Source organism: Sorghum bicolor, chromosome 1 (genome assembly GCF_000003195.3).
Source record: "Sorghum bicolor cultivar BTx623 chromosome 1, Sorghum_bicolor_NCBIv3, whole genome shotgun sequence".
NCBI lineage: Eukaryota > Viridiplantae > Streptophyta > Magnoliopsida > Poales > Poaceae > Sorghum > Sorghum bicolor.
Genome location: NC_012870.2, coordinates 2,431,011 through 2,567,507, shown reverse-complemented (window position 1 = coordinate 2,567,507; position 136,497 = coordinate 2,431,011). Strand labels below are relative to the sequence as shown.

At 46.8% G+C, this 136,497-nt stretch overlaps 19 protein-coding genes and 1 long non-coding RNA gene across 34 annotated transcripts; 9 read left to right on the top strand and 11 right to left on the bottom strand.

Moving 5' to 3' along the window:
- Positions 6,685-13,314, top strand: LOC8057363. Its single transcript, XM_002466145.2, has 2 exons — positions 6,685-7,854; positions 11,712-13,314. Exons 1-2 carry the CDS (start codon positions 6,685-6,687, stop codon positions 13,041-13,043), a joined length of 2,502 nt encoding a protein of 833 aa, XP_002466190.2. The 3' UTR covers positions 13,044-13,314.
- On the bottom strand, positions 22,980-27,749 carry LOC8057360 (pentatricopeptide repeat-containing protein At4g21065). 2 transcript variants are annotated; one of them, XM_021451516.1, is made up of 3 exons: positions 25,688-27,749; positions 23,452-23,983; positions 22,980-23,344 (listed from the first exon to the last, which is right to left on the bottom strand). In XM_021451516.1, the coding sequence occupies exon 1, from the start codon at positions 27,679-27,681 to the stop codon at positions 25,801-25,803; it is 1,881 nt and encodes a 626-aa protein (XP_021307191.1). In that variant the 5' UTR covers positions 27,682-27,749; the 3' UTR covers positions 22,980-23,344; positions 23,452-23,983; positions 25,688-25,800. The 2 variants fall into 2 exon arrangements, with proteins under 2 accessions (XP_021307191.1, XP_002463624.2); XM_002463579.2 differs by having other exon boundaries at positions 22,980-23,983.
- LOC110431840 (dolichyl-phosphate beta-glucosyltransferase) lies at positions 27,969-30,620 on the bottom strand. Its single transcript, XM_021451517.1, has 11 exons — positions 30,438-30,620; positions 30,249-30,319; positions 30,095-30,152; positions 29,888-29,994; positions 29,699-29,744; positions 29,410-29,544; positions 29,221-29,310; positions 28,990-29,118; positions 28,803-28,886; positions 28,537-28,601; positions 27,969-28,410 (listed from the first exon to the last, which is right to left on the bottom strand). The coding sequence occupies exons 1-11, from the start codon at positions 30,516-30,518 to the stop codon at positions 28,224-28,226; spliced, it is 1,053 nt and encodes a 350-aa protein (XP_021307192.1). The 5' UTR covers positions 30,519-30,620; the 3' UTR covers positions 27,969-28,223.
- LOC8057041 (probable serine/threonine-protein kinase PBL10) lies at positions 34,069-38,672 on the top strand. The gene is made up of 6 exons (XM_002466141.2): positions 34,069-34,470; positions 36,086-36,411; positions 36,549-36,684; positions 36,798-36,940; positions 37,028-37,151; positions 37,931-38,672. The coding sequence occupies exons 1-6, from the start codon at positions 34,407-34,409 to the stop codon at positions 38,392-38,394; spliced, it is 1,257 nt and encodes a 418-aa protein (XP_002466186.1). The 5' UTR covers positions 34,069-34,406; the 3' UTR covers positions 38,395-38,672.
- On the bottom strand, positions 39,646-44,000 carry LOC8057359 (expansin-A7). Its single transcript, XM_002463578.2, has 3 exons — positions 43,678-44,000; positions 43,217-43,541; positions 39,646-40,509 (listed from the first exon to the last, which is right to left on the bottom strand). Exons 1-3 carry the CDS (start codon positions 43,829-43,831, stop codon positions 40,200-40,202), a joined length of 789 nt encoding a protein of 262 aa, XP_002463623.1. The 5' UTR covers positions 43,832-44,000; the 3' UTR covers positions 39,646-40,199.
- LOC110437356 lies at positions 55,582-56,085 on the top strand. The gene is made up of 3 exons (XR_002455449.1): positions 55,582-55,698; positions 55,773-55,901; positions 55,987-56,085. It is a non-coding gene; the product is annotated as an uncharacterized LOC110437356 (long non-coding RNA).
- Positions 58,086-59,315, bottom strand: LOC110431660. Its single transcript, XM_021450918.1, has 3 exons — positions 59,138-59,315; positions 58,712-59,048; positions 58,086-58,627 (listed from the first exon to the last, which is right to left on the bottom strand). The coding sequence occupies exons 1-3, from the start codon at positions 59,228-59,230 to the stop codon at positions 58,086-58,088; spliced, it is 972 nt and encodes a 323-aa protein (XP_021306593.1). The 5' UTR covers positions 59,231-59,315.
- LOC8057357 (scarecrow-like protein 30) lies at positions 64,235-67,328 on the top strand. Of its 2 annotated transcripts, none has more exons than XM_002466139.2 (3): positions 64,235-64,455; positions 64,539-64,883; positions 64,992-67,328. In XM_002466139.2, exon 3 carries the CDS (start codon positions 65,121-65,123, stop codon positions 67,074-67,076), a length of 1,956 nt encoding a protein of 651 aa, XP_002466184.2. In that variant the 5' UTR covers positions 64,235-64,455; positions 64,539-64,883; positions 64,992-65,120; the 3' UTR covers positions 67,077-67,328. The 2 variants fall into 2 exon arrangements, with proteins under 2 accessions (XP_002466184.2, XP_021306618.1); XM_021450943.1 differs by having other exon boundaries at positions 64,973-67,328.
- On the bottom strand, positions 67,777-70,120 carry LOC110431665 (uncharacterized protein At5g02240-like). The gene is made up of 7 exons (XM_021450944.1): positions 69,866-70,120; positions 69,234-69,505; positions 69,101-69,137; positions 68,906-69,003; positions 68,756-68,817; positions 68,295-68,418; positions 67,777-68,157 (listed from the first exon to the last, which is right to left on the bottom strand). The coding sequence occupies exons 1-7, from the start codon at positions 69,924-69,926 to the stop codon at positions 68,038-68,040; spliced, it is 774 nt and encodes a 257-aa protein (XP_021306619.1). The 5' UTR covers positions 69,927-70,120; the 3' UTR covers positions 67,777-68,037.
- On the top strand, positions 70,195-78,173 carry LOC8057356 (ribosomal RNA large subunit methyltransferase E). 2 transcript variants are annotated; one of them, XM_021450946.1, is made up of 6 exons: positions 70,195-70,392; positions 70,475-70,561; positions 70,668-70,730; positions 70,831-70,932; positions 77,431-77,647; positions 77,835-78,173. In XM_021450946.1, exons 1-6 carry the CDS (start codon positions 70,315-70,317, stop codon positions 77,942-77,944), a joined length of 657 nt encoding a protein of 218 aa, XP_021306621.1. In that variant the 5' UTR covers positions 70,195-70,314; the 3' UTR covers positions 77,945-78,173. The 2 variants fall into 2 exon arrangements, with proteins under 2 accessions (XP_021306621.1, XP_021306620.1); XM_021450945.1 differs by having other exon boundaries at positions 77,431-77,689.
- Positions 80,136-81,264, top strand: LOC8057355 (cyclin-dependent protein kinase inhibitor SMR4). The gene has a single exon (XM_021451171.1). It carries the CDS (start codon positions 80,501-80,503, stop codon positions 80,780-80,782), a length of 282 nt encoding a protein of 93 aa, XP_021306846.1. The 5' UTR covers positions 80,136-80,500; the 3' UTR covers positions 80,783-81,264.
- On the top strand, positions 82,391-85,720 carry LOC8057354 (hsp70 nucleotide exchange factor fes1). Its single transcript, XM_021451221.1, has 6 exons — positions 82,391-82,724; positions 83,071-83,213; positions 83,863-83,913; positions 84,007-84,228; positions 84,398-84,500; positions 84,972-85,720. Exons 1-6 carry the CDS (start codon positions 82,636-82,638, stop codon positions 85,480-85,482), a joined length of 1,119 nt encoding a protein of 372 aa, XP_021306896.1. The 5' UTR covers positions 82,391-82,635; the 3' UTR covers positions 85,483-85,720.
- LOC8057040 lies at positions 86,410-89,673 on the top strand. Of its 7 annotated transcripts, none has more exons than XM_021451263.1 (6): positions 86,411-87,128; positions 87,269-87,431; positions 87,649-87,743; positions 87,903-88,177; positions 89,065-89,109; positions 89,210-89,673. In XM_021451263.1, the coding sequence occupies exons 1-4, from the start codon at positions 86,484-86,486 to the stop codon at positions 88,116-88,118; spliced, it is 1,119 nt and encodes a 372-aa protein (XP_021306938.1). In that variant the 5' UTR covers positions 86,411-86,483; the 3' UTR covers positions 88,119-88,177; positions 89,065-89,109; positions 89,210-89,673. The 7 variants fall into 7 exon arrangements, with proteins under 7 accessions (XP_021306941.1, XP_021306940.1, XP_021306938.1 ...); XM_002466135.2 differs by having other exon boundaries at positions 89,205-89,673; XM_021451262.1 differs by having other exon boundaries at positions 89,048-89,109.
- Positions 89,863-92,255, bottom strand: LOC8057353 (transcription termination factor MTEF1, chloroplastic). Its single transcript, XM_002463577.2, has one exon. The coding sequence runs from the start codon at positions 91,974-91,976 to the stop codon at positions 90,789-90,791; it is 1,188 nt and encodes a 395-aa protein (XP_002463622.1). The 5' UTR covers positions 91,977-92,255; the 3' UTR covers positions 89,863-90,788.
- LOC8057039 lies at positions 95,051-98,580 on the top strand. 5 transcript variants are annotated; one of them, XM_021447514.1, is made up of 5 exons: positions 95,051-95,188; positions 95,292-97,413; positions 97,654-97,858; positions 97,969-98,162; positions 98,245-98,580. In XM_021447514.1, exons 2-5 carry the CDS (start codon positions 95,373-95,375, stop codon positions 98,316-98,318), a joined length of 2,514 nt encoding a protein of 837 aa, XP_021303189.1. In that variant the 5' UTR covers positions 95,051-95,188; positions 95,292-95,372; the 3' UTR covers positions 98,319-98,580. The 5 variants fall into 5 exon arrangements, with proteins under 5 accessions (XP_021303189.1, XP_021303204.1, XP_021303216.1 ...); XM_021447529.1 differs by having other exon boundaries at positions 95,295-97,413; positions 98,245-98,533; XM_021447541.1 differs by having other exon boundaries at positions 95,053-95,188; positions 95,382-97,413; positions 98,245-98,533.
- On the bottom strand, positions 98,684-101,945 carry LOC8057038 (L-type lectin-domain containing receptor kinase IV.1). The gene has a single exon (XM_002463576.2). It carries the CDS (start codon positions 101,111-101,113, stop codon positions 98,948-98,950), a length of 2,166 nt encoding a protein of 721 aa, XP_002463621.2. The 5' UTR covers positions 101,114-101,945; the 3' UTR covers positions 98,684-98,947.
- On the bottom strand, positions 107,029-109,630 carry LOC8057037 (L-type lectin-domain containing receptor kinase IV.1). The gene has a single exon (XM_021459588.1). The coding sequence runs from the start codon at positions 109,479-109,481 to the stop codon at positions 107,289-107,291; it is 2,193 nt and encodes a 730-aa protein (XP_021315263.1). The 5' UTR covers positions 109,482-109,630; the 3' UTR covers positions 107,029-107,288.
- On the bottom strand, positions 114,598-120,143 carry LOC8057036 (D-xylose-proton symporter-like 3, chloroplastic). Its single transcript, XM_021451203.1, has 14 exons — positions 119,733-120,143; positions 119,509-119,600; positions 118,830-118,908; positions 118,681-118,740; positions 118,521-118,587; positions 118,315-118,439; positions 117,443-117,544; positions 116,987-117,364; positions 116,852-116,899; positions 116,647-116,709; positions 116,438-116,518; positions 115,765-115,863; positions 115,535-115,672; positions 114,598-115,145 (listed from the first exon to the last, which is right to left on the bottom strand). The coding sequence occupies exons 1-14, from the start codon at positions 120,042-120,044 to the stop codon at positions 115,011-115,013; spliced, it is 1,779 nt and encodes a 592-aa protein (XP_021306878.1). The 5' UTR covers positions 120,045-120,143; the 3' UTR covers positions 114,598-115,010.
- LOC8057035 (Bowman-Birk type trypsin inhibitor) lies at positions 122,830-123,931 on the bottom strand. 2 transcript variants are annotated; one of them, XM_021456383.1, is made up of 2 exons: positions 123,622-123,931; positions 122,830-123,442 (listed from the first exon to the last, which is right to left on the bottom strand). In XM_021456383.1, exons 1-2 carry the CDS (start codon positions 123,728-123,730, stop codon positions 123,093-123,095), a joined length of 459 nt encoding a protein of 152 aa, XP_021312058.1. In that variant the 5' UTR covers positions 123,731-123,931; the 3' UTR covers positions 122,830-123,092. The 2 variants fall into 2 exon arrangements, with proteins under 2 accessions (XP_021312058.1, XP_021312065.1); XM_021456390.1 differs by having other exon boundaries at positions 122,830-123,405; positions 123,622-123,927.
- LOC8055690 (protein NRT1/ PTR FAMILY 5.6) lies at positions 130,506-133,038 on the bottom strand. The gene is made up of 3 exons (XM_002463572.2): positions 132,765-133,038; positions 131,928-132,672; positions 130,506-131,647 (listed from the first exon to the last, which is right to left on the bottom strand). The coding sequence occupies exons 1-3, from the start codon at positions 133,003-133,005 to the stop codon at positions 130,783-130,785; spliced, it is 1,851 nt and encodes a 616-aa protein (XP_002463617.1). The 5' UTR covers positions 133,006-133,038; the 3' UTR covers positions 130,506-130,782.

Below are 136,497 nucleotides of genomic sequence, written 5' to 3'. Positions count from 1 at the left end.
AACGCTTACGTTGTCCCTTAGAAACCTGACGAGCGCGTCTTCCTATTTTGGATCCAGGTTGGCCCCGATGAGGGCCGTCTTCTCGGGGCTGCCGTCGACCAGTTGTACTTCTTTGTGCTCCTTGGATTTTGAGTTCTTTCTGGCTGTCTCCTGCTCAGGTAATCAGAGCTGGTCGGGAAGCAGCTGCGCGGCTTGATTTGCTGTTTCTGCCATGCGGATTGAGAGGTCGATTGCTTCGGTGATCTTGAAGCTCTCCTCTTCGCAGGTATACGCAGTGTAAACATTGCCTCTGACGGTTAGGACACCCTTCTCCGTAGGCATCTTAAGGACCAGGTATGAGTAGTGCGGGACTGCCATGAACTTTGTCAGCGATGGTCGGCCCAGTATAGCGTGATAGGTCCCGTCGAAATCGGCGACCACGAAGTTGATGAACTCCGTCCGGAAGTGGTCGGGTGTGCCGAATTGGACAGGCAATGTTATCTGTCCGAGAGGCACTGAACTTTGACCCGGCAAAACCCCCAGAATTGGGCGTCGTAAGGTTTTAGTTGTGCGAGAGATATCTTGAGGGCGGGCAGGCTGTTGCAAAAGAGGATGTCAATGGAGCTTCCCCCGTCCACGAGCACGCGCTCGAATCTGATGCTGTTGATGCAAGGGTCCAGAATCAGGGGGAAACGACCCGGCTCTGGGATAGCGGCCCACTGGTCCTTCCTGCTGAACGAGATCTCCCTGTGGGACCACGGGGGGAATTTTGGGTCTGCGATCAGCCCGTCCGTGCTGTCTATGTTGAGGCAGGCTCTCTTTAACAGCTTTTTTTCTCGCTTGGATTCAATGGAGACCTTGCCCCCGAAAATGGAGTGGACCACGTCGGTGGGGCTGACGTACTGGTGTCGGAGGTCCCTATCTTGGTCCTCGTCATCATCTTCGTGGTCGTGCCCGTCTCGCTTGTTGTTTTTCTTGGCGGAGTCGTCTTGGGCGGCCCGCCGTGTATAGATGCTTTTGAGGACGCGGCACTCTTCCATGGTATGATTAGACTTTGGGTGCAGTTGGCATGGTCCCTTCAACGTTTTGTTGTAGTCTTCTTGGTAGTCCCGTCGTCCGTTGGGACGCTTGACCGTGTTTACTTCGTGGTCGTAGTCGCGAGGGCGCTTTCCTCTGAAATCGTCGCGGTTGTCGCGTCGCCGATCCCAACCCTCTCGGTGATCGCGGTTGTCGGAGCGGTGGTGGTTTCTGCTGTCGTAGCGACCACGACCGTCATCTCGCCGGGGAGGCTGGTCGGGACCTCTCGCATCGTCTCGGATTAGTTTTTCTGCGTCGTCGGCATTGGCGTAATTTTTGGCCGTGGCGAGGAGCTCTGCTACCGTTGTTGGACGTTTACGCAACAGCTTGTTCCTCAGCGCTTCGTGGAAACGCAGGCCCTTGATGAAGGCTGAGATGGCCTCGTCGTGGGAAATCTTCGGGATTTTGAGGCGCATATCCGAGAATCGTCGGATGTAATCGCGCAGAGGTTCGTTCTTCCTGTCCCTTATCCTTTCAAGGTCATACTTGTTTCCAGGCTGCTCGCATGTGGCGATGAAGTTGTCGATGAAAGCCTGGCGTAGCTCTTCCCAAGAGTCGAAGGAGTCCTCGGGCAAGCCAAGAAGCCACTGATGACCAGCCTGGTCGAGGACTACGGGGAAGTAGTTAGCCATGACGTGCTCATCCCCTGCCGCTGATCGGACGGCGATTTCATAGAGGGTGATCCAGTTCTCTGGATTTTCCTTGCCGTCGTATTTTTTAAGTTTTTCGAGCTTGAAATTGCGGGGCCACACGACCTGGCGGAGGTGTGAGGAGAACTGTCTTAGGCCCGGAGGACCGTGCGTTGCATCGTACTCGATGCGGCGCAGGTTTTCGTGGACTGCTCTCTCTGTGGCGCGCCTGTTGATGCGGCCCCGGGCATCTTTGGGAGGGATGTTGTGGCGGAGATCCCTGTGCTGGTTTACTTCTTGGCCGCGTACGCGGTTCTGCTTGCGGCGACCGTCGGCGTCCCGACCACCATCGTCGCGCCGTGAGTCCTTTCGACGGTTGTCGGGAGAGCGGCTGCGGTGACGCCTGCTGGGAGACGGTGAGGCCCGGCTACGATTAGTCTGGTCGGAGGCGGCTTCCGTACAAGAGACGTCCTGGACTCTCTTGAGCAGAGTGGCTGTCTGTCCCATTGCAGCGATCAGGTGTGCTCGGATGCTGGTCCGGACTCCCTGGCACTCGGGGGTATCAGGAAGCCGATCTTGGTTAGCCATGGCGACAGCCACGTTGGCGCTTGGCGTTTTGTAGACTGGCTGGTCCCCGACCATGTCAAAGGCATCGTTGAGATTATTTGGTGGCATTTGTTGTTGCTCGTCTGCGCGTCGTCAGGCGCGATCGGTGTTGCGCTGTTCGCGGAGTTGCCTCTGGTCATCTGTTTCTCCATCAACGACCGGTTCGTCGGCGCTGACATTGAACACAATATCTCCTCGCCGGGGGGGAAATATCGGGAATCGGGGGAAACCCGGAGGGTGTGAAGGAAAATCCAGGTCGTAGTCCTCGTCTTCGGTGTTTATAACCTCGGTGGGGACGGAACCGGTGCTTGAGTTGGTGCTGGAAACCTGGCCGTCCCGTAGTTCTCGGATCGTCACCATGTTGACGTAGTGACGATCGTTCCTTGCCGGCGACCAACCCGCCTTGCTGAAAACGGATTGGGTGTGCTGTGAGTAAACAGAGGCCGAGTTGTTCAGGCCGCAAGGATAATCTTCCTTCTTGAGCTCGACGGATCGTCCTGAGGGTGTTGAGGTTATCGTCAGAGACGTTCCCAGCCGTTCGTGTGTGGCGACACGAGTTGGCCGGCGGGGTTTGAAAAAATCCGCTGGAGCAGCTTGGTCGGGCCGACGCAGAACTCCGTCTACTAGTTGGGAAACTTCGAGTAGCTTGGAGTCAGCGCGATCAAGCGCTTGGAGAAGGTCCGAGCTGTCGATCTTCTTTCCCTTGTAGAGCGGGAACGGTGGTCGGGCGCTCGGTGCCGCCACGTGTGTGGTCGGAGACGGCGTGATCTCAGATTGGATCTGGGTCTCTTTCGAAATCGTGGTCGTGAGGCTGCCGCTGCACGTCGTCCACGTGATCTGGCCAACGGTGAACGTGAGGCCTTCAGGCACGGTCGCGGAAGCTGGGATCGTGACCATCTTGTTCGCCGGAAAAGTTGCACACACACCCCCTACCTGGCGCGCCACTGTCGACGAAAGCTGGTCGGCAGTCTACCTTGGGGTATACCCACGGTAGTAGTTTATCGGTAGACGGTGCGCAAACTACGAACTCGATGGTGACGCAAGACTCGGACAAACTTTTTATCCAGGTTCGGCCGCCGAGTTGGCGTAATACCTACGTCCTGCGTCTGGTTGTATTGATTTGTGTTGAGAGAATCGTATGTCCTAGGGGGGTCCCTTGCCTCTCCTTATATAGTCTGAAGGGCAGGGTTACAGATCTGGAAACTAATCCTAGTCGGTTACAATTGTCATAGATAGTTCGATATCAATTCCTATTCTAACCGACTAGAATCCTGCTTGATCTCCACATCTTGCTTCCTTGCGCGAAACTCCAGGCTGTCGGATCAAGCCTTGAACTCGTCTCGTAATGGGCCAAGCCTCCTGGCCCAAGTCTAGCCGTAAGGGTATAGGGGTCTATCCCCCCACACATGTACTCACGCTTTTTCCTATTGACCTCTTCTCTTTGTTCGCTGGACATCTCAGCTCGACTTATTCGTTGGTGCTCTCTTCTTTCTTTCCTCCTTCGTGAAGCATCATCTAAAGTGGCATTTGAGTAATAATATATATAACATAAGATAGAGCGATACCCAAAGGTGCTGTACACATACATATTGAAAGTATACCTGCGACGTTTGTGATATCGCTTAACGCATCGCGTGTATCTTCGGGCGTAGACATTGCGAAATATCAGCGAGGATTTCTAGCTAGCTGATTAGAAATACACCCAAAGGTGTTGTACACATACATATGGAAAGTATACCTGCGACGTTTGTGATATCGCTTAACGCATCGCGTGTATTCTCGGGCGTAGACATTGCGAAATATCAACGAAGATTTCTAGCTGGCTGTAGCTGTGGACAGCAGGCCGGCTTCCTCCTGCCGCGGTCGCAGGCGATCGGCGCGGCGACTGCTCGGAGCCACGCGTGATTATCTTTCTATCTTATGTTATATATATTATTACTCAAATGCCACTTTAGATGATGCTTCACGAAGGAGGAAAGAAAGAAGAGAGCAGCAACGAATAAGTCGAGCTGAGATGTCCAGCGAACAAAGAGAAGAGGTCAATAGGAAAAAGCGTGAGTACATGCGTAACTAACGAGCACGGAAGAAGGCTACATCCCAAAATAGTAGCAATTCCTGTGCTTCGGCTAAAAGCTTGCCTGCAACATCGGCCACGGGTAATTAATCTCTTCGATTGTTTTTATTTTTATTTCTCTCTCTACTACAGTGAATCATATAGTACGTACACATTATGTACTTATTTCAAAAAGTGACAGCCCTCGATGGCCTGCATCATTGTTCACCCTGAGCCAACCCCCCTCCGACTTCTCGCATTGAGCTACTTTTTGTTCCTTTCCCCTCGATGGGGGTAGCTTGAGGGACGCCAAGTCTTCCATAAGCTTTGGAACGAACCTTGCCGCAGCATTTGGCTCCCAAACCTTCCTGCCATGCCTGTGACTATTTCTCATCGTCCACACGACCCATGATCCACAAATTACCGTTGCCAGGGTTCTAGCCGGCCATGCCTTGGGGTTTAGGATCTCCGTCTCCCACGACCAAGGGGCAAGTCGGAGAGTGACACTCCCAGCAGCTTCTTTACCTCGCGCCAAAAACATTTGGCGAGTGGGCAACTGAAGAGGATGTGGTACAAATTCTCATCCAGGTCACCACAAACCTCGCAGTGGCTCTCGGGCACCACGTTTTGAGGTAAATCAAGCCCAACATAACTTTGTTTTGTCAATGGGGTGTTCGAGATATTACCCATATGTGTTCAACCGTCCCGCGGTTGCTCACCTATAACACGGAACGCTTGAAAGAGTGTCTGCCACGGACGGAACAACTCGAGGTCTCTCCCACTTCGGGGCTCTTCAGCAACGCAGTTCTCGTCGTTTCCTGTAAGTCCGAAGAGAAGGTTTGTAATTCCTTACTGTTTTTTGCTTTTATATTCCAGTAGGGGCTCCTTGTCCCTCTGTTCGTTCAAAAAAAAAAAAAAAGTTGCGGCCAAGCTTGAGTTCTTCAAGAGGACTCTTGGTTGTCTTGGAGCGTGAGGTTTCCACTGATGCAGTGTCCAAGAGGCCAGCTATAATAGCATTATGTGACAAGATTCTTCTTGGCAAGATTTTTGAGTTCCTTGTTAACGAGGCTGCCATGAAGCCACGGTACATTGTGGAAAAGCCTGACCTGCTCACATACAGCCTGGAGAAGAGGTTAGTGCCACGGCATAATGTCATGAAGGTCCTGTAGGAAAAGGGATTGCTGAATAGCAATACAAACATTCTCAAGGTCTACAAGGCTCTTGTTGTAGGAGAGGAGACATTCAAACCAAAGTTCATCGACTGTCACAACTCACAAGGACTCTGTTCCTGGCCTTGCACATGCTTATGCTGTAGCTCGTGCTGGTATTGTGTCCTCTAGAGTGTAATTTAAGCATCTCATTATGTGGTTCAGGACTTCAGGCGTATGGACCGTATGGTCTATGGTGGAACTGTAACTCATGCTTATTAGCAGCTGTGCAGGCCTTTTCCATTTGCAAGAGAATCACCAGTGATCTCTGACTGCTCATACATTGTCCACGTGCATGTTTATTAGTTTCTCTGGCTAGCACATGGCTGAAGTAGTGAAGTTTATCCTTGACTTCAACTTCCTTCTCTGAATTAGTCCTTGTTGTGGAACGTGTTAGCTAATATGATTTTCACAGTATTAGATTTTCCTTTTGTCCAACCATTTTTTATCAGGATGATATTTTCCAACTGATGTTTTACGTGGGTCTCACCAGCTGAATGGATTATTTTTAGTTTCTACTGATGCATGCTAACATTGTATGAACAAGTAGTTTTAGGTAGCAGCTGAATTCACTACCGTGAAGAAACTCTCTATGAAACAGTTTGGTAATCCAATGTTGTAGGGACCGAATGTGCTCTTGATTTCTATATAATTGTTCTGGGTGTCGCGGCCCTCTGCCGATGTACCAGAGATGGTTGTCTGTTGAGTAATTCTCAAAATATTTCTTTATAGAATGTGTATGATATTTATAATGTTTTTCTTCCTATATGTAATACTGTGCATTCTGGGTTTACAGTGCTGGCACCCTCTGTTTTGAGCGCCTTCTGAATTTTCAGTTCTCTAGAGTCTGGATAACTCCTTTGTTGATGATTGCATGATTGATTAAAAGTTATTTTTGACGTAGAGATTGCAAAATTATTAATAAGCTAATCCACGTTAATCTCTGTATGCGATATGACAATACTGAACAATGATTGAAGAAATAGCCCAGCGAAGGGTATGCACAGGCTGGGCTCGCCCAAACTGAGAAATCAGCGAATAAAGCCCAAGCCCAATAGTGGAGGGAATAGCCCAATTTCAATAATCCAGTAGTACGTACTCTCCTTCCCTTGCCCTTCCGCCGCCGGCCGCCATGCTGCGCCTCCGGAGTAGCTTCCTCTCTCTGGTCCGAGCCGCCTCCCCGCTACCCTCCCCCCCCACCCACCCCTGCGCGTGGCGCTTCCTCTCCACCCACCCCGCGCCCTTCTCCCTCGAGGGCTACCTCGTCACCGCCTGCGGCCTCACTCCCGCTGAAGCCCGCAAGGCGTCCAAGAAGGCGTCCCACGATTTATCCAGGGAAACACCGAATAAGCTCCCCTACTCCCCACGCCTCAACTCCGCCTCCAACCCTGATGCCATCCTCGCCCTGCTCTCCGGCGTCGGCCTCTCCCGCGCCGACATTGCCGCCGTCGTCTCCGCAGACCCGCTGCTCCTCCGCGCTTCGGTGAAGAACATCGGCCCCCGCCTTCTTGCTCTCCGCGACCGCGTCGGTCTTTCCACCACCCAAATCGCTCGCTTCCTCCTGGTCGACTCACGTGCTCTCCGCTGCTGCGACGTCGTACCTAGGCTCGAGTTTTTCATCTCCTTCTACGGTTCGTTAGAGAAGGTCCTGGAAGCCTCAAAAAGGAACCGGATCCTCCTCATCGCGAGCCTTGAGAGGTCAATCAAGCCCAACATAGCTTTGTTTCGTCAGTGGGGTGTTCGAGATGTTGCCCAGCTGTGTTCAAACTTCCCGCGGGTGCTTACCTACAACCCGCAACGCGTCAAAGAGTTTCTGGCACGGGCGGAACAACTTGTGCCTCCCACTTCAGGGCTGTTCGGGCAAGCAGTGTCTGTCATTGCCTGTGTGTCCGAAGAGAAGCTTGCTGCCAAGCTTGAGTTCTTTAAGAGGACTCTTGGTTGTTCGGAGTCTGAGGTTTCCACTGCAGTGTCCAAGACTCCAGCTATAATAGCATTATCTGACGAGATTCTTCTTCGCAAGATTGAGTTCCTTGTCAACGAAGCTGCAATGGAGCCACGGTACATTGTGGAAAGACCTGTCCTGCTCACATACAGCCTGGAGAAGAGGCTAGTACCGCGGCATAATGTCCTGACGGTCCTGAAGGAAAAGAGGTTGCTGAGTAGCAATACAAATTTTTTCAGAATAATTAAATTAGGAGAGGAGACTTTCAAATCAAAGTTCATCGACTGTCACGAGGACTCTGTTCCCGGCCTTGCAGATGCTTATGCTGCGGCTCATGCTGGTATTGTGCCCTCTAAAGTCTAATTTTGCATCTCCTTTTGTGTTTTAGGTAGGTGGTGGAACTGTAACTCATGCTCATTAGCAGCTGTCCACTGTGCACGCATTTTCGATTCTGATTTCTGCAAGAGAACCACTAGTGAATTCTGATTACTGATGTATATTTCAATTTCAAGTAATTTTTTAAGGAGCTGAGTGCGGCTTATTCTACAGCCTTGTTAGTTTCTTAATGAACCACTAGTAATTTTTTAATGTGCAAGCTTGTTAGTTTCTTCTTCTACTTAGAAGTTAGGACATGGCTGAAAGTTATCCTTAACTTAGTTTTCCTTCTCTGAATAAGTCTTTGTTGTATAACTTAATAAGCTTATTGGGATCTGAGAGTGTTGCTTTTCTTTTTATCCTAATCATTTTTCTCAGTATGTTTTATTACAACTGATATTTTACATTGCTGTCACTAGCTGAATGGGTTACTAATATTTGCATTCTATAAGACTGAACTAGTAGTTTGGCTGAAATCAAAAGAAATTCTCTATGATACAATTTGGTAATGCCAATGTTGCAAGAACAACTAAATATTTTTGATTTCTAAGAAATGTTTTGGATGCCATGGACCAATGATGGTTGTCTGTTTGGCCCGTAAAGGAATGAAATACTAATATGAAAATAAATGCCATGTTGTAACGGAGAGAACTTCATATGACAGTATTCTTTCATTTTTTTTCAGATTCTGATTTCTGCAAGAGAACCACTAGTGATTTTTTATTCCTCATGTATATTTCAAATTCAAGTTATAAGTAATTTATGAAGGAGCTGGGTGTGACTTATTCTACAGCCTTAATGATCAAGCTTGTTAGTTTATTCTTCTGTTTAGGAGTTAGGACATTGCTGAAGGTTATCCTTAACGCAGTTTTCCTTCTCTGAATAATTCTTTGTTGTAGAACTTATTAAGCTAATTGGAATACGAGAGTATTACTTTTCCTTGTATCTAACCATTTTTATCAGTATTTTTTTATTACAACTGATGTTTTATGTAGCTCTCACTAGCTGAATGGGTTTACCGGTTTTTGCATTGTACGAGACTGAACTTTTACTTCCAAGTAGTGGCCGAAATAACTACTCCCTCCATCCCAAATTGTAAGTCATTCCAAAAATCTTGGAGAGTCAAATTTTTCTAAGTTTGACCGAATTTATATAATAAAATAATAATTATTATGATACCAACTAAGTATCATTAGATTCTTTCTTAACTATATTTTCATAGTATACTCACTTTACATTATAATTCTTAGTATTTTTCTCTATAATTTTGGTCAAATGTAAAAATACTTTGACTCTTCAAGATGCTTGGAATGACTTACAATTTTGGATGGAGGGAGTACTAAGAAACTCTCGATGGAGCAATTTGGCAATGCCAGTGTTGCAAGTACAACAAAAATTTCTTGAGTTGTAAGAAATGTTTTGTATGCCATGCACCTCTGCCATGTACCAAAGATGGCTGTCTGTTTGGCCTGTAAAGGAATGAGATACTAATATGAAAATAAATGGCAAGTTGTAGGGGACATGACTTCATACGAGAGTACTAATTTGTTGTTCCTTCCATACTGGCATCTTGACTTGGTTACCCAAGCTTCTCTCTTCATGTCTGGACAATGGTGCTGCAACAGATCGGCTTACTACACATTGCACCAGGAGCCCAGGACTACGTCTTCTACTAGGATCGTTCAAGGTTTAAGCATGTTTTGGTCGCCTAGACAATTTGGAAGCACCATAACTGTTGTGAAAATGAATCCCTTTTGCAACTTGCAAGAACAGCATAATAAAATGTACCCATCTGCTGGCTTCAGCAATTCATAGTTGTATAAAAACGTTCAGGATCCAGACCAGCAATTCATAGTATTAGTAGGGGTGAGGTCTACCATTTTCAGGAACCAACTATTTGCATAAGCCATCGGATGTGGTTCTAGAGAAAAATGTTGCAAAACTATCCCCAGCCTGCAACCGAGAAACAAAGCAATAGATAGATCAATGAAGTTCACGAAGCTGGTAAAAAACAGATCAGCTGCTGCATGGTGGAAAGAAGGATCTAATTTGAATATTTGGACAGCTATTGAATACTACTGATTTCTTGGTGCATAAAACATTTTTGACTCCCTTAAAGGATACCAAATGTAAGCATAACAAATCGCAGATTGTTACGGCTTCGCGCACCTAAAAAAGAGCATCCTTACATCTTTCAGATAAAGCCTTTCCATACTCATATCATCTCCAATAAAGCTGGATTTAAGCATGTTCTTCGTGGATGAAAGTTAGCGCAAACAGAAATCCGATAGCTAAACAAAAGTGACGGAGGATTTCTAACACCGAAAGACTATTAAGGCCTTGTTTAGTTCGCAAAATTTTTCAAGATTTCCGTCACATCGAATCTTTAGTCTCATGCATGGAGCATTAAACATAGACAAAAAAAACTAATTGCACAGTTTACCTGTAATTTGTGAGATGAATCTTTTGAGCCTAGTTACTCCGTGATTGGACAATGTTTGTCAAATAAAAACGAAAATGTTACAGTAGCCAAAAACTAAAATTTTTGCGAACTAAACAAGGCAAGAACCCTATATTTCTTGACAATGTGAGATGCCTTTGAAGTCCAATCAAAATAAGAACCCTGTACTACTTGTCTGTTTACCCACTACTTCAGGGTGATTAAATTATTACAGGCAACCAATAGACTATATTCTGATTTGAATTTACCATGTTATATGTTTTCCTAATGCAAGTGCCTTTAACGTCAGACTTACTTCATTGTAAGGCCTGCAGAATACCGATACCATCATCTATCCAGTCAGCTGGCCCTAGGCATGTTATTGTTATCAGATCGGAAAGTTAGTCCACAGAAATTGGAGAACTCAAATGACTATGGTATTTGTTTTATCTATATTTAATGTTTCATGTATATATCATAAGATTTGATGTAATGAGAAAACTTTAAAAAATTTTGGATTTTGGAGTAAACTAAATAAGACCTGGGTGATGAAAAGGCACAACACCAACACAAATACTTCTGCTTGCAGGAGGCTTTTACCAGGAAATTAACTTGCACTCCTGCTTAGTGCTTTCCTGCCACAATAATAGCTTTGTTTTCATGCCACAACCGAAATGTATGTAGTCCTATACTCCTGCTTACCTACCATACAGCAGTGTTTTTCTTTCACAACAAATCAGCCAAAGAAACAAAGCGTGAATTACCCGTCAAACTGGCATAAACAAAACTCTTATTATCAATCAATGTATAAAGCAAACACTAATTCGCTAATTTTAAATAATCCAGGTGATTCGAATCTCACCGAGAGAAAAGAAATGGAAACGGACCGGGTCCTTCACATACCATGGCAGAGCAGAGGACCGCCTGGCCATGGCGCCTGTGGAGTGGAGGCGGCGTGCGAGGACAGCCGACAGCAACGGCGTAACGCCACTCCTCCTCCTCCGATGCATCATGCATGGGAGGACCTGCTCGCTAGGGCCTTGTTTACTTCTTCAAATATTTTGTAAAATGTTTTAGATTTTTTGTCACATCGAATCTTGCGGCATATGAATGAAGTATTAAATATAGATAAAAAAGATAACTAATTACATAGTTTACATATAATTTGCGAGACGAATCTTTTAAACCTAATTAGCCTATGATTAAACAATATTTATCAAATATAAACGAAAATATTACTATTTATATTTTGTAAAAATTTTCTGCAAGTAAACAAGGCCTAGGTCTGCCCTGCCGCACTCCGTGTGAGCGCCGCGTCCCGCGGGTGGCCACCGCGCCGCCGCAGCCACTTAGTGAGGACTCAGCCGAGAGCTCCAGCTGGGCTCCTTCGTGGGCCTAGTAAATGGGCCGCAATTCAAGAAGGATGGGAGATTCCACGCACGCACGGACACACCCATTCGGCCATTCTCCTCCTCCTCCTCCTCCTCACGCGGCGAGCCAACGGCGTAACCGCCCCTCCGCCGCCGCCGCCGCCGCCGCCATGCTGCTGCGCCTCCGAAATCGCCTCCTCCCTCTGCTCCGCGCCGCGTCACCGCTTCCCTCCCCCATCCACACCGGCGCGTGCCGCCTCATCTCCACCTCCAAGGCCACCTCCCGCGTGCCCTTCTCCCTCGAGGGCTACCTCGTCACCGCCTGCGGCCTCGCTCCCGCCCAAGCTCGCGAGGTGTCCAAGAAGGCCTCCCACGATTTATCCAAGGAATCTCGTAGAACACCGGATAAGCTTTCCTACTCCCGCCTCAACTCCGCCTCCAACCCTGATTCCATCCTCGCCCTGCTCTCCGGGGCCGGCCTCTCCCGCGCCGACATCGCCGCCGTAGTCTCCGCGGACCCGTTGCTCCTTCGTGCTTCGGTGAAGAACATCGCCCCCCGCCTTCTTGCCCTCCGTGACCGCGTCGGTCTGTCCACTCCCCAGATTGCTAGCTTCCTCCTGATCGACTCACATGCTCTCCGCAGCTGCGATGTCGTTCCCAGGCTCGAGTTCTTCATCTCCTTCTATGGTTCGTTTGAGAAGGTCCTCGTGGCCGCCAAGAGGAACGGGAACCTCCTCGTCTCGAGCATTGACAATTTAATCAAGCCTAACATCGCGTTGTTTCGTCAGTGGGGTGTTCGAGATATTGCCCAGCTGTGTTTGACCGTCCCGCGGTTGCTCACCTACAACCTGGAACGCTTGAAAGAGTGTCTGCCACGGGCGGAACAACTTGGGGTGCCTCCCACTTCGGGGCGGTTCGGGCACGCAGTTGCAATAGTCTCCTGTATGTCCGAAGAGAAGCTTGCTGCCAAGCTTGAGTTCTTTAAGAGGACTCTTGGTTGTTCAGAGTGTGATGTTTCCACTGCAGTATCCAAGACGCCAGGTATAATAGCATTATCTGACGAGATTCTTCTTCGCAAGATTGAGTTCCTTTGCAACGAGGCTGCCATGGAGCCACGGTACATTGTGGAAAAGTCTGTACTGCTCACCTACAGCCTGGAGAAGAGGTTAGTGCCGCGGCATCATGTGATGAAGGCCTTGCAGGAAAAGGGATTGCTAAATAGTAATACAAACCTTTTACAATTAGTTCTTTGTAGAGAAGAGGCTTTCAAATCGAACTTCATCGACCGTCACAAGAACTCTGTTCCTGGCCTTGCAGATGCTTATGCTGCAGCTCGTGCTGGTATTGTGCCCTCTAGAGTTTAAGTTTAGCATCTCATTTTGTGTTGTAGGCACTTGGTAGACGGTGGGAATGCAACTTATGCTTATTAGCAGCTATCCAACTGATGTTTCACTTAGCTCACACTTTTCCCCTGCTGATGTTTACGTTGTACTGGGAAAGCATCTCATTTTGTTTTTGTACTGTGAATAGGTCTTTGTTGTCTGGAGGGCTGAACTTATTAAGCTAATACTGTCAAATTCCAATTAGCTTTTCATTTTATCTAACCAGTTTATTTATTGATATGTTTCATTCCAACTGATGTTTCACTTAGCTCACACTTTTCCCCTGCTGATGTTTACGTTGTACTTCACTGAGGCTGAACTAGTAGTTTCAGATAGTGGCTGAAAGTGCTACGGTGAAGAAAACTCTATGAAACAATTTTGTAATGTTGTAAAGCCAGTGTTGTAAGAGTCAACAAATATTCTTGATTTCTAAGAAATACTTTGGTGTTGTGGAACTTTGCCAATGTACCAAAGATGGTTGTCTCTTTGGCTTGTAAAGGGAATGATAGACTACCGACTGAAAATAGATGGCAACTTGTAAGGGAGATGACTTATATGGGTGAGTACTAATTTGTTGTTCTACCCACCCACCCCCAAAAAAGTCAAATAAGGTTGCCATGTTGTTTAGCACTGTGATTACATTATTTCTACCGACATACAGCCACGGACCAATACTTTGCTTGATTAATGGTATTCAGGGAATGATTCAGCGACAAAAAGAAAACACTTAGCTACTAGCATCGACGATTAAGAAAATTGGCATATTAATCAAATCGTTTAGTGCATTTTTTTTACCAAATTATGATAGGTGCTCTGCCGTTTCATTAAGTTGGAAGCAAAAAAAAAAACAAAAAAAGTGCAAAATGCAAGGCTTGACAACAGTAACAGAAATAGCATTTTTTTTAATATCCACTCATATGCTCCATCACACTATAATATTGCTTCAATTAACAAGACTATCTTTGTGCTGTCAAAATTTCTCCACTTGCAAATGATAAAACACATATGGTCAGCATTTTATCAGAGACTACCCTGCTTGAACGCAGTAATTCAGCCACCGATTAGTTCATCCGGAGGTAAACAAACTACAAGGACCCTCCTCCGATTAATCACACTAGTGTGATCTCTGAACTGCTGATACATCCGTAGGGAAAGCTTCGTTGACTTGGAGGTGATGTGTTCTTGGGACATCACCATCCACTGCACTGATAGGTTCATCGTGGTGAAAAAACTTCAGTTTTTCATTGTGCACCGGGCTAGTAGAAGTAACCGTGCAAGATTCAGAAATTCAGGTACGTAATCAATTTATGGCAACTTGGTGATCAACTCTTGAAAATAAAAAACCACCCAGTCGGCTTCTGCTGGCTCTCTCTCACCGGAACAGTAGCATAGCAGATGAACAACTCTGCTGTCCCAGGTTTGCCGATCCTGCAAAGCCAGGGGCAAAACAAATGTAGCTGTATACATTTTATGCTGCGGTACAAATTGCATACAATATATATTATCAGAAAAAGTCTCATATCTTTAAGCTGCATACATGTTTTACGTAGCTCTCACTAGCTGAATGGGTTTACTGATGTTTGCATTGTATGAGACTGAACTAGTATTTTCAAGTAGTGTAGTGGCTGACATCGCTACTAAGAAGAAACTCTCCATGGAGCAATGTGGCAATGCCAGTGTTGCAAGAACAAAAAATATTCTTGAGTTCTAAGAATGTTTTGTATGCCATGGACCTCTGTCATGTACCAAAGATGGTTGTCTGCTTGGCCTGTAAAGGAAAGAAATACTGATATGAAGAGATGAGTCCATATGAGAGTACTAATCTGTTGTTCTTTCATTTCATTTGAACATAATGTTACATAGTGAGAATGTTCAACTCTGTTGATTCTGAAGGTGGTACATACATACAGTAAGCTCACAAATCTTTCCATCGTTCTCAAACTGATATTTTCAGGTCATACTGCAAGAAAAAATAAAATACATTCTAGGAGCACTAATCATTTGTGGTACTTGTGCTGCTGTGCAGATAAATTCCACTTGCTTTCCCTAATGTTCTATTTTTTAGGTCTAGAAGAAACTCATTAACTGAATTGGTTGGTCCACTTTTTACTCATCTTTTGGTGTGCCATCTCCAGATGCCCTTCGCTTGACTTGCACACCTCTCTTATTGCTGCTCATTGCATGAATATATCAAGATTCCTGTTCATGCCATGGTTCGAGTTCTTTTGAGCCATACAGTTAGCATGGATGCTGTTACCTTTTATGATGTGTTTGTAGTTCCTGTGTTCTGACGGATAGCCATGCAAGGACTATCACTCTAAAGTGTTTCACTCTGCATCTGTAAACTTTTAATACTAACAGTATAGCCATTGCAAACGCAGGAATGGGAAGTGCCATGTTCTGAACTAAAGCTTCCAGTTAGTAAATAATATGTTCTCCAGTTAGGCCCATTCCTCACCCAAAAATTTTTCATCCATCCCATCGAATCTTTGGACACATGTATGAAACATTAGTTGTAGATAAAAAAATAAACTAATTACACAGTTTAGTTGAGAATCGCGAGACGAATATTTTAAGCCTAGTTACTCCATGATTAGCCTTAAGTGCTACAGTAACCCACATATGCTAATGATAGATTAATTATGCTTAATAAATTTGTCTTACAGTTTCCTGACGAGCTATGTAATTTGTTTTTTATTAGTTTCTAAAAACCTCTCCCGACATCCTTTCGACACATCCGATGTGACACCCAAAAAATTTTCATCTCCAATCTAAACAGGCCCTTAGTAAACAATTTAACTCAGTAGTCCAGACTGGTCCCACAACTGGTCTGAGACTCTGAGTTATCCTTTATGTTCAATTCAATTCATCTCCTAAAATCCGTGAGTAAGCATTATAATCATTTGTGTACTGAAACCAAACCTTGAAAGAATTGCAGAAGCGACCAGGAAACAAATTCTAGGAACTTAGTAGTTTCCAGTTTTTGCGTGACATCGTGCAATCCTGAACGATGGTGGATTTAGGTAGTAGACGACGATGAAAACCATGTGTATGTATTTGCGGTTGAGGGTTTTTTTAGTTATTATTATTTTGAAACATGGATGTTCCATTACTCAGAAACAGGGGCCAAGTCGTTGGCCACCAGAACATGAATACAACTTTGAATACGACTTATGAGAAAAAAACAATGGAAAAAGTACGGCTTAGGGCCTGTTTGGAACGGAGAACTAAAAAACATAGGAATATAGGAGAAAATACATGAATAGAAAAAGAATATGGTGGGAATGGAAAAATGTAGAAATTTTACAATAATGAGTGTTTGGAATGCAGAAACGAGGTAGCATAAGAATCTCATTTTATTTGGACTAATGATGTGCCTGTTTTGCTAAACTTGGTAGCTTGAGATTAGCTTTGGTAGGTCATTAACAACTTGTTCGCTTGAGCTTCTATCAACTATTCAGCAGTGTTTTTCTCTCATAACAAATAAGCGAACAATATTTTCTGTCATGGCAGCCAATTAACAGTGCGAATAATGGAGCTCTGAAGCGTAGATTGTAGATCAAAGTTTTGGAGTTGGTGCCTGCCAAGAACACAAGTGACATGAATAGATAAAAAATATTTCCTCGGATATTGTGTCCTGTTCCTTTTCTCACTGATGCACAGCAATAATGTTCGTTAGCTTAGGCAAATGTGTATCATTGTCACAGGAAAATTTCCAATGGCCTAGACTGGATGATTTCATTCCTTCTAAATGTATGAGTGAAGGAAATTTTCCATAGGAAAGGATATACTCAATCTTATGTTCCAAACGCATGAACACTACATAAAATAGAGGAATCTTGATTCCTATACTTTTCCTTTGGAAATCCTGCAATCCAAACAGGCCCTATCAACAATGTAACCTAGGCTTGTTTACTTCCGAAAAGTTTTCACTTTTCGATACTGTAGCATTTTCGTTTGTTTGTGATAAATATTATCTAATCATGAACTAACTAGGATCAAAAGATTCGTCTCGTGATTTACAGCTAAACTGTGTAATTAGTTTTTGTTTTCGTCTATATTTAATATTTCATGCATGTGCCACAAAATTCGATGTGACGGGGAATCTTGAAAACTTTTTGGTTTTCAGGGTGAACTAAACAAGGCCCTATACCCAAAATGTGTTCTGCATAGTGCTTTTACCTACTCAAAACAGCTTCCAACGGATGACCCAATCACATGACCCATTTTGCCTATCTGCCGAGACGACACCCAAAAATGCCTCCTGTCTGGAGGAGGACGCATATGTTTAGGGCTGTGGTGGACTGATGGTCCCGTGACGACGACGAAGCGAGGAGGCGACCGGAGATCCCGGGGGCTGCACCAATGACGCCGTACAGAGACCAGTCCCAGCCTAGGTCGTCGATCTCCTCGAAGAAGGCAGGGAGCGGCGGGAGCGGGCGGGTCACGCGGTGAAGGGTGGGACGAGGAAGCAGTCTGCTGTCGGGTCGGTGGCGAGGGTTCACCCATGCGGGGATGCGTAGAGGCGGCGGCGGCGGCGGCGGTGCGTCTTCGCGGCAGGTCAGGGCAGGCGGAGGTTCGGTCCTCTCGGGGGCAGAAGAAGAGCCACGAGAAGCCACGGTGGCCTCGGGTGTTGTTTCTTCTTTTTTTTTAATGTCTGGAGCTTGCTTTGGTTTGGGTCTCAGGTTGTTGGAGAAGGGCAAGTTTTGGGGTTTGACCCATTTACTGTACATGACCTAAATTGTGTAATGGGTCTTCAATTTGGGTTTCAATTGTTGGAGTCAGTCTTGGAGACAGTCTAAGACAAGCAAACTAGCTTTTGGAATGCTGAGGGAATCTTGGTTTGTTTATGCCAAGTTCGTCGAGAACAAGCCAATTCCAGCTGTTTTTTCATAACTTGGAATACTGAGGGGATCTTCATTCGTTGATGCCAAGCTCGTCGAGAACAAGGCAATTCCAGCTGTTTTTCATACGATCATTCCAATGGTGACTGCTCGTCGGTCTGTTGCACTTGCAGGGCTCTGGAAATTTTGTTTTTGTGCCATCCTCAAGTGAAAGATAGTATTTGATGCTCATATGTACTTACCACTTACCAATAGTTGGATATAGTCATATAGATATTCAGTAGTTACCACTCTCTAAGCAATTGAGCTTATATACTTGTATCCTAGTATATTTGTAATTTGTAAATGTGTTCTTGCTCCAAGCTTGTGGATTGCTCTGTTCAATCACCACTTCATCAAACTGCAATGCACCGATTGCTATCTTGAAGCCTTTGCAACAAGCTGCACCTGCTTGCTGGAAACAAAAGACACGGTGATGCGGAATTCAGAGGACAAGCACAGTTGGTTTTACAGACAGTAAACATGTTGGCGTCAGAAGCAATGTCACTCCTCTTCCAGATTATTTTTTTTAAAATAAACTAGGTGAATTTTTCGCGTGTTGTTGTGGGATTTTTTTAAAAATAAATCATTATATATATAGCACTACTATACAATATTTAGTCTACCATGTATGTACACATATGAATTTGACTTGCATGTATTTTATTGTATTAGATCTAGTAAAAATTACTAAGCTAATAAAACAAAAACTAATATTTGGTTATATTATAGAGAAATTAATTGGTGATGAAACAAATAATGTATGTACATGACTTATATATGAATATATTAAATATTTAAAGTATTTCACATGATATAGATGATATGGTTATTTTTTCTAATTAATATGGAATGATATGGACTTAGTGGGGAATGATGTGGACATCTTGCATGAAGAGATAAAATATTTAGGGCCTGTTTGGTACAGCTTCATGAGTTGTTGTGAGCTGTTTTTTTTTTTTGCAAACACTTATTTCCAAAACAGCTTCATGGTAGAGCTGTTTTTCCTTTCCTCTCACAAAGACATGATGAAAAAAGTAGTTTATTGCATCTCTCTCATTTCTCTCTCTCAATTATGCATGAAGTAGTTGGTGAAGCTATTTTACCAAACACTTTTTCCAAAACAGCTCAGCTTCATCTAGAAAGTTGTTCATGAAGCTATTTTCTAAAAAACAGCTTTACTATAAAAGTTGAGCCGTGCCAAACAAGCTCTAAGTGGGTCACTTAGTGAGGAATGATGTGGATACCTTGCATGGAACCGAAAATTCATTTGTTTATCTTTACAAGAGTTATAGATGCGGCGCCGTTCTGTGTGGGCGTCAATACAATACGTTCCGTTTTTTGAACGATGGCAGAGCAAGCGGTGAGTACCATGGCGTCCGCGGTGATCGGCGGGATCACCGACAGGGCACTCACTACGGTGACGCGGAAGCTGCGGTCCGGGTCCTGCCCGGCGGCGGCGCACGAGAAGCTGCAGCGGCTGGAGACGCTCGTGCTCAAGCTCCGCTGTGCGGTCGAGGTGTCGGAGAAGCACGCCATCGGGAGCGCCTCGCTGCTGGAGTGGCGCGACAAGCTGAGGTCGGCCGCCGAGGAGGGCGGAGCGGCCGTCCTCGACTTCCAACGCCGAGCCAGGGAGGAAGGCGAGGCGGCGTCAACAAGCGCACCCGTCCACGTCCAGCACCAGCAGCAGCCCGCCGCGGCGCCGCCGCCGCCACGGCCGGCGCTTTGTATTTCACGAGGAGTGCTCTGCAGTAAAAAAATATGTAATTGCTATACATAATTACTCTTCACGGCTTATGGTCATTAATTGTTGTCATTTTCCTGTGCCATCTAATATGTTTTAAAGTATAATTTTGATATTGATTGCTAAACTCCTATACTGCTTAAATAATGACGAGCAAGATTGTGGTTGGGATTTAGCCTTGTTTTATGCCTTTGCAGACTGATTTGTATAGCCTCTACAATAGCTTCCCTAACTACAACAAAAGGACCTGCTTTTGACGACAAATAGGTCAGCTCATGCTCAAACAATAATATTAAATTCTTTCAGTCCGGCACCACCTAGATCTGACAAAATGACTCAAGTTGATCATGACGATCCTTTTTTTTACCTAATTCAAGTGAAATAATATGCTCGAACAATGAAGCTTTAAATTTTGGGTATGTGTTCCAATAGTATGCCTCATTTAGACACATATAAAGCATTTTAGTTATTACCTGGGCAAATATAGTGCCCGCACTTCAGTCGAAACTGTTTAAGTTTTACCCTTGGCTCTTAGCATCTCCAGGCAATATTGGTTAGAAGTGTTTGGAGCTAAGTAGAAAATGAAGAAATTTGTCCACTTAAAAGTATCAATATGCAATACATTTATGTTGGTGGTCACCATGCTTTGATTGGACCAGCTCTGTGACTGACACTATGACTGAGGACTGAAAACAACTATTTTGCTATTACTTTTCCTATGCTAGCATATTTCCTTCTTTTTAGATACTGATCACAATTACAGGTTATGTAGTTGAACTGGAGATGCCCTCCCCCCCCCCCCCCCCCCCCCCCCCTCTTGGCACCCATGAACTATAAAAACACCTCTTCTACGACTTCAGACCAGTTTTGCAGGTTATATGTAAAAGACCCTTCGAATAGCATATGCAATACATACCTACAAAGTCTTCTCTGGGTTTTTCAGTTTACATATATTTGTGTGCCACTCTTATCTATTTCCCGATTCATTAATCAAACATATATCTTTTCTTATAATTAAGTTTCAAATGTATACATTTATCATCTGAACTTTTCCGATGTATATATACTAGTACCTTATTACTTATAATGCAGTCTATATATTATTCTTACACGGGGACTTGTTTAGTTCACCCTAAAAACTAAAATTTTTTCAAGATTTCCAGTTACATTGAATCTTTCGGCACATGCATGAAGTATTAAATATAGACAAAAATAAAAAGTAATTGCATGATTGGACAATATTTGTCACAAACAAACAAAAATGCTACAGTAGCGAAATCCAAAATCTTTTCGCATCTAAACAAGGCCGTAGTTGCATCTCAAATCTCAACCGGTACAAACTAAGGCCTTGTTTAGTTCCAAAAAATTTTGCAAAATTTTTCAGATTCTCCGTCACATCGAATCTTTAGACACATGCATGGAGTATTAAATATAGACGAAAATAAAAACTAATTACATAGTTTGGTCGGAATTGATGAGACGAATCTTTTGAGCCTAGTTAGTCCATGATTGGACAATATTTGTCACAAACAAACGAAAGTGCTACAGTACCTGTTTTGTAAAAAATTTTGGAACTAAACAAGGCATAAGCAGGCGCTTGCCTTTTTCTCTCTCTCTCTGTTATTAGTGCTCACTGCTCAGACAAAACATGGCGTTAGAAGCAATGTGACTCCAAGTTCAGATTATTTTCTTTAAAAATGCGTCGCTTTGTGTGGGCGTCAATTCCCATCTTCGTTACAAGCAAGCTCTGCACCTGCATGCTCGATGCTCATCCAACACGAACACACAGGCACGCGATGGCAAAGCAAGCGGCCGGTGCCGTGGCGACCGCGGTGATCGCCGGGATCGCCGACAGGGCACTCACAACGGTGATCCGGAAGCTGCGGTCCGGGTCCCGCCCGGCGGCCACGGACGAGAAGCTGCAGCGGCTGGAGACGCTCGTGCTCAAGCTCCGCAGCGTGATCCAGGTGTCGGAGAAGCACGCCATCAAGAGCTCCTCGCTGCTGGAGTGGCGCGACAGGCTGAGGGAGTCCGCCGCGGAGGCCGGCGCGGTCGTCCACGATTTCCAGCGCCGAGCCAGGGAGGACGGCGGCGAGGCGGCGGCGGCGTCAACGAGCGCGAGCGCGAGCGCGCCCGGCCAGCAGCAACCCGCCGGCGCCTTGTACTTCACGAGGAGCGCTCTGTCTGGCATGGCGCAGCGGGTGCGCGACGTCACGAGGAGGCTCTTCTCCACCGACGAGGACATGAAGAAGCTGGACGGCGCGCTGGAGAAGATGGAGCGGCTCTCTCCTGACATGACACAGTTCCTGTTGACGCTGCAGCTCGAGGTCTCGCCGAAGCGACGACGCCGATCCGCCCCGACGCGCCCACCGAGACTGGTGATGAATGCTGCAGAGTGCATGCAACTCAAAGTAAAAAGGAAGTGGATGGAGGAAGACCAGCCCGATGGTTCAAGGAAGGCGGCGACCTCGTCGGAGACGGAGACCACGCAGCTGGCGTCGGCGGCGGCTGATGAGGCATGGGAGGATCGGGAAAGGGAAGCGAGGATGCTCGCTGGAAGTCTTCAAATGACGCTGTTGGCCACGGAGTGTTACATTCGCTGCATGGACAACAGAGACATGGGAGGCTTGGAGTGGTTGGCGGAATGGGCGTCCGTCATCCGGGAGGCCGTGGAGAGAGGCAAGGCCGTGCTCCAAACTCTGCGTCCCGGCTCGGACGTCATCCACGAGGCCGGTGGTGGTGCCCTGGAAGAAGACGGTGAACTTTACAGTTTCGTGCGCGCGGTGCGATGGTGGACGCAGGTGAAGGGCGAGCCGTGTTTTGCCGCTTTGGTGCACCTATTGCCCTAGGAAAGAGGAGTCCTTGGATCCTTGTGAATTCCAAGAGAGTGTTTGGTTAACGCCCTAAGTATGCAATGATTGATCAGAGAGTATAAGGCCTTGTTTAGTTGCGGAAAGAAAAAATTTCACGACACTGTAGCACTTTTATTTGTTTGTGGTAATTATTGTCTAATTATGAACTAACTAGATTCAAAAGATTCGTCTCGTCAATTCCGACTAAACTGTGCAATTAGTTTTTATTTTCGTCTATATTTAATACTCCATGCATGCGTCTAAAGATTCGATATCACGGGGAATCTTAAAAAATTTAGGGGTTTTGGGTGGAAGTAAACAAGGCCTAAGAGTATTTGTTTGATCATTGTTCAGGGGAGATGTTTTGCTCCTAAGTCACCCAGCGAGTTGAGTTGGGTGGGGGAGTTTTGCTCGTCCCCAGACCGCAGGTGGAGAGTTGTTGCTGTCTTTTTGTTTATTTCCCCTCTTGCAACAAAGTTTTGCGGATGCAAAGTTACTCTATAACAATGAATGGCAGCTTTTTTTATCATAGTACCTACCCAAGGGTGACACCAACTATGCAAACCAGAGCTTATCACCGCTGATACACTGAAAAAAAAATCGTTAGCACCAGACATGATAACAAATTGCAACGTGATTGTCTTGTCCGATCCTTCTCTAGCCTTCTCTTTGTAAAACACAATGGTCCGGACATTCCTTCCGCCTGGTGCCCAGCTTGTCCAAAAACTCTATCTTCTGCTTGTAGAAAGCATCTTCTCGGATCAATCTCATGCCCTCCCATGTCGCCATCCACTGAATCAGCACCTGAGTTACCGTGGAAGTATTCTTGGAACAAGTTTCCGATACAGGATAACCCATGGCACCATCACCATAAATGGACCAGTGCAAATTGAAGATAAATATGTACTGACCTGCAAATATGTGCGGACACACACATCTTGCAAATACGTCCTCAGGGCCGGTAGTGAGGCAACAAGGCAACGGTAGCACTGTCAAAGCCAAATCTTGGATCAGATGAGCTTTGCAGCTTTGTTCATACCATCCAGAGCTTAGCTAGGGACTTGATACGTTTCAACAGGTTTAATTTCATTTCGTCTGCCTAAGTGACTTTGATCTTTTCCCATATTAAGCCAAATCAATGTGCAGTAAGTAGGCAGGAACTTGTTGCCACACCAAAGTCTGTCTGTCTATCTTCCAGTGAAGTGAGCTGATATGTACCATTAAGTTCAATCCACAACGCTGTGGCTCCCCTATTTTCCAAAATATTTCTGACAGAAGTGTAATTCTCCTACCATTTCATTTCTAACCAATGGCCGGCGCCTTCACCAAGCCCTTTTTTCCCAAGCACATGTTGGCACCATGCTGAAGTGTGGATGCATCAACAGAAATATATTCTGTAGGAAATATCCTTCCAGTGATGTAGCTGACAGTCTGACATCATTCCTGCATAACGGTCAAGAAGGTTGTATAAGTACCCCCTTACAAACATTCTGTTCCCTAATACCGAAGTGCAATGCTTGAAATGGGACTCTGTTGCTTGGCATTGGGGAAAGGTGATGCAACAGTAGCTTAGGAATATTTGAATCTACCTATTTATGACAGAAGGTTAAATCTCCTGACTACAACAGACCAGACGATCCAAACTTTAGGCATACCAACAGCAAGTCTATAAGACAATACAAATCTACTTTTGACATCCTTTTGGCCAACAGGCAACAGATAATACAAACAATGAAACAAATGATATGCTGTGCCAGCTGAGATATTCCACTTAATTGTCCTGCAAATTCTCATTATGTTTGTATTTCAACTCAATCGCTTTATAAATTTTAAATGCAATATAACCTCTTCTAGTCATAAATAGAGGTCCAACATAAACAACTCAGTCTGTTAATAACTTTGAATGATTACTTTGAGCTATTAGCAGGGAATGCTGCTTCTACTTCTATTTTAGGATTGAATACCTAATAAGAAGCTTGTTCTCTATGGAGATGAAAAAGTTAATCAAGCAACCAACAGTTGACAAGCCGGGAGATGACGCTGCTTATCAAGATCCTACAGTATGATATTGGTTGGCTGGTTGCACAGAAGAATCCCATAAATCTGCTATGAGCAGCAGGCAGCAGTTAAGCAGCACATCTGATCCCTTCTGCTTTAGTAGTACTGTGCTGTCAGATGTGGTGAGGTGCCGCAACATTACAAGGTAATGTTCTCAGTAGCAGACCCAGGAAGACGAAGGAGCCCAGGAGATGCATCTGTGATCCCGTGGCATGCCGCTCCCAGCCCCAGATAAGCATCCTCAGCAAATGGGTCATGTACTGGGCCCTAAGAGATTAACAGGAGAGGAGCCCATGCAAGGGACCAGGGTCACCAGGCCCTAGGTCTGCCCCTGACTGTTCTCAATCTACAAAGATGTGGAGAAGTTGCACAGTGCAATGAGAGGTCAGATGATCTATCATCTGATACAGAAAAAAAATTCATAAGATTGGTTGAGCGGGAGGTTTTGGTAGAGAGCCATAAGAGATCAAAGCAAAAGGCCCAGGGCACACTGGATGTCAAATGTGTTCTGTAAAGTTGAGTCTGAAAAAGAAAGCTCCTATACAGTGGAAGAAGTTCTCTCTTTGATGCATACTGGATGTCAACAAAGGAGAGTGCAGCGCACAGGTACAAATGTGACCTAAAATCATGAGGTTGGTGAGACGGACTTACTAGTTGCCTCGGCCTTTGCCTCCCCATCCCCCCTCTGCCTACCCCAGTGAGGAGCTAATGACGAGCAAGAGGCATGGAAAGGTCCAGGGAATTGGCAGGAGCCAGTAAAACCATGAGAAAAGACAGATAAGAAATTTGGAGAAACATCCATTTATCAGCAAGGAAGAATGAAGAAATGGAGAATGAGATGTCGAGGAAAGGCTTAGAGCAGTGAAGACAAAGATCATAGAGCGAATTGAGAAACGTATAGTTGCACATACAATGTGCTCCTACAAGCAATCTTCACTAATATGTATCAATCAATAAGACTCCGTATGCAAAATGAAATATCTAAAAAAAATAAAAGGTATGCGCTTCAACACAGCTTCCAATATCCATGAACAAGCTTCAAAACTATTGGCTACTGAAAGCTTTGATATTTCAAATGAATGGACGAACCTTGAATGATTTGCAGAAGCTCCCTTGAAATAAATTATCATTACCATCATCTTCTGAGATGCCCTCGTAAATGGACAGTCAGAAATAGGATAACCTGGTGAAAAACAATTGCATCACCAGAAATCGTTGCACGAGCAGGAGCCATTCTTGAAGCGATGGAACCGGCTGCGATCACGCACTATGATCTCCCGGTTATAAACCAGTGAAATGCACTTTATTGCTGCATGACAATCCGAGCATACCCGGAGATTCTTAACCACACGGACCTGTGTACCAGGAGGAGTCCTCAGTAGCACAAATGCAATCGCCAGCTTCTCGCTGTGCCACTGAAGTGCACCCTCCTTATCCTCCTCATCAAGGTCAAGGAGAACCTCTGATGTAGCTGAGATGTGGCCAACATGCTTTAGCTCTCTTGCCATCTCCTCTACCATCATGTATATCTCTTTCCATTGCGGGTGCGACTCATCTCCAGCTATGAATTCATGAACCTCCCCATCAAGCTCAACAAGGCTGCAACCTGGCACCTTCTTGATTCCTCTCTTGCTCATCTCCCTCCTAATCTCTGATTTCTCCTTCCACCTCTGTGTCAGCGCGTAGACATTGGAGAGCATAACATAATTGGCCTCATGAGCCGGGTACTCGTTTAAAAGGTTCCTTGTGATGCTTTCCCCAAGCTCAAGCCTGCCATGGGCACGGCATGCAGCAACAAGTGTCCGCCATATTATTGGGTTTGGTTTCATGGGCATCGTATGAATAAACTCCATTGCCCGCTCGACCATGCCCGCACGACCAAACATGTCAACCATGCAGCCATAATGCTCGATCTTAGGATCAATGCCATATTCCATCTTCATTGAATCAAAGTAGCCATAACCTTCATCAACCATTCCAGCATGGCTACACGCAGTGAGCACCCCAATGAACACAACATCATCAGGCCGCACACCAGCAGTCTTCATTGCCTCGAACACTGCCACAGCCTCCTTCCCACGACCCTCCATTGCAAGTGCATCAATCACTGAGGTCCAAGACACAACAGTCCGCTCCTCCATCCCCTGGAACACTGCCACAGCCCCATCCACATCACCGCACTTGGCGAGCGCGTCAATGAGCGCATTGCACAGCGTCACAGATTTCCCAATCCCCTCTCTCTCTACAAACCTCCCAACCCACCGAGCAAGCTCGAGTGCTCCCAAATCTGCAGCTGCTGCCAGAACACCAATCACTGTGACCTCATCTGGCCGCACCCCACTGGCCTGCATTTCCCTGAACAGCCCAACTGCATCGCTCGACAGCCCCCCACGCACATACCCGCCGATCATCGCGCTCCAAGTAACTACGCTCGATTTGTCCATTCTGTCGAACACATTCCGCGCGTCCCCCAGGAACTCACCGCCGAAGCAGGAGTACATGTGTATGAGAGTATTGGAAACATACTGATCGGTGGCGAACCCGAACTTGAGAGCGGCGGCGTGCGCCTGGAGCCCAACGCCCGGGAATCCCGGGAGCGCGGCGCACGCCTTGAGGAGGAAGGGGAAGGTGAATTTGTTCGGCAACACGGCGCTCCGGAGCATGAGCGGGAAGAAGGCGGCGGCGCGGAGGCGGGCGGAAGGGAGCGGGGAGGCGGCGTGCGCGCGGATGAGAGTGTTGACGAGGAACGCGTCGATGGGGACGGAGGGCCTGAGTAGCGCGGCGACGAGGGGCTCGAGCAGCGCCGGCGCCGCGGCGGCAGAGGACGCGAAGAGCCTGGTGAGGACGAGCGGGTTGGCGTGGAGGCCGGACTTGAGGAGGAAGGCGAGGGATTGCAGGACGGCGGCCGGCGCGGAGGAGCGCTCTAGAAGGTGGAGGCAGTGCTGCTCCGCAGCCCGCGCCGCAGACGGCGGGTGGCACCAGGCCGGTGCGGTGGGGAAGCGGCGGCAGCATTTGGCCGAGTGCATGGCCGCCAGGCGCGGGGCAGTGCGGTTTTGAACTTTTGACGCCCTGCACCATTTCATAAGTTGCAATGCGCGATGGCAACTGGTATCGAAAGTGACTCCGATGACTCAGAAGTTTGATAAGAGATTTTTTGGGGCAGATTTACTTTTGAAAAAAAAAATCATGTAATGAATGCTTGTTGCTTGTCAAGATCACGTCATAAAAAACAAATCAGCATAGCAGATTCAGTCCTGCACTGCTAGTAACAAGTTTAGCCCTCTTCTGTGATAATCAACGCCAGACACAATTTGAGTTTCTTGTATAATAAATCAGTAAAAGGAGAGAGTTCATCAGCTGGGACAACAAATTTGGCCTATATCTTGCGACATCTCTATGATCAAACACTAGGGTACATGTGAATTGATTCTCTTGATTTGAAAATCCTCGGAAAATTGTACAGTAAAACACTAGGGTACATGTGAATTGATTCTCCTGATTTGAAAATCTTGCAAAATTGTACGTATTCCTCCAAATGGATTTGCCGGCGATGGACTAAGTTCTGTATAGGCTACAGTGATTGTAAACTAAGTTGCGGAAACTAGTCAGCATAGGATGTCAAGATCTACGAGTAGATTTTCCATATCCCCAGTCCATAACCTACTTTGATCAGCAGGAGCTCGAATACCATGTGAATGATGCTTGTCATGCGCACTTTGGAACCAGGTATCTCGGTCCAATTAACAGATACTTCTACCATTGGGATCCTGAGGCACTTGCACAGGTATACAAGCTCAACATCAAAACACCACCTGCCCCATGCAAAGAAAGGAAAGTTGTAATAACCATCCACACAACGTGCCTAGAAAGAAGATTTGGTAAACAGCATCACTGGACTTCAAAGAAGAAGAAAAAGAAGAGAACAGGAAAAAAAGTACCTCTTCAATCTGATGTTTGTGAAAAGCTTCCTTGCAGCTGCTCGTGTGAACATCTTAAACCCACACTAGAATTGGTAACGACAAATGAGACCGTGAACATTGTCATTGTCATTAAAAAAACACATGAAGTTTCAATGGCGCTTGTTTATTAGAACTCAATTGGTAACGACAAATGAGACCGTGAACATTCTCATTGTCATTAAAAAGAACACATGAAGTTTCAATGGTGCTTGTTTATTAGAACTCATATGGTTGAAACAGAATACCTGTGTATCTTTGATTCCAGGACCAGCAGTCAACAAAACTACCAAATGGAAACCTTTCATAAGAAAATTTCTATACCATTTCCTCTGCAATAAGGCAGGATAAGAATGAGAAAAAGACAAGGTGAAAACTTAGTAACTAGGAAAGAAAACCAAAAGACTGAGGGTAATGGGCAGTAAAGAGAATTACTGTGGCAAGAGCCTGCTTCTCTAGATGAGCTCGGGAACCAAAAACAGCAATTTCGACATCAGATAGATTCTGAGATGAACTAGTAGATGTTTCAAGCCTGGACTTAGCTTTCTTAGCCAATGCATGAACCTAAGAGCAAAAAATGGAGTTCCAAAAAAAAAACTCTTTCAATACCAACCCAATTAACTCTTCAAAACTTGATGTTCGATTTAGCTTATGACTGAGACAGACCTGAGCTTCAAGCTTTTCCAAATCAGTCACTTTAGTTGCACCATCAGCATCAAGCATGAGTAATAGTTCACCACGTGAATGTAGCATTCCCTGATAGACCATGCTTCCACAAAAACAAAAAGGAAAGCACCAATTAGTTTTTATTTGACACCTAAGCCCTAAGGGATATCCAGGGATTTCAACGCTCACTTTTCGTACAGCTTCACCTTTCCCATGATTTCTTCCAAGTAGAAGAACTCTAACATTATCAATCTTGTGTTGCTTTACAAAACCGAAAGCAACTTTGGAGGTTCGGTCAGTGCTACCATCATCAACAATCAAGACCTTGACAGAATCGGTTAAATTCCAAAATTAGCTAGGTTAATACAGGTTTTCAATAAACAAAAAGCTCTGCACTAAAATGCTCAAGTTTGCCTGCGCCCTGCAAGCTGCAAAGAGGATTGCAAATTGCCAATTAACATGCTACATTTCCACATACCTCGTAGGAAAAGGACTTGTCAGCAGTTGATCGCCGCTTCAAGTAGCTATTAAAAGGGAGAAAACAATGAGGCGATCAATATAACAATTAACACTAGCTGCTAAGGAAATTACCAGTATAGATTGCAATGCACAGTTCAAAGTTCAAGATAAATATAGCATTGAGCAACAGGAGTAGCAAATGCCTTACTTGAGTGTTTCTCTAAGAGCCTCGGGGAGTCGATGCTCCTCGTTGTAGGCAGGAACTATCAACGAAATATATTTCTCAGGAGGATCAAAAACCGACGGACAGGGAACCTATATAACAGTCAGTTCAGACAAGCAAATCATCAAACACCTAGCGTGCACACCATGCTGCAGCACGGGACCGACATAGAAAGAGCAATCAGTACACTACCTTCTTGAGCGAGTTGGGGTCCTCGAAGAAGGCGTCCGAGACGGCGGACCTCTCCAGCCTGCGGCCGAGATCCAGAACATAGCAGCAGTCAACACGGCGCGCAGATCGCAGGAGAAACAAAGAGGATGAGACGGGGACACGGAAGCTGACTTACGAGTGCATGCATCCGATCTTGCGGATATGCTCGAAGAAGACGGCCGCCGCGCCCAGCACCAGGATGGACACCTGCGCACGAGAGGGAGACATGGCGTGAGCGCCCCGTTGAGGAGGACGGAGCAGGGGCGAAAGAACAGGGTTTTGGGGGGGGGGGGGGGGGGGGGGGGCGCAAAGGGGAGGGCGGTACGAGGGTGGCGAGGAGCAGGGTCAGCGAGAGGGAGGCCGGGAGAAGACCGGCGACGGCGGAGAGAGGCCAGGCGGCGGCCATCGTCGCGGTCCCGAGTCCCGACGGCCGGTGCCGAGTCCACCCACTGCTCTTCGCGTGGGTCCGGGAGTTGGGGAGATCTGCACGCGCCGAAGGCAGGGTTACGCTGCCGGCCCGGCTAGGTTCCACATTTGGCATTTGCACTTGTTTTAGGCCATGTTTGAAACACATAAAATTTTTTAATACTGTTAAACAAGACATTTTTGCCTTTTTTTAATTCTGCAATTCTTTCAAATTTTTTATACTAAAGCATCTCCAAGAGTTACTTTTAAACTCACTTTTTAAAACATCATGAGAAGAATCATTTAAATAAAAATTATTTTCTATATCTTTCTATCTCCCAATAACTTCTTTATATATTATGCGCAGTCTAAAATTGCTAGCAAAAGAATTAAAATAGATATCGTTATATTTAGAGATGTAACTAAATAAATTGTTGGAAGGTATTTGTTTACAATCTTTATCCCTATCAACTAGAAAGGATATAAAGAGTCGCTTGAATATTTTCTTATTTTTTGCATGATTCTTACATTCTAAATAGCCTTAGTGTTCTCTACACTGTGTATGTTGCAATAAATATGTTCCTTTTTATGCTATTGTATGTCATATTCTTCTGTGTATGTTGCAAACATGCATGCTTGTAGGCTTTCTTTTGGCATGTATGATGAAATGCAGCGTTAAACTTTTGGCAAATAAATTATTGAAAAAACACATAGAGACGACACGGTGCTTTCTTTTGGCTCGCTTGAGGTGCAATCAAAACCAAAAAAAGGTTGTGACATGTCAGTCACTTAACACCATCTACGGTGATAACTAAATACACACTTATTTACCTTTGACCAACATGTCAGTCACTTAACACCATCAATTTCTAATTAAAAAATTTACCAATTTAGTAGTTCTTAGTATTTTTTTTGCGTATCTATGTAAGGTTGTTAGGAAGAGATTGAAATATATGTTTGAGTTATGATAATTAAATAACAATATCTGTGGACTAATGATTTCATATATAATATAAAAAGTATAAAGCTTACTCCATAAACCAAGGTTAAATTACATGAGCCCGTGAAAGAGGATATGGCATGAAGCTTGTGATGCAGCAGCTCAACAAGTGAATAAATGGAAGTGTGATGGACGCTAAGAAGTGGAAAGGATGAAAGACAAGTCCAAGGCAAAGGTATAATATACAAATATAGATCTTTATTTTTCATCGGCCATAAAAGGTGATTAGAGAAGTGAAATAGTCGGGTTGTTAGAATTGATAATCATACTATACAGAGGACAAACAAGTTGCTAATGTCACTTGGTGAGATAACATTGCATATGCATTAGGATCGAGTGGCCTTGTGGAGCATTTGACAAAATGTTTAAAAAATACTAACACGGTGCTAAAGACTTTGGTCATCCCTTGGGAAAACAATTGTAGTTAGCCATTTGTAAAGGTTTGACAAAAAATCACCAAAACATAGGTGATTCAATAAAAAGGAGTGGTGATCCTTGGACTGACCTCAACATGGCCATAGGTGACTGATAACTCGCAAAACTTTATGGATATATCTTGCGTATTTTCTTCTCTTACTTTACATTATGCTCTTTCAATTCATAGTGTAGACATATTAGGCTTTTCATCATATGAAGTTTGCCTTTACCATGATAGTGACATAGTGCAGTTCATATCTTGATAGTAGATTGTACATGTGTTGATCACCCTATACTTGCAAAGACATTAGCTACTGGTAGCTTTATTAGGCCTCCTTTGTGTATAACCTCTTTGTCTAGTTTTATGTTTAAGAGTTTTTAGAGTGTTTGGCTTAGAGAATCAATCTATTATAGATGAGATAATGCATCTAAAGTGTATTCCTCAGATTTTAATAGAATGTCTTCGTTCCTCATACTAGTACTAACTATAAGCATATGAAGAATGAGGTAATGATGCATCGGCTCATACCATTTGACAAAAAGAAATCTAAGGAGTGGGGTGACGATGGACTACCTCATTTCATAAACTAAACACCCTAATAATTAGACTATTCATCCTCTCTATCCATATAATCAATTTCTTTCATCCGTGCACACAATGGAGCTTCCAATGATAGCTCCAACATTAAAAACAATTGTTTCACAAAGAAATGTAGTAAATTTGAGGGCTAAGGTTTCATTGTCGATCTCCTTCTGATGTAGCCTAATGAAATGCAAGATCTTGAACTCTGGATTCAAAAGTTTTGATCCTCGATTTCTAATTAGAAAACTTACTAGTTCAATAGTTCTTAGTAATCTTTTCCTCCATCGAGCAATGCAAGGCATATTTTAGAATGTGAAAGTCACTAAAAGTAAATTTTGAAAAATGATTTCTCTTCCATCATATTATCATTTTTTTTTTCAAAAACAACATCCTATCCAATATCTATTGCACAAGGAACATACATATAACTAGAAACATATAACTAGAAAGATACCCTCTTATATATATATATATATATATATATATATATATATTATAAAAATAGTAATTACACTTAGTGATGTGACATGGATTGGTTGCATTAAGAAAATAAAAATTAGCAGGACGACATAACATTTAGCAAAAAAAACTATATGGATGGTTAGTGGGAGATGACGTTGATGACTTGCATGTTTATATAGAAAGTGTTGAAAGTTAGTAGGGATGGTGTGGCATTTAATGGGAAATGTTGTGGATGGTTAGTGGAAGATGACGTGGATAACTTGTACATTGAGATAAAAATATAATGGGTTTTGTGTTTATAAAAGATATAGATATGGATAGATAGATATAGATATATATGGGTATAGACACATAAGATATAGATAAAGATAAAGATTTAATTAATTAACAATCAAAAGTTATAAAATATGATTTTTTTTCTATCCAAAATACACACTACGCTAATGGACAACTGGATTACATCATAGGAACTTGCACGCAAAGAAAGAGAGATGAATTGATTTTCTATATTGTTTTAGCGGTCGTACTATTATGATTATTGAAAGATAGAAGAATTGGTGCTTTTATGAAATATGTATCCCACAATTCTAACCCTAGGGTGATTTAAAAATATATTAATATTCACAACATATATCAAATGAATGGATTATCAAAATCTATTTCCTTTATAAAGAAAGAATCCTCAGGAAATTCAATCTTTAGGTAGTCCTAAGCTATCTTTTCTTACAAGATCTCTCTCCAACATCACAAATTTGTAATAATCCCTACACTACAGCAGTTAGAGACTTTGTGGGCTATAACTAAGGAGCCATTTATCGTTTTCATCCGGAACCAGGTTTAACTAAGCCCAACAACCCCAGCACCCAATTTCCCGGGCCGTGGGCCGAACCTACCAGCACGCTCTGTTTGAGACCGTAAAACACTCATCCGTTAACCCCGGAGGTGAAACGGTAACATCAGCGGTCCCTAAAGTGGGGCCCACGCGACAGCGTCCCACCCTGTACCGTGCCTCACTGCCTCGCACCAACTTCCCAGGCTTTTTCCCTGGAGCGCAGGCGGAACCCGCGGCGCCTTGCCCCGTTAACACACGCCTCCCTTGCCCGCCATTAACTGTCTCACGCTCCTCTCCCTCCCTCGCTTGTTCGGCACACTCCCTCCCCAAAGCGGCAGCCTCTCACGCGCTCCACCACGCCACCTCCCTCCACCCCCTCTCTATATACTCACACACTCTCCTGCTGTTTTCCGTCCACCCGCTTCGCAGCTCCCGTCCCAAAACCCTAGCCCCCCGGCGGATCGCCGGGCGCCTCCGGTGCGTGCCCGGTGCCAGCGACGCGGCTCGTTTGATCCGATTGGTTGGTGGGGCACCCGCTCTCGCTGCCGCGCTTCGCTCCGGCGGTGCGGCGGGGGGGAGCACCGAGCACGCGGAAATGGGGAACTGCTGCTGCTGGGGCGCGCGGATCAAGGATGGGAGCCCTCACCCTGGCACCTCAGGTTCGTCCGTCCTTCTCCTAGCCGTTGCTTGGTACCGTTAGTTCATGGGGCGATTCCAGGAGGGGTTTGGGCGATCCGTGCTTGCTAGTTGCGCTCTCCGATCAGGCGGAGGGCTTTGGGGATGTGAGAATTCCGGTTCGTTGATCTTTTGCGGAATGATTTTTGCTCATCTGCGTGATGCGTTTTGGGGCGATTTGATTAGATAAGTTTCCTAGCAACAGAACAGAGGGGGGAACTGTCATCGAATCAAGTAGGCAATGGCATACTGTGGTTATGTACTCTTGCTTGTTGGTTAGGCACTTAGGCTGATTGGGCTGTTCCGGTGGGTCTTGTTCTGTTAGATGATTCCAACGTTTCAGCTGTCTTGCCAACCTCAATGTGTCCAAGGAGCTAGAAGTGAGCCATCGCATTCGCTTTAGAGTGGTTTTTTTTTTTTTTTCTAAAGCGAGCTTCGATCCTGAGGCGTTGTACTTTGTAGGTGATTCTGCACTTGTGCAAAAAGAGCTTAGCCTTTATTAGATGATAGGTATTACCTTATTTCGTATGGTAGTGGATGGGACATGTGCAGTGGTTCTTTTGTTATCCTCTCAGTAGCACTTGGCCTCCTGAGATGACATTAGTAAGTGACATGAGGTTGACTTTACTGCAAGAAGTCTTATCACTACCTTATTAGATAATGCTTTGTGTTGATGGTCCACCTGCATGTGTAGTTCCAACCACCCTGGATTCTGTTTTTGACCTAGGTGATATAGGATCGAAGCAGGACCAGTACTGTGGTAGAGTTATAACTAGTATGACTTTTCTTGTAGCATTGTGTGTGTACTGTGTACCCCAGATGGCCACTATTTGGCATGCTTATACTGTTGAGCGTGGAGCTTCGCTATTCACATTTTCCTCTTGTGAAATATATCACACGAACAAAGGGGGAAAATATTTTAGGAGTTCACTAATTGTTTCCTGTTGTTATTATATTTTTTATTTACTTGCTCAATGTACGGTGTTGATACAAAATTAGGAAAAACACCAAAGTTCTACCTTGATGTATTTTGATAGTGTCATAACAAAGCTAGTAATGTCAACCAGTTCACATCCGATAGTCGGTTCCTATGACCTATTGATCAAATGTTTTGAGCGGTTAGTCACAGTTGCGTTAATGCCGACTTATATTGTTTTTCCTGATAAAAGGCATGTATGTTTACTGCATTATCATATGCCTACATCGGTTGCTCTTGCACTACAAATGTTTTAGGATCCTCTAGGAAAATTGGTTTCTGGAGCTGATTCTTCGACATCAATCAACCCACTGGTGCTAGAAATTTTTGCCAAAGACAGCAATTATTACTGCCTATAGCTGTCTGTAGGTTCTCGTATCAATCTTTAGATATGGCCGGGCAATGATTTTCAATATACAGTTCATTATATTGTATGGTGCTACTTTCCTATTAAAATATATGCTTAAGTGGATGTCCCTTCTGGATAGTGATGGTTGTTATTTATATGGGCCTCAGATATATCATCACAATCTTGTTCACCATTGGAACAATATGAGGCTTTTGTTCGGTGTTTTCTTGTACCCTTCCTTAAGTAGAATCTTTACTTAATGCATGATCTGCAGGAATGTTCTCGAAGAGTGGTGGTAAGGATGGGAGTAGGCTTAGCGGCTGTAGTAGTCGAGCCTCTTCAGCTTCCATGCCAACAAGTGCCAAGACTGAATGTGAAATCCTGCAATCAGCCAATGTTAAGGTCTTCACCTTCAATAATCTCAAGGCAGCCACAAGGAATTTCCGTCCTGATAGTGTTCTAGGTGAAGGAGGGTTTGGATCTGTCTATAAAGGATGGATCGATGAAAACACATTATCGCCTTGCAGGCCTGGCACTGGAATTGCTGTTGCTGTGAAAAAACTCAACCCTGAGGGTTTGCAAGGGCACCGAGAATGGTTGGTGAGTATAATGCTATTCTATTTTATGCTATTGCCCTGTGAATCCACGATTGTTCATGTGTGTTTGAAAATTTCTCTTGTATCCCACCTCTCTGTGCTGGCTTTGGTTACTAACATAGATAAGTATTCCGTTCATAGGCGGAAGTTAATTACCTAGGTCAGTTCTGTCATCCCAACCTTGTCAAGCTGATTGGATACTGCGTAGAGGATGAGCACCGACTGCTAGTATACGAGTTCATGCCCCGTGGGAGCTTGGAAAATCATCTGTTTAGGAGTAAGTTACCCAGGACCTTGTGTTACTGATCTCTTATTGTTTGTTCATATTATAATATCACTATGGTAGTATGTCTTCTGATTTATTAATTGCTCTATGAATCCTTGATGTAGGAGGCTCATACTTCCAACCTCTGTCATGGAACCTTAGAATGAAGGTTGCACTTGGAGCAGCAAAAGGACTGGCTTACCTTCATAGTGCAGAGGCAAAAGTTATTTACCGAGATTTTAAGACTTCCAACATCCTCCTTGACACAGTAAGTGAAAGTGAATCTGTAATGCAGGATACTTTATTTCAACATTTGTTTGCTCCACAGAAAGAGGTACATTGAATTAATATGCAGGATTATTCTGCGAAGCTTTCTGATTTTGGATTGGCTAAGGATGGTCCTGTTGGTGAGAAGAGCCATGTGTCCACAAGAGTTATGGGAACATACGGTTATGCAGCTCCTGAGTATCTTTCAACAGGTAACATTTGAAGTGCAGCTCTGTGTTTCCCCTCCAAATTTCTGTAGATTTGTTTGCCCTGGTCTAAAAACTGCATTTTGTGATAAAAACCTAGCTAATGGTGTACATTAAATGACACATTCGATATAGATCCTAGACTCCTTAAAAATGGTATAATTGGTTCCCTGGATGGAAATTCCATTTTTTGGTGTATCATATGCTATATCGAGTTGAGTAGTTAAGTTGCATTCTTGAAAGAAGTTTTAGTGCAATGCATTAGTGGAGTGGGGTTGAAAAAGAGGGCCATGGATGTTGGTGCTTATTTTCATGGTCTTCTAAATATATCATAAACAGTTGTGTGACATGGCTTAGATTTCATTTTATGAATTCGAATTACAGCACTTCGGGCTTTGGTGCGAAAATGTTGTGCTTGTCTTGTAGACAGAGAGCACCATTTTATTTCGGTAGCCTTGTATGAACAGCTCAATCATTGCATGGCTTAGATGCCATTTTATGAATTCAAATTACTGCACTCCTAGCTTTGGTGCGAAAATGTTGTGATTATGTCTTGTAGGCAAAGAACGACATTTTATTTCGGTAGCCTTATATGAACAGCTCAATCATTGCATGGCTTAGATGCCATTTTATGAATTCAAATTACTGCACTCCTAGCTTTGGTGCGAAAATGTTGTGATTATGTCTTGTAGGCAAAGAACGACATTTTATTTCGGTAGCCTTATATGAACAGCTCATCTTTATGTGATATGGATCCCTTTCTTTGAACAATGCTACACTTTCAGGTCACCTAACTACAAAGAGCGACATCTATAGCTTTGGAGTAGTGCTTCTGGAGATGCTGTCAGGCCGCCGTGCCATTGACAAGAACCGCCCCCAGGGTGAGCACAATCTTGTGGAGTGGGCTCGACCTTACCTCGCACATAAGCGCAAGATATTCCGCATTCTGGATACCAGGCTGGAAGGTCAATACAATCTCAACAGTGCGCAATCAATTGCTGCCCTTGCTCTTGAATGCCTATCCTACGAAGCTAAGATGAGGCCGACTATGGATGATGTGGTCACTATTCTACAAGAGGTCCAAGACTCCAGTGAAGCTGAGAAGCTTCAAGAACCCAAGGCTGGAACCAAACAGGCACCTGCTGCTGTGACTGCTAGCAAGAGCACTCGCAATCCTCGCCGGAGAAGCCTGGCAGGCACAAAGGAGACTGTTGGTCCAAATCCAAAACCATTGGCCCATTCTCGTTAGCAAGGAAAAGCATTAAACTTGGTCAGGTCGTTAGCTAGACTGTAGCTTGTGAATATGCTCTGGTCTGTGTATAATGAGGGTAATCAGTCTTTTGGTAACAAGTCTTTTCGTTTTTATCGTGAGCTGCTCGGTTTCAGCTTGACTGGATCTGTATGTCGAAACCCATGGCATCAAGAGAGAGCTCATGTTCCGAGTTGTTAACCTCAACCGATCGTCTTTGTTGCCGGCTGCATTTGCATGTTCCGAATCTTTAACCTGAATCGGCTGCATTTGTTCCAGGTTATGGCTATTTGTTCAGTACGTAGGCATCAATGTGTCGCGCCCATATCTTAGTGCTGTTGACTGTTTGTGCAGCCGGGATATGATATGATGTATCCGTGACATGATGTTGACAGGCGTGCGCTTTGCCGATCGAGATCTCCGGCGTGAGGGCCGTTGCGATGGGCATCGGAGTGGATGTGGATGGCACTGGCAGTCCCAGCTGCTGAGCTTGCCGGCCATTGCCATCTCCGTTCCCTCCCTCTCACGCCGCTGATCTCGGCCCCACCGCACCGCATCGCCTGATGACAGCAACCGCACCTCACCTGGCTGTCACGGACTCTCACGGAGGAGTGGGAGTCGCATTTGGCTCCCTCCGGCCTCGGCGACGTCGACGCGTAACCAGCGCCAATCTCGCGATGAACTCACCAAAGCCACACCGGTAGCAGAGCATCATCATGCCGCTGAGGCGCTGAGCCATGCCATGTCCCCAACACGGCTGGTCGGTGGCGCCATCACGGTCACGAACGCGACCGTGGCGTCCGAACTCGAGCAACCAGACAAGACTGAACCGACCGTGGCCATCCCCAAAGCGGAAGGCCATTGCCCGGTGCCCGCGGCGCGCTTTCGCTTTCTGCTTTATCCCTTTCACGAATTTTCATCTCGGGCCTTGATTTCGGCAGTGTAGCATTTTTGTTTTTTATTTAACAAATATTATCTAATTATAGACTAACTAAGTTCAAAAGATTCATTTCGTAGTTTACAGACAAACTGTAAAATTAATCTTTAAAAGTTTTTAGTTTTCAGAGTAAACTAAACAAGGCCTCAGCACGACCGGAGGAAGGAGCCCTCGCCAGCATTCACGCAAAGGAGCCGCACGAATCAATCATCGCGGTCGTCATCATTCGGATATCGCGTAGGTTTTCGAGTTTTTTTTGTTAACAAAGCATCACGGTGAGACAACAACGAAGCATCACAGCGAGACAAGCGAGAGCAGCAAGAAAAGAAACTTTCTTACACGTTCAATCACCTTACTTACTGGCAATGAAAATCAGGTCCATGATAATAATGAGATAACAAAGGCTAGCCACTTCATGGAGAAAGACACGGGACGGAAGGACAAGACGAGCAGCTGCGGGCTACGCTCACCGCCCCCCAATTTTGAGCTGCAGCTTGGCAGCCACTTCAGCCACTCTTTAGTTTCGACAGAAGTCCATCACCTCCCCAAAGGCCCAAGCCAAAACATGATCCATAACCACACACTAATGGAGTAGTCGAGTACTAAGGGACCAGCTAGACAGCAATATACCCTAACCGACCCTTTTGCCCCCCATGTTCAGAAGCAAAAACTCCTTTTTTTCAGAGGACTTAGCTTGGACATCGAATTAAGGCGAGAAGACGTGGTGGCCTTAAAGGGGCATTCACGGACATTCCCACCCTAACACGCTCTTAATCACTAGGTATACTTAGTAGTAATAATTATGTATAAGAAGAAGACCTTCTTGGCTTCTTCTTTCTCACTCGCGGTGGAATTTGACATGACCTCATCAGACCCTGAAGTTCTTGCCCTCGAAGGTCTGGCCGAACTGCCAGTTGCGCGGGGCGGCGTTCCAGGATGTGGAGGTGCGGCGATCGCTGCCGGTGACGCGGAAGGAGAGCGCCTGGCCGACGAGGATGGCGTTGGACTGCCAGTTCTGGCCCCAGTTCCGGGACATGGTCAGCCACCCGGTGCTGGACGCCTTCACGCTCGCGCGCACGATGTCACCCGCGCCGGCCACGTTCGTGATCAGCACCAGGTTGAAGTACCGGAAGCCGTTGATGGTGAACCGCACGCCGCCTGACTTCCGGCATGGCACCCTGCAGCGAGAAACAAATCATGGTTAGCACATTTTCTTTTTAGGCCCTGTTTAGTTCCCACCCAAAATTTTTTCATCCATCCCATCGAATCTTTAGACACATGCATGTAACATTAAATGTATATAAAAAAAATAAACTAATTACACAGTTTGGTTGAAAATCGCGAGACGAGTCTTTTAAGTCTAGTTACTCTATGATTAGCCTTAAATGCTACAGTAACCTACATGTGCTAATGATACATTAATTATGCTTAATAGATTTGTATTGCAGTTTCCTGACGAACTATGTAATTTGTTTTTTTATTTTCCTTCCGACATCTTTCCAACATATCCGATGTGACACCCAAAAATTTTAATCTCCAATCTAAACAAGGGGTTATTTTGTATGAATGCTAAGTACTACTCCTCCAAGTAAATACTTTTTTTACAGCATCGTTAGATTTTGGTGCTCATCAATCAGCAGACAGCAGGTAAGCCTGTACTACGAGCAGCAGTACTTTACTGGTTACACAGGGGCAGAACGGGAAATGGCAAGCGAGTTGTTCTTGCTGCTGTAGTGGAAAAAAGAAAGGGCAGGACAGACACCGCGGCCAGGAGGTGCAGCGAGTGCAGTGCTAGGACCACCGCGGCTTCACGCGGTAATGGCGGAGCTGCAGGACGGAAGGACGGAATGGCCCCTGGGCTTTACAGGTCACGCGGGGACCGGGGCACGGAGGAACGAAGGGCAAACGGGCCATTTTCAGGGGTGTAGTGGTAGGCAGGCCGGTGAGGGTATGGGCCCTGGGGTCATTAGAGATGTGAAGCGTCAGGCGTGGACGGGGAGAGCCGCAAAAGTCCCGGAGGCTGTGCGGTGTGTACCCCCCGGCGGCAAAAGTGAAAAAGGTCAAAGCCTGTGATGCTACCAGTACCAGTGTGTCGTCTACTGTTCCTACTACTGCTACCTTGGGTGTTTTTTGGAGGCTTCTCTGGGCCTTTCCCTGTGGCCGATGACCCGGGTGGTCGTCTTTCTGAAAAGAGTGCTCCACACTACGCACGCAGGCATTTTTTTTATACTTTGTTTAAAGTTCCGAATTTTTTTTGGTTTTTTGAACTGTAGCACTTTTGTTTGTTTATGACAAACATTATCCAATCATGGAGTAACTAAACTTAAAAGATTCATCTCGCGATGTACAGGTAAATTGTGTAATTAGTTTTTATTTTCGTCTATATTTAGTGTCTCATGCATGTGACGTAAGATTCGATGTGACGGGAAATCTTGAAAAGTTTTTGGTTTTTAAGGTGAAACAAGGCCTGAGTTTTCAAGATTCCCCGTCACATCGAATCTTACGGCAGATGCATGAAGCATTAAATATAGACGAAAACAAAAACTAATTACACAGTTTGTCTGTAAATGACGAGACGAATCTTTTAATTCTAGTTAGTTTATGATTGGATAATATTTGTCAAATAAAAACTAAAGTGCTAGAGTAGGGAAATCGGAAACTAAACAAGGCCGGATGCTAGACACAACAAAAACAACCACAACTGTAGAGATGGCAGATTAGACCCAAATAGAATGTCAAGAAAGCAGCCTTCCGTTTCTTTTCGTCAGCAGTAGTACTAGTGCTACACTACTAGTCTACTACTACTAGTAGCACCGGACGCCGGTCCGTCCGTCCGGCTTCCGTCCCATGTGACCTGCCGGAACGGCCTCGCTCGCAACCATGCCTGTGTTGCGTGTGTGCACGCTGCTCAATGGCCTTGTTTACTTCCCGAACGAAAATATTTCGTGACAATGTAGCACTTTAATTTGTTTGCGGTAATTATTGTTCAACTATGGCCTAACTAGACTCAAAAAATTCGTCTCGACAATTTCGACCAAACTGTGCAATTAGTTTTTATTTTCGTCTATATTTAATACTACATGCATGCGTCTAAAGATTCGATGTGACGGGAAATCTTGAAAAATTTTGCATTTTTGGGTGGACGTACAAGGCCTTAGCTCGTTGTCAAAAAAGCTCAAACTCTAGTACCACCAAACTGTACCAAGAACTGCCAATGGAGACGAGCATGGACTCGCATGGACGCAGAAAAACACAATTTTCCTCTAGTTCTGTACCAAATCGCCTTGGATTTATCACGTACTGCCGCAGAATTTCGCGTTGCGGCTTTTACGCCCGGATCCGGTGCCCCATCCCCAGCCCGCCATTGGGGAAAGTAGTACTTGCCAGCCCGCGCCGTGATCGAAACGACGCGAAATGAATCGCCAAGCCGTGCAGGTCCGTGCCGCCAGCCAGATCGATCTATCCATCGGCAAAGGAACCAGCCAACGGAGGTGACGAATCGAAACGGGTTGGCGTTGGTGGATGGTGGTTGTGTGCCGGGCTGCCCTGCGTGAGCCTGTGAGACGGAACGCGTCACGGTTTTTTTTTCTTTTCCCAGCCAGGCAGCCACAGCCCACAGGACACAGCTACAGCGGCACAGCGTCGAGGAGCAGAGTAGTAGCCCCACTACGCCTCAAAAGACGCGTGGGCAGAGCGAGGAATCTCTGCTCTCGCTCTGCAGACGAAACGGCCAGTGGAGGGAGGGACAAAGGCGTCAAAATCCCCGGTGCTCCAACCAAGGAGCATGTCGTTTACTACTACCGGCACCGTCCCCAACGACGACGAGCACGGCCAAAGAAACGCAACGCTGAAGAGAGGATGCAGGGCAGGGAGGCGTCGTCGTACCGGCGGTAGGAGACGGGGACGATGCCGGCGCGGTACTCGGCGATGTGGAGGAACATGGGCATGGCGAGGTCGAAGTGCGGGCGTGGCGGGTTGCACCAGCCGCCGTCGTCGGAGGGGAGCGCGTAGTTTGGCGGGCAGAAGTTGGTGGCCGTCACCAGGATGGAGGGGCTCCCGGGGCGGCACCACCGCCACCCGGGCTGGTTCTCGCACTTGAGCTCGAAGCACGCGCCGCAGCTCAGACCCTCGTTGAACAGCGCCGTGCTCAGCGCCGCGTTGTTCACGCCGTACCCCTGGCTGTACAGGTTGCCATAGCCGCACGCGCCGCCTGCAAGACCGACCGCCGCCGTGAAACGGCACACGTTTCTTTCAGTTAGCCATTTTTTCCCCGTTTCTTTCTCGTTCATGAGGATGAGAATGAGAACGATATCGACGACGAGCACAGCAAGGACCAAGGAACGTACCCATGGTGCCCGAGGCGTCACTGCCGCCGTAGAACGTGGCGTGCGCGCTCTGCCAGCCGCCGCCGCCGTACACGCCGGGAATGCGGGCGGACGCTGGGGAGAGCATCATCGCCGCGGCCACCAGCAGCAGCAGGAGCGCCGGCATCGCCGCCATCTCTCTCCCTGAGTGCTGTCAGAGTCAGTGCAGCGCACCAGGCAGGCGAGTGGCAACAGCAGCGGCGGCACAGGGAGTGGAGCGGTGGGAGGCGCGACTGGGAATGGCGAAGGGCGGGGTCGTATTTATGAAGGCACGAGGCAGACCAGGGCGCGGCCTCTGCTTGTGAGGGGGTAGTCTACGCGTCTACTAGGCAATGCCGGCCCACAGCGCGCGGTGAAAGGAGAAGCCGAGCAGGCCGCGGGCCGGGGAGGATTTGAGGGGAATGCGCGATTGATTGCCCGGATTCAGCGGCTGATGCCGGGACGGTGAGCTGCTGATGGCGTGGTACGTGCAGCCGCTACAGTGCCAGGCTGCCAGTGCACTGCTCCTCTTGCCTGCCTCCTCACGCAAACGGAGGGCAGTTGGGACCTTTCCTTTTACAACTTTTTAGTATTTATTATTGTTTTCTTAACTCTAGAATTCTTTTCTTTAGGCAATTTTTTTGGAAAATCGACACTGTAGCACTTTCGTTTGTATTTGACAAAATTGTCCAATCATAGACTAACTAGGCTTAAAAGATTCGTCTCGTCAATTCCGACCAAACTGTGCAATTAGTTTTTATTTTTATCTATATTTAATACTCCATGCATGCGTTTAAAGATTCGATGTGACAAGAAATCTGAAAAATTTTGCAAAATTTTTTTGGAACTAAACAAGGCCTTATCTTGTATGTATACGGCACTGTTTGGATCGGATCATGCGTCAGACCGTCAGAGTAGCAGCGGTACACCGTACACACTACTCGATGCCGTTTGCCGCGGCGCTGTCGAGTGGAAACCGTCACGCGTACAGTGGCCTGTGATCATGCCAGTGAAGTTTTAATTAATGGTCATTTCGGCAATTCTGCAGGAATCCGAGCTACGGTGAGGGAAGAAAATCGACTGTGGATGAATGTGCGGGATTAGTGAGAAGCAACAGAGTTATTGGCATTATTGGTATCAATCATATATGAAGTCACAGGTAATAATCTGGTTAACTTACAACGATCTTTTTTTCCCCCTACTATATCAGGATTCATTTGGAGTTCCACAAAAATCAGTTAAACTATCCGGGAGTCATTCCATTTCTAAACCATTCCTACAGCAAAACTGTTGAGTGATGACCTCCTCACAGGTCACAGCGTTTGCGCCGCTGCCCGAGCCCATGATTTGGCCGATCATTTGGTCGGTCCTGCCCTTTTTTTCCTCTTGCCGTGCCGGGGGGCTCCATCATCCGAACGGAGGCACCATGATTCGGGGCTCCTCCGGACCAGGAGGCACGCTGCAGGCTGCACGCAGGCGGACGGCCTGGCCGGTGGCGACTGGCGAGGCCTAAGCATATCACGGTCACGGAAGCACGCTCTCGCTCTCGGCTCGACGATGGCGCCAGTGCGCCACGCCCGCCGTGGCGGGGAGACCAAAAGGGGCTGGGCCATCCGCGCGCCCGTACGTATGTTATCCGTGGACCGTCGGTTGGCTGGCCGCACGCCGCGCTTTGCGTCCATCGCAAGTTGTGCTTGTGCGCCAGCCGCTGCGCTGTGTCTCAGCCTCTGCTCTGCTCTCCTGGGCTCCTGGCCGGTGGGCGGTGGCCATTCTTCTCGCTACCTCCTCTGACGGCGCGAGTGAATTCGACAGGTCCGCTTTTGGTAGTACGCCGTGTTCCTTTTTTCCACAATGTTCTTGGAGGGTCCCTTGTCTGCTGCCTGCCGACGGCCGGAGGGTCTCTTTTCGTCGGCGGCCAGTGCTTTTGCTCCGCTCAGGCCGGTCGTTTCTGTGTGCTTCGCGCCTTCGCCTTCGCGAGTACTATGATGGGCGGTGGTGTTAAAGTCTCCATTGGCAATGCGGCAATGCCATGCGAGTTCGAATAAAAGCCGACGCCCTCAAATGTGGAGGGAAGCAAAGCTCTGGCGCGCGCCCTTTCGCCGCCGGCTCGCCGAGAACCGTCCGTCTCTCCTGCAAGTGCACGCCGTGTGCCAAAAGCACCAACTGTCTGCACTCTGCAGACTGCACCTGAATCAACATGCTTTGTATAGCCATGGGCGGAGTACATACAGCGCACAGCTCGTATTGTGACCGGCACTTGCATCGCTACAACTATGTACGCGTGCCATGTCGCCAATGCCTATGCCTCTGGCCTCCCCATCGTCAATGATTGGAAACCAGTGTGGCTGCGAATTGCAGCCTCAAACACGTGCCACGTAGCTAGAGTGGACCTGGTCACCCGCAGAGACACAGACCCAGGGTTGGTGTGTGAACTAATAAATCTGACCATGCATGCAATGCAGCCGGGCGATGCAGATCGAGCTAGTAACCATGGCAGCAGCCAGCAGCAGATGCGATTCATTTGTTGGGTCATGGACGGCTCGTGGTAGATGCGGAGTGCAGTGGTAGGCCGGGCTCCAACTTTCATCTCTGCATGCGCAGCGCAGCGCGGGGTCGTCGTACACTCGTACGTGCTAGTAATGCCGTGACACGTCACGTGCTTACTGGCTGCACGTACGCGCTGATCAATCGTCTAGCTACCAAATGACACTGACTTAGCTCTCACGGTGGTTGCGCCGGTACTAGGAGTGAAGTGTCGCGTGTTTCTTAGCGTCACGGGGGCGTTTAGCCCGACGCCACACCCACAAAAACAGTTTCGGCCGTGGACCGTGGCTTGCAGTATCGTTTTCTGATGCCAGTTTCCAAAGCGCTCGTTCGTTCACGAGCGCAACAAGAAGACGCGTGGATTTTCGATCGCAGACGAAGAAATGCTCGGTGGCGCGCGGCCCCGTCCGGGCGGAGCCAGGCCTCGGATCCGTGCGTGGCGGGCGACATCCGCGACGGCGCGCCACCATTACTCTGCTCTCCGTACGACTCCGCTCACGGCCGAGGCCATGACGTCGTCCCCACCACCTCGGCCTCGAGCAGATCGCCTCAAAACCGCGCGCACCGAACTGATCTCACACAAGGCTATGCTATGCTATGCATGCCCCGTTGCAGGCTTGCAGCGTCGCTGACACGCTCCGGTCGGACGTGGCTGGTCCCGCACCCGCCCTTCAAAGCGCCTCGCCAGAATTGAAGCTTCCCTTGTCACGTCCAGGCTCCCCTCTCCCTGTCCCTGCACGCCCCCATCCCTCTTCACTGCTCTCGCGCGTGACGTGCACGAGTGCATGCCGGACGTACTACGCCAAGTTCAATCGGGATACGCCCTCCTGCCGGACGGGGCTGCCTGGCGTTGCATCGATCGGCACGGCGGATGTACAAGATCTTACCGGCAGGACGCCGGTTATTAGCTCTACTAGTCAGAACTTCAGACGTGAATGCGACTGCGACACCCCGGCGCGCGCCGAGCGGCCACGTACAGTACTGACTTGCTACGCGGGCGCGATCACGGGTCAAACAAAAGCGCCCACAACGCCTCGGCGGGACGCCCACTCGACGACCAGGGACAGCGCGCGGCTTCCGGCTTTTCCGGAGGAAATCGCACGGCAGAGTGGCAGACCGGTGTGGTTTGCTTCGGTTGGGGGCTTTCGCTGTTTCGGTGGGGTGCCCCGACGAGCCGTGAATGCGATGGCGACGGCAGGTTCGGGGCGGCCTTTAGCTCGTCGCGCGGTACGCTTGCCGGGCGCGGCCACCGCGCGCCATGCCCACGCATGCATGTGGGGGTCTCTGGGTGGTGGTGGGTGAGCGAGGCGAGGTCGCGTCCCGTGCCACCCGTCGCCTGGCTAACGGTTTCCTTGTACGCACCCGCGCGCGCGCGTTAACTCTCCAGCGCGACGTGCGTGTCTGTCGTGTCTTGGCTTCCACGTCTCCCCGCTGGTCTGGTTAATGGTTCTCGCGGATTCATTCGCCGCGAGGCCACACGACGCTGGGTCGAGCGGCTGCGCCTGCACTACTTCGGTCCACACCTGCCTCTGCTCTTCCACCGGCGGCTCGGGGTACAGAGGTCAGGTCAACTTTGAGCTCTATGATTACTACACTTCAGAACTCTCACTTTGCTAGTGTCACTGCTTCAATCATTTGCGAGGTTGGTCAGCTCTATCCTCGACGGCTGGACCCTGGAGTAGGTTACCAGGGTTGTTGAAGCCTCGTAAAGGTAAACGGGACGGGGTAGTAGACCATATCTCCATATAAGGTATTGTTTAGTTTTACCCACAAATCAAAAACATTTTAAGATTTTCTGACACATCGAAACATACATAAAACATTGAATATAGATAAAAAAAAATAACTGATTATACAGTTTGTATATAATTTGCGAGACGAATCATTTGAACCTAATTAATTTATGATTAGACAATATATAATTACTAAATATAAACAAAAATACTACAGCACCCTACCTAAATGCAAAAAGTTTCTAATCTAAACAAGGCCTAAGAGTATGAGTATCCTCCAACAGTCCAACTAGCCAGTCCCATAGCCATGTGAGTTTTCGTCGTTGCGTATAACAAGCAGCAGCCAGCGGCCAAACAAGAGTCACACAGCTCGCGGCACTTGCGCTTGCGCGAGGACCTGCCGACGCCCCAGCTCTTGGAGTTTCCCTGCGCAGCTGTAACGATTTGACCTGACGGCCGGCCGGCCGCCGTGTACGGAATACTGTTACCACCGTGCGCAGTACTGCCACCAACTACCGTGCACTACGTACTCCACAGGTGTAGAGCTACGGATCTAGTGCTGCGGCACGATCACATGCCCGCAGCTGAGCGGCGGATCGTGTGCACGGCGCTCGTCCGATCTTGTTTGACAGTGTGGCCGGCGGTGGGTGGATGGATGGATCATCCGTGTGCCGTTGGGTTGGGGGGCCTGGACAGACAGACCAAGCCACCAAGGTGGACGGGGTTTGGTTTGGCGTCTCGGAACCCGAGCCACGAACACGTACTGTGCGTAACGCAGCATGATCGATCCGGTGTCCCGTGTCCGGGTCCAGCTGTGAGTGCGAGTTCTTCCAGCGTGGCTGGGCTCGTTGCCAGAGAGGAATATTTGTACTGACAGCGAGAAGAATACACACAGCAGCAGTCAGCACTCAGAGAGTTGCGAGGGCGATCAGCGATGCCGAGCCAAGCAGAACGGCGAGCAGAAAGATGTTCGGACAAAGGGAAGGGCACGGCAACGTACGCTCTGCTCGCGCCTTTTTCCCGCCCTCGTCTCTCTCTGCACTCCTCGGCCGGCGGACGCAATGCTGCCTTTGCGATCCGCTGGAAAATACTCGCGGTCACCGCCTGTCTGAAAAAAAGACCCGGCTTTACGAGACTTTCGTGGCGCTTGCTGCTACCCCGTAGTGGAGCTCAAGCACGCTTTTGCACTAGTCCTATGTGAGTGAAGTCCACAGCTGCGGCTGCACCGACGCCGATCCGTCGTGCTGCTGCTACAGCAATCACAGCACACTCTGATCGAACGAAACAGTGGCACATGGCCGAGTTCTCATGCGGTTCACACGCCGTCGCCCGTCGGTCTAACATCTGTCATCTGAATGCAGCAGGCCTCTACTCGCTGACGCGGCCCGTTCCGTTATGCGCCCCACGTTTATGGCTGCTTCCTGAGATTTGTTTTGTTTTACATATGTTGGATGTACTGAATAAGGCTTTGTTTAGATCCAACTTTTTTTTAGATTTTGATAGTATAGCATTTTTATTTTTATTTGATAAATATTATTTAAACATAAAGTAAGTAGCCTTAAAAGATTTATTTTATGATTTATAGATAAATTATGTAATTAGTTTTTATTTTTATTTAGAATTGACGAGACAAATTTTTTGAGTCTAGTTATTCTATGATTAAACAATATTTATCAAATATAAATAAAATTGGTAATATTCATATTTTACAAAATATTTTGCAAGTAAACAAGGCCTAGGCGTAGCCACTGCATATGGAACTTCACACGGAGTGAGCTACTGAGCCCTGCAAGCAATGTCACGTCTCATGTGCAGTGATGTGATGGAGCATTTGTCTCTCTTTGAAAACCTCGTCGCAGGAGGCCATGTGCTCCTAGGCCTTGTTTAGTTCCGAAAAATGAAAAGTTTTTCGGTACTGTAGCACTTTTGTTTGTTTATGATAAATATTATTCAATCATAGACTAACTAGGGTCAAAAGATCCGTCTCGTGATTTACAGCTAAACTGTGTAATTAGTTTTTATTTTCGTTTTTATTTAATGTTTCATGCATGTGCCACAAGATTCGATGTGACGATGAATCTTGAAAACTTTTTGGTTTTCAGGGTGAAGTAAGGCCTTGTTTACTTTCCAGAAAATTTTGCAAAATTTTTCACATTCTCCGTCACATCGAGAGTATTAAATATAGACGAAAATAAAAACTAATTGCACAGTTTGGTTGAAATTGACGAGATGAATCTTTTGAGCCTAGTTAGTCTATGATTGAACAATATTTGTCAAATACAAACGAAAGTGCTACAGTGTCTATTTCCTAAAATTTTTTGGAACTAAACAAGGCCTAAACAAGGCCCTAGGCTCTTCTTTCTTTTCATCAGGCACGCAGATGGTTGGTCGAGCCTCGCGCGTCAGCTGCTCTCGTATTTGTGGAATTGTGGTCATTAGGTGGGTTATAGTGCTGACCACAGTCTGGACAGATTGATAAGGATTTGACCACTCTTTTCTAGCAGCTGATGGCTAAACATTTTCCTGAGAACTAGCCAGGTTTATGGCTGCCAAGTGCCAGCCTGTGGTTTTATGGAGTGTGAACAACCCAGCACATGCGTTGCGTCCAAACATGAATGAAACCGGAAGGTTTGCAGTTCAAAAGTTCAGAACTCAGCGCTTGACTCACGAATCAGACATTCAGACGTTTATTATCAGACTGGAGACGGCTTCATCAGATTGGCGTCTTCGTCGTCGATTTTTTTTTAGCCCATTTTTAAAACTAATTTCAAAAATATGCCGCTTCCTAAAAAATTTTCAAATCTAGGCCGTTTGGCCCCGCCACCATGCATGGCGGGGCAAAACCACTGCACCCCGCCATGCATGGTGGCGGGGTTGAAGCGCCACGTGGCGGCCACCTGCGAGGCCATGCTTACGTGGACCCCGCCACGGTCCATGGCGGGTTTGGGTACCCCGCCGGGGATCATGGCGGGCTTGGCTTCCCCGCCGCGCATCATGGCGGGGTTGGGCCTGACAAAACGGCCCGCCCCGCCCCTTCAGTCCACACGCCGTGCCCACCCTTCCCCGCAGCCGCAGCGTCGCACCGCCGCCGAGCCGCGACCGCCGCGCCCGCGTCCGCCTGCTCGCCGCGGCCAGCGCCAGCCTAGGCCCGCCCCGCGCCCCGCCTGCGTCCCGCGCCTCGCGCCCGCCGCACCCCGCGGCCCGTGCCCCGCGTCCCCGGTGCTCGCCGGTGGCCGTGCGTGGTCGGGGCCGCCTGCCTCGGCTCCCTCCGGCCTCGGCCCGTGCTCGGCCCGTGCCCGTGCGCTGCCCCCTACCTCGGCCGCTCCAAGCCGACGTGAAGGTATTTTTTTTCTAAATTTTTTATTTAAATTGTTAATTAGTTTTGTTAGTTTATATTAGTAGAGATACAAATTTAGTTAGTAATTAAGTTTGTTAGTTAGTTTTTTTCTAAATTTTTTATTTAAATTGTTAATTAGTTTTGTTAGTTTATATTAGTAGAGATACAAATTTAGTTAGTAATTAAGTTTGTTAGTTAGTTTTGTTAAGTTTGTCTATTAGTTAGTTATATTAGTAGAGGTATTAATTTACTTATGTAAGTTATTTAGTTAGTTATGTTAGTAATTCGTTCATTATTTAGTTAGTTAGTTAATATTAGTATAGGTAATAATTCACTTATGTAAGTTATTTAGTTAGTTATGTTAGTAATTTGTTCATTATTTATTTAGTTAGTTAATATTAGTAGAGGTAATAATTCACTTATGTAAGTTATTTAGTTAGTTATGATAGTAATTTGTTCATTAGTTAGTTAGTTAGTAATGTAGTAATTAGTACTATCGTATTGGTTGGTACTACCATAATTCTTAGTTGTTGATCGGATGTCAAATCGTTTTGTAGATGGATTACGGTGTAAGAGTTTTTTACGGAGGAAGTGTTAGGAGAGAGGATTGTCAGTTTGAGGATATGTCTGAGGATTTGGAATGGTTTGATGGTCCCCCTAGTTTTAGTGATCTATGTGAGCATTTGAGTTTGAAGTTTGGCGATGCTTTCACACTAAAGGGTAGGTTTGATGTTGGAAAGAATAGGGCACACTATGTGATGATGGACTTGTGCAACCAAGCTGAGTGGTCCCGATACAATAGGGTCATCCAAGGTTCGAATGTAGGCATGGCTGAGTTGGTGTTGGAGACTGTTGAGAATGAGGAGCCGTCCTTCGACGACGGTGGTGATTGTGGTGTGCAGATCCAACAAACTATGGAGAGTATGGACTTGGATGGTAATTGGACGCAGGAGCGGGTTCAATCTCCTCCAGTTGGTCAAATAAGAAATGATTTTGATGTAGACGAGTTTGAACAAGAGGAGAATGAGGCGGCAGAGGATGAAATGATTGGTGATGATGTTTGCTCTGATTCTGAGGAATCAGAAAATGAGGATGTAGGTTCACCTGGCATGTGTGCACCGGTTCGTGGCATGCCCTCAGGAGTTCCGCTTGAGGTACTTCATGCAACGCAGACTCAGGGCAATTTAGCCACAGGGTATCCAGGTGATGGAGAGGAATATGAAGGATGGGTTCGGGTTAGAGAGGCGGAACCTTACGTTGCACCACCCTCTTATACATCGGCAGAGCTTACACAGCTGAGGGAGGCTGGCTTGCCCTTTACCGGTGTTCCAAATTATATGGATGTCAGCATGTCGCATATGGCGGTTTTTGACACGGGTTTGCAGATTTGTAAGGAAACATTGTACAACCATGAAAATGTAATACTCAAGAAGGGAATGATTTTCAATACGATGTCTGAGATGAAGTTGTTCCTTCAGGACTATGCTGTATATCATCATAGGCCGTACACGGTTCGGCATTCCGACAAGGAGGTAAAATTTCAAATAGTATGCAAGGCAGGGTTCCCGTGCACGTGGAAGTTGAATGCACGGAAATGGTCCAGTGATGGGAAGTGGAAGCTAACTTCAGTGGAGCAGCCGCACAGATGCCAGACTAACAAGGGCAAACGGTACCATCCCCAGTTGACGGCTCGGTACCTTGCTCGCCGTATATTGGGTCTTGTAGATGCGGACAACGACGTATCGGTGTCTTTCTTGCAGGAGACCATAGCCACTTTTGTTGGGTATGAGGTAACATATGGAAAGGCATGGCGGGCAAAGCAAATTGCCCTGGCAATTCGGTGGGGTAATTGGGAGGAAGCCTATAACAGGGTTCCACGCATTTTGTGTGCAATGCAACATTTCAACCCTGGCATGAGATGGTTCGTATACACAGGAGGGTTTTATCTTCAGAACCCGTTGAGGCATATTCTGTACCGTGTGTTCTGGTATTTTGATCAGTGTAAGCATGCATTTTAGTATTGTCGGCCAGTTGTTCTAGTTGATGGCACGTTCCTCACCGGCAAATACAGAGGTACATTGATGATGGCTGCTCCTGTAGACCCTGAGAATCAAATTGTGCCACTGGCTTTTGCTTTGGCAGAGGAGGAGAACAATGATTCGTGGTCATGGTTCATGCGTCTGCTCCGTCTTCACGTCCTTGGTCCTTCTCGCACCATTTGTTTGATATCGGACCGTCACATTGGAATTCTTAATGCTGCCGGTGAACACATTGATGGGTACCCACCCCTAGTGCACCGTTGGTGCATGAGGCATTTTGCCGCTAATTTCTGGCGCCGTCAACGGAAGAAGGAGGTGGCAGACAAGTTAAAGGAACTTTGTAATAAACGTACGGAACATGAGTTTAAGGAGACAATGGCGGAACTACAGAAGATGTTGAACCGAGCGGGCAAGGCATGGTTAGATCAGCAGATGGAAAATAAAGCGAAGTGGGCATTAGCATATGATGAGGGTGGGTTTCGGTATCGCATAATGACAACAAACTCCTCTGAGTCTTTCAATCGTGTGTTCAAAGGCGTTCGATCTCTACCAGTGTCCGGTATAGTTGAGTTCTCTTTTAAGAAGTGCAATGAATATTTTGTTACGCGGTATGGCCTAGCCCTGAGAAATGAAGAGGAGCTTGGAAGATGGGGGAAGGCTGCACACGAATATTTGCCGGAGGCTGAGGAGTTGTCCAAGCAACAGGTTGGCGAGGCCTATGGACGAGACAGACTTGTTTATAGCGTACGAGCTAGAGGGGGCACAAACCTTGGTGGCGAACGATTTGGTGGGCGAACGTACCGTGTGGATCTTCAAAAAGTAGAATGCAGTTGCAACGTACCTCAGATCATGCATGCCCCTTGCTCACACATGATTACGTCTTGTCGGCTTAGAGGTTTTGACCATACAGTTGAACCATACATGTCACCCTTGTATCTCCGTGCCAACACCCAAAATGTTTGGGAGAAGAGCTTTGAGCCGTACCTTGACGAGTCGCAGTGGCCTCCATATTATGGTGAGGACTACGTGCCTTATCCGGACCTAAGAAAGGTAGGGAAGGGAAGGAGGAAGAAGAAGCGACTGAAAGGCGATATGGACAATATGAAAGGTTATGGCGATGACATGTATGGTGGCGATGACTTCAACGAAGAACGTGCGCAGAACCTATGCAGCATTTGCAAGAAACCTGGTCATAACGCTAGATTTCATAGGAGGGGTAGACAAGAGGTTGTTTATTAATCTTTGTGCTTATCAAAATTCTTAGTAAACATGCATTTATGTTATTCGTCATCAAATTTACTTGCTTTGTCTTATTACTAATGTTATTAATTATACTAATGTTGTTTCTTTCATTTTTGAAACAGGCGGGCTACGATGGCGGCGCGGGCACCTCATCCCCGCTTTAGCCTCATTGAGGCGGACTACGACAAGGACCACCGGGCCAAGGCCTTGTCGGAGCAGCAGAGGCCGTTGTGTGTGCTTCGTGGTCGCACGCACCACGTACACAGCTGGAACGAGCGATACGCGCCGTACATGTGTCGTGCAGGCTTTCTTGAGATCGTCCGGGTCTACAACAGTGGACTTCCCACTCTAGACCCTGCAGTTCTTACTGCTTTTGTTGATAGGTAACATAGCATTTTACATTACTTTAATTTGTTTGTTAAATATGTGCCTTCAAATAATTGATATACACAACATTATAACGATGCAGGTGGAGACCAGAGATGCACACCTTCCACACACCTTGTGGAGAAATGACTATCACATTGCAGGATGTGAAGATGATATTGTGTTTGAGTTTGTCTGGTCATCCGGTGACTGGGGTCGTCGATGAGTCTACTTGGCTAGACTTGGTACAGGAGTTTTGTGGTAGGCGGCCATCAGATGCTGAAGTTAAAGTCACCAAGTAAGTTTATATTTGAGTCCCATTGAAATTACTAATACAACCATTTTAGATAAATCTATATTTATACAATATTTGTTTACTTGTAATTGCACGAAGACCTCAGGAGTGTCGACGTCTTGGATTACGCAGAACTTTGGTGCAGGACCACCGCCTGATGCTCCAGATCATGAGGTGGAGATGTATGCAAAGGTGTGGTTGTGGCACTTCTTGGGGGGTTTCTTGTTCCCTGATTCCTCAGGAGACAGCATCAGCTGGATTTTCCTGAGGATCCTTATGCAGCCACTGGACAACATTGCCGGCTACAGTTGGGGTAGCGCGGTGCTTGCATGGACATACCGTCAGCTTTGCCAGGCCTGTCGTCGCCAGTCATCGAATGGAAACCTAGGTGGTTGCTCATATCTACTTCAGGTTTGGATTTGGGAGCGTTTTCCAGTTGGAAGGCCCACTAAACCTCCGGGTTTGCCTGTAAGTGCATTTGCTATTTCGATTTCTTCATAACACTTAAGCCATTTATGACATTATGTTTGTATTAATTGCAGGTATGGGTGCATGAAGATGTTGGACCCACCGCCCTTTTTCTCTGGTCAGATGCTAAGGTAGTCAGGGGCGAAGCAGACAGGAGGTACAGGCAGTACACTGACGAGCTAGACGTGTTGACACACAACTACGTAAGTTCAATTCACTTTTAGTACTAAATGCACTATTAATGCGTTTTATTTTGAAATACTAAAAATAAGTTTACAAATTTTACAGGTCACATGGTCACCGTGGTCTCGGTGGGAGCTAGAGGGGTACCTTAGTCCACGCTGCGACGAGGAGGATAGCGATTGGCTTTACGATGGCCCACTGATCTTCTTCCACGTGGTCGAGATGCACTACCCTTGCAGGGTTTACAGACAGTTTGGGAGGCTGCAGGGGATTCCACCACTGTATTCCACAAACGCTGAGCTGCATAGGTATGATGGCACTTTGTTTGTTTCCATTAAGTGGCTCATTGCTAATGCAATATATTTTTGCAGGATTGATCGCAGGTTTCGGTCCACGCAAAAGGATTGGGCGGTCAGGCACGATGCACATTTGCAGACTTGGTATCACAGGCAGGTTCCCCTCGTCAACTCACTACCACCGCACGACCCGACCAGATGGATGGAGTACCTACAGTGGCAGCACCGGAGTACGAGGACTCATATCATGGTCCCGTACACCAACACCCCTGCAGATGAGGGTGGTGAGGATGACATCGCCGATGCGTTCGACGAGGTGCAAAGGGTTGACAAACAGGTTCTTAGGCCCCCTTAAATAGATATGTGGTAAGTACCTTGGACTTTCATGTATTATTTGATGTTTATGGCACAACAGTTGTCCAAATGATCGAGTTAATGTTGTGTGTGATGTTGTAGTCACAACAGTTGTCTAACTACTCCGAGGAAGCTAGCAGGCAACTGTTCCGGAGTAGAGACGACAAGAGCAACCCTCTTCGCAGCTTTGTCAAGGTACTTTCAAAAAAATATTTCATTATTACAAAACAATTACAACTGAATAATGCATGTTGTCATTTTATCCTGCAGAAAATCAAAAAGGGCTGCAAGAAGTTAGCGGCTAAGCTGAGCTGTGCAGACACGACATATGCGCCTCCGTTGCACCCCATGTTGTCTAGGAGCCAGACGGCCTCGATGTCCACCAGAGCTACTTCGGCTAGGGTCGCTTCCTCCTCTGTACGTACTCCGCAGTACACAGGGAAGGGTCCAGCGGACGTGGACGATGAGGATGAGGCCCTTCAGTACTCCACGACTAGTGGCGACGACGACGACGACGACGAGGACGAGTTACAGTGGGAGTTCACCGGTCACGAGGAGATGGGTACCTCACAGCTAGGCGGTGCTCCTATTGGTACACAGGGGGTGGAGTACACACAGGAGGAGTACACACAGGGGGTGGAGTACACACAGGAGGAGTACACACACGTCGAGCACCAGGTGCCTATGCTGTGCTTTTACTTTTCTATATTTGCATGATTCAAAAATTAAAATTACTCATTAGGGTGCTTGTTTGCAGGGTACTTCGTCCACACAGGAGATGGAGCGTGTCCATAGGCGGCAGCGCGAGAGGCAGCGGCGAGACCGCACGGACGTGGGGTGGACAAGCAACGTGGTGCCTACCAATCCTAGGAGGCGACGGAAGCCGCGAAACCGCTACACCCCTGGCGATGATTAGATTAGACATGTTTAGCAGTTGGGACTTGTCATGTAGTACCTGTGACATATTGTTATTTCCAGCACGTTGGTACCTGTGACATATTTCTAGATAATTGATGTGCCTTTTTTTAAGAATTAGTGTGAATTAATGTAGTTGTTCGGATTTGTCATGTAGTGACATATCTCTGTCTTGCCAAACCAGCTGCGAACCCGAACAATCGGTTAACAAAATACCAAACAACGGCAGTGCAGCAAAGGTGCTGGCAAATTTTTGGCTACCCCGCCATGGCTGGGGGCGGGTTAGGGCTACCCCGCCATGCACCATGGCGGGGTAGCCCTAACCCGCCCCCAGCCATGGCGGGGTAGCCAAAAATTTGCCAGACCCCCATGTACCTAACATAGCACTACTCAAAGTGACTTCCTCTATTTCTTTTTAAATATTACACAAAAAACATGCAAGAAACAAAACTTTTAAATGTTATATTAGTTAAACATGTTACAAAATCTTTTTCAATTGTTATGTTAGTTAAACATTCTGACAGCTGTGGACTTTGGCGAGGAGCGATCAAATTGAAATACGTCGGAATACAAATTATTACATGACAAGTTTCAAAGTACAAAAGTCTCATCCCTAAGCCACTCACATACATTACCACATCAATCAAACTGCGTGCACCACTGCGTAAGCAACTCGTCCTCGGACTCCCAATCGTCCACTACAACCTCCTTACCCATGCTCGCCTCCGCTGCCTTGCCCTCACTAGCCTGTCTCTCGTAGTAAGCTGCCTTTGCCTCTTCTGCCGCCTGAGAGTATAACTGCCCCTCTTCCTCGGTCATGTCTGTTGGCCACCATGAGTCATAGACCGATGTCTTCTGGTTGTGGTATGCAGCCTCACCCTCCTCTAAGGCACCGACAGGCATCGGTCCTGACGCCTCACCCTCCTCTGCAAGACGAAGTAGGTCGCCTATCCTTCCCATTTCGTAGTCATGCTCGTCCTGAGGGTACCCCAATTCCTCGGCAAGACGAATGAGGTCGCCTATCCTTCCGGTGTCGTCGTCTTCCTCCGCCTCGTCCTCCTCTTCGACCACAATCGGACGGCTAGCGGTGCCACCAACTGCAGCCTCCCGCCCTAATATCATATTCTCCGCGTACTTAGCACGGCCCACATCTGCTTGCCAGTTTCCGGTGCATCCAATCTCTGTAAGTACAAAATTTAAAGAATTAATAACATATTCATTTCAAAGAAACTAACAGTTTCACTTTCAAAAATTAAATGACTCACTAGCACATAATGAGGCAATAGTATCGTTCAAGCATTGCATCTCAGCTCTCTCAGCCTCCTCCGCAGCCTTCCTTGCATCCTCTTCAGCCTTCCTTGCACGGTACTCCTCTATCTCCTTTTCCCTCTCCTCGGACCACTTCTTCCATGCAATACTCGCAGGGTTACGAACACGCAACTCCTGGGCGAATGCAAGCATTTTCTTCTTATGGTCCTTCACAAAATCAGTGACGTAGTTTGCAGGATAACCTCTCGTCTTGCGAACTGCTACTCTTGCCTTATACTCATCTTTGAACTTAAACACATCATCAGATGATTCCCATTTGCATTTCTGAGTGCTCTGTTACGGGAAATATATGAATACAAAGTTAGCGTACAAAAACAAATATATGAGTATACTAGTACTAAATGTGCACAGTCCTAGCAAACCTCATCATAGTCGATCATGTGGCCACAGAAGTGGCCAATCCCAAGACCTGAAGGAACTAGGCCGTAGCTAGCTTCAACACCACATTTGCACATCACGGGAGGCGCAATAGACCTCCGCTTCTTCTTCCACTCTGGAACCTCCTCCTGCTTCTCAGGCTCTGGCCAATGGCTCTTTGGACCATAGATTCACTCCGCGAAACGACACTTTCGAAAACCACGATCCTACAAAAAGAACACATTAGAACACACATATATCAACTGAAATTTTAAGATTGAATCAAAACTTACTTCACGCCGCAGAGGACAAACGAACTCTAGTTCATTCCGTGGATTTATCACGGCTTGTTCTCCGCAATGACACTTTGGAGGATCCTCGAGCCGCCGTGCAGAGGCGACGGCCTTCTCTTCCTCCGTCATAGGAGGAGGGTTAGGGGGGGCGGAACCCAGCGAGTAAACAACTCACGTTTGCAATGATCAACGCCGGGGTAGAAAAGCAGAATTCTTGGGTCAAACTTGTCCGGCCCGTCGATCCATTGGAAGAAAAAGCACCGGAAGTAGGGCTACAAAAGAGTTTCAATTGTCTCATTGGGAATAAAAAGATAAAAAACCAATAAGAAAAACAAAGGGCACAGTGACTTACGCTATAACTATAACAAGTATAGAAGCAACGTGCCGCAGTATCCGGATGTCTCGATTGGCTCACGTGTGCCGGATGTCCACAATCACAATTTGGAATAGGTTCCTCGGGAGGCACGGGGGCATCCTTGCAAGACACATCGGGGTACAACTCTCTAGGACGACCCTTTTTTCGCCAAATAGACTCACGATACGAGTCCTCCATCTAAAAACGCGAAAATAATTCAACACAAATCACATAACTAAACAAAGTAACGTAACAAGAGATTTACTAAACATATTAAATAACCAAATGAACTTATCTAAACTATGAAAACGTAAAAGTTGTAAGAAATTTACCTTATCCAAACGAGGGGTGGCCGGGAAAACAACCGTGAAGAACGACGAGGCGGGGAATACGCAGCGGAGAGGAGCTCCGAGGAGGGGCAATGGAGGTGAAGGACGACGCGGAGGGGCACCGGAGAAGAGCGGAGCTCGGGTGTGAGAGAGGGAGAGAAAGAGAGACACTCGGGGTGAGAGAGGGAGACAAATGAGAAGAGATGGCCGTTCGGCCGACTAAGTAGGGCGCGGGTGCACCCCGCCATGATGCGCGGCGGGGTTGCAACCCGCCATGATTGGTGGCGGGGTCCCCGTACCCCGCCATGGCCGGTGGCGGGGTCCACGTCAGCCGGCCCCGCCCACCGGGCGCCACGTGGCACTTCAACCCCGCCACCATGCATGGCGGGGTTCAGTGATTTTGCCCCGCCATGCATGGTGGCGGGGCCAAACGGCCTAGTTTTGAAAATTTTTTCAAAAGCGTGTCAAAATTGAAATTAGTTTTAAAAATGGGCTAAAAATAAAAAAAATTCTCGTCGTCCCCCTTCGCCGGGTTCAGTGACGCCCTCTCTCGGTAGCCGGTACCAGTCCATCGTCCATTCATCTGGCTGCTTGCAAGTACGCAGCAGTGCCCAGTACACCTACCGGCGGACTAGGCGTTTGGCGCCACCTCCTTGTTGGCTTGGACGAGCCGGAGCCAGGTAGCCTCAGCATCATGTGTTGCGTCATGGGAATTGACCCGCCGGCTCTGGGTGACCTCACGCCAGATATCGCCGCCGTTGCATTGACCCGATGAGAAGATATGGATCGAGCTGCCCGGGCAGTGCCCACAGCACGCGGCTCAAGTCAGCCGCTAGCCTGTGACGGTACGTGGGCGGGCGGGCGGACAAGCGCAAACCGCCGCTCCCGCCTGCCTGCCGCACACGTCGCAACGCATCTGCGCTCGCCGCGTCAGGTCGTTGGACTTTTCGGTGGGGGACGCGTGGGGCCGCGCGGTGAGATGCCGCCGGCGCCCCGTTCCTTGCTTGCAGCAGGCTACTGGTGTGGGCAGTCATCAGGCATTTGTTTAGGGTCTTGTTTAGATGCCAAAAGATTTTAGATTTCGTTACTGTAACATTTTTATTTGTTTGTGCCAAATATTATCTAATTATAGACTAACTAGAATCAAAAGATTTGTCTCGCGATTTACAGATAAACTGTAAAATTAGTTTTTATTTTTATCTATATTGAATGCTTCATGCATGTGTCGAAAGATTCGAAGTGATGGGGAATCTTGAAAACCTTTTGATTTTTGGGGTGAACTAAACAAGGCCTTACTTCCATCTAAAATAGATTTTTCATCACATTAAATCTTTAAATGTATGTATGAAGTATTATATATAGACAAAAATAAAAACTAAGACCTTGTTTAGTTCTAAAATTTTTAGGAAATCGACACTGTAGCACATTCATTTGTATTTGACAAATATTGTGTAATCATGTACTAACTAGGCTTAAAAGATTCGTCTCGTCAATTCTGACCAAACCGTGCAATTAGTTTCAATTTTCGTTTATATTTAATACTCCATGCATGCGTCTAAAAGATTAGGCCTAATTTCACAGTTTGGTTAGAATTTACGAGACAAATCTTTTGAACCTAGTTAGTTCATGTTTGTTTAATAATTACCACAAACAAACGAAAATACTATAGTGTCATGATCTTTTTTGCTTCACAAACTAAACACGGCCCAGGTACTCGGGCCTTGTTTAGTTCACCCAAAAAACAAAAACTTTTCAACATTTTCTGTCACATCGAATCTTGTAGCACATGCATAGAGCATTAAATATAGATAAAAACAAAAACTAATTATACAGTTCTGTAAATCGCAAGATGAATCTTTTAAGCCTAGTTACTTTATAACTAGACAATGTTGTCAAATAAAAAACGAAAGTACTATAGTGTCGAAATCCAAAACTTTTGATCTAAACAAGGCCTCAGAAAAAAAAAATACGAGTTGCACAATATGGATAATTACAAATTCAGGTGTTACGTACTGTTACCCGATGTCTGTTTACACAAAAAATCGAGTATGCAGTAATTCAAAATTGAGTTAGTGTTATCATATATAGCCAAAATTAACAAAATCTGCAATTTCAACAGAATTTGGCAACATTTTAATGCAGTAAATAGAAGCAGTCTTTAAATCACTTCATGTTTTCATATTAATTTTCAACAAATAGATTACAAGTTAGTAAATATATATCTATATCTATATTTATATCTAAATAAACTCTAAAGTAATCGTCTACCTGATGACACCAATATGCTTATACACTAGAGCATATATATGAAACGTGGAAGTGGTCCATTGTATATGCGCAGGGAGGGGCGCAAGCACTGTGTGCCAACAACGAAAAAGTGGAGGAGTAGGCGAGCAAAGCGAGAGTGGGTGAGCAAAGAAAAGCGGGCGAGGGAGGCACGATCACTGGACGAGATGGGAGGGAGTCGAGCCACATCGACGGATAAGGTGAGGCACAGTCAGTCAAGTTGTGCGAGGCATTGGATGATGAAGTTTTCTTCTGTGTTAGTCTAATTAGGCTACAGACCCATGTGCGCGACGTCCGAACAAGACATGCGCCCGCAAAGTTTCATTTCCGCCAAAATATTGGCTCTTAGGCCGACGAGAACCGCACACATGAGTCACAAGCTCGGCCCTAACGGAATAAGTGGTATCAGGCATGTTTAGGACCGTAGTGCGGTGGCCACTTGGTGTAGATCGCGGCCACGGTCGTCAGGCCGCAACACGGGGGACATGTTAGCTCATTCTAGTGTTTTTATCAATCTCGTATGGTGAAAAGAATTATCGATGCCACGAGATGTGTTTGGTGTGATTTTTTCAATTCTTGTGGTAGGACAGCTGTAGATTCAATTTTAATCGAAAAAATGAACACCCCAACAGGTGGTGGAACAAGCCGACATACATATGTTCTTGGTTGAAGAAAAAAGCAGTCGCAACTTGCTATAGCTGTTTCAAAATCATAGCTAAATAGGGCCATATAGGAGATGGTCCAAGATGAGATGAAGCCCCTATATGGTAAGGTGGGCGGCTCCCCCACCTATCATTGGTGAGGCCATGACCCCACTTCTTCTACTCTAGGACTAATTGCGCGAGGATACAGGGTATAGAGAAAGAAGAAGGCTCCAAGCTTCTACGATACCAACTATAAAAGACATAACCTAGACCCAATTGCCCACAACAACCGCCATCTAGCCCTCGATAGAATCAATACATGATGTACATGTCGTTTGGTCTTGATAGTGATAGTCACGTAGACGAGTGACGAGAGGAATAACGAGCATGAAGTCAGTGTCATGTGAGGCACTCTAGAAGCCAATTGTCATGTGTGTTGGTCACTGTCTGTTGGTTGATACCCGTCGCACATCACCATTGCCTAATATGCTCCTCCCCCTAAAATTACGATCGTGCTTCACCCTAAAATATTACCAACACGCTATTAACTCCGCCCACTGGATGTCTCTTGCCGCTCGCTCGACAACGCCCCCACTGTCTCACTCGCCCCTGGTCGAACCGCCACCACTACCAATTTAGGCACCGTTCTAGACCTAGACACGGAGGACAATGGAGGTTCCCACCACCGACTCAAACCTTAACTCCTACTTTGCACGAGAGAGACAAAGCCTGTGTGTTGACAATATTTACAACGCACGTGGGGCATAAAAAGATTGTGAGATAATTATGTTGCCACAAGCGTCATGGGCACTAATGGTCTAGTTGGTCCGTCTTCTTTGTAAGCTTTAGCTTACCGTGAAGCATTTGTTTGTGGCAAGTGTTTCTTTTTTTGTTTTGTTTTGGAAGAGCCTCACGTGTCGTTTGTTGCAAGCGACCGAGCCAACAGGGTCATGAGTCCACGGGCCGCTTGTGCTGGGTCATGAGTCCACGGGCTTGTCTCCGCTTGTGCTGGGCTTGTCTCCAGTCTTGGGCTTACAAGAACACGCGGTAGCGGCCAGTTCCATTCCGTTTTATGCTTCGGCCGTGGATCACGCTTACCTGGTTCTGTGGTCATCTTCTCGGGTCAGCATCTCGTGGAGTTTTCACAGTTCACACCAGTGTCATCACTGATTGCCATTTTGGCTCTTCCCGTGATTATCTGTCCTGTGGCCATATCGCAATTGTCACGATCGATGCGACGCGACTCACATCGAATCAGTATCACAGTAATCGTGGAACCAAAAATCAACGAGGAGTCGTAGTGGAGGTGAAGATGGCTCTCGTCCTTGGTCCTTGTTGCAGCAGGCGGCAGGCAAACCATGGCATTGCCCCCGCGGTCCGCAGAGAATCCCGCGCCGTTCCCCACGCGTCACCGAGGTGCGCCTCGTGCTCCCGCTCCCCTCTCCACCTCGACTACCAAACACTGATCCGGTCGCTGATTTGCTGGTGCTGCTGTTTAGGGTAAACAAATCCCCCAGTTGACAAACAGAGCGCTGCAGCAGCGGTCCTGGCCCAGCGCGAGAAAACTCTTTTGCTCTTGGAATCTTGCTGCCGCTGCCCCCCAATCGGCGCCGCTTTCTTCCTAGTCTCTGCAAGGTTCCGCGCATCACCATCGGAGACTTGGGATGGAGGGCACCGCGTCTTCTTGGAGCCGCGACTAGGGAAGCCGCGTCTCCTTGCCGTCTTCCCAGTCTGTGTGCAGGTTACAGCCGGAGATCAGAGATCTTGGTGCAGACAAGTTCTTGTGCAGTCTTTGCAGATCTTGGTGCAGACAAGTTCTGTTTGCTCCTCCATCGATTTTCAGGGTAAATATGTCGTCTCCCTTCTTAAGATGGATATATATGCTTGTCGTCGAAGTATATAATATGCTGCTAATACCTTGTTCCATCATCAGCTTTTCTTCCCATTTGTAGTTCTGTCTAGGCGGAATTCTTCTGTTCTTGAGGGGAAAAAAAAGGTAGCGTAGAGGTGAGATTTGTGAAGTGAGTTGTGGCACTAAAGAGCGAAAATCAGAAAAATCTTGTGGATACAATCTCCAAGGAATGATAATGGACCCCCGTCCTCGTGATAATCTCAACTTTGGTGCTCGATTGCCCACCCCAAATCCACCCACACCTCACATGATTAGCTTCTCCCTCCAACAGCCACAGCCTCAGTTCTTCCCGTCATATGGATTCCACAGCCACAACCACAACAACCCTGCTATCAGCTCACATCCATCTCCACCCTCAGTCATGCCTGGCTGCACCACGCCAAGCCCAGCATCAACAACCACAACCGAGGCAGACAATGCCGAGGATCTCTCCGAGGCTGTTGCTGATGATGCAGTCCTTGCTTACATCAACCAGTTCCTTCTTGAAGATGAGGATGAGGAGTCCTATCCTGTTACCAGTGTGCCTGTGGAGGATTCAGTACTCCTCGCCGCTGTCGAGAAACCATTCGTCGACATCCTCAAGTCTGCTAACCATATCACAGCAAAGGCCTATGAAGTAAAATCCTGGATCACTGATGATTGCCATTCCACGGGAAGTGGAAGATTTCATGATGTGGTCACAAGTACTCTGGACTCCACCCAATTGGCCCCTGAAATGGTTCAAGGGGATGTAGTTGATGCTGTTCATAAGGGTCAGAAGAACCCACGTGACAATGACTTGGAGGTGGAGAGGAGGAAGAGCAAACAGTCCGCATTGTGTGATGAGGAGACTGTCCGAGAGATGTTTGACAAAGTGCTGTTGTGTACCGATAAGAATTGTGCGTTCCACTCACCAATGCCAGCCGATGCACAAAACAGCGGGGGATATGTGAAAGGATCTGGAAATAGAAGAGGGCGAAGGAAGGGAAGATCCGGTGCTGGTGCAGAGCAGGAGCCAGTCGATCTCACAACCCTACTTATTCATTGTGCTCAGGCCGCGGCTATTGATGACCACAGAAACTCAAGTGAGCATCTGAAACAGATTAGGAAGCATTCTTCTGCTACTGGAGATGCTGGCCAGAGATTGGCACACTACTTTGCTGACGGGCTCGAGGCTCGCCTAGCTGGCACTGGTAGCAGCATCTACCGTTCACTTGCTGCAAAGAGAACTTCTACTGGTGATATGCTGAAAGCGTTCAATTTATATGTTAAAGCATGTCCATTTAGGATAATATCACACTATGTTGCAAATACGACCATCTTAAATGCTACGAAGAGCGTGACAAGGTTGCACATTATAGACTACGGGATAATGTATGGTTTCCAGTGGCCAATCCTCATGCAGCGGCTCTCAAAGAGATCTGGTGGGCCCCCAACCCTTCGAATCACTGGTATAGACTTTCCCCTGTCAGGATTCCGCCCTGCAGAGCGTGTTGAGGCGACAGGGCGACGGTTACATGAGTATGCCCGTATGTTCAATGTTCCGTTTGAATATCAGGCCATTGCTGCCAAGTGGGATACTATCCAAGTTAAAGATCTCAATATAAAGAGCGATGAGTTCATTGTCGTTAACTGCCTTTACCGAATGAGGAACATGATGGACGAGACGGCAACAGATGACAGCCCGAGAACAAGAGTTTTGAACACAATCAGAAAGTTGAATCCCCATTTGTTCGTTCATGGGATTGTCAACGGTACTTACAATGCACCCTTCTTTGTGACACGGTTTAAAGAGGCTATGTTTTTTTTCTCTTCAATCTTTGATATGCTTGAAGCAAATGCCTCACGGATGGATGAACATAGGCTGCTGATAGAAAGAGAATTCTTTGGACGGGAAGCTATTAATGTGATTGCTTGCGAGGGTACAGAGAGGATTGAAAGGCCAGAGACCTACAAACAATGGCAGATGAGAAACCTCAGGGCAGGCTTCAGGCAGCTACCTCTGGACAGAGAGATAATGGCGAGAGCAAGGTACAAGGTTAGCAAGACCTATCCGAGGGATTTCCTCGTGGACGAAGATAACAAGTGGATGCTACAAGGTTGGAAGGGTCGTGTCATATATGCTCTTTCAGCATGGAGTACCTAGACTTGTAAATCCTAGTTAGCTTAGCTGACATCTTCCCTTAATATCTTGATTTTTCACTATTTCATTTTGTTGTATTATGATTACGTTAATGAATCTGTCCCTCGTCTAGGAACCAAAATTTTGTAAGTTTGAATTGACTGCCATAAAGATTTTTGTCTGTGTGCCTGACATATTTGCCGAATAGTGTAAGAGGTTTCTCTTTGTCCCTATATATCATATAGGACAGAAGACAGTAGCATTTTTTTTTGGGTATCATCTCATTGTTTGCTACCATCTCTTGAGTAAAAGATGTTGAGGCTCAGCTGATACCTTTTACAAATCTGTATACTGTTTTGCGCATTAATCTTTGGTGATGTAATGTTGATTAATTTTGACCCTTCTCCGGTAGTAAAGATGTTTAGTTCGATTTGACTGGGATAAATATAACTTCTAGGTATATGCCTGACATATTTGTGTAATAGGGTAACAGTACGCTGATTATCATCCCTTCAGTTGAGTTAAAAACATTGAGGTGATAGTTATCAGCAGCAGCACTTGTGGTCGCAGGCTTGCAGCAGCACTTGTAGCTCCAGCACGTTGGGTCCCATGGCCATGGGGGTCTGATGAAGCTCGCTTTCACCGCTAATTTGTAGAGGAACTACTAGGATATGTCAGTGGAACGACGGGGAAGTTGCAGTTGCAGCTGAAGAATCCAAGCAGGTGACTAACTGTGCTGGATAAATTGTGCCCAACAATTTATGCAAACAGGGGTTCCTAATTACTTGTCATATTAGCTCTTAACAGTTTACACAATGGCAACCAGACGTTCAGCAGTGCACTGCAAACAATGCACCAATTTCTTTCTTCAGTTTTAATACAGCTTTGCAATTGCACCAAACTGCAGCTCCATGCTCAAGCTACCTGATTATATCTTCAGACACCATGCAATCTAGAACTTGGAGTAGGCTTCTCAGCAGCTCACTCAAAACCGAGCAGTAATCTGGGAGAACAGTGCCCGAAAGTCCTTTGTTGGCGTGCCCACACCTTCAGGCTTCGAGGCCAAATCAAATGCCTTGAACTTGGCCTCTTCATACTGCAGAGCCTATTATCAGAGAAGAAAAATGATTAAACTCAGAATGGCTGTCTCACCACGCTGCCCAATAGACCCATGGCTATACACAATTTTAACCAGGTCCTTTCAGACAGATATAGATGGTGGTTTAGAGCATATATATTTACCTGTACACAAACCTCAGCCACATCGGCTCTAGGAATCGACTTTGTGTCAGTCTGGAGAAGTTCATCGTCTTTCCCCACAATTAACTCTCTCACTCCTCCATCCTTGTCTTGTAGACCTCCTGGCCTAAAATTTAAGGCGCAGAAGAAGACAGCATCAAATTATGTAACAGAGAAGCAAATGAGATTGAACATTTTCTTTTGTATTAGCCTCATGCGATTTCCAGCCTTCCAGGCTTTACACTAGAAATGCACTAGATTATTGTACACAAAATATTTTTTTTTCAGTTGTCCAAAAACAAGGATCAGCATATTGTCCCTTAAGAGTCCAGGTAAATACCTCTTTACTTCTTTATATGCACAAAACAAAGAGAGTAATACTCTACTGAATGGAGACTACCATAAGAAAAAGCAGCAGTAGAATTTTATCAGTTCTAAATGTTGTGTACTATACTAATATGTACCTTATGATTGTATAAGGGACTCCACTGTCTGCCAAATACTGTTCTGCCTTGCGCTTCCATACCTACAGCAAACATATGCAATAATCAAGATCCCACTTCTACAATTTGTGAATAGTAGTTGCCTAATGGAACACCCAGATTTTAGCTTACCAGTATATTGCCATTACCCAGGCTGTTCAGCGGATGGTTAGGATTTGTTCCTCCCATAGATCCCACCAACACAATATGCTTCACTCCAGCAGCTTTAGCTGCCAATATAGGTCCAAATTAACAATCATTTATGCTCTGAAGTATATGATCTGCCAAAACAAACAAAGTGAAGCACTGAGCAGAATGAACACATACCAGCATCAATCTGATTCTTTTGGCCAACCCAATCCACCTAAAACAACCACAATCAATGTTATCACAAATTAAACTGTTCAATAGCAAATTCTACTAATGCACATACAATCGTGGACAAGATTCATCAACCCACCTGCTCAGGGTACATTCCATCTTCATAGTAGAACTCAGGCCGCCCACCTTTGCTAGGGTCGAAACCCGGTTTCATTTTTGGGACTGCACTGGTGAGGATTATGAGCGCATCGACCCCTTGTACAGCAGGTGCTAGACGATCCGTGTCTCTTATGTCCGCAATGTAAACATCACTGGCTCCCCCAATCTTCTGCTTGCTCTCCTCTGTCCTGACCAGCCCTCTTGCCACGAACTGCTCGGACCTCTCTTTCAGTTTGTTGTAGACAATTTGGCCTAACATCAAGTTAACCCCCAAGTGAGCAGTGAATTCAAAGAGGAACTCAGTTGCAGAAATTGCTACGCACCCACTGCGCCCTTACTAGCGTTACAATTCAGCACTAAACTGTACAAGACGGCAGCCAAACTGAGCAAAAAACCAAAAAATCCAAGGCCGTTCCCATTTGGATCACCATTCCCTAACCACTCGTCTCTACCCAGCCAATATTCCCCATCTCAGGAGCCTTGAACAAGAGGAGAGGCGAGTCGATTGATCATCTCTCTGGTTGTTCACTACGAAGCAGTATTGAAGCACGCGCAGCGACTGCGAGGGCCTAAATGCTGCGCTACCGGAGTTGACGGGGAAAGCAGAGCTACCTGTGCGGCCGCCGGCGCCGGTGACGAGGACGGTTGGACGGGAAGCGGCCGAATCCGCCATGACTTCTCGCGACGATTCGATTCGTGCTGGACGCCCAACCCGTCTCGGTCTGTGCCGTAGATAGCCTCGGCGGCAGCCCGGACCACGGAGGTGGGTTTGAGAAACGTCTAGAAGGTCGTGCCGATCCGGCACGCCCCAAAGCCGAGAGGGCGCGCGGCGCGGAGGGCGTCCACGTCACCCTTGTCGCAGTAGTAGGCCCATCCGAAACAGCCCAGCCCAGCCCATGTAAGGCCCGCGCTCTCGATAGAACGGGCTCTCTCAAAAAGGAAAAAAAACTGCCCACATCAGTCAGATCAGAGAAGAAACGAAAAGGGCTAAAACCCTAGCAAAACCAACCTCACCGTCGCCGTCGCCGTCGCCATCGCCGTCGCCGTTGGACGAGGCAGCCATGGCCGCGGGGGGCACCGCCGACTTCTTCTACCGCGAGTCACTACGGCTGGGCTACGTCGCCCGCTCCGCGTTTAAGGTCAGCTCCCGCGTTCACCCGGAGTCCCTGTTGCTATCTCTTCCCCCTTTCATGACTCTGAGCGGTTGCTTCGCCGCTGCAGCTGATCCAGATGCAGAAGCAGCACAAGCTCATCGCGCCGGGCGCTGCCGTGCTCGACCTCGGCTGCGCCCCCGGCGCGTGGCTCCAGGTGAGGGTCCATTAGTCTTCCTCGTCTCCTCGAGCTCTGAGTTCGCGATCAGTCCTCATTTCCACATGTCTGTGAGTAACTTGCTCGGTGGGGCTGCTGCTTGCAGGTGGCCTGTCAGAACCTGGGCCCCCTCGAGAAGGGCGGCGTTGTTGTCGGCGTCGATGTTCATGTCAGTTGACATTTGGCAGTCGAATTGTCATTGCTCGGTGTGATGATTGTTGCTGAATTGGTAGTTTGTCTGATTCAGTAACTCGGTTGTTGCAGAGCAGAAGGTGAAGGTCCCCTCTGCACACTGTGACTCACGGGTCAGGACGGTCCGTGCAGATGTCATGACTATGATGAAGCAGCAGGCTCGGGCGATGTCACCACAGGTTCGAATCCTTGATTGCTTTTGTGGTGTGATTGAATACTTTTGCTTGGATGTGATGATGGCTACAACAACAAATAGTCTGACATATTGCTTGTAAGACATAATCTGCAGCTAAACCTTTCTTGTTCTGTTAGATGATCATAGGCAGGCAATAGGCTAGCTCTTGGTCACATAGGAGTATGGCAATAGGCCACTCTAGTACAGTAGTTGGTAGAACCATACATCAGCCATACTTGGTAGGAGGATGATGTATGCAGTGTACTAGGAGTAGTTGGGGCTGTACCCAGCCATGCCTTGTGTACCTTATAGTTGGTACAAGGCTTGTATATATACACCATGTATGCAATGAAGCAAAGGCAGTTCAAGTGCCACATATTTCCTGGGTTCAGGTTTCAGCCAAGACTGAAACCGTGTGTGTGTGTATGTGTGCCTGAGCTCGGCTCATCTTCTACCTTGGGTCAGGGGGAGGAAGAGGGAAGGTGAGCAGGGTCTGCTTACCTGGTGCCTGTGTGCAGGTGCCAACAATTGGTATCGGAGCCGTACAAGCCGTGTGCTAGGTCCATCGACCGGCGATGGCGGACGGTGCGGCTCGGAACGGTGGAGGGGAGGGCGCGGAGCGTCAGCTCCAGCCGGCGCCACCGCAGGTGGAGGTGCGCGTGGTGAAGGAGTTCGGCGGCAGCAGCTCCTGGCCCATGCTCACCCGCACCAACTACGGTGAGTGGGCGACGCAGATGAAGTGGAAGCTGCGCGCGCGGAAGTGGTGGCGGGCGATTGAGGAAGATGATCGCACCGAGGACGCCCAGGTGGGAGTCATGGAGGCGCTCATGGCCTCGACGCCGGCGGAGTACCACGAGGCGCTGGGCGCCAAGGACACCGCGAAGCAGGCCTGGGAGATGCTGGAGTCGCTGCGTGTCGGCTCGGACCGAGCCAAGCGGGCCAGGATCCAGCAGCTCCGCAGGGAGCTCAACGACATCAAGTTCAAGCCCGGAGAGTCGGTGGAGGAGTACACTCTCCGTCTTCAATCCCTGGCCACGCAACTGGCCACCTACGGGAAGAAGGTGGACGACGAGGACCTCGTCACCAAGCTGCTGTGCACCGTCCCGGCCAAGTATTCGCAGCTTGCCATGTCCATTGAGACGATGTTGGACATCTCCACATTGTCTCTGGAGGACGTGGCTGGGCGGCTGCGAGTTGCAGAGAGCCGCATCACGCCGGCACCGGAGAAGGAGAAGGCCAAGCTACTCCTGACGGAAGAGGAGTGGACCGCGCGCATGAAGGACAAGCGCCGGACCGGGGAAGGCTCCTCCAGCCGCGGAGGTGATGGCGCCAAGGGGCGCGGGAAGCCGCCGGCGCACAAGAAGAAGAAGAAGAAGAACACCGACCCCAACGCCTGCCGGCGCTGCGGGAAAGTGGGGCACTGGGCACGAGAATGCCCGGAGAAGAAGCCGGAGAAGAAGGGAGAGGCCCACCTAGCTCGGGACGACAGCGACGACGAGTGCGCTCTGTTGATGGGGGAGTATTGCGCGCTGCAGGAAGGCGAAGCAGGGGAGGCGGAGGCGGAGCAAGGGACTGCGCCGCAGGCCGTCGAACTTGACGAGTCTCGCGCGCGCGTCCTCCTTGGAGCGGACGGTGAAGAGCTGGAGCAGAGGTGGTACCTCGACTCAGGTGCGAGCAACCACATGACAGGGAGCCGCACCGCCTTCTCCAACCTCGACGAGTCAGCCACCGGAAGCGTGAAGTTCGGGGATGGCTCGAAGGTGCAGATTCGCGGCCGCGGCACCGTCCTCTTCCGGTGCAGGAACGGCGAGCACCGTGCCTTGACGGATGTCTACTTCATTCCCCAGCTGCGCACCAGCATCGTCAGCCTGGGACAGTTGGACGAACGCGGCAGCGAGGTCCTGATTCGCGACGGGGTGTTGCGGATCAGGGACAGGGAGCGGCGTCTTCTCGCCAAGGTATCGCGCTCTCGTAACCGACTCTATCTTCTGGACTTGAAGGTAGAGCAGCCCGTATGTTTGGCGGCGTCATGCAAGGAGGAGCCCTGGCTGTGGCATGGCCGGTTCGGCCACCTCAGTTTCGACGCGCTGGGCCGTCTTGGGAAGATGGTGACAGGGCTGCTGGCGATCCAGCATGTCAGCGAGCTGTGCGACAGTTGCCTGGCAGGGAAGCAGAGGAGGCTGCCGTTCCCGAAGACCGCCAGGTACCGCGCGGCGGATCCGCTTGAGCTGGTCCATGGGGACCTTTGCGGGCCGATCACGCCGGCGACGCACGGCGGGAGGAGGTACTTCCTCTTGCTCGTGGATGACTGCAGCCGGTACATGTGGCTGCAGCTCCTGACGAGCAAGAGCGACGCGGCGGAGGCAATCAAGCACTTCAAGGCGCGCACGGAGATGGAGTCCGGGAAGAAGCTGAAGGTGCTTCGGACTGACCGCGGCGGTGAGTTCACGGCGGCTGAATTCACCACGTACTGCGCCGAGGAAGGAGTAGGGCGTCATCTCACAGCCCCCTACTCACCGCAGCAGAACGGTGTGGTAGAGCGCCGGAACCAGACCATCATCGGCATGGCGCGGTCTATGCTGAAGGCGAAGGACATGCCGGCTGAGTTCTGGGGAGAAGCCGTGAGCACAGCAGTGTTCATCCTGAACCGTTGCCCCACCAAGGCGTTGAAGGGGCAGACTCCATTCGAGGCTTGGCACGGACGCAAGCCGAACGTCGCGTTCCTACGCACGTTTGGTTGTGTCGGCCATGTGAAGACCACCAAGCCGGGCCTCACAAAGCTGGAAGACAGGAGCACCAAGGCGGTGTTCCTCGGCTACGAGGAGGGATCAAAGGCCTATCGGCTCTACGATCCGGTCGGCGGAAAGGTGCTGGTATCACGAGATGTGGTGTTCGACGAGGCGGCGGCGTGGAAATGGGACCAGGTGGAGGAGCAAGGAGGTGGTGGGCTTGGCGACACTTTTGTCGTGGAACACATGACGATCCACGGCAGGGAAGAAGGGTCAGGAGGGCCAGCAACCGGGGAAGCCGGTGCCACTGCAGCTCCAGAGGTGGAGGAGCCACCAAGTCCAGCGACAGCTGGAACGCCAGTCCACTCCCCGGCGGCTGGGGTGGGATCCCCAGCCTCGCCGGGGCTGGCAACGCCAGCGGCCGGAGACGTCGAATTCGCCACACCACCAAGTGACTACACCGAGTTTGTGGATGCTTACCACGACGGCGAGGAGGTCCGTTTTCGCCGAATCGAGGGCATCATCGGGGAAGCAGAGGTGCCTGGGGTCGCAGCACGGCTGCTCGACGACGACCCTGAGCTTCTGCTGATGAGCGCAGAAGAGCCCACATCCTTTGCCGTGGCGGAACGCGACCCAAATTGGCGGCGTGCCATGCTGGAGGAGCTGCGGTCCATCGAAGACAACCACACCTGGGAGCTGGTTGATCCGCCGGCGGGATGCCGGCCGATTGGCCTCAAGTGGGTGTACAAGGTCAAGAAGGACGAGTACGGCGCGATCGTCAAGCACAAGGCGCGGCTGGTGGCCCGTGGCTTTGTGCAGCGCGAAGGCATCGACTTCGAGGAGGTGTTTGCGCCGGTGGCGCGCATGGAGTCGGTGAGATTGCTGCTGGCACTCGCAGCGGCCAAGGATTGGGGAGTCCACCACCTCGACGTCAAGTCGGCCTTCCTGAACGGCGAGCTGGCGGAAGAAGTTTACGTCAAGCAGGCGCCAGGCTTTCAGGTGAAAGGGGAAGAGCGCAAGGTGCTTCGGCTGCGGAAGGCGCTGTATGGCCTGCGGCAGGCCCCGCGGGCATGGAATGCCAAACTCGACGCCACCATGGCGGAACTTGGCTTCACACGGTGCGCCACGGAGCACGCCCTGTACACACGACGACGGGGGAAGGAGGAGCTCATCGTCGGTGTGTATGTGGACGATCTGATCGTCACTGGCGCGCGGGAGGAAGACATCGCCAAATTCAAGGCGGAGATGGCGGCCCGATTCAAGATGAGCGATCTAGGCGCGCTCTCGTACTACCTCGGCATCGAGGTGAAGCAGGGGAAGGACGCGGTCAGGCGGGGGCAGCGCGCCTACGCGCTGAAGCTGCTGGAGCGGGCTGGAATGGGCGACTGCAGGGCTGCAGCAACACCGATGGAGGAGCGGATCAAGCTCTCCAAACAAAGTGTGGCGAAGAAGGTTGATGCCACACGATACCGAAGCATCGTCGGTGGGCTGCGCTGGCTCACTCACACCCGGCCGGACATCGCGTTCGCGGTCGGGTATGTGAGCAGATTCATGGAGGATCCAAGGGAGGACCACTGGGCGGCGGTCAAGCGACTGCTGCGGTACATCCAGGGGTCTTTGGACCTCGGTGTCGTTTTCCCCAAGCACGGCGATCTTCGGCTGAAGGTGTTCAGCGAAGCGCCGCCCAGGGCAAAGGACGGCGAGCCAGGGCTCACCGTGTTCAGTGATGCAGACATGGCGGGTGATATGGATGGGCGGAAAAGCACCTCCGGGGTGTTCGTTTTCCTCGGAGCAGCGCCGGTGGCCTGGCAATCACTGAAGCAGAAGACAGTGGCACTGTCAACCTGCGAGGCAGAGTATGTGGCTGCTGCTACGGCGGCATGTCAGGCGGTCTGGTTGCGGCGGCTGCTGAAGGAGCTCACTGGGAAGGAGTCTCAGCCGCCGGCTTTGCTGGTGGACAATCAGCCGGCCATTGCTCTTGCCAAGAACCCGGTGCTCCATGACCGGAGCAAACACATCGACGTCAAGTTCCATTTCCTCAGGGATTGCGTTGATGGAGGACAGATCACCATCGAGTTTGTCGACACCGGCAGGCAACTCGCTGACATTCTCACCAAGTCCCTCGGACGCCTCAGGTTTGTTGAGCTGAGGAAGATGATTGGCATGGATGAGGTCAAGGCTTAGCAACAGGATTAGGGGAAGAACTGTAAGACATAATCTGCAGCTAAACCTTTCTTGTTCTGTTAGATGATCATAGGCAGGCAATAGGCTAGCTCTTGGTCACATAGGAGTATGGCAATAGGCCACTCTAGTACAGTAGTTGGTAGAACCATACATCAGCCATACTTGGTAGGAGGATGATGTATGCAGTGTACTAGGAGTAGTTGGGGCTGTACCCAGCCATGCCTTGTGTACCTTATAGTTGGTACAAGGCTTGTATATATACACCATGTATGCAATGAAGCAAAGGCAGTTCAAGTGCCACATATTTCCTGGGTTCAGGTTTCAGCCAAGACTGAAACCGTGTGTGTGTGTATGTGTGCCTGAGCTCGGCTCATCTTCTACCTTGGGTCAGGGGGAGGAAGAGGGAAGGTGAGCAGGGTCTGCTTACCTGGTGCCTGTGTGCAGGTGCCAACATTGCTCAGGCTTAGTTTCCCACCCAAAAACTTTTTACCCATCACATTGAATCTTTGAACACATGCATGGAGCATTAAATGTAGATAGAAACAAAAACTAATTGCACAGTTTGCCTATAAATCACGAGACAAATTTTTTAAGCCTAATTAATTCATGATTGGACACTAATTGCCAAATAAAACGAAAATGCTACGGTAGCCAAATCCAAAAACTTTTCGGAACTAAACAAGGCCTCAGTTAGGTTTGGATTTACTGAATCTCGTATTTAGGCAAACTACTTGTTTTGTTTGTATAACTTGGGAAGCTAGTTCTTAGATTAGATGGATGGAAAGGTAAGAATCCCTATATTTTCAAGAAGACTCGGAGGCAATTTACTATAGCGAGTAGGGGCTAGAGATGCAATATTTGATGGTGTGAATACGGAATAACTGAGTATTGAACACAGAGCTAACTGTGATTCTGTATGAAACCATGTATCTATTCAGCCTTTAGTTCTGAAATGAAAACGACGATTGCCAGTTTTTAAATTGAGAGCATTATCACTCGTGATAATCTGAGCTCACTTATTTTGTTCAACTCTCTGCCCTCTGTTTCTGAGTTAAGTTAAGCCATCCCTCTCTCCTCCCTTCCCTCCAATACTAATCTTAGGAGGATTCGTTGATTGAAAAAACATTTCTAGCTTATGAAGTATGGTTAGGCCCTGTTTAGTTCCCCATCCAAAATTTTTTCATCCATCCCATCGAATCTTTACACACATGCATGGAACATTAATGTACATAAAAGAATAAACTAATTACACAGTTTGGTTGAAAATCACGAGACGAATCTTTTAAGCCTAATTACTCCATGATTAGCCTTAAGTGCTACAGTAACCCACATATGCTAATGACAGATTAATTATGCTTAATAGATTTGTCTTGCAGTTTCCTAACAAGCTATGTAATTTGTTTTTTTTATTAGTTTCTAAAAACCCCTCCCGACATCCTTCCGACACATCCGATGTGACACCCAAAAAATTTTTTCATCTCCAATCTAAACAGGGCCTTAGAAAGACCAAAGCTTTCAGCTATAGTATCTGCGTCCTGTGATCTTGTAATGAATGCTAGTGGATTTTAATGTTTTATCCTCATATACAGGAACGGGGATTCTCCGTGATACTGTCAGACATGTGTCCACCAGTTTCAGGGATCACAACCAAAGATGGTGCTATATCTTGTGAGTTGGGCATGCGTGCTCTCTCGTTGGCAGTAGGAAAGATAAAGTTAAAAGAGTCTGATTACAGTGAGATACTAGAGAAGTATCTGAGCTCCACCGAGCCCGATCCTGATGAGGATGGTGTTCTTCGTCGTGGAGGTAACCTAGTAATGAAGTTCCTGGAGAATGAGGACATATCAGGTCATTATAAGTTCTGACCATTATCTGATCTAAGAAGTGCTGCTCTTCCACTAAAGCTTAAATTAACTGTACTGTTTCATCTGACATAATGACAATTTGGCCCAGCTAAAACTGACCTCGACTGTCTATCGTTGCGTTTTCACAGGGTTTGGCAAATTCTGCAAGGTCAAGTTCAAGAAAGTATCCTTGTTGAGACCTAAGGCGACCCGGCCTAGCTCGAGGGAGATCTACATGATCTGTGAAGGTTTGCGGTAGAAAGGAGGGGCTCTTCAGAAGGCAAGCGGAGACTCCACGATGCTAGGTCATTTCAGTTGCCCTGAACTGGAGGCAATTGTTCTAGCTGCTGGCTAACTGGCAATTTGACACAACTGTGTTTTGATCCTTCGAGGCCTGTGTGATAAGTTTTATTGAACCTAGCTAGTAGTTCGTCTAGGAGAAAAAAGATTGAGTTAAATCATTTCTGGGAGCCTGAAATCCTTGCTTTCTTCTGTGTTGTAAATTACCATTCCTCCAGGCCAACTCAGGTTGTGCCCCCAAGAAAAGCGAGAACATTTGCGGGCCATGGGCCTGCTGGGCCGCTCCACATTGCCGCTTGCGATGGCCTAGCGGCTAGCGGTTTGCGCGGTGGTGCCGTGGTGGACCGGTGGAAGTGCCAGACGCGGATGCGCGCCAGAAATTTCTGAACCGCAGGACCTGCGAGAAGCCGAGAACAGACACAGACAATGCCACGGAGACACGACCGTGCCACGCTGGCGCAAACTTTTTGGCTGGCAAGCAACGGGCTGGCTCCACGTGTCGCGCCCCCGACCACAACCTGGTCTGCCGGTGCGCGAGGTGGAACCCACGTACCGAAGCGATATGCTCGTCTGCTCTGCTCGAGACCGTACCGTTTTCTAGCCTATCCATCCATCCATGGCTTGTCCAGACTGATCACCAGCCTGGGATCCACTGCGATTAGTATATAGTACTCGCTCTCAACACCTCGGTTGGATTGTGGTACTAGGCTTTGTTTAGTTTCAAAAAAAATTATAAAACTTTTCAATCTATCACATCAAATTTTACAGTATATACATAATATATTAAATATAAATAAAAAATATAATTAATTGTATAACTTATCTATAATTTAGGAGACGAATTTTTTAAACTTTAGTTAGTTTTTGATTGAATAATATTTGTTAAATATAAACGAAAATGCTACAGTATCTATTTTGCAAAAATTTTTGAAATTAAACAAGGCTTTATTCTCTTGGTTCGTGTCACACTGTCACTCCATACCATACCAGCTGCTCTAAACGTCTCTTTAACACTCCATTTTTGTTTACAAAAGGTTCCTCTTTAGGTTCTACTAGTAGTAGAGCAACTCTAATAGAGATATTATTCATGTTATCTAGATTATATTTAGATTTTTAAAATAAAAATATAAATTCAATAAGTATATTATTTAGTTTACTAAAATAGCAAATTTGTAATTCCTAAACTTTCGCTTGTCATTAATAACACATCGTTTTCACTAGCTATCTTATATAATTGTTATTGTAAAACTCTGTGTTTTAGGTGGATTTTTATTTACATAATGGCTAAATCATATAGTTTAAAATATAATTTTACTTAGGACTTGTTTGGTTGCTCTTGTTTCTATTTAACACCTATCACATTAGGACACATGTATGAAGTATCAAATGTAGACTATTTATTAAACAAAAATACAGTTAGAGTATATTTGTGAGAAGATTTTTTTTAAACCTAATTAGTTTATGATTAAACACTAATTGCTAAATAAAATGAAAGAGCTATCGTATGAACTATAATACCTCCGATCAAAGCCGGTCTCTTAGAGATGCTCCAGAATTCTGAAATTTTTCTATTTTTCTATAAAAGTAAACTGTTTTTTTATAAATAAAAAATCTAGTCGTATAAGGGCCTGTTTAGATTGGAGATGAAAAATTTTTAGATGTCACATCGGATATGTCGGAAGAATGTCGGGAGGGGTTTTTAGAAACTAATAAAAAAACAAATTACATAGCTCGTCAGGAAATTGCAAGACAAATCTGTTAAGTATAATTAATCTGTCATTAGCACATGTGTGTTACTGTAGCACTTAAGGCTAATCATAGACTAACTAAGCTTAAAAGATTCGTTTTGCGATTTTTAACCAAACTGTGTAATTAGTTTTTTTTTGTCTACATTTAATGTTCCATGCATGTGTCGAAAGATTCGCTGGGATGGATGAAAATTTTTTGGATTGGGGGATAAACAGGGCCTAAAGACGCCCCGGGAAGTGATGATGCACAGAGAATCCTCGGCGGATGTCTAGACCATTCCGCCACTTTCGACCGACGCGCTTCCCGCGCACTGGCCAGTTGGTGACACGTAACTCTCCCAACCATCCCGCCACCTCCCTTACCAGCGACTACTCACCCACGTCTCACTGACATCCGGACCAATTCCACGTCGACCCCACGAGTCATGCAGCACTCCGGCACCCCACGCAGGCCCCTCCCGTCACGCCAGTACGGCACCGCCACGCCGCTGGAGCTGGACTCCACTTGAGCTCGCGCGCTGGCGCTGGTGGAGTTGCTGTCGCGCTTGCGCTCGAAGCCTTGAACCACCATTACCCACCGGCCACACCGCCTATATTACCCCTGCCTCCTCCGCCGGCTCACCCAGAGACTCGCGTAGCTGCTGCGTCGCCATTGCGCTGCTTGCTTGGCTTGCTCTGTGTCTGTCGATCGAGAGAGGCGGAGGGATCAGGCCTAGACCATTCCGCCTGAGATCAACAAGCAAGACATCAAGAGAGAGACGACTGAGATGGAGGTGGAGCACGGCGAAGAGATGATGATGGTCGTGGTGGCGGGGGAGGAGGAGGAGGGGTGGCAGACGCCGAGGCGCGAGGACTGCCGCATCCCGGTGGTGCCGCCGTGCCCGGCGGCGCCGCCGAGGAAGAAGGCCGTCGCGATGGCGGAGGCGGCCGGAGGGAGCGGCGGCAGGCGGCGGGACCCGCCCAAGGGTGGGTACTTCCAGCCGCCGGACCTCGAGTCCCTGTTCGTGCTGGCGCCGCGGCGGAGGCAGGCGGCCTCAAGCTGCGCGTGAAAAGGCTGCACGCGTCGACGTGCTGCTCACATACGTCGTACGCACCGCGGCGGCGCGGCACCGGGCGGCCATGGTCGTCCTCCGGGCTCCGGCGGTCGGTGAACCGGCCGGCGATAGGTAGCTGGTGGTAGAGTAGTTGTATAGCGTGTCTACGTGTAGTTCTGGGCTAGTAGGTGTAGGGGATGCAGCTGCAGTACCTTTCTTTTTTGGGGGTCTCTTTTGGGAGAAGATGATGGATGTGCATGCAGCCGTTTGGTGCTCTGATGCCTCTGTGCGTGTGCGTTCGTGTGTGTGTTGCAGTCAGCTGGAGACTGACAAAAGCAGTAGAGGAGATCGATGGAAGGTCCAAAAGGGCCTCAAAAGTTTGGAACCTGTTACCTGTGTACCAGCATGTTGTGAATGCTGTTTGCGAGTTGGACAAATGTGTGCATGCCTTGTGTTATTCCGCTTCCGTTTCTGAATGATTTCTCCCTTGGCTGGAAGTTGTTTCGCCGAGCCGACGGATGCGTCTACGTCCGCGGTGTGATCAGGGTCACCGCGTTTGTTTGTGTGCCCGTTCCGCACTGGGCAATTCGGTTTGCAGGAAGAAAGAGCACGAGATATGTTTGGATCACAACGATCAGATTAAGGTATGGTTTTTTAAAAACAAAAATCGATTAAGGATATGTTTTAGGTATGTGTTGGATCAGCTGCGTGTTTGTTTGGCTGGGGGTGTTATAGTTGTAGCATTTTCGTCTTATGATAATTTATGTTTAATCACAATTAGGTTTAAATGATTCGTTTTGTAAATTCGTTTTGTAAATTAGTATTCTCTAAATAGTCTTGTTTGACATTCTAGCATTTTTATTTTTATTTGGCAAACATTGTCCAATTATATAGTAACTAGGTTTAAAAGATTCGTCTTGTGATCTGATCAACTGTGTAATTAGTTTTTATTTTTATTTATATTTAATGCTCCATACATGTGTAGAAATTTAAAAAGTTTTTGGTTTTTGGGTGAACTAAACAAGGTCTATATTTATTACTCTATACATGTATCTCAACATTCAATGTATCCAAATAAACACTAATAACAACCAAAATGGTCCTAATTAGGTTAAAATTAGATGAGGTTAAAAAAAAGTTCAATTAGACTAATTAGGAGCAAAAACGAGCAAAAACGTTTTACAAAGGCCTGGTTTAGTTGGTAAATTTTTTTGGATTTCACTACTGTAGCATTTTCGTTTGTTTGTGGCAAATGTTGTCCAATTATAGACTAACTAGGGTCAAAAGATTCGTCTCGTGATTTATAGATAAACTGTGTAATTAGTTTTTGTTTTTATTTATATTTAATGTTTTATATATGTTCCGCAAGATTCGATGTGACGAAAAATTTTCTCGTGATTTATAGATAAACTGTGTAATTAGTTTTTGTTTTCGTCTACATTTAATATTTTATATACGTTTCGATGACGGAAAATTTTGAAAAATTATGTGAAAAGCCAAAATGTAAAAGATTCGTAAACACTTCAGTGGGCCTTAATAGACCCAAAGCCCGGTGTAAATGGATCCCTGAAGTCAAATTCATGGCCCACGGACGCCCAGGAGGGGACACCGCCGGCCACACAAACCGCAGGTTCGGGAGTACTCCGGAACCCGCCGCCGCATCCACTCGACGCCACGACTGACGACGGGGAGCCCCGGTCTCCCTCCACCGCCACCGCCCCACATAAAAGAAGGGAAGAGAGCCTTGCAGCGAGAAGCCGAGAACCCTATCGATCTCGCCTGAAGCAATCCGCACCTATCGTGAGCAGAACCCTACAGTTCGTCTCGCCTCATCTCGCAGCACCAGCTGCAGAAGAAGAACAAGGGGGATGGCGAAGGATGGGGGCCCCGACTGGAACGGCCTGTTCAAGTGGAGCATCGCCCACGGAGACGGCACCAAACCGCCGCGTGCTCTCAGGTCTGCGACCCCCGCGTTCAGATCCCCTGCTTCCTCCCTTTGCTCTCGTTCTGTGTCACAACCCTAATGACTCCGTGTTCATCAGTTCATATGTTTAGATTTTGCTGTCTTACTCCCTGTACTCTAGATTCTTAGCGGACAGCCTTCATATGCTCAAATTTGCTGTCTTACTACGGGTTCCTTCTCTCTCTCTCTCTCTCTCTCCCCCCCCCCCCCCCCCCCTCCCCCCCTGATTTGTTTGGCTAGTAGGTTTAACATCTGCTGCCAAAATTACTGCAATTAGTACAAGAGAAGTGGGATCAAATGTTCACATGTGGTTCTCAATTTCATTGGTTTGGTTCTGCAGTGAGGAAGACAGAAAATGGTTCATGGAGGCTATGCAAGCCAACACGATAGATGTTGTCAAGAGGATGAAGGAGATCACTCAGGTGATGAAAACTCCAGAAGATGTCTTGCAGTCTCAGGGTGTGACCCCAGAGAACATTGAAGGTATTGTTTGGGGCATTCCACTGCTTCCTTAGTTCATTTTTTAGTTTATCTACAAAATGGCTCATTTTTAAATCATTGACCTTTATTGCTGATATGTTTAGTAACCGGTGAAAATTCTCACACTTATAGTTGGACTAGGAACATGAGGGTATTTAACGCATGAGCATGCACACAACACTTGTTACTTGCAGCAGGGTGTGGAATCCGTGTGATTGTAATGGTCTAGGCTGTTAATTGATCTGCCATAGGAACATGAGGGTATTTAACTTATCAGGATGCACGCAACACATATTATGTGGAGCAGGGTGTGGAAACACAATAAACGAAGAAACCGTGTGGTTGTAATGGTCTAGGCTGTCAATTGATCTGCCAAATGATTTCTGTAGCACTCAAAGCTAACATTGGAGGCCCTTAGCTGTATCATGTACCATTTGCAAAAGAAATTCATAGTTGATGGTCATGGTCATATGAGGAATTCATGATTGATGGTGTTCATGTGCTGTCACTTGCCTGTTAATTGCTAAACGAAGTTTTCAATGTTACTTGGTTGTGTATCCTCCTTGAAATTTGACTTTATGGGCATTTATATCTATCATCCTTATTATTAGTGTTGGCTCTTGAATAAAAAAATTACTGACTCTATTTTCAGATATGTTGGATGAGCTACAGGAGCATGTTGAATCCATTGACATGGCAAATGGTAAGATACATAGTTAATCTTTGCTTCCTTGTAAATGCTTGTCCTTGTGGTTATTGTGCAAGTCCCAACTCCTAATACATATACATCAAACAGATCTACATTCTATTGGTGGGTTGGATCCTCTACTTGGTTACTTGAAAAATTCAAATGCTGGCATCCGAGCAAAGGCCGCAGAAGTTGTTAGTACAATTGTGCAGAATAATCCCAAGAGTCAGCAACTTGTCATGGAATCCAATGGACTCGAGCCACTGTTGACGAACTTCAAATCAGATCCAAGTACAAATGCACGCACAAAAGCTTTAGGAGCCATATCTTGTAAGTACCACTCAGTATCATGTAGAGTATATAATCCTTTGATTGAACCGTGTGAACCTCAGTATCATGTGGAGTATATCCTTTGATTGAACAGTGTGAACTGTACAGTTAATTTTCAGTGTAGTTTCTGTTGGTCATGCTAACATAACTCCGTACAATTATTTTGCAGCTCTAATTCGTCATAACCAGCCTGGAATTTCCGCATTTCGCCTGGGAAATGGCTACGCGGGATTGAAGGATGCTCTTGGTTCTGATGATGCCAGACTTCAAAGGTATGTCATGATAATAGCACACCCAGCATTCTGCAAGACATGTTGTACAATCAAGTTATTTTTCTTAAAATGGTGTCATCATGGACAGTACACATGGGGTAGATGGAGTGATTTGACAGGGCACATCCCTACCAAAATTAAAATGGTGTCATCATGGACATTAGACATGGGGTAGATCAGTAGATGGAGTGATTTGACAGGGCACATCCCTGCCAAAATTATCCCTGGAATCCTAAATGAGTATAATTGACCTATGAACAAGCAGCTGTGTACTAACAGAGTCATACTACCCATGCCGTATTGAAACTCCTTGTTAATAGTAGTGTTGGTTTAAAGATGTTTTATGTACTTGTGGTAGTCTATATTTTGCTAAACTTTAATCCCCATTTGTATTAGCTGAATCTTTTTCTGTGGTTGAAATCCAATTTTTTCCTGCAATGTGAATGACACAGTTCTGTTGTATTGATGCAGGAAAGCTCTCAATCTCATACAATACCTGCTGCACAACAACAAGGCAGACAGGAGTGTTGCTACGGAGCTTGGTCTTCCAAAGCTGATGATGCACCTTGCGTCCAGTGATGATTCCTTGGTGCGCGAAGCTGCTCTAAGTGGCCTCCTTGAGTTGGCACAAGACAAGACATCTGGTAACGTTCTACCCGACCAAGACAAGCTGAAAGACATTCTCAAGAGCCGAATTGAAGGAATCAGCGTGATGGATTCTGATGATCTCCATGCTGCTCGCGAAGAGCGGCAGCTGGTAGACTCGCTCTGGAAGGAGTGCTACAACGAGCCTTCGTCTCTCAGGGAGAAGGGCCTCGTTGTGCTTCCTGGAGAGGATGCGCCCCAACAGCTGCCACCAGATGTTGCAGGAAAGATGTTTGAGCCGCCGCTTCGCGCGTGGGCAGCTGCAAGACCTGCTCAGGAAGATGATTCTGATTCTGGCAGCGGAAAGAAGGATCCACCATTGATGCTTAAGTTTTGACGGTCTCCAGATACCAATCCCAGTTCTTAGGCCTGATGGATACCTGCCTGTTGCCCTGTTATGCACACACTATCATCGTGTATGGTTCAGTAGCGGTTAATGTGCTCAGCATTTCGGTTCAGAGTTTGCTTTCTGAGACACAGACGATGACATATATTGTATTATGTGATGCTCGTAAATTAATGCTACATGTGAATTATCTTGCACGATAGTTAATTTCATTTTTCTGATGCTTCCATGATTTATCTGAATCCGATTGTTAATTTCACGGTGTGAGAGATGCTGATCCGTAAAAGGGTTGCGTTTGCTTGCACGCTATGCTTTCAGCTATAAGGATGGCCGTCCTATAGAACATGCTTATAAAAAATGGTGATAAGCTAATACTGACAAATTCTAAATATCTTAATTAATTCTAAATATCTTGGACACCTCGCGAGCTTAGGCCTTGTTTTGTTTTCCAAATATCTGGACACATCGCGTGTTTAGGCCTTGTTTTGTTTTCGGTCTTGTAGAACTTTTGTTTTCATTTGATTTTCGTTTTTATTTGATAATTATTATTTAATTATGAACTAAATTTAAAAAATTCATCTCATGATTGACTGTACAATTAGTTTTTGTTTTTGTCTATGTTTAATGCTCTATGTATATGAAAATCTTGAAATTTTTTTGGTTTTGGTTTTTTAGGCAAACTATGGTCTTGTTTAATTTCCAGAAAATTTTGCAGAATTTTTTAGATTTCCCGTCTTATCGAATCTTTAGACGTATGCATAAAGTATTAAATATAAACGAAAATAAAAATTAATTACACAGTTTGGTCGACGAGAGGAATCTTTTGAGTCTAGTCCATGATTGGACAATATTTATCAAATACAAATGAAATTGATAATATTCACATTTTACAAAATATTTTGCAACTAAACGAGGCCTAAACAAGGCCTTAGGGTGGGGGCAAGGCGCAGGACGCGACGAGGTAGTCCTCGAGGGAGAAGGGCGCGGGGGCGATGGCGGTAGAGGTGGAGAGGAGGCGGCACGCGCGGCGGTGGATGGGGGAGGGCAGCGGGGAGGCGGCGCGGAGGAGAGGGAAGAGGCTATTTCGAAGGCGCAGCATGGCGGCGGCGCAGGTGGAGCTGCCCAAGTGGGCTGGGCCACCAAACGTGCTGGCGTCCGATTCTTCTAAAATGGCCTTCCGTGCCGCTCGATCTGGATTCTGGACGGCGGGTGATTTTGCCTTCTCCCGTCCGTCGACGGTTCGTCGCGAGCCATTCAAAAGGCAGCAAAATCCAGCTACCTCCTCTGCCTCCGGCGGGCCCTGCTGCGCCATGGCGCTACAGCTGCAGGCCGCCGCTCCGTGTCCGCCCCTGCCACTCGCCGCCTCCCGCGGCCGCATCGCTGCGCCTCGGCCTCCGCCTCCCTTCGTCAGCATAGCTGTCGCCGCCGCCTCCAGCCCGGGCCCCTCCGCGCGCCTCTCCTGCCGCGGCCCCGCGCCTCGCTGGCGACGTGCGAGCGTGAGGGCGCACGCTGGTGCCGGCGGGCGGAGGGAGTCCCCGTACGAGGTGCTCGGCGTGTCGCCGTCGGCGGCGCCCAACGAGATCAAGCGCGCCTACCGGCGCCTCGCGCTCAAGTACCACCCTGACGTCAACAAAGAGGTGCGTGTGGTGACCGAACCCCTGCTGCTTGCTCGCGCTCTTTACCATCGCATTTCTGTTTGATCTCTGCGGGATTTCTTTGGACGTTGGGGATGGATGACTCTGCTGACCGACAGCCTCGTGGATGTTTGTCAATGCAGCCCGATGCCCAGGAGAAGTTTCTGCGGATCAAGCACGCTTACAACACTCTGATGAACTCAGAGTCTCGATCCAAGTACGCGAGCAGCAGTTCAGATTCGTCCTGGTCCTCCAGCTCCAGGGCGAGCAAATCAGCTGCCGCAGAAGAGCCGTTCTATGGATTTGGTACTGAATTCTCTCCTTGCTGTCAGTGAACGTGGGTTACATTACATATGGTTGATCGTTGATGTGACCAAGGGGTCAATTGAGGTTCCATTGTTCCACTGGAAATTTGAGGCCTTAGTGATTGTCATGTGGAGATATAAGGCTTTCTAGTGCAGTTCACCAAAATGTCTTCACCTCTACTGTGACTTTAAGACCATAGTGATTGTGCTTCTTGCAGCGGATTTCCTTAAAGATCTGCAAGCAGAATTCCAGAACTGGGAAGCTGGGTTGAATTCAAATCAGAAACCTAAAAGCCTTTGGGAAGAGTTAGCAGTAAGTTATCTTTATTCAACATTTCAACTAAACAGTTATTATGAGTTTGTGTTGCTGTTAAGAATTGCCATGCAGCAATATAGCATAGATAAGGCCAGCTACTAGTTACAGTTTTGTGGAGAATGCCATGTGAACCTGCACTGCATTCTGCTCATTCAGGCAATTGGCGAGGAATTCGTAGAATTTCTGGAAAATGAACTGAAGATTGATGACTCCAGCCCTGAGGACGTCACTGGAAATGACCCATACACCCAGTTTGGACAGCAGGCAAAAAATCCTAAAGACGACAAGACATCAACAAACAGCTTTGATGACGGTCTTTCTGAAATAGAAGCTGCTCTCGAGAAGCTGAAGAAGGAACTTGGACTGGGCTAAACCATTGATGTAGCAACTAAAGGTGTTGCTGTAGCTGCTGACTTCGTGTTCGTACAAAGGTATTTCTTGTGTTGTATCTAACGGTTGTTGATAAGAATTTGCAATTATGATCTATTAACTACTTTTTGTTTTGGCTTTTCTAGATACATAATTTTTACCTTGTATCTAGCCATAGCATATATCTCCTAGCAAATACTATGTACCTAAAAAGTCAAAACAACCTATACTTTGGGATGGAGAGAGAGTAACCGATAGCTCATGAGCTTATACATTCAAAGGACAGTGACAAATATTTGGTTGCCTTTGAAATTTTTGGGTAAGGGGTTTTGATTTTTTGTGTGATGGCCTGATGAGGGTACCGAAGAAAAGGTTATGCACTGCCAGCACAATCTATGGTTCTTTTCTTTTCTGTCAACTACAATTTTGCAAATGACATGAAATGTGATGCTGTTTTTTTTTGGAGTCTTAGAGTGACCTCAGTCAATGCTTATTTGTTCTCCATCCTGCATCTGTGCAGTGCATGTTGAATCAAAATATGCAGTGTTCCCAAGTGTTTTTTCCCTAATGAAAATCAACAGTCAACAAATGGAGTTCCAATATCAATGTGATTTACTGTAAGTCCACTTTTGAACAAACAATTTAAACCCAAAGAAGAAATCTATTCACCAAATAGAGTCTAAAGAATGACAATGCAAGTAGCCAAACCCTTTTGGGCTGGATGATTCGTCTCCCCCCCCCCCCCACCCCACCCCACCCCACCCCCCCACACACACTCTTTTTTTGGAATAGTAGGGACGGATCCCTTATCATTGCATATCATGATGGAAAAATTACGATGTTCATCACCCACTTATATCAGTTCTGTTGTTGTACTGCATGTAACATTACATCAAGTTTCCAAATAACTCACAGACTCGCTTATTACCCAGTTTATATTGCATAACAGAGGGATATGCGGCACCTGTGTAGTCCATGACGCTTCCATTTACCAGTTATGTTTCTTAATTCATTTCCCTGCCCCTTAAATAATGTTCTAACCCTGTTCAATGGCATTTTAACCAGTCCTGTATACTCTTGTGTAACCAGTTTAGATTGTACCAATATCTGGAACACCGTTGTTGGTGCATGGACAAATTCAGAGACTGTCATGAAGATATATAGGTCACATCTATTCTTTCATGAGGATGATCTTCAGGGAGAACACCTTGATTCTTGATGTATGTTGGAATACTCCTCGCAAAAGAGTTGGTTACATACAATTTTACATATAAAAAGAGCAATCCTTTTCGCCAGTTTCTATGAGTAGTCTTCTACTGGTGGCAGAAGTACATTGTTGATAGACAGCTCTTGTTCATGTTTTGTATAGCCCCTTGTTTGTTCTGTACATATTCAGATCTTACGATGCAGGTTGCAAGATTCATATCCTTCTTTGCAATGACATATGTATAGCTATGGGCTGTTTTAATAGGGTGAGTCTTTGGTTTAGGCGGTGTTTGGTTTGGGGTGTTAAAATTTAACAGTGTAGCAGTTTCATCTTATTTGACAATTAGTATTCCATCATGGACTAATTAGGCTTAAAAGATTCGTCTATCAAATTACTCTCCAATTGTGTTTTTAGTTTCGTAAATAGTCTATATTTAGTACTCCATGCATGTGTCCAAACATTCGATATAACGGGCGGTAAACTTTAACAGGGCAAACCAAACAGGGCCTTACTTGCCACTCCCCCCCTTCAGAAAAATCATGACGGACCACACTGCATTTTGCAGCTCTCGCATTACAGTTGTAACTCGTCCAATTTTTCAAGTCGACATGAACCAACATACATAAGTTGTAACATACATAGGCAGTGTAGATGACATGGTTCAGATTATTCAGATGGGCAACACTTCCAATTTCCAAAGCAACCGCAGCAGCCAGGCCAGCAGGTATATACTGGCAATCGATCACACAAGTTCTCCTGGGATCTGGATTTCCAGCAGCAGCTCAAAACAGAGGGCGTCGGTGGTCACATCTGCTCATGATCCCGCTTACTATACTTTTGTAGATGGCGCAAACCCATCATATGAGCTGCTTATAACATTATAAATTAGAAAAGTTTTTGTAGATGGCGTAAACCCACCATATGAGCTGCTAAATCTTATAAATATTCCGTGAGAAACTCCTACTTAAAATCACAAAACTATACAAAATGGTAAAAAAAAAAAAACAAGTTTGAGAGTTGATGTCTCCCTTATTTGATAGGCTTACTTCCAGAAGAGGCACATTCTCTATATCACAGGAAGCCAAAAGGGCTACATTACTACTTTCTCATACGAAGCCGTCTCCCATAGAACTTCCAATTTGTTTTCAGCTTTGGGTACCTCATTCCCTTACAGATACTGTTCTACAGCAAATACTTATCCACATAAGAAAACAAAGTTAAGGATAAACTACAGCCATGTGCTAGGCAGAAGATGAAACCAACAGAACGTGCATTAAGTGTCAGAAAGAAGCCAAACACAGCTCCTTCCTTAATAGTCGCAACTTAACCTTGGACTATGACCAATCAGTGATCACTAGTGGTTATATTGCAGAAATCAGAATTGAGAAAACCTGCACAGTTGACAGCCACTAACGAGCATGGGTTGCAGTTCTACCATCCACCTAAACCAGAATGAGAAGCTTAAATTACACTCTAGAGGGCACAATACTAGCACAAGCTGCAGCATAAGCATCTGCAAGGCCAGGAACAGAGTCCTTGTGACCGTCGATGAACTTCGATTTGAAAGCGTCTTCTCTAAGATGAGCTAATGTGAAAAGATTCATATTGCTATTCAGCAAACCCTTTTCCTGCAGTACTTTCATGACATGATGTCGGGGCACTAACCGCTTCTCCAAGCTGAATGTGAGCAGGATAGGCCTTTGCACAATATACTGTGGCTCCATAGCAGCCTCATTGACCAGAAACTCGATCTTGCGAAGAAGAGTCGCATCAGATAATCCTAGTATTTGTGGCATCCTGGACACTGCAATGGAAACTTCAGATTCAGAACAACCAAGAGTCCTCTTAAAGAACTCAAACTTGGCAGCAACCTTCTCAGGCGAAACACAGCAGACGATTGCCACTGCTTGCCCGAACATCGGCGACGCTGCAGGCACCCCAAGTTCTTCTGCCCGCAGCATGAACTCCTTCACTCGTTCCGGCTTGAAGGTAAGCACCCAAGGGTTCTTTAAACACACCTTAGCAACATCTAGAACACCGCCCTGACGAAACAGAGCTATGTTGGGCTTGATGATCCTCTCGAGGCTCGTCGAGAAGAGGAACATAGACCTCTTTGCGGCCAGTAGGACACGATCAAACGAGCCGTAGAAGGAGGTGAAGAACTCGAGTCTGGGAGTGACGTCGCACGAGAGGAGAGCGCGTGAGGCAACCAGGAGGAAGCGAGTGATCTGGGGAGTAGACAGGCCGACGCGGTCGCGGAGAGCAAGAAGGCGGGGAGCGAGCTTCTTCACGGAAGTGCGGAGGAGCAGTGGTTCCGCGGAGACGACGGCGGCAATGTCGGCGCGGGAGAGGCCAGCACTGGAGAGTAGGGCCAGGATGGCATCGGGGTTGGAGGCGGAGCTGAGGCGGAAGCTGGATACCTTCCCCTTTCTGTATTTTATGGATAACTGGTGGACAGCCTTCTTGGACACCTCGCGTGCTTGGGTCGGGGCGAGGCCGCAGGCGGCGACGAGGTAGTCCTCGAGGGAGAAGGGCGCAAATGAGGTCGTGGAGGTGGAGGTGGAGAGGAGGAGCAACGCGCGGGGCTGGATGGGTGAGGGGTGCGCGGTGGCGGCGCGGAACAGAGGTAGGAGGCGATTTCGGAGGCGCAACATGGCGGCGGCGAAGGGGAGGGGAGGGGATTAGGTCGTCGTCCGTGCAAGCAAGCAGGAGGGCTCGCCGCACGAGGGGAAGGGGATGAAATGAAAGATGGATGGATGGGTGTGCCTGCTTCTTAGCTGCGGCGCGGCGAGCCGTGCGCCTCCGGGATGAGCCGATGAGGTCACCAGGCCCCAGAGGCGGCGAACCACGGGTGAGGCTTCTTCCGCCTTGACGCCGCAGAACGGCCGCTGCCGCGCTCGCACCTTGCGGCCGGAGTGGTTGCTGGTTGTCTGCGCCGCCGTGTCGTTGGTTTGGGGCTGGGGCTCTGGGAAAAGGCCGTGTCGTTGGTTTGGAATGCTGGGCCGCCAAACGTCCACATGACTTGGGTCGGATTCCGGACGGACCGGGCCCTCAAAATCTGATTACTCATATTAGTGGGCCTCCAAACGTGCACATGAATAAATTAGCATGATGACCACGCGTGCACATACTTAAAAATGAGATGAGATCATGGGTGGCAGTGGCATCATCGCCATCGAATAAAGATTGCAGGGTTTGTAGAGTGCACTGGACACATTTCGAATGTGGCATGGTAACAAAGGTATTATTAGTCCATTCTTCTTTTTTTTGTTTGGAAAAGGGAGCTTTATTGAGAAATATGTAATGTCTTTTACAATCGAGTGCCTGAACACACTCAAGAAACAAAGAATAAGGCCCTCTCTGGTTCCTCTTACCAAATATTAGCCAGCTAAAATTATTTTAGCTACTCTTGTTTAACTAGTGGGAATAAACTATTTAAGTTCTATTTTAGTCAGTATGTTTGGAAGTTTAGCTACTAAAATAACTAAAGTTTAGCTAACTAAAATTTAGCAAAAGGAACCAACATTCTCGCATAATCTATAAGCTAAATGCGCGAGCTCGTGCGCAACTTTATTTTGCTCCCTATTAAGGCGGTGTTTGGTTGAGGTTGTTAAAGTTTAACAGGTACTATAGCATTTTCGTTTTATTTGACAATTAGTGTCCAATCATAAACTAATTAGACTTAAAAAATTCTTCTCACGAATTACTCTCTAGCCATGTTTTTAATTTCGTAAATAATCTACACTATTTTGGTGGTCTTACTTTTGTTTTTTAGTTATAGGAGACACTTATGTGATGTTGCATGAGTTTTTTTGTGTGGCAAAAATATACGGCACGACGTTCACATATATAGTTTCACAATTGCAGTGTAAACTAGAAGTAGAAAAAAATAAACTCTACGGCATTACATTGCAGGCAAAAACCTACTCCTAGTTCCATATATATAGTTTCACAATTATCTAAAACCATGAAATCTTAAATGGGCACCTAAAATCTGAACTAATATCCTCTGTAACCTAATCCTAAATTCTATATGACCGCTTAATCCTCACACAAGAAGAAACACCTTTTTTTTTAGCAACAGGCCTCGTTAGTTCTCAAAACTTTTTGGTTTTCAGAACTGTAGCATTTTCGTTTTTATTTAATAAACTTTGTTCAATCATGGAGTAATTAGGCTTAAAAGATTCATCTCGCGATTTATAGTTAAACTTTATAATTAGTTTTTTTTATATTTAATGTTCTATGCATGTGCCGCAAGATTCGATGTGACGAAAAATCTTGAATTTTTTTGATTTTTAGGGTGAATTAAACAAGGTCTTAAACACTTGTGAACTCGGGCCTTGTTTAGTTCCGAAAAGTGAAAAGTTTTCGGTACTGTAGCACTTTCGTTTGTTTGTGACAAATATTATCCAATCATAGACTAACTAGGATCAAAAGATTTGTCTCGTGATTTACAACTAAACTGTGTAATTAATTTTTATTTTCGTCTATATTTAATGTTTCATGCATGTGCCACAAGATTCCATGTGACAAGGAATCTTGAAATTTTTTTGGTTTTCAGGGTTAACTAAGGCCTTGTTTAGTTGGTAAAAATTTTACATTTTAGGAACTGTAGCACTTTCGTTTGTTTGTGGCAAATATTATCTAATCATAGATTAAGAGCATCTCCAACAGTTTGCCAATTATAATTGTTATCTTTGTTTTTTTGGCAAAACAAGAAAAATAATAGTCCAACATTTTGCTAAAGCACTTACCAAATTTTGCTTTTGCCATCGAAGGGTATATCACGCGCAAATTTGCGCGCTTCGTGCGAGTTGCCATCGCGCGGACGCCCTCTTCCCGTCCTTCGCGCGCAACCCCGGAAAAGACGGCCGCCTCTCCCGCGCTGGACGACTTGGATTACACCTCTCCCCAGCTCGCGATCCAAGAAATTGTACATCAGTCAACCATCACCCAACTACTCCTTTGTTGTTTGCGCCTTTGGAAGGAGACTTTCCACACTGTACTCTACTGGTGCAGAGATCAACATGATGTGGAGTCCTACAGGTGTAGAGATCAGCATGGTGTGGAGTCCAGGGCAATTATTCATGCCAACGTTTCCTGTCCTGGAACTAAAATAATACCCCTAGATACTAATTCACAAATCAGATTAAGATTTGAGTTGCGTGGAAAATTAAAGTTATTTTCATTTGAGTTGTTCACATATGCCTCTAAAAACAGTTGATCTGTTTGGAGTGGATTCACTTTTTCTAATTTTGCCAAGCTCAAATACCAAACTATTGGAGATACTAATTTTTTTCATTTGCCATATGTTTTAGTCACTTGCCAAATCATAAGATTTGCCAAGTGGTTTTTACTAAATTGTTGGAGATGCTCAGGGTCAAAAGATTCATCCTGCGGTTTACAGGCAAACTGTGTAATTAGTTTTTATTTTCGTTTAAATCTAATACTCCATGCATGTGCTGCAAGATTCGATACGACGCAAAATCTTGAAATTTTTCGAGAACTAAACAAGGCCTCGGTTTCGCTCTGCCCTGAGTGAGTAGCCCCACGGGTGGGCAGGCGGGAAACACTCGAGTGCGCTGGTATTCGGAATCTGCAGCCAAACCAACCAGGCCGGCCCAGCTGAGCTAACCCGAACCAACCCACGCGAGAACCGGCTGGCCCGGTCGCTTTCCCGACCATGAGCCGCCGGCCCGCCGCTCCTCCCCATCCAGTCACCCACCCACTCCCACCCCACACGTCGGCCCCACGTCACCCGTCTCCCACCAACCCTCCCCGCCCCTCCCGGTTTTCTTCCTCCCGGACCATCCCCGGCGGCCGCCGATTTGGCGGAAGCCCGGCCGTTCGGCTACCGAAAACCCGGGTGAGTTCTCTCTCCATCCCACTCTTTCTCTCTCCCTTCCTTTCGGGGTCTGCTGGTTTATTTCACGCCCGCCCCCCGGTTCCAGCTGATTGGGGATTTTTAGTAGGGTACGAGTACGATACGGCGATTGCTCTTCGAATCCAATTGCGCCCTTCCTAACGCTGACGCCCGGCGGTGATGGCTGATGCAGCAGCGCTCGTGCTCTTGCCTGATGGAGAGCGACGCGGTTCTGGAGGATGCGGCGGCGGCGGCGGCGGGGGAAGGGGAGGGTGAGGAGGAGCAGCAGGGGGAGGGGGAGGTGGTGGTGCCGATCGGCGCGCAGAAGCACGACCCGGCGTGGAAGCACTGCGTCATGGTGCGCTCCGACGGCCGGCTGCGACTCAAGTGCGCCTACTGCGGCAAGCACTTCCTCGGCGGCGGTATCCACCGCTTCAAGGAGCACCTGGCCCGCCGCCCCGGGAACGCCTGCTGCTGTCCCAAGGTGCCCCGCGACGTGCAGGACACAATGCTCCGCAGCCTCGACGCCGTCGCCGCCAAGAAGATGCAGCGCAAGCTCGCCGCCTCCCTCTCGCCCGGCGACATGCGCCGCTTCGCTGCCACCAGCGCGCCGCCCGCCTCTGTCTCTACGGCTAGCGGGGGCACCGGCAGCCCCATCCACATGATCCCGCTCAACGAGGTGCTCGACTTCGAGCCCGTGCCGCTCGAGGAGCAGAGGCCTCTGGTTCCGGAGGGCAGCATGAGGGGGAGTAGCAGCGGTAAGAAGAAGAGGAAGCAGGTGACCTCCGCCACTGCTCCGCCACTTATACCCCAGACTCGGCCGCAGCATGTTCTGGCTACTCCTCAGACCAATCTTCTTCATGGGCTGCAGCATGTTCCGCCTACTCCTCATACCAATCCTCTTCATCAGGTTGTGATGGCTGTGGACGCAGTGACACCGGCAGAGTATTTCGAACATGCTGCCCCCTCGGAGAAGGAGCAGGTTTCCGTGGCAGTTGGGCGGTTCTTGTATGATGCCGGTGTGCCATTGGAAGCGGTGAACTCAGTCTACTTCCAGCCGATGCTGGAGGCCATTGCGGCGGCAGGAGGGAGGCCTGACGTGCTCTCTTACCATGACGTTCGCGGGCATGTTCTTAAGAGGTCACTCGATGATGTGATGTCTCACTTGGAGTTCTTCAGGGGTTCATGGACCAGGACGGGCTGCTCGGTGTTGGCTGATGAGTGGATCACTGATAAAGGCAGAACCTTGATAAACTTCTCCGTGTATTGCCCAGAAGGTACTATGTTCCTCAAATCAGTGGATGCAACCAGCATTGTTACATCTTCAGATGCACTGTACGAGTTACTGAAAAGTATTGTTAACGAGATTGGCGAGAAAAAAGTTGTCCAAGTGATCACAAACAATTCTGAGATCCATGCAGCTGCAGGAAAAAGGCTAGGCGAAACATTTCCCACATTATTCTGGTCTCCATGCACTTTCCAGTGTGTTGATGGCATGCTCGAAGATTTCAGTAAGGTGGATGCAATCAGTGAGATAATAAGTAATGCAAAGGCCATCACGGGATTTGTCTACAACAGCGCATATGCATTGAATCTGATGAAGAAGTATCTGCAAGGGAAGGATCTGCTGGTTCCTGCAGAGACTTGTGCGGCTATGAATTTTGTGACATTGAAGAATATGTACTGTTTGAGGGAGGCTTTGACAGCTATGGTCAACTCGGATGAATGGATAGACTTGCTGCCAAAGAAAGGAGGGATTGAAGCAAGCAATCTTGTTAATAGTTTGCAGTTTTGGAACTCTTGTGCTGCTGTTGTTCACATCACTGACCCACTTGTGCACCTTCTTAAGTTAGTCAGTAGCAACAAGAGGCCTTCTGTGGGTTATGTATATGCTGGATTGTACAAGGCCAAAGCAGCAATCAAGAAAGAGCTGGTGAGTAAGAACGACTACATGGTTTACTGGAATATTATCGACTGGAGATGGGACAACCAGACACCACATCCACTTCATTCAGCAGGCTTCATCCTGAACCCTCTATTTTTTGATGGAATTCGAGGTGACATATCAAACAGAATCTTCTCAGGAATGCTAGACTGCATAGAAAGGCTGGTATCTGATGTGAAAATCCAAGATAAAATACAGCGAGAGCTCCACATGTACCGGAGTGAAACAGCAGGGGATTTTCGTAGGCAGATGGCTGTCAGATCTAGACGAACTTTACCTCCTGGTTAGTGTTTCAAAATTCTCATGAACTAGCTTACTCGCTACTATTATGCTTTTGTTTTTTACAAACATGAGTTACACATTTGTAGTTTTAGATCATACCAAATAAAATGAACTTTTCTGACAAACCTTGTTAGCCTTCTTTCAAAAATTGGAACCTTGTTAACCTATGGCATCCTTTGATTGAGGTAATCATAAGGTGAAATACTGAACTTTGTTCTTTACTATTGTTATTACCTTGCAGCTGAATGGTGGTATACATATGGAGGAGCTTGCCCAAATTTAACACGTCTAGCGGTCCGCATTCTCAGTCAAACCTGCAGCGCTAGAGGATGTGACCGGACGAACATTCCTTTTGAGCAAGTTCATGATGAAAGAATGAATAGTTTTGAGCGTCAGCGAATGCATGATCTCACCTTTATACAATACAACCTGCGGCTGCAGCAAAGGTAATGAAATCATCTTGCGGAGAATCTTGCCATTAGTTGCCAAAATAGGATATGTTTTGCTTGATAACAAAGCATGAATGGATTGACCAATTGAGTGATCTTTTTGATAGACAACAACGCAAGATGAAAGCATTTGATCCTCTCTCAGTGGACTACATAGACGTAGTTGATGACTGGGTTGTGGATAGATGTGCAATGTTCTCTGGCCCAGCTGAGCAGCCAAACTGGATGGAGATTAATCAATTAGTCAACCGAATCACATCAAGGGAACCAACTGAAGATGAATTTGAATCCTTCATTGAAGGTACATCCATATGCACTTCCTTTTGTAGGCTTTATCTGTGGGGTGATGACATTTATATTCAATGTTCTAAACCTCCTTTCAGGAGTTGATGACGAAATGATCCAAGGTGCTGCACAGGGCTTCCAGGAAGATGACGATGATCCTGCTTGTGGCTGAGGCAATAGATTAACTAGTCAGCTAACCTGTAAGCTAATGTTGCATGGCTAAAATCTGGGATTGCCTGCTGTATTTTTTCGAAATAGGGTCGCCTTATTGTGTCACCTAGTTCTTCAGATACTTTAGAGTTCAGATATCTTCCATATCTTTCCCAAGCCCATCATTGGTCCACAGAACACATTTTTGTCATAATATAGTTTGAGGTTCTCGTGCCAGTGTGCCAAGATCTTTTTCCCATGATAAAGAAGGTTGATGTCTTTCAGCTCCTTCTGAGTGAAGGCAACGGCTTGGATTCCGATTCTTGACAGAAATTATGATACCACATTATTTTTAACTGCTTACCTGAAGAATTCACATACAGTCAGTTAAGGCTTGGTGTCCACCTTTTTGTTCTCGTCATGATCAAACAAGCGAGGAATAGCTCAAGCTGATTGGTATAGCCTCAACCTCAGCAGTTAGAGCTTTATACATCAAACTTTATTTTTTGGTCATCCCTACAAATGGCTGACCATATCTATATTCACTTCCAAGAAAATATCACACAACACCTAAACCTATGATGACTATTTGCTTCCCTATCCAACTACACATGACTAAACTTTGGTGTTTTGGTGAAGACAGATCACTACTCAGCCGGAGCCGGAGGAGACCTGCTGCTCCTCGCCGGTGGAGTGTGAGGAAGACGGCTGCGTGGTGACGCTGGTGACCTCCGACGTCGCTGGGAATATGGTGGCGAACTCATCGAAAGACTCGCTGTATCCGTAGAACAACCTGTTGTTGTTGGCTAAATCTTTGGGCGGCGTCTCCGGCACCGGCGCGGCGCCTTCGAGGATCTGCACCGCCTGCCTCATGCTCGGCCGGCACCGGGGGTCAGGGTGCGAGCAGAGCAGGCCGAGCTTGAGCACCAGCTCGACGTCGGCCTCGTCGCACTTGCCGATCTTTGGGTCCCTGGCTTCCACGATCCTCCCGGCCTTCCAGCACTCGAGGACGAGGTCGACGAGCCCCGGCGAGTCGACGTCGTCGTTGCGCTGCATGGGCCGCCGGCCGCACGCCACCTCGAGAAGGAAGGCGCCGAACGCGAACACGTCGGTGCTCGTGGTGGCCTTGCCCGTCTTGCTCATCTCCGGCGCGAGATACCCCAGCGTCCCGATGACGTGCGTCGTCTGCGGGTTGCTGCCGTGGTCGTAGAGCCGCGCGAGGCCGAAGTCGCTGAGCTTGCCGTTCATGTCGGCGTCGAGGAGCACGTTGGCAGACTTGATGTCGCGGTGCACCACCACCTGCTCCCACCCCTCGTGCAGGTACAGCAGCCCGGCTGCCACGTCCCGGACTATCTTGCCGCGCTGCTCCCAGCTCAGCACCGGCTTGCCGGCGTCGAACAGACGCCTGTCGAGGCTGCCGTTGACCATGTAGTCGTAGACGAGTATCAGCTCGCCCTGGCGCCGGCAGTAGCCTAGGAGCTGCACCAGGTTGCGGTGGCGCAGCCGGCTCATGCTCGCGATCTCGGACACGAACTCGCGCAGCCCCTGCCGGGAGTCGTGGGACACCTTCTTGACGGCGACCTCGGCAGCCGCCGGCCGCAGGAGCACGCCGTGGTAGACGCGGCCGAAGCCGCCTTCGCCGATGACGTCGCGGAAACCCCCGGTCGCCGCGTGCAGGTCCTTGTACCTGATCCGGTGAGGCCCGTACTCTATCTCCCAGTCCTCTTCCTCCTCGGCGAACCGCCGGCGCCTGACGACGACCACCGCGACTACCACCGACGCTAGGAGGAGTGCCACGACAACAGCCAGGGACAGCGTGACCACCAGTAGCTGCGACGTCGTCTTCTTGGACGACCTTGACGACGGGACCGACGGGAGCTTCGAGAGGTCGAGGTCCGGTGCGCGGCCGCCGCCTAGGCGGAAACTCCAGCCAAGAACGTAGTGAGAGCTCGAAGCCGCGCCGTTCGCCGCGGTGAACCCGACGTACGTGTCGTCGGCCACGGCCGACGAGAGGTTGACGATGGAAGACACGAGCGGGACGGACGGCCTGGGCTTGCGCGCCGGCGCCACCGTCACCTCCAGGCGCATGCTCGCGCCGTCGTACTCGACCCACGCCTGCAGGGGCTCCCCGCTGACCAGGTTGACGCTGACGTTGACGAGGCTGCCGCCGACGCCGACGTCGACGTACGCCGCCGGCGCTGAGCCCACGGACACCAGGCTGTTGACGTCGATGCCGACGTGGTTGTCGTTGATGTCGTTAAACTCCTCGTCCCTCGCCGTGTCGAGCTCGACGGCGACGACCCCGCTCCTCATCCTCCCCGTGTCGTTGGACGTGTTGAAGAGGCCGAGGTTCTTCCCGGCCACCGCGCCGGGCACGGTCGGCGACGGCGCCAGCGCGAAGGCGATCCCGTGGCCGTGCGCGTCGTCGTGCCGCGGCACCATGGCGAACACGAAGGTGGTGGAGAAGGAGAAGGACTGCGGCCGCGGCGCGCCCGTGGAGGAGGAGGAGGAGGCGTCGTCCCTGAAGCGGAGTGGCACGGGATAGAAGCCGTGCCCGAAGACCTCGTTGGTCTCGTTGGTGAGCTGCAGGAGGCCGGAGGAGGTGACGACGGCGGCGCCGCTGGTCGTGACGTTGTCATGCGCGAAGCCGGTGAGCACGAACTCTACGGCGGCTGCGCCGGCCGCCGATCCGCCTCGGGCGACGAGGAGCAGGACGGCCACCCGCACAGCAAGAGCAGCCGCTGGCATCGCGGAGCGAGGCAGTGACCTGGAGGACTGGGGTGGCTGCCAGCGACGAGCAAAGCGGCGGGTGTGCATCTGCTTATGTCAGGTCGAGGTCGGGTCCGGCGCCGCGGTGGAACGGAATCTGGGACTTGCTGAAAGGAATGGAATCAGGCGCTGCATCAGTTACTCGTTGGTACTAGTTGCCTGCTGCAGGCCGGGTCGTAGGTGTTGGCCTGCTGGTGGCGTCGTTCGTCGCTGCCTCGATCAGCTGGTGGTCCGCGAGAGGGACGTGGAAGTGGACGGCACCGGAGGGGGTCGTGATCGGGAGCCCGGGACCGGGAGGGGAGCCAGTACGGGTTGGCTGCTCCTGCTCGCGGCTCGCGGGTGGCATGACAAGGATGGCAATGGCACGGAGGGGCTCGAGAAACGACAGGACAGGTCTTGACTGGCGACGTTTGCTATTGGATTGGAATTTCGGAACTCCAGTTCATATCCTACTAGCTGGTAGCTGCTTGGCAAATGCGTCGTTTGTTTAGTGTGTCAGTGTGTGGATCACGGTCACCGGTGGAAAATTAAGTAGTGTTCAGATCCGGAAGTTAATTCAGTTCCGCGGTTGTTTCGTCAAGGCAGTTTCTTGTTAGAGATATAAGCATCACGGTCACCGGTGGAAAATTAAGTTACTGTTTGCTTAATTGTTTTTGGAACGTAGGCAAGAGTGGAAAATTAGTTACTATTACTAGATGATTATGAACTTCTATGTTAAATTATTTATTTAGTCTGTGATGCGGATGGTGAGCTTATCAAGTTTTTTTAGTGGTGATAAAAACATCTATGTGTGATGATGAGTTGGTATGGGATGATGAAATAGTTAAGCTATTTCGTGTAACTAGTTTGATTCAAGTTAATATATATGGTTGATGTTGAGTTGCTATGTGATTGGTAGATAAGTTGGTTATTATAACACTGTAAATTAATTGAGGCTTTTCCATGTGTGCTATTAAGAAAGATGATCAGACCTTTATATCATGACACTTTTCTTTTTTTGCCCTTCAAGCCATTCCTTAGATTTCTACCGTTTGCCAGCCCTAACATGTGGGTCTGACTAGAAAAAATGTCCAAAATACCCCTTGTTCAAAATACCACCTCCGAAGCTGCTGGCTGCTGCTTGCATGTTGTCGACTGGGGATTGTGCTGTACTGCATTCAAGGAGGAGACTGCAAACTGACCAGGCAGGCAGGCCGGCGGCGAAATGCTGACCGAGAACCCTCATCGCGCCGCGTGCACGCGCTCGGCGCGGCAGCGAGGACACGACGACGGCACCACCGTACCTGCACATGGCCGTCGACCATGGTGGTAGAGTTCCGTAGCAGTGCATGGCGTTCGTTCGTGGCGCGTCGGTGTGTGCAAGTCTGAACAGCGCGGTGTTCTCACCACACCAGCTACCTCGGCCGGACTCTCTTCCCCTCTCGGAGTGTCAGTCTTTCAATGCATTAATTTACAGATTTGCTGCAACAGGTGCACCATCCTTTGCCGTGATAATGCAGATTTTTGCGATGCGAACGAGAAGGCGCGAGCTGTTATATACTCCAGCAAGCTTCAGCAGCTAAGAAAAGCTAGCTCATTGCCTCCTTGCAAGGAGAGTGTGGAGATGGCTAGGCCGGCTCTTGTGCTCGTGTGCTGCTGCTGGCGTACGCGGCGGCAGCGCGCGTTCTCGGCGAGGGAGAGCCGTTTGGCCGCCTTGATGAATTGGGACACTTTTATGGATTATTTTAGACTAAATGAATACATATATGTTGGTATAGTGAAGGGCTAGCAATACATGGTTTCATATTCAAACTAGACGAACATGTGTTTTGTGCAATTCACTTATAACAATGATATATAATTCCTTTTTTTACTATGAGCTTGACATATGAACTGGTTGTAAAATTCTAGAGCTGGACTGTGAATTTTTCCAATGATTGTGAGTACCAATGATCTTTCTTTTTTCTCAGGACTTGTTTAGTTCGCGAAACTTTTTATCTTTGGCTACTGTAGTATTTTTATTTGTATTTGACAATTATTATCTAATCACGGACTAACTAGGCTTAAAAAATTTGTCTCGTAAATTACATGCAAATTATGTAATTAGTTTTTGTCTATATTTAATGTTCTATATATAAATCTAAAGATTTAATATGATGAAAAATCTTGAAAATTGAATTTGTTTCCACACAATCGCCAGGGCTGAGGTTATCTAGCTTCAGGGCCAAGTTGTAGGCTTTGCCTAACTTATGCGGCAGTTGATACCGAACGGAAGTCAACTGAGGACGAACGGCCCGGCCCGGGCAAAGCAGAGGGATCCTGCTGCGTGCATTTGTGCATATCACTATCCGATCCATTGCACCACACCTACTACGTACACCAAACCAAACAACAACCCTTGCTGCCTTGCATTGTATGCACGTCAACAGGTAGTACTGCTTCTTCCTGCATTCCAGAAAGAGACCCAATTCAGAATAGACAACAATAATCACTGCGTACTAGTACTCGCTCGCTCTTATATACGAGTGGAATTTGTCACTGTATTTCGAAATCACTGTGTGCCGTGCCGTTCACTACTAACCTGCTCTCATCAACAAGCACCTCGGCGCGCGGCGGCAAGGCATTAGGGCCAGTGCTATACTTTTTTTTTACACTATATATAGATATTATGATCCTAATAAATGGTTTCTATAGAATAATTTAGACCCAGTTTCTTTGATTTTTTACTTTATTTCTTAAATAACCATCTTACCATATCAACAAAACGATTAGGTAGAGTACAATTAATGTTTATAAAAACTATGACAATTTTTGCATCGGGAGTGCCATCAGCAGTGTAGGACTGACCTGGATCGCAGTTTAACTGATGATGTGTCATTGCTTTCCCCACGTCATTGCAGTTTATATTTTCTGCATTGAGCCACCTAGTCAACATCGTTTAGTCTGTTCACTTGAGCTTATCTACTAAATCTGCTAGTTATTTAATAGTATTTTTTTAATAAATCAATTAATAACATTTTCAGCTATGACTTTTCAGCCAAACAGTTTGGAGCCTCCCCCATTCAATTTAATTTCTTTCAATACTTGTCAGTCTCTCGTGTCTCGTCTGTTTTTAATTTCAATCAGCATTATGTTTCATCGCGACCAGTCCGACAAAATGACATCTTTTAATTTATTACATACGCATAAAACTTCTTTTTTTAGCCAACGAACAGACTATGCAATACAACTAACATAAAAAAGTACACGCTTACCACTAAAGAACACATGTAGACTCAATCTATTTGTTTGACTAAAAAATCATAGTTGAAAGTATTATTTGCTGATTTATTATGAAAAAAACACTACAAATAGCTGGTAGAGAAGCTCAAGCGCACCTCCGATCAAGTGAGAATGAGACAACAAACCTTAAAACTGACAACACCTCATGTGAAAATATACAATCTTGAAATTAAAGCTTCTAATATCTGTTCCGTACCATCAAGGCTATCCATCCAGGTCAGCACCATCCACCACCCCATCAAGGTTGTCAACACTATCTGGGCTATCAATCAAGCTCATTTCGATTATGTGTTTATTTGTGCTTGTGTGTTTGTAATTTGTTCTTGTAACATCCTCTTTCATGGTGACATAGTGCTAGCTCTCAATTAACTATGAGCGCCCGTGTTGCTCATGTTATGCCTACCTGAGTTTAGAGAATACCGCAAGGATCCAGAAGTATTCGTGTTGATATGTTGTGTAGTTGTCTCTAGGAATGTTAATTTGTCACCCAAGTTACCATGGAAGTATGTATAAAACAAACACTTACATGAGGTTTAGTACAGATAATCCACAATTCATAGCGTGTATTCACGTTTTTTCACATTGGCACTATGATGAGGGGTAAATCTTCCATGGTCATCTTACCATGATTCATGATCCCGCGAACTCTTTTAGATGTCATTTTTTAGGTTGCCATCTACGAAACAATAGACCCCCCCCCCCCCCCCCCAAAAAAAAAACCCAACTTGACTGATGTTAGTTGCTTCATTTATAATCTGTTGTTTATGCCGAGATTTAACTAAAGTTCAAATTTCGTTGGGTTTGGAGCACATCGTCCTTAAGTTTCAAGTTTTTGGAGTTTTTTTAGCAATAATATGTCCAAACTAGTAGGTGACTCGATTGTGGAATGTGGATAGACCTGCATTGTTCACCGGCACAGTGGCCCATCTGAACAAACAAACTGGATGGAGATTAGTCAACCGGGCAGCCAGCAAATCACATGGAGCAAATCATATGTGTCTTTCTTCCATTTTTCTGCAAACAATGTTTAAAAGACCAGTTTTAAAAGCTCTAAACTTAAAAGGAGCTCTTTATCCAGGAAGACGACGAGCAGAGTAATATATTCTTACTATCTATATCTATTTAGGTCCTTAAGAAATTTAGAGTTCAGATATCTTCTTCCGGTGCTCCAGTCCATCTTGGTCAAAAGAAGGGTTTTATGGTTTTACATTGGCTTTTAGGTTCTTGTGATCCTTTTTATCCCTGGTAAACAGTTTTTTTACAACAACCTGATATATAAGCAGGTTGAAGTATCTCTCAGTTCCTTCAAGCCAAGACCATGCTTCACACTTCCTTCTTTGGGGGTGTTGGGATCACGCTGACTAAAAATTAGTCCTGATTTTAGATGTCAAATAGAAAAACTAAACATCAACTACTCATAGACTAAGAGAAATGGAGACTACGATTAATCCAATTTTAGCCTATTATCCCATGATGAACTAATTTTAGTCTTGTGATCCATATGCGTCCCTAAATAACGTTTTGTTGAGATGATGGGATAGGACGTAGTGTGGTGATACCACTTTCATTGGTGTTTGGTTTGAGGACAAAGGGAACTGAAGCAATCCTTAGAGACAAATATTCCTCTAGATTTGAGGATGCATATGTCTCCCAAAATGTGTTATGCACTTTATCCCACGGTGATGTTGTTCTCTCCAATCTCTTCACTTCTCCTCTTCCCTACGTGGGTAGGGGGAAGAGGGCATGGATGTCCGGCATGGAGGATACCGCTTGGGACAGGGCCACCGAGAATGATAGGAAGAGCCCCACCGAGCTCTAGCGTGGGGGCTACCGGGAGAGCCCCGCCATTGGTGGTCGAGCAAGCTCCCCTATGGCCCATGGTGGCGGTGAATCAAGCATGGAACGAATTGAGCAAACCGTGGTGGATGAGGACTGGTGGGGGAGAGAACAAAGTGAAAACCGAGTGACATGTGAACCTCACACCGACGGTTGCTAATGGAAATCAAATTCATATCCATGCCTCTTCATCCCTCCTACCAAGCACAACACAAAGATGACTCCATCGTCATCAAAAAAAAAAGTCAACCTAACGGTAAGAACTCTCCCGAGGCATTGGCGGAAAGGTGAGGCATTGGCGGAACGGTAGAAGATTCTCTTCCACAAGGTCGAGTAAACGCCGCGAACCTTGATTACTCAGGACGTGCCACTAATGGTGAGGACACGCCTGAGGCCATGTATCGCACAATAACCACTAGCGGACCACATAATTTACTGAAAACAGCACGAGGGGTGGCAAATGAGAAGGTGGGACCATCAAATTCTAAAACCTAGGATGGCACCGCCCCATCGGACCTTGTAACGATGATCTTAGTCTTTTGCCTGTTCTTGATACTCACATATTTCGATTCTTCTAAAATATGCAAGAAATAATTCAAGCTGATTTATATAGGCCCGATTTAGTTTCCAAAATTTTTGAAGATTCCCCGTTACAATAAATTTTTGAACGCATGTATGGAGCATTAAATATAAACGAAAACAAAAACTAATTGTATAGTTTGCCTGTAATTTGCGAGATAAATCTTTTGATCCATTTAGTATGTGATTCGACAATAATTGTTAAATACAAACAAAAATGCTACGGCCAAAGTCAAAAAAAATTTGGCAAACTAAACAAGGCCATAGTGCTCGCCTCAGGATATGTATATGACAACAAAGGTTCAAAAATCTCTCTTTGATTTATGCCTAAAACTGTCTGATGATCGATATCCTATGTTCACCTTCTAGTAGATAAGATTTACAACACCTAATAATCCCCTAACTACTCTCTTTTTAATTCCAACCTTGCATCCTACGCACGGCAGTACAAATTTGCAGTTTAGTGACAAGAGAATTATTAATTTAGTGACAATAAGTTATTTACTTTCAATTTATTAGTGATGAGAACTGATGGTGATGGCAGAGCTCAGCCGGAGATTAGCTGGTGGTGCTCGGCGCTAGAAGGCGAACAAGGTGGCGGCGGCGTGGCGGCGGTGATCTCGAACGTCGCCGGGAACACGTTGACGAACTCATCGAACGACTCGTAGCATCCAAAGATCCTGACGCCGGCGCCGCCTAGATCCTCCGGTGGCGTCTCCGGCACCGGCGCAGCGCCTTCCAGTATCTGCACCACCTCCCTCATGTTTGGGCGGCAGCGGGGGTCAGGGTGCGAGCACAGCAACCCGAGCTTGAGCACCAGCTCGAGATCGTCCTCGTCGCACTTGCCGATCCTAGGGTCCCTGGCGTCTTTGATCCTCCCGGCCTTCCAGCGATCGAGGACGCTGTCGACGAGCCCCGCCGGGTCGCCATTGTTGCCGAGTGACTCCATGGGCCTCCGACCGCAGGCCACCTCGAGCAGGAAGGCGCCGAAGGCGAACACGTCCGAGCTGGGCGTGGCCTTGCCCGTCTTGATCATCTCCGGTGCGAGGTACCCGAGCGTCCCGATGACGTGCGTCGTCCGCGAGTCGCTGCCGTGGTCGTAGAGCCGTGCGAGGCCGAAGTCGCTGAGCTTGCCGTTCATGTCGCCGTCAAGGAGCACGTTGGCGGACTTGATGTCGCGGTGCACCACCACCTGCTCCCACCCCTCGTGCAGGTACAGCAGCCCGGCGGCGACGTCCCGGACGATCTTGGCACGCTGCTCCCAGCTCAGAGCCGGCTCGTTGCCGCCGGCGCCGAACAGGCGCTTGTCGAGGCTGCCGTTGACCATGTAGTCGTAGACGAGCAGCAGCTCGCCCCGCCGCCGGCAGTAGCCGAGGAGCTGGACCAGGTTGCGGTGGCGCAGCCGGCTCAAGCTGGCGATCTCCGAGACGAACTCGCGCAGGCCCTGCCGCGAGTCTTGGGACACCTTCTTGACGGCGACCTCGACACCGCCAGGCTGCGGCGGGAGCATGCCGCGGTACACGACGCCGAAGCCGCCGCCGCCGATGACGTCGCGGAAACCCCTGGTGGCGGCGTGCAGGTCCCTGTAGCTGATCCGGTGAGGGCCGTACTCGACCTCCCAGTCCTCCTGCTCCTCGGCGAACCGCCGGCGGCGCCAGACGACGCATAGAGTGACGGCCGCTGACGCCACGAGGAGCACCACGACGGCGAGGAGGATGAGTGATAGGAGCAGCGGCAGCTCCGTCGCCTTCTTGTGCCCAGACGGCGGCGGCGGGAGCCGCGGCAGCTTGGACAGGTCGAGGTCCGGCGCGCGGCCACCGCCGAGAAGGAAGCTCCAGCCAAGAACGTAGTGCGAGCTCGAGGCGGCGCCGTTCGCGGCCGAGAAGCCGACGTACGTTTGGTCCGCCACCGCCGACGAGAGGTTGACTTTGCAAGACACGAGCGGGACGGGCGGCCTGGGCACGCCAACCGCCGCCGCCGACACGGTCACCTCGAGGCGCGTAGTCGCGCCGTCGTACTCGATCCACACCTGCAGGAGCTTCCCGCTGGCCAGGGCGACGTCGACGGACCCGGCGGACTTGGACGCTACGGACCTAAGGCTGTGGACGTCGACCCCGACGTGGTTGTTGTTGATGTCGTCGAACTCCACGTCCATCGCCGTGTCGAGCTCGACGGCGACGACCTCGCTCGTGGTCCCGTTGCCGACGTTGTCCGACGTGTTGAACAGGCCGAGATACTTCCCCGCGACGGCTTGAGCCGGGCCGGCCGCGGACGGCGCGAGCGCGAAGGCGAGCCCGTGGCCGTGCGCGTCCGGGTACCGCGGCAGGATGGCGGCGACGAAGGTGGTGGAGAAGGAGATCGGCGCGCCCGTGGCGGGGTCCTTGAAGCGCAGCGGCGCCGGGTAGAAGGCGTGGCCGAACACCCAGTTGGTCGCGTTGGTGAGCTGCAGGAGGCCGCCGCCGGTGGCCACGGCGGCCGCGCCGCTGGTCGTCACGTTCTCGCGCGCGAAGCCGGTGAACGTGAACTGGACGGGTGCGGCAGGCGCTGAGCCGCCGCCTCGAGCCAGAGCGAGAAGCAGCACGGGCACCAGCACGCGCACGGCAGTAACAGCCGCCGCCGCCGCCATGGTGGAGCTGGAACAGGCGGGGATGGTGATCTCGCAGCACAGCAGCCGGCGAAACTCAGGCTGTACTCGGCTTATAGTTATGGCTTCCGGAGCAGCTGCAATAATATAAGTCATGGATCGGGGTCTACACCGGTGAGCTAGCTAGCGCCTGGGTTTCTCGTGCGACCGTGTAGGGAGGGCAGGGGTGGTCCGCGCCGCGTGCGGGGAGAGGGACGTGGAGGGGGAAGGAGACGGCGACGGGAACGGCATCAGATCGGAGGGGAGCGCTGGTTGGCTGCTCTCTCTTGGAAAAAAAAGCGCGACTGGACCGGGCCGGGAGATGTAGGAACGACAGGTCTCGACGCGGTAAAGTTAAATAATGTGCCCTTGATAATTCCGTTTGATTTTATTCACTAATAAACGTCTGGAACCGCGACCGGCCGGCCGTAGACGGGCGGTGGTGTGGTCGCCGGCGTACTTCAGGACCGTACTGGCCTTGACGAACAAGATGTAGCTAGGCCGGCCGGCGTTCGTTCGGCAGGCAGCCGAGCGAGCGGTCTCGCTAGTCGTAGACTCGTAGACCATATGCATCCCGCTCTCACTTGAGACTCGTTGATATGCTTCCTGCTCCTGTTCATGCTACCATGGAGTGTCTTCCTGCAGATAGGCATGGGGTTATTGTTTCATGTGCTTGACCCTGGGTCCTGCTGATCTATTATATTGTTTCATCTTTTGTTTAAAAAAAATAAGGGAGATTCTAGTCTGGAAATTAATCAATCAGCGATGCTTTACTGTAGTAGTGTAGTTGGATTTTGAATTGAATGGTTGGCGCTTGTTGGTTGAAAGTAGGAAGCATGCAGCAAATACTACTGGAGACTGGGTCTTTGTGTAGTACCCCAGACATTCGGCAAAGGCCCAAGCTTTGCTGAGTGTCTGGTATGGCAGAGCATCTTTTTGTCAAGTGTTTTTCTTTACCGAGTGTGGCACTCGGCAGAGCCTCTGGCACTAGACAAAGACCTAGTTTCCAATAGTGAAAGCTACATCACGCCAAAACAGGACTAGAAAATTAGTCGCCTAGATAAGAATCGTAAAAAAATAATTCAACCGCTCTTCTATTCATAGCTTAGGCCTTGTTTAGTTTCGAAAATTTTATGGATTTCGATATTGTAGTATTTTCATTTTTATTTGACAAATATTATCCAATCATAAACTAATTAGCCTCAAAAGATTGATCTCATGATTTACAGGCAAACTGTGCAATTAGTTTTTGTTTTTGTCTATTTAATACTTCATGCATGTGCCGCAAGATTCGATGTGACAGAGAATCTTGAAATTTTTTTGGTTTTTGGGGTGAACTAAACAAGGCCTTAATTAGCAGTATTTTCCACCCAAGAATAAACTTGTGCTCTTCTACTCGAAATATCTTTTTTCTCAAGATTAAACAGGCCATATATCGAGTATCTTTATACTGCTTCCATTCTGAATTATATTTTAGAGTATATACAAAAAATGTGTCAAAAAATACAAAATAACCTAAAACGTGAAATAGAGGAAGTATCTTATTACTGTTACTTATTGGAGGCTACAACTTAATCAAAGCTCGTCACACTATAAAAAAATCCTACAAGTTCACACAAAAAAAACAGAAAAAAATTGGCTGTCGATCGAGCAGACACTAATCACCATACCATTGGTAATAATGGTACCACTTATTGTTTTGTTGTAAAAAAAAAATAAAGACGGCGACCATTATTACGATCGAGAGAAATATCACTAGGAGGAGTTCTATTCACGATTCCTCTACCAGGACAAACCATCTCATGACCAAGCAAATACTCGCGTACCATTATTACGATCGAGAAATATCACTAGGAGGAGTAGCAGTTGCATGTTCTCGTAGATACAAAAATAATGAGAACCCGGGTAAAGTTAATTTTGCCCTTAGTTAATTTGACTTTAAATTATAAGATGAATCTTTTGACCTTAGTTAATCTATTATTGGACAATATTTAGTATAAACAAACGAAAGTATTACGGTACCGAAATCCAAAAAAATTTCATATCTAAACAAGGCCTTGTTTCGTTGGAGTAGTCTGCATGCATGCACGTGTAGTGCGTGTGTGCTTGTGCCATCAGGCATCAGCTCGAGGAACTTTCCGTGGGTGCATGCACATGCACTTTATAGAGTTGTAGTTGTATGCTGCAATGCAAGTGCTTCACTTGGTAGGGCCTTGTTTACTTCCACCCAAAATCCAAAAACTTTTCAAGATTCTCTGTCACATCGAATTGTTTAGACGCATGTATGGAATATTAAATATAAACTAAATTTAAAACTAATTGTACAGCTTGGTCGAAATTTACGAGACGAATCTTTTGAATCTAGTTAGTCTATGATTGGACAATAATTACCACAAACAAACGAAAGTGCTACAGTGTCCCGAAAAAATTTCAGCAAAGAACTAAACAAGGCCCTAAGTGTAGGTACGTAGAGGCATAGTATCCTTCACTTATGTCGACAATTTTGATTCAATTTATAAAAATATTTGTAATATTTTTATTTTAAAAATTTAGTAAAAAATTAAATCTAAATATTCATTTAATGATATAAATTATGTATCATAAATATTATTAAACGACGTATATTTAGGGACGGAGAGTGGGCACTGGGCACACATGTACAACTGCGCCTGCGTGCAAACGGCCGGTCAGCCCTTGCCCCCAGTACCCAAGTCGGCCGTCGGCTAGTGATGGACGACCCATCGTCCACGGACCACGGACGTACTGACGCTGACGCAGTGTGACGCCTGCCGCTGCCCTCTTTGCATGCATGCTTGCGACATGTTTCAGATCGTCAGGTCCAAGCAGTTCACACAATACTGTACTGTACTGTACTATACGGTATACAGGCAGTCGGCGAGCGGGCCTGCACAGAAACACGTATGTACTGTACGCGAGACCCCTAGCATGACTAGCGGCCATTCACAGCTAGCACAGGAGGTCTCTGCCACGACCAATCGATCCCGCGTCGGTCAGGTCTCACGCGGTGGTCAGCGGTCTCGACATGCATGTTCGTTGGTTGCCTTGCTGAGTTGTCGGTGGAGTAAAAAAAATCACTCTCGCTATTAGCTACAGCTGAATCGCAACTGAGCCCTTGTTTAGTTCACCTAAAAAACCAAAAAGTTTTTAAAATTTTCTGTCACATCGAATCTTTCGGCACATGTATGAAGCATTAAATATAGACGAAAATAAAAACTAATTGCACAGTTTAACTGTAAATCGTGAGACGAATCTTTCGATCCTAGTTAGTCCATTATTGGACAATATTTTTCACAAACGTAGCGAAATCTAAAATCTTTTCGCATCTAAACAAAACCTTAATGAGCAAAGAGGAATGGCACGCAGCTGAATGAAAGATTGGAAGAATCTCTCTCTCACTCTCACGTACGAATCCATGTTCCCGGGCAGGTACATCACAACGTCGTCTTCCATCTAGCAGGTACTGTACATCACATCGTCGTCTTCCACCAGTAGTAGCTAGTACGTGCATATGGATGTGGGGGCGTATTAGCTTGTTTCTATTTTTCGTCGTATTGCTTTTACTAATCCTGAGTTCTGTGCCAATCTGTCCGGCACAATAATTAGCGTTGGAATATTGGGTTCTTACGTGTTTTATAAGCAAGAATCTAACCGCGGAAAACAACAAAACTAAGGTGTTGTTTACTTCACCTCAAAAACCAAAAACTTTTCAAGATTTCTCGTCACATCGAATCTTGCGGCATATGCATGAAGCTTTAAATATAGATAAAAATAAAAACTAATTACGCAGTTTGTCTGTAAATCGCGAGACGAATCTTTTAAGTCATATTTGTCAAATAAAAACAAAAATGCTACCGTGTCAAAATATAAAAAGTTCTTTGGATCTAAACAAGGCCTAAAATAAACGAGAACTACTGTGATGTGCAAGAACAATCGCTATTGATCGGTACATGGCACATGAAAGCTCAGCCCCGTAATTTGAACACTTTTCATATGTTCTCACGTATATCCACGATGTGTCAGTACTCCTATTTGTCAAACTATGGCCTTATTTGTTAGTTGAAAAGTTACTGAGTACTGTAGCACTTTTATTCGTATTTTATAATTATTATTCAATTATGAACTAACTAGTCTTAAAAATTCATCTCGTAAATTACGGACAAACTGTGCAATTAGTATTCTTTATCTATATTTAATACCTTATGCATGTGTCGCAAAATTCGATGTGATAGAATATCTTAAAAAGTTTTTAGATTTTAGGTTCAACTAAGGGCCTGTTTAGATCCTAAATCTTTACATCCAAAACTTTTGGCTGTAAACTTTACATTCAAATAGGTGTTTAGATGCTTCCCAAATTTTTTGGTCTGCAACACCAACACACAAGACACGGGTCTCTAAGCAAGTTTACACAGTTTTGGGCTCTAAGGTCCCAAATTCCAAATCTTTACAGCTAAGTTTTACAAGCCCCTATTTAGATCCATTCTTCCAAAAAGTGCTCATTTTTCCAAAAGTTTTAACTGTTTGGCTGCATAACAGGACCTAAGGCCTATATATCTACGGAAATTGTACTAACATATTTGCTTATACGATGACAGTAGCTAACGTGTACGTCCTAGTACGTATCGCTAAATTTTATTTATCTGCATTTGCATTTATCGTAGTCTTGGATTGTTTCCGTCCATATGTACTGTACTTGGACGAATCAGAAGAGTACTATATAGTATACAATATATTATTCAGTGCACGATCCCGTTCCCCACCAGGACGCAATATGGGCCAGATGCGTCAGGACAAGCCATCTCGTCACTACCCAAATAAACTACACCAAATAAGCCATCTCGCCAGAAGAATATTTTTAACTGCTGTCTCATGGACGACCTTAACCAATGCTGAATAATAAGCAACCATAATATGTGATTGTCAGACTTCCATTGCCTGCCACGTTGCTGCCTGATGGGCTCCTTGATTGTGATATGTGTGTCCTGTGATGCTGACGCTAAACAAAGTCTAGGTGCAGATGCATCCATCTGTCAAGTGGTAATAGCAATGTTGGTTGTTTTCCATTGCGGCACTGACATAGTACTTGTCGAACATGAGGCATTTCCCCAGCAGGAATACTGCAGTCTCCCTGTTGAAAAAAAAATGAATGGGCGAACTCATGCCTTCCTCTTTTTTTTGGATTATTAAAAAAGATTAAAGAAATACATAACAGGAATAAGGGAAAGTCACTCACAAAACATGGCAATCTTATGCGAGCACAGTTTTACACCAGCACACAGGCGTAAACATGCAAGTTCTGCAGAACACGGCAGCTGAGCAGCTTTTACTAGTGACATGCAGATTACAGCATAGATGGACACAAGACCATTGAGATTACTTACAGTTACAGGCAGCAACTGCGGACGAGGTCTTACAGTGGGACGTGATTATGACTCAACTACAGATATACTAAGAATGTTCAGAAATATTAACTACACTAGGAGAAAGAGGTCGAAGCTTTACACCGAGAGACGTCATGCATATGTACTCAAGTTCTGAAACTTGGACAGACTAGCGAGCGACCATTTTGAAAATGGCATTGATATTTCAGGTCTCCAACTGGGGCTGTAGAGCCATGATCACACGATTTTACTTCAGGATCTTAGACTCGATCTCCTCCAGGCTCAGTCCTTTGGTCTCCGGAACAACGAGGATCACAAACACCAGGGAGAGCACTGCTATGACGCCAAACAGGAAAAATATATTGGCTGGCCCAAGGAACTCCTGTGGCACACAGAGAAGTATCCATTGTAAAAACCACAACAGTGTAGTTTGTTCCCATATTTGTGCAAAATAAAAAGAAAGGTTTAAATAAAAAGAAAGGTTTAAATAAAAAGAAAGGTTTCATATCATTACTTTGAATAGATAGTCACAATAAACTATTCTAGAGTTTCGACCTAACAAGAGGCTGAACTTTGATCATACAAGAGGTACAAGAGTTTTCTCTATGACGAAGGATAAAAATGACTATTTAGTGGAGAAGCATTCATGGGGCACAACTACTGGATGTTGGCACGTTTATTTTTTATGTAATTTACTATTTTGGGGTCTCCGCTTGAAGGAACTAGACATCATGAAATTGAACATGAGGTAGCAACTATGAGAAGCAATACCTTCAAGGGTGAAAATGCAAATGTCACCAAAGCGTTCGAGCCGAAATTTGTTAGTACTGCAAGGCTGATCCCACGTCCTCTTGTTCGGAGTGGAAAGATTTCAGACACCATTAGCCAACTAATTGGACCAAATGAGACCTGAAATACAAAGGCACACAATAAGCTTGTGGATTCCTAAGAAACAAATTGTTCTGATTGTCAGGCCCCTTGAACAGAACTGAAGGCCTGACCTGGTAAGCACCGACATAAAGAAGTAATGCGCCAACAGCAACGAAGGGGAAGCCGTCCAGAATCTTGTAATAAGCTGCCAGTAGGAAGAGTGACAAAGCCTGCATTTACAGGTTAATTTAGTCAGAACCTAGAATACAAGCCTGATGGAACATGCATAAAGTTACTAAGTTAACCAAGTATCCCATTCGAATATAGATCAATACCGTACCTAAAATACTAGTATTGTTTAGTGTTCATGTTAAGCGGGATTGCAGATTAAATCTATATCTCTTATAAAGATAAACCCTACTAGCTATTTCTCTTGTCATGCAAAGTGTCCACATCAGCATCCACTACAACATCCCATTAGCACATAGCACATTTGATTATCTCGTCATGCAAAGTGTCCACACCAGCATCACCAACACATCCAACTAACACATGTCATTATGTCTTCATTCAAGCTATTCACACAAGCAAACCACATCATTTATTCACATGTATTGCTGCATTACCAACACCATACATATACATCTCCCGATTCTTAGTGATTAACACTCTAACCTATTTGTATTCCTTCTTCATACCTGCGAAAACGCACGGAGAATCCTCCTAGTTTGAGTATGTGTATGTGCCACTGTCCACGTAAAATGTAGAGCTTATCAAAAGTAGAAGGAAGGAATAAATACTCACAATTCCACCAACACCTCCTATCAACAATGGGCGCCTTCCAACATCGTCAACTTTAAATACCGCAACACCTGTCATTAGCAACTGCGAACAATAGATTTGTTACACACACTCAAAATTAAAAGGAAACATAACATCCTTAGATTTCTGCATACACATTTTGATACAGAAATAGCTATTATATTAGTACTGATGTAGATCCTTTAAATTACCTTGAACAACCCAATCAAAATTGCTACTTTGGCAGCATCTGATGCAGCTGAGTACCCAGCAGTCTACACATGGCATCCTTTAGTGAGTGATGGAGATGTTGAATTGTGTGAATTCAAGAAATGCAAAGGGCAGATAACAGTATCCTACTTCTCCTTTCTATACAAAAACTATACCACCAACAGATTCAGAGCAAAATATTGGTACCTGAAGTATTGAAGCTGCATAATATAGAACACTTGGTTGACCTGTTATCTGCCAAATAAGAGTTTAGCTCGATAACACCAAACCAGCATGTCCATACTACCACTCAAAAAGAACCAGCAAAGGAGAACAAAATACCTGCTGAAACAGAACCAGACCTCCGCCAATAGTGAAGGCCTTCAAGCTAGCTCCCTCAAATACCTCCCAAACGTTTCCTTCAGCTTCCTGTCCTGCATAGGCAGCCTTAATAGAGACAATTGTATCTTCAACATCATCTGTCAAAACCTTTTCACTTGCTGATCGGCCCCTCAATGTTCTAAGGGCTTGAATTGCCTTCTTTTTATTATCCTCCATAGAAGCCTTTCCTTGAACTGCCCTGAGAAGTAGCCATCTTGGTGAAGATGGTAAAGTCCACATACCAATAGCCATAATAACTGCAAGTGGAGCACTAAAACCAAACATGTACCGCCATCCTCCTACATTGTCAATTTCAAGACTTCCTACAAAGTATCCTAACTGCACAACATTATTTAATAGTCAGCAAGCATGAAATGGGTATATGAAATTAGAACGCACGGAAGATTTGGTAGTTACCAGTATTCCTAACACAATAAACAGCTCCTTCAAAGATATCAATGTTCCACGTATTTGTGAAGGAGAAGTCTCCGCAATATAAAGAGGGGCACCATGCATTGCCTGGCACAGAGCACCATAATGGTTCAGTGGCATAACACCAACTCTCCCAAACCCCTAGCTGAATATGCACTGCTCCTTTGCAATTGTATTCCTCTTCAATTGTTACTAGGATTCTATTCCTCTTCAATTGTTACTAGGATTCTATTCCTCTCCGATTGTTACTAGGATAAATCCTTTTCCTACCATTGCAATTTGCATAATCCCTTATTTGCTACTATCAGTGACACAGGTGAGGCCCATCTTTCATCAAGAGTCAAGACATATCAATCCCTTTGGAGCATTGGACAATTTGGATGCTAGTGATGTTAAAAGTTGGTGGAAACATGGCACTGTAAATAAAAAAAACAGTGCCCAACTACCTCACGAATTAAAGCAGAAAGTTATATTAAATACCTTAGCAAACAATATATTTCAAACCAACAGCAATATGTTTGTTTAACCCATCATCAAAATATCAGAAAAATCAAGTGCAAGTACGTTTTATATCTACTATATCAGAACATGGCCATAAAGCTACATCAGCCAACTAGTTTTGACGTTACACACTTCAGCAAATGACTACATATCAGAGAACTGCAATCGGACATCACAGCTTTATAAGTTTATATCAGTGAATGTCGTGTTCCTCAGATTGAGTGAATGTATAGTTATTTGTCCCCAGAAGATTATTTCCTACATGCAATAATAAATTAGGTTCGTTTAATAGCAATTACCTGGGGCCATTCTAGAAAAAGAAAATAAAAAACATGTGTGTACCTGCAGATACTCACCAAACCAATACCAATCCCATACAAGACACGACCTATGATTAGCACTACAAAATTAGGGGCAAATCCAGTGACTAAAGCACCGACAATATATAATGCAGCTGCGGTGACCAATTCTATTCTCCTTCCTGCATGAAGATGGTAGTTGTTCACATCCTTATCAAAAAAATGATAAGGACAATTAAAAAAGGTGTAGCTTTTTAATTCACCTAGAAAATCTGCAATGCGGTATGCAAGAAGAGAGCCACCAAGAGCACCATAAAGTGAACTGCTGGCCTGAATAAAAAAGGAAGGAAACTCATTTTCATCCTGATAACTGATATGTGAAAGGAGAAGTGAAAGCATAGGTAAATTAGAAATTTGGATTACCACAAGCCCTAGTTGCAAAGATGACAAGCTGAACCAATCGGTGCCACTTAGATCAGGAGACTGAAGAGGAATACACCAGTGGCAGTGAGACTTTATGCCGACTAGAAAAAACTCACAAAAAAAAAAAAACAACCAAATCATGGACTAACTTGCACAGAGATGGTTGCTCCAGAGGTTGCGCCAATGTCATAGCCGAAAAGGAGACCGCCCAACGCAGGGAAGAAGAACCTAGGTTCCAAACAGTGATCATCAGTACTGAGAGGTTGCAAGCTCGATAGGATTCCCAATTACCGCCTTTTTGTTTGTTTATTTTCGAATGTCTACACCAAGCAGAATTGATATGACAAGTATCGCTGAAGCCAAGCTCCAAATTAACAAATTCCTTCAGACTTTAGAAAAATATTAGACAGATCCTAAATTATATCATCATGCATTTTATGACTGCTTGAAATGGAAGGATCACAGTTTGAAAATGCTAGCATATTTGCTGAGATGCAGTGTACAGCAGGACAATTCCACTATGACTTATGAAGTCAAGTCCTCATCAATAGTTCAATACCCTGAACAAGTTAACATTCAACAAGCAATTCACAGTGCATCGGTTGCCTAATTCCAGAACATTGTACATACAATTTCACAGTGCATTGATTGCCTAATTCCACAGCATTGCACATACAATTTCACAGTGCATCGATTCCACAACATAGTACATCAAATCAGACAGTGTGGAGGGTTGAATCGGACTAGAAACGCATCCTAATTCAACACCCAGCGCGCGTGCGTTCCAGACGATCCCCCCAAACGCTACAATCCGAGAAAATATCTTACGGGAGGATGACGGGTGCCCACGAGAAGGCGGCGTCCCCCTCCGCCGCGGCGCCACGCCCGGCGCCGCCCCCGCCCTGCACGTGGGTCCGCACCTGCACATCCTCCATTCCGTCAGACCTTTCACCACCAGCGAGAGCCGCCGCCTCCCTCCCCAGAATAGCAGGGGCGGGCAAGGGCTATGTTTAGCCGCGGCAGGAGGGGTCAGGGTCGGTCGGGCAGCGTACGCGGAGCCTGGGGTGCCCCCCGGCGGCGGTGGCGGCGGGGAAGAGGAGGGGCTCGGCGGCCCCCGACACGCGGAGGGCGTCCATCGCCGGCGCGCGGCGTCCGAGGACCGGGAGGCGGCGGGCGTGCGGGGGTTGGCGGGTGCTGGCGCTGGTCGGCCCGGTGGGGGCGGGGGCGCGAATGGTGGCGGTGGATGCGGCGACTGAAGAGGGGAACAGGCCGAGGGTCGCCATTGCTGGGTCAGCTTCGTCAGCGTGGTTTTGCACGTGTACCACTAAGAAAAATAGTAAACGCGACGTCATATAACTTATCATCACTCGTTTACAAATTTAAATTGGTCAAACAGTAAAGTAATCCTATACAATATTGAAATTTGAAATTCAGGCCTTGTTTCGTTCTAAAAAATTTTGCAAAATGTAAATAGTATCAATTCCATTTATATTTGACAAATATTGTCCCATCATAGACTAACTAAGCTCAAAAGATTCGTCTCGTCAATTCAAATCAAACTATGTAATTAGTTTTTATTTTCATCTATATTTAATACTTCATGTATACGTCTAAAGATTTGATGTGATGAGGAATCTGAAAAATTTTGTAAAATTTTTTGGCAACTAAACAAGTCCTCAGTCCGACCAAGAACTTTAGGTCTTGTTTAGTTCGCAAAAATTTTCAAGATTTTCCGTGGACAATGTTTCTCAAATAAAAACGAAAGTACTACAGTAGCCAAAAACAATAAAAACAAAAGTGCTACCGTAGCCCAAAAATCAAAATTTTACGAACTAAACAAGGCAGAGAACCAAACCTTTCCTTCACTACAGTGTATAATATTATTTATATTTAGATATCTTTTTTTATTTATCATATCATAAATATATTATATATTTATATTATGGCTTCACTTTTCGGAACTGTAGCACTTTCGTTTGTTTGTGACAAATATTATCCAATCATAGACTATCTAGGATTAAAAAAATCGTCTCGTGATTTCCAGCTAAACTGTGTAATTAGTTTTTGTTTTCGTCTATATTTAATGTTTCATGTATATGCCACAAGATTGACAGAAAATCTTGAAAACTTTTTGGTTTTCAAAATAAACTAAACAAGGCCTATCTTAAAGTAATTCGTTCACTTTCTACAGGCAGAGTACAAGATTTTTGTTTTTTAGATTTGACGGGGGCCGCGCGAACGCGTACCCCCTCTACCACAAATTATGACGTCCACTCTCCCTCTTGGGGAGATGGTAAGCCAGCGCGCCCTCTAATGTGCAATGAGGGCCACTGACCTAGGCCACGGGCCTTCATGACCACCCGTCGACCCCGTCCAGGTAAGTATGGTACAACGGGGCAGGGGGCGCTCTTCTTATAGCGGGAGCTCGCGGCGCGTCTGCCTTCCACTGGCGAGGTGGTGCTAAACGAGAAGACGAATATGGGAGTAGGGAGAGGAGTGCCCGTCTCCGCTCTGCTGCCGAATCGTCCTCTCCTCCTGGGCTGAGGTTGTTTGGGCCGATTTCCTTGCGGGCCATTGCTTCCGTGAGACTTTTTCCTCTTGTGTTAGCACGTGCGGGGCCGTCCTTCTCATGTGGTCCATGAGGCCACTGAAGTGAGCGTATTCAACCGTGCATGGCGTTTCTTTTAGCTAGACCAGATCATCAGCTCATCACAGGGGGCCAACGATTTGTCTTAGGGCCTGTTTAGATTGAAGATGAAAATTTTTGGAGTGTCACATCGGATATGTCGGAAGGATGTCGGGAGGGGTTTTTAGAAACTAATAAAAAAACAAATTACATAACTCGTCAGGAAACTGCAAGACGAATCTATTAAGTATAATTAATATGTCATTAGCACATGTGGGTTACTGTAGCACTTAAGCCTAATCATGGACTAACTAGGCTTAAAAGATTCGTCTCGCGATTTTCAACCAAACTGTGTAATTAGTTTATTTTTTCATCTACATTTAATGTTTCATACATGTGTCCAAAGATTCGATGGGATGGATGAAAATTTTTTGGGTGGAGAACTAAACAGGGCCTTAGTAGTTACTAATACAGATCAGCCAAAGAAACACGACGCACTTGCCGCGGGATGTATTATGATGAAGGGTACTGAGACTATTATATTCCTCTAAATCAAATGACTATATAAAACTGTGAGGAATAGATACTACTAAAATATACTCACTCCATTCCAAATTGTAAGTCGTTTGACTTTTTTAATATCAAGTTTGACCACTCGTCTTATTCAAAATTTTATACAAAATATTATTTTTTTTTGTTATGTATTGGTTTATTAATAAAAATTCTTCAAGAATGACTTAAAATTTGACTATATTTGCACAAATTTTTTGAATAAAACGAGTGGTCAAACTTGGAGTAAAAAAAGTCAAACGACTTACAATTTAGGATGGAGGGAGTATTGCTTTGGCCGTGATTGTTTTCACTTAAAATCGGAAAAAAAGACAAGAATCCCAGCAAAAATCTGTATTACAAACTCGAATTAGCAAAATCAAGAATCGTAATAACTATTATCCGGTGATTATAAACATAAACGAACAGGATCTACAGTAGACAAAAGCCCACCGGCTTGTCGATTTTTGCCATCAATCCGTGGTCACCAATAAAACCAAAGCCAAAGCCTCTTCAGCGACCACGAAGGCTTCTTGTTGGGATGGGATATTCCTTCCCGCAGGTTCCATGAGCCTTGCTGCCTGCCTCTGCAACTTGACACGGCGTACAATTGCCGCATATCCGCGTGAGAAATGCGCATCTGGCTCGTGAAACTGACCCAGAACCAGAAGGGTGAGTGCGCCCTGCGCCGCGTTTTCAATACGCTCGCGCGGAGTCGCTTGCTGGAGCCTCTCCACATCCACTCCACTTTCAGGATCAGAGAGAGCAACTCTTTTTTTTTTTTTTTGAGGTGCAGAGCAACCTTCCTGTTTCGGTGGATGAGCCTGGCTCACAGCCTCGTCCTCGACCTGCCGCCGGAGACCGGATTTGCGTCCAGGTCCATCATCATCTACAGTCATGAACAGGCACGAGCGTCTGTGCTCTGCTCCCAAAATATCCACCAAGGCATGTTTTCGAAAAAATCCAGACGAACGATCCCTGACGAAAGCTCATACTAAACGGCAAGAAAAGCCAGTGTCTTTTCTCCAATCTCGGTGATTCACCGTGCTCATCTCCTCACAGACAACAAGAGTCAACCATACACATACACAGAAAAAAAAAAAGGACACCACTGCAGCGTCCAAGATTACAGATTCTTCATCTCTATGTAGTTTTTACACACACAAAAATCCTAATCCACAGCTGGCCTTGAGACACAGGATCCGGCGGCGGGTGGGCGGTGGGAGCGGTTGGTGGGTCAAAGAGCAAAGCAGAAATCAGTCGTCAGCACGGCCGGGCGGGCGGTCAGTGCGCGGCGGCGGGCGCGGTGCAGCGGCGCTGGCAGAAGTTGGGGACGCGGTCCATGCACTGGTACACCGGCGGGTCGGCGCTGAGACTGGACTTGACGCAGTCCCTGCACGCCGGGTGGCACCCGCGGGGCACCGCGTCCAGGCACTGGCACCGCCGCGGCTCCGACTTGGTGCACCCGCCGCAGCTGTCGCAGCACGGCCACGCTCGCGCCGCCGCCTTGCCCCGGCTCGCAAGCTCCCCTCCTCCTCCTCCTCCCTGCCCTGAAACCAGAGATCGATTCGGAACGCGTGAGCCAGACTGAACAACAAGGAAAACAAAAAAGAACAAATTTTAGAGCTTTCCTGCCGAAACCGGGGGGGGGGGGGGGGGGGGGGGGGGGGAGGACCCAAAAAAATCTTGGATTCATTCACTGGTCGGAAAACCTCAAAAGAGGGGACTTTTTTTGGCAAGAGCAGAGAAGGAATCGGGGCGCCTACCTCTGCTTTGAACCTGGGAGTGGTGGTGGTGGTGGTGGTGCCTGTTGCTGGATTGCGCGAGCACGGCGAGAAGGGCGAATGTCAGGAAGAACAGCGCTTGGGTTCTCATGTCTGATTGCTTCTCCTTATCTCTGCGAGAATTGGTACCAACTGGGGAGCCTCCTCTCTTCTCTTCTCTTCTCCTCTCCTCTTCTGTTCCGGTTGTTCTTGGTGGTTGGACTGGAGTTGCTTGTCTATCTGTACGCGGCTAATAGAAGCCTTCTTTATAAAACCGTCCCGTTCCCGTCCGGACAAGGGCCCAACGCGCCCCTGGTCGCCCACTGATAAGCGAGCAAGTGGTGGCAGATAAAGAGGCAACTTTTGGAGAAGAAACCCTGAACTACGATTGAATTAAGAAATGCTACTTTACACTGTTACAGATGTTTAAATTTTAATTTGAGTTAGCTGATCTATCCCATGAGATGATGCCAAGGAGTCACTTACGTTTTATGTTATAGATGTTTAAATTTGAATTTGAGTTAGGCCCCTTTGGTTACTGCTGCTAAACTTTACTCCCTCCGTCCCTTTTTAATTGTCGCTTGCGTTTCCCGAAAAATAACTGCCGGCAATTATATATTAAAAAATATTAATATTTATAATACATAATTAATATCATTAGAAAGATATTTGAATCTAGTTTTTTAACAAATTTATTTGGAGATACAAATGATGCACGTATTTTCTACAAAATCGAGTCAAACTTGTAGCACGCACACCAACAGCGACAATTAAAAAGGGACAGAGGGAGTAGTCACTATCACATCTGATGTTTGGACACATGCATCAAATATTAAATATAGATTATTTATGAAACTAAAAATATAATTAGAGACTAATTAGCGAGACTATTTTTAAAGTCTAATTAGTTTATGATTAGACACCAATTGCTATAGTAACACATATGCTAATGATAGATTAATTAGGTTTAATAAATTTGTCTCACGAAGTACTGACAGAATTTGTTTTTCTATTAGTATTTGCATACCCCATAGACCACCCCATATAACATCTGATGTGACACATATTAAATTTTAGTCCCAACCACCGAACACCCCCTTAGTTGATCTATCTCATGATGAGGCCAAAGAGTAACTTATGTTTTATCTCAAACTAAGGTCGGTTGATTCTAATGAAAGGCAAGCTACTCACAAAAAGAGTCCTTAGTAGTAGTAGCTATGGTGGCCAAAAAGAAAATCAAATGTCGCCACAGCCAAAGGGGGGAAAAAGACAACCGAGCATAGTCTATATTTCTTATCCGCCCTCGTTCTCCTCTCTCATGGTGTTTTTCTCTCCCGTTTTTTGTTTAGCACTTGATTGTCCCTCTAGCAATGTTGCAATCACAAGTCATAATAAAATATGTGACCACCGAATGTTGCGCTGCTAAACTAGTGACTAGTGACATGTGGCTATTACTCTTGGCCCGTCTTTATTAATCATCACCAATACAACTATCTCATCTTTTGGCATACAAGTAAAGATGAAATAAGATGAGTGTATGTATGTATTGTGTTTTGTGGAAAAGGAGTAAAATTGCCTGTCTTGCACCTAGTCTGGCGAATGTTCACCCTAATAGGGCAACAAAACCATAAAACTCTTTAGACCCAGGCCTCACTCCCTCAGTTTTGATTTGAAGATAAAAGGAGGTGCTCCTATGTGAGGATAACAAAATTCATAACTCGAGGGGGTAGGCGCAAAAGAGCCACAAAGATAGGGTGACCGGTGACACTTGATAAGTCCGAGTGTCGTGGCTGTTCACATGCGGAAATGAGTCACCACCCAAGATAAGATCGAGCGAAATATTATAATATACTCAATCCATTCCAAATTGTAAGTCGTTTGACTTTTTTAATATCAAGTTTGACCACTCGTCTTATTCAAAGTTTTATACAAAATATTACTTTTTTTGTTGTGTATTGGTTTATTAATAAAAGTTCTTCAAGAATGACTTAAATTTGACTATATTTGCACAAATTTTTTGAATAAGACGAGTTGGTCAAATTTGGGATAAAAAAAGTCAAACGACTTACAATTTGAGATGGAGAGAGTACAATATAATATATAGTAAAGTGCCACTTTCATGGGCCCGCGCCGACCTGGGCCATCCTCCATCCACGTTTGCTGTAGTGCCAATGCCAGCCGATCCGGATCTCCTGCACCGGCGGCCACCCAACAGAACCTCCCATCAACCATCAAGCAGAAATTTACAAAATTGTGTGAGTCGCCTGAAATCTCTGTTATGTTCAGGTGATGGTTGTGGAGTCGTTTTTATCTGCTTGTGAATAGAATACAATGTATAATAACAGGTTTCCACCGATGGATGTTAATCTAATCAGTGACGAAGCTATAGCAAATTAGAGGAAGATGCGATGGAATTTTGGACCTAATCACTATTTTTATAATTTTTAGGGCTGCATTTACACCCCCTAATTAACATATGGCGAATTATGTTGCATTAGTTGGAGTGCATCAGGTAACTTTGGTTGTATTGTATCTGATATTACTCTTGCATGCAGTTCCCTCTCCCCCCATGCATGATCGTGGCTCTCCACACCAAATCTTCCTCAACGTTGACATTGGCCTAACCCACAACCCTCCTCTTCTTCTCTGCATTTCTCATGTATGTATGCAACACTTTCGATATATTTTGTAGTGGGATCATCCTATTTCTAGTTGACTCTGGACTAAATGCAAAAGCGAGATGGATATCCAGTTATCCACATGAGACCATCTTGTCCCGATGAACCAAGCACTATATCTCTCAATCTCAAAATTTATCGGCACAGTTGTTCGGATGTGGGAGTGATGTATGTGTGTGTTTATAGGGGTGAAGAGCTTGTTTGACACAACTCTAACTATATTGAATATGTAGTTTATGGACTAATAAGAGTTGTTTAAATATTTTTATTTAATCTAAAGTATAAATGTAACGAGTCATGTAAGTGCACTAACATGTCTTTACAACTCTAAATCTAGATTTTTGTACTGGTAAGCAGCTCCAGGAAAATCTATAAGTTATATAGAAATTTGTACCGGTATATAAGCATAAGCAACTCTACAAAATCTTTTCAAGAGCCAGTCAGTGCAGAGTGCTATGCCAAACAGGGTGGACTTGTGCATGCAAGCGTGAGAGCGTGCGTCCATGCAAATGCAACATCTACCGAGCTGCACGCGCAGAAGATCGGGGGACGGGACCGCGGCGACGAGGAAATGTTTGTGGAACCAAAGAGGGGAATGGACTGGTTAGAGAGAGAGAGAGAGAGAGAGAGAGAGAGAGAGAGAGAGAGAGGATTGGACGGCCACGTACTCCCGCTGTCCCGCATTCCAATTTCCATTTCCTTTCCAGCAACACGGCCAGGCGCTCTCTCCTTCGTCCTTTCTTTCCTCCACTCTCGCGCGACGCTAATGGGTAAACCAATATCGCTTCGCTTTTACAGTACCTTTTTGTATTTAACTGAAATCAACACGCAGGACACGACGCTTACAAATACTGTATTTGACTTGGCGTTAAGAATGGAGGCAAGAAAAGGGTGCTCCGGTACGCACGATCGTCGTTCCCTTTACCAACTTTTGCCCACCGCTTGGCATTATATTGGCAGCTGTGCAATGTTTAAGAAACAAACACCCCCCCGGCGCGCGGCATGTGCATGTGGACCACGTTTCAGCTAGGTTAGTTCGTCGCCTCGCCTCAATCAGTTTGTTAAATTTAAACCACTTGTGGTTACGCGGGAACATATTAATTATATTCTTATAGTACATCTATTTTATATCATAAGTTACTATATTCTTTTAATAGTTTTAGTTAAACTTGAGATAAACAAATAACAGCAAAACTTAGCTATAGAACGTTGTTAGCAATTTAGCTGGTTTCCGGATATGTACAGTAGGCTAGCTATTTTCAGTTTCCATTCATTCATTTAGCGCTTCAGACATTCACTGAGTACTTTTAGTTAGCAGATAGAGTTTCAGACATTCAGTAACCTCATTGCTAGAGTTTTAGACATGGATTGGTTTCCCACAAGCTCTAGCAGATAGAGTTTCAAACATTCAAGCTAAGTTGCTCATTCTGAAACTCTAACATTCTGCGCCTAAGTTGCTTTTAATGAGTAGGCTAGCTAACATTCAAAGATACAGATAGAGTTTCAGACATTCAGTTAGCTAGCCTACTCTAAAATTCTGGAACTTTAGCAATTTAGTTTCAGACATTCAGTTAGCGTTTCCATGCTAGAGTTTTAGACATTCAGATAGAGTACTGAACTTTCTTGGGATGAAACCAAAGCTACAAAACAAAATAGCAGCAAAACTTAGCTACATAATGTTAGGCCTTGTTTAGTTGGCAAAAATTTTCAAGATTCTCCATCACATCGAATCTTTGGTCGCATGCATGGAGCTTTAAATATAGACGAAAATAAAAACTAATTGCACAGTTTACCTGTAATTTGTGAGATGAATTTTTTGAGTCTAGTTACTCCATGATTGGACAATATTTGTCAAATAAAAACGAAAGTGCTACAGTAGCCAAAAATCCAAATTTTTACAGGCCAGGTATTTTTCAGTTTCCATTCAGTTAGCGTTTCAGACATTCAAATAGTGTCTTCCAGAGATCATAACCATTTTTTCTTCTCATGCACTGCCAATTAGATGAGAGATCACAAAGACGTACTACTATCTCCAAATTGCACACAGTTTTCAGTTGAACAGACACACTTTAACTCTGACAATTCTTTAGTGATGACAGAACAATTTTAGAACGTTTTGCTGATGAATTCATGATTTCAACGGACTACAAACTTGACTAAAAATATATAGGAGGCTTAAAAAAATGCAACATTAGAACAACATAAGTCCATTTTATCTAAAGATGTAGTAGTTTATAGCGGTTTTATATGAAAGCAAGCAATGATCCCGAGAGGATAATGCTATTTTCTTTTCTGTTTCTGATATTTTGAGTTTATCACAAACGATGACAATCTCAATTGAAAAATGTGACACTCAGCTAATGTGGACTAAATTTCGCCCAAAGTAATTACCAAAAGCTAATTAGTAATTACAGCAGAATTGCCACGCAGCTTTGTCACCATTGCATACGGCCTTAATAAAATGCTAGAGAAACAAAATGTGCAATTAAAAGCTAATTAGTAATCACTACAAGAGAACGGCCCTATATTTTATATACCTGGCCAATTTCTCTAGTATTTGCTATTTTGCTTCCTTGAACGGTCTTCAACTAGTTATATTTGGGCTAATAAGTTCAATTTAGTCAAGGTTGGCTAGCTAGTTGACTAACAACTAGTTAAAATACTTATCTAAAAAATTAGCCCAACTATTAACCATTTTGTTTGGATACATTAAAGTTAATTTTGGCTATTTTTCATCTAGCTAGTGATTAGCCTTTGTATCTAAACAAGTCCTTAGTAGTATAGTATCGACGAACAGACTAGGTTGCCCAACCACCCAAACTAGGCACTAGCAAGTGGCGGGCACGACACTAGCAGGTGGTCATCGTGGCATTGCGCCACCGCGGCCCCTTTGCCTCTGCGAGCGCGCCTACATATGGATCCGCCCCTTGCCCTACATATTGTTCCCCCCGTGGCCGTGGATCACTAAATCCGCGTAACTGTCACCCATCGTCTCCGCTGGCGCTAGGGCTACGAACATAGCATGACATGAGTCTTAAGCAGGCACGAAGCCAGCGGTGGGGCTAGGGGGGCTCCAGCCCCCCCTACCGCTGCTGGCCTAGTGAAATTTCTAGTGTTTTTCTTCTAATTTTAGACATAAATTTATAAAGTAGGGTGGGCTGAGAACTTTATTTTTTAGATATATTTTGTGAATTTCATTATTGGTCTATATTTTTAATCTAAGACTACTTTAAACTAATATATTTTTTTATTACGAGGGATAATAGTAGAGCTAAGTCGATGTAGAATTTTTGTTCAGCCCCCCCTAAATTTTTTTCTGGCTTCGTCCCTGGTCTTAAGGAGGATGAGAGTCAGGAGTTGCTCTTGCGCAGTTGCTGCACTAGGCTCACAAAGAAGATGCCTCGAGCCCACAATGCATGAGCCTTACTAGGTGTGGAGAAAAGAAGAAGTAGACCCATAGCCCAACCCAAAGCTAGTGAGTCATCTTCTAGCTTCAGACGAGAATTTAGCCCCTCCCTCCAAGAGTTCAGATCTTCTTTCCTAACGCATCCATGGTGATAACTCTTTGGGGTGTAGGATGGGGATCTCGACATGTAGTATGGCATGGGCAGGTTCTGCACCCTTAGGCATAGGGTTAGGGATGAGCTCGAACAAGACAACAGGGTCTTCAAGAGTGGCCAAACAACGAGCGTGTTGCTCGACGCCTTGCTTCTGTCGGGTGTTGGACGCGTTGCTCGAAGCCTTATGTTCACTCACCGCTGGATCGACAGGAGTAGGGGGTTGAGGGGGCTCTTTGGGATTAGTGGTAGGGGGCTTGAGCCCTCTCCCGCCCCTTGCCCTTAGACAGAGGCTTCTTGTTTGGGTAAGAAAACTAGATCATTTTTTTTTTTCACGAAAGAATTAAGCTCGCTTGCCGTTAACTAGTTAGAGTTTCTAACTAGTTTTACTCCGCCTAACTAATCGTTCCAACCTAACAACTTGTCGGTCTATGTCCTCCGGTTTCTTTTCTTCTTAGCCCATTATCAGTTTCTCCCTCCAAGGCCCAAAGGCCCAAGTTCCCACCACCCGTGCCATTTTTTTTTTGAGATTCGTGCCAAATTTTCTTTCCTGAGGGAATGGAACGCCGTCATAGCCTACGGTGTCCCGCCGTTCCGCCGTCGCCCGAGTCGGAGACGAGTGCCGACGCGCATGTACATTTTGCCATTCTTCTTTACAACAAAGGAGTAATTACTTATTAAGCTCATGCATGTGATAAATCGGTGCTACAACGAACCAGATAGCAGACACATCAGCACTTGTACACGTACATTCCACGGACGCACTAGAGCAACAACACGATCGACGCGACTACTACAAGCTAGTCGTACTTCTTACCGAGTTATAATTACTTAGCCGCTAATAACAATAACACGATGATCCTGCAGCTAGCTATACTACTAGTGGCATGTGCATGCATGGTTGGTTCCATGACCACACCGTACCGTACCTACGCGGCGCACTCGACGTCGCCGGCGGCGGCGGCGGACTTGTCGTCTCCAACCCTGCCGGCCCTGACGGTCTGCTTGTACGAGCACTTGGTGGCGACGACCGCATAGAATGCCAGGTTGACGGCGCCGATGCACGCCAGCAGCCAGTAGAAGAGGTCCAGCCTGCTGTGATTGAGGTCCTTGGCGAACCAGCTGGCGCGCCCCCCGCGGGAGCTGGCGCGGTCCGCCGCCGTGATCACCAGGCTGCTGAGGAAGCTGCCGGCGCCGATGACGCTGAGGTAGAGGCCAATGCCCAGGCTGCGCATGCCGTCGGGGACCTGCTCGTAGAAGTACTCCTGCAGGCCCACCAGCGCGAACCCGTCGGCCACGCCCATCAGCGCGAACTGCGGCACCAGCCACAGCACCGACGGCGGCTGTGCGGCGGCCTCTGCCGATGACAGCAGGCGCCGGCGCTCCACCGCCGCCGCCACGCCCATCCCCGCGATGGCGAACGCCATGCCGATGCCCACGCGCCGAAGGATGCTGATCCCGCGCTCGCCTCCCGTGGCGCGACGCAGGTACGGCACCAGCGCCTTGTCGTAGGCCGCCACCGTGGCGATCATGGCGATCGCCGACAGCGCGAAGATGGACGCCGGCGGGAGCTCGAAGTGCGGGCCCAGGTGGCGGTCCATCACGCTTCCCTGCTTGATGAAGAAGGTGGACACCTGCGCCACCGCCATGCCGAACGGCAGCGTGCACACCCAGATGGGCACCATCGCCAGCACCAGCTTCGTCTCCTCCACCTGCGTCACCGTCGCCAGCCGCCACGGCCCGAAAGCCTCCTCGCCGGCGCCGGGCTCCACTATGGCCGCCCTGTCGAGGAACCTGCAGCACGTACCATACGTCACGTTCAACTCAACCACCGCTACGTACTGTTCCTTTTATTTGCTTTTCGGAGATCTCTTCCAGATTTGCATTGTTGGCCCAGGAGCAGCAAAAATGGATGAACTCGGATCGCAATCACGAGGCACTAGCCACTGTTGCGTCAATTTTTGGGAGCCATTGCATTTCGCGATCGCTTTTTCTGTAGCCGATCGATCGATCGATGGTGGAATGAAAATTAAAGACCGGGGAAATGGGAATTGAAAGCGACGCCAGTTGTTACCTCAGCTGGTAGGTGTGGCAAAGCAGCCTCTTCTTGCCACTCTGCGGCGTCCTGACCTCGTACAGCTCGGCGGCGTCGGCCGGGAGCGGGAGCCGCCTCTTCCGGAACGCGGCGACGAGGACCTGGAGCAGCGGCGTGAGCGGGCTGCCCTTGGGCACCCTGTAGCGGTAGGACCGGCGTCCGGCGAGGAAGACGGCGAGCGAGGCGGCCATGACGGCGGCGAGCACGACGGTGGCGGCGCCCCAGCCGACGCGTTCCTGCGCGTAGACGATGGCGGTGACGCCGAGCAGGACGCCCGAGCAGAGCGCGCAGTTCCACCAGTTGAAGAAGGACATCTTCTGCACCCGCTCCGCCGCGTGGGCCTCGTCGAACTGGTCCGCGCCGAAGCTCTCCAGCGCCGGCTTGTGGCCGCCCGTGCCCACGGACACCAGGTAGATGCCCACGAAGAAGAGCGCCTCGTGCAGGCGCGGCGAGCGGTCGGGCTTCAGCCCCGGCGCCAGCTGCGCCGTCGCCAGGACCGTCAGACCCATCAGGTAGACGGCGGTGGAGACGACGACGGTGGAGAACCTGCCGAGGTAGCCGTCGGCGAGGAAGCCGCCGAGCAAGGGCATGAGCGTGGTGACGCTCATCCAGTAGTTGGCATTCTTGGCCGCCACCTTCATCTCCTCTTGCAGCACCTTGGTGAGGTATATCATCAGGCTCGTGGCTATGCCGAAGTAGCTCAACCTCTCGCTGAACTCAATCACTGCGGCATGTTAAAAAAAAAGACCATGTTAGAAAAAAAAATTACACGATAACTGATCGGTGGCTGCAACTCAATTTAACTAAACTACTCACAGATGATGAACATCGCGGCTTTCCACGACCCCGTGGTGGCGCGGGAGGGAGACCTCCCGCGGTGATCCACGGAGGAGTCGTCCACCCAGACCTCATGGTCCTCGACCCCAACCTCGAAGCTCTTCTTCTCCATCCTAGCAACCAAACACTCCGACAAAAGACGGTGAGGTCTTGCTCCCTTTGCTAGTGAAGAAGAGGACGGGTTTGTTTGAGCTAGTAGCTGAGTACCAGCATTGTTCATGCTCTTGGACTGACTGAGGCTGAGAAGAGCTGGGTGTGGTCAGCTCTTTATATAAGATAAGGGTGGCAGGGGAATGGGAAAAGAGGGGGAAGAAAAGGCAGGCGCCGCTAGCGCGAGCACTCACAGTGGTCTCTCGCTGTTGACTGTTGAGGACCGGAGAGAGATGTGCACGAATCGAATCGAGCAAAGGAGGGAGGTGCCTGAGCCTGACGGTATGTATTTTTTTCCCTTCTTTTTTTTGGGGGGAGAAAAATTAAAAGGCGAATCCGTGGAGGGAATTTGTTAATGTGGCAATTGTTGAGTAAAGAGGCAGCACTAATGGAGATCGCAGGTAGGCTGGCTGGCTGGCTGGCTGAGAGCCAAAAGCTCAAAAGCTACAAGGACTAGGGTGTGGTCTGGTACCACGTCGAATCAACAAGAGCACTGCACAGGCCATACTGCAAAAACAAAAGCCAAAAGGGGTGCTGCGTTTTGTATTATTTGCCGAAGATCGGTTGCAGGAAATCTATCCATACATACAAAAATGTGTAGTAGTATCTGCGAATTCATATGATGCTACGCCGCCGTGCGTAGTAGTAAATCTCCTGCTTTCGTGGGCGAGTTCTTCTGTTCACCACGAAGCACACTAGCTAGACGTGCAGTCATCTTGAACTGAATCGAAGAAGATATATTTATACGTGTCGCAGATCGACGGTGCGGTGCAATTGTGTAATACGTAAACGTATGCATTCAAAGGCCCTCCAGATGGAAACTGTATAGCTGACACTCCCAGATCGGTTTTCTGGCGCCCGAACCGGATGAAGTCAGAGATGCAGACGCCACGCCGGTTCAGAAGCAACGCGCGCGCCCAGAAAGCGGCCTCCGATCCATCGGGCAGCAGCAGCCTGAGGTCGCAGCCGTGATGCGGCGCAACCCGGAATTCCGGATCAGGCAGCAGGCGGCGACGGGCGCATGCGTTTGCATCTCTTGCCAGTTTTTCAGCTGTTTGTTTCCCACGTCTGGGGCGTATGAGTTTGAGGGGCAAAAGCTTTTATGTTTGGTTGGTTGAGATGAGAGCCTTTCAAGGCTGATGGTTTCACTTCCTGGTTCCAGGCACCTGAGATGATGAGTGCATGTGACAGTTGAGCATGCCTACTCCCTCCATCCTGCACTAGAGTGCATTCTGATGTTTGAGAGATGTTTCTCTAAATATAATGTATTCAAAGAACAAGAAGATACTCCCCCGTCTCCAAATACTGCTATTTCTAGCAGATTTCAGACATATTAGTGTGGCAAACAAAAGACCATTCTACCCTCAGTTAATTTGGGTTCCACCATTTAATCATGCACGCTAAGCCATGGTTCTCTAGTTCCAACGAGTTGCATTTAATGCCAACTAAACAGGCTCAAACAATTGCCATGCGCTAAAGTACTACTCCCTAGAAAAAATTAAATGAGCTGGTGGACTACAGAAGTTCTGAGGAGAAATTAAATGGGCTGGTGGATTAAGTATGCTAGTAGAAATAGTAGTATTTATGGATAAAATTTTATCCTAGAAATAGCAGTATTTAGGGACGGAGGGAGTAATATTTATTGTCTGAGGTGGAGTCCAGATTTTTGACGGCCTTAGGGGCTTTTTTGGTGGGACTGGTAATACTTCTGTTTCTAAACGGTAGCGCAATCCTCGACCTGTGGCAGGCTTCAGCGCTCATACAGCTACGAGCGCAGCCCGATCACACTGTTTGGCGTTGGACACGAGACGGCAAGTACACCGCCACATTTGCGTGCAGGATGCTGCATGAGGGCGCAGCCCCGTTCCACGGAAAGAAGCCAACCTGGAAGACTTGGGCCCCTATAAAAGTAAAAGTCTTCCTCTGGTTGTCCTTCTGAAGACGACACTGGACAAACAATCGACGTGTACGACACGGACTGGAGGCCAGGGTGGAGTGTTACCTCAGCGACCAGTCCTCAGAGACGATCGACCACATCCTCTATACCTGCCCGTTCACAAGAGAGGTGTGGTACCACCTGTGTCAGGCGCTTGAGCACCCCTTGCCTGGAGAGAAGCAATCAGTCCTAGCCTGGTGGTCTAGTTTGAGGAGCTCTTGGCAAGGGAACTCGAGAAAGGGGTTCGATTCACTCTTCGCACTGACCTCCTGCAGCATGTGGAAGGAACGCAACGCGCGATGCTTCAGGGATGCCGCAACCAAGCTTCTGATGATGATCAAGGCAGAGACGGAACAATGGGCGAACGCGGGCTCCAAAGACCTATGGTGTTTAGCATCGGGGATAGCTAGCTGCCTCCTGTCTTCAATGTAATCTCTAGGGTGCCCGGCTCACCCTGGATGTACTGCTTTTTCTAACCGTTTAATACAAAGATACACAACCCTCTTGCGTATTCGAGAAAAAAAATAAACGGTAGCACAATGTAGCAATACTATAGGAAAAGCTAGCTCTTTAAACTTGGCTTCACTTGCTTCTCCTATTTTTTATTTTCAGTTTTTAGAGAGAAAATAAGTTTTTATTATTACAGTGCTGCACATTACTGCTACAGTAAGAAGCCGAAATCTTGTGGAGCATGCAAATGAGTGTCGTGGCGTCGATCGATGCATAGGTAACTGCTGCTCGCTATATACGTCATCATTTCTAAACTTCTAGGCAATTTTTAGGACGAATGGAATGGATGGAGTATAAGCCATTTTTTTCAAGATTCTGGTTCTAACAAAAAAAAGAAATTCTCCTAAAAATTCCATATAGGATACTTTCTCTCTTCTATTTATGTTTTTGTTTTGGTAAAACAGGTCTTTTAACTTTTAAGCCCATAGTTTGGTCAAATTTCACAGCTTTAGTAGAGAAGCCCGGTTTCCCAGCTCATTATCATTCTGTGTTAGTGGGTAATAGAGCTACCTACAAGTCTATTTTAACATGAAGAGTCAATCAGAAGTGACCATCGTGTATTCTAACCCCAGCACATTCTTATTCCTGAATATTATCTCCTAGGTAGCCCATATCTGGGGACTGGGAGAAATTAAACACTGTTGGTTTTACTGCTTTGTGACAGCTGACAAGTACCACCACTGCCACCAGAATATTATTTGTGGATGGCATTAGCACGCACTCACCTGACCTGTTTTTCAAACTTTGAATTTTCTTTTAATGGCTGTAATCATTAGAATAAACTTGTCTTTCAATCCGTGCTGTTGCAAAATAGATCCTTAATATTTTTTTTATAAAAATAGCTCCATTGGCTATCATTGTCAATATCAATTAAAATCTACCGAATCTATGATCTATCTTTTTCTTAGCGCATATCGTAACAACAATGTGGATGATTTAGTGTATTCTGGATGAAGCTGTAAGGCAATATAACTTATACTCCCTCTGTCCACAAAATATAAGGACATCTAGGATTTAAAATATGTCCATGAATGTAAGGACAATAATTGATTGCTACAGGTCTGTCCCTTTTGACAACCTTTTATATTAACAGAATTCTCATATCTCAATTATACC

Coding starts and splice junctions, on each gene's coding strand:
- LOC8057363 (XM_002466145.2), top strand. CDS start 6,685: ATGCTGCGCCTCCGGAGTAGCTTCCTCTCTCTGGTCCGAGCCGCCTCC. Junction 7,855..11,711: donor GTATTGTGCCCTCTAAAGTC/TAATTTTGCATC, acceptor TGGGCCTAGTAA/ATGGGCCGCAATTCAAGAAG.
- LOC8057360 (XM_002463579.2), bottom strand. CDS start 27,681: ATGAAATGGTGCAGGGCGTCAAAAGTTCAAAACCGCACTGCCCCGCGC.
- LOC110431840 (XM_021451517.1), bottom strand. CDS start 30,518: ATGGCCGCCGCCTGGCCTCTCTCCGCCGTCGCCGGTCTTCTCCCGGCC. Junction 30,153..30,248: donor AAGATCGGATGCATGCACTC/GTAAGTCAGCTT, acceptor TCTCGGCCGCAG/GCTGGAGAGGTCCGCCGTCT. Junction 28,602..28,802: donor CTGGAATCAAAGATACACAG/GTATTCTGTTTC, acceptor TACCAATTCTAG/TGTGGGTTTAAGATGTTCAC.
- LOC8057041 (XM_002466141.2), top strand. CDS start 34,407: ATGGGGAACTGCTGCTGCTGGGGCGCGCGGATCAAGGATGGGAGCCCT. Junction 36,685..36,797: donor GGAAAATCATCTGTTTAGGA/GTAAGTTACCCA, acceptor TCCTTGATGTAG/GAGGCTCATACTTCCAACCT. Junction 36,941..37,027: donor CCAACATCCTCCTTGACACA/GTAAGTGAAAGT, acceptor ATTAATATGCAG/GATTATTCTGCGAAGCTTTC.
- LOC8057359 (XM_002463578.2), bottom strand. CDS start 43,831: ATGGCGGCGATGCCGGCGCTCCTGCTGCTGCTGGTGGCCGCGGCGATG. Junction 43,542..43,677: donor TGACGCCTCGGGCACCATGG/GTACGTTCCTTG, acceptor TCGGTCTTGCAG/GCGGCGCGTGCGGCTATGGC. Junction 40,510..43,216: donor GTCCCCGTCTCCTACCGCCG/GTACGACGACGC, acceptor TTCTCGCTGCAG/GGTGCCATGCCGGAAGTCAG.
- LOC110431660 (XM_021450918.1), bottom strand. CDS start 59,230: ATGTGCAAATGTGGTGTTGAAGCTAGCTACGGCCTAGTTCCTTCAGGT. Junction 59,049..59,137: donor ACATGATCGACTATGATGAG/GTTTGCTAGGAC, acceptor TTCCCGTAACAG/AGCACTCAGAAATGCAAATG. Junction 58,628..58,711: donor TATTGCCTCATTATGTGCTA/GTGAGTCATTTA, acceptor TTGTACTTACAG/AGATTGGATGCACCGGAAAC.
- LOC8057357 (XM_002466139.2), top strand. CDS start 65,121: ATGATAATGGACCCCCGTCCTCGTGATAATCTCAACTTTGGTGCTCGA.
- LOC110431665 (XM_021450944.1), bottom strand. CDS start 69,926: ATGGCGGATTCGGCCGCTTCCCGTCCAACCGTCCTCGTCACCGGCGCC. Junction 69,138..69,233: donor ATGGAATGTACCCTGAGCAG/GTGGGTTGATGA, acceptor TGGTTGTTTTAG/GTGGATTGGGTTGGCCAAAA. Junction 68,818..68,905: donor TGGGTAATGGCAATATACTG/GTAAGCTAAAAT, acceptor TGTTTGCTGTAG/GTATGGAAGCGCAAGGCAGA.
- LOC8057356 (XM_021450945.1), top strand. CDS start 70,315: ATGGCCGCGGGGGGCACCGCCGACTTCTTCTACCGCGAGTCACTACGG. Junction 70,393..70,474: donor TCGCCCGCTCCGCGTTTAAG/GTCAGCTCCCGC, acceptor TCGCCGCTGCAG/CTGATCCAGATGCAGAAGCA. Junction 77,690..77,834: donor GGAGAATGAGGACATATCAG/GTCATTATAAGT, acceptor GCGTTTTCACAG/GGTTTGGCAAATTCTGCAAG.
- LOC8057355 (XM_021451171.1), top strand. CDS start 80,501: ATGGAGGTGGAGCACGGCGAAGAGATGATGATGGTCGTGGTGGCGGGG.
- LOC8057354 (XM_021451221.1), top strand. CDS start 82,636: ATGGCGAAGGATGGGGGCCCCGACTGGAACGGCCTGTTCAAGTGGAGC. Junction 83,214..83,862: donor GACCCCAGAGAACATTGAAG/GTATTGTTTGGG, acceptor CTCTATTTTCAG/ATATGTTGGATGAGCTACAG. Junction 84,229..84,397: donor AGCTTTAGGAGCCATATCTT/GTAAGTACCACT, acceptor ATTATTTTGCAG/CTCTAATTCGTCATAACCAG.
- LOC8057040 (XM_021451266.1), top strand. CDS start 86,484: ATGGCGGTAGAGGTGGAGAGGAGGCGGCACGCGCGGCGGTGGATGGGG. Junction 87,129..87,268: donor ACCCTGACGTCAACAAAGAG/GTGCGTGTGGTG, acceptor TTGTCAATGCAG/CCCGATGCCCAGGAGAAGTT. Junction 87,432..87,648: donor AGAGCCGTTCTATGGATTTG/GTACTGAATTCT, acceptor TGCTTCTTGCAG/CGGATTTCCTTAAAGATCTG.
- LOC8057353 (XM_002463577.2), bottom strand. CDS start 91,976: ATGTTGCGCCTCCGAAATCGCCTCCTACCTCTGTTCCGCGCCGCCACC.
- LOC8057039 (XM_021447514.1), top strand. CDS start 95,373: ATGCAGCAGCGCTCGTGCTCTTGCCTGATGGAGAGCGACGCGGTTCTG. Junction 97,414..97,653: donor TAGACGAACTTTACCTCCTG/GTTAGTGTTTCA, acceptor ATTACCTTGCAG/CTGAATGGTGGTATACATAT. Junction 98,163..98,244: donor ATTTGAATCCTTCATTGAAG/GTACATCCATAT, acceptor ACCTCCTTTCAG/GAGTTGATGACGAAATGATC.
- LOC8057038 (XM_002463576.2), bottom strand. CDS start 101,113: ATGCACACCCGCCGCTTTGCTCGTCGCTGGCAGCCACCCCAGTCCTCC.
- LOC8057037 (XM_021459588.1), bottom strand. CDS start 109,481: ATGACTTATATTATTGCAGCTGCTCCGGAAGCCATAACTATAAGCCGA.
- LOC8057036 (XM_021451203.1), bottom strand. CDS start 120,044: ATGATAAGTTATATGACGTCGCGTTTACTATTTTTCTTAGTGGTACAC. Junction 118,588..118,680: donor CTTTGCAACTAGGGCTTGTG/GTAATCCAAATT, acceptor TTTTTTATTCAG/GCCAGCAGTTCACTTTATGG. Junction 118,440..118,520: donor CCGCATTGCAGATTTTCTAG/GTGAATTAAAAA, acceptor ATCTTCATGCAG/GAAGGAGAATAGAATTGGTC.
- LOC8057035 (XM_021456383.1), bottom strand. CDS start 123,730: ATGAGAACCCAAGCGCTGTTCTTCCTGACATTCGCCCTTCTCGCCGTG. Junction 123,443..123,621: donor CTCCCAGGTTCAAAGCAGAG/GTAGGCGCCCCG, acceptor CTTGTTGTTCAG/TCTGGCTCACGCGTTCCGAA.
- LOC8055690 (XM_002463572.2), bottom strand. CDS start 133,005: ATGAACAATGCTGGTACTCAGCTACTAGCTCAAACAAACCCGTCCTCT. Junction 132,673..132,764: donor AGCCGCGATGTTCATCATCT/GTGAGTAGTTTA, acceptor AACATGCCGCAG/TGATTGAGTTCAGCGAGAGG. Junction 131,648..131,927: donor TGCCACACCTACCAGCTGAG/GTAACAACTGGC, acceptor TACGTGCTGCAG/GTTCCTCGACAGGGCGGCCA.